The sequence below is a fragment of the Carassius carassius genome, chromosome 3 (assembly GCF_963082965.1).
Source record: "Carassius carassius chromosome 3, fCarCar2.1, whole genome shotgun sequence".
NCBI classification, from domain to species: domain Eukaryota; kingdom Metazoa; phylum Chordata; class Actinopteri; order Cypriniformes; family Cyprinidae; genus Carassius; species Carassius carassius.
In genome coordinates, this window is record NC_081757.1 from 4,869,449 (window position 1) to 5,013,627 (window position 144,179).

Here is a 144,179-nt window from a genome sequence, read left to right on the forward strand (position 1 = left end):
CAGTCTTTTACGATTTCTCTTTGACTTGGCATACCTAAGGCCCTGCAATGCAACTCAGAGAATGCTAACAACTTTGATTGGCCATTCATTAGCCACTCGATTGAACTGAAATGGCTCAAACCAAAAGAGACTTGAGGCTAAGAAGGGTTATAACAGGTAAGCTAGCATGCAGTTTTAGACATAGCATATGTTAATTACTTACCACACACAGTGCTGTTTTATATAGAACTATTTACTTTTCAGGGGTGTATAAAAATGCTCCTTTCAGCCATTTTCTGAAGTTGCGAGTGAGATAAAGGTGTGGTTGCGAGATTCAAGAGACAGTGTAGGTGGACAAAAGGAGCGCTACCACTGTCTGTTGAATATTTGAGAGACCTTGGGGGAAGAGTGAGCTTGGCAGGACTGAAGCAAACTTAGGAACAGAAGAAGGATTATGACTCTGCAATGCCAACTGCTTAGCCCAAGCTTGCAGTAATGACAGAATACATGCACAAGTAACACTTTTCAGCCCGTTCACATTTGCTTGTACATGTGAAACTAGTACTACTTCTTAAATTTAGGTTGTGGCTATATGAGTTTTGCTGGTCCACTTCCCTTCTGTTTCAAATGAGGATGCTATCATTAAAATATATACAGTAAAAATAAAACAAGAATTTATGATCTATGTAGTATTTTCTATTCTTATGCATGTTAATTCTCATAGAATGTCACTGAATGCATGCTGAATCTAAGTTCACTGATGCAACACATTTTTGGCATCAAGATTATGGACAAAAATCATGCATTTTGATCAACCAGCACTATTTTTGTCAATATGCTGCACTAGAACGAATCTATTAAACCTCAAGATAGTAAGTCAACAGTGTGTTGCTTAATAAAGAAGGTTTGTACAAATTGTAACCAGTTTCACTGTTTTGTCTGTGAATTTATGTAAAAAGAGAAGGATAAGATACTAGGTGAAAAACACATGCTTTTGACATTTCTTGAATGCTTCAGCACATTTAGGCGTTATCATAAATCATTTTATATCATAAAAAAAATGCTACAATTTTTGCATATGTAATCAAAATGTTTAATTATAAAACAATTATTTAACAAAGTTTTGTTGAATGTATGAATCAGTACAATATTCCCCAAAATCATAGTTTGTTGTTGTGTATTGATAATTAGAAAGCGTTTTCTTCTCTTTCATGCTGTATAAACATTATGCTTTGATACAATTTTATAGATGTGGTGCATCAATATTTGCAATTTACTAATAACCACAAATTTACAGAGAATTTATTCAAATACAGCAAATAAAGAGTTTATACTCTCGTCCTATATACAGTAAGAGGGATTTATAAAACTCACGGACCATTTTGTGCAATAATTAAAAAAAAAGCATATTTTCAGTGTTAATAATTGTTCATTTTTTGAAGATGCGATGAGTTTGAAAGAGCCGCAGATATGCTACATCTTGGACGCGGTTCTGCTCATCTATGGGATTGTTCTCACGGTCCTGTACTGCAGAATGAAGGTACTGTTATTCTGAGCAAACTCATTGTTTTTTCTTTCTTTTTTCCTTTTTTTTTTTTATTTTTTATCTGGAATTTGAAATCCTAATATGATTTAATAAACTTAATTGGTTTAAAACTAGTCTAACAGGCCTGATTTGAGTATACAGTATGCCATCCTGAAATTATTTGGTAAAAGCAATTAAATTTGAATTATTAATTTAATACAAACAATTCATGTCTTTGTCATATATATACTGGGGCTGGATAAAATAATGTGAACACCTGGTAAATAAGCAGTATTTTTTATTAAGGTGTTTTACCACCGTTTGCCTTTAATACAGCTTCCAACACTTAGGTCGGATTCACACAGCTTTGTAATCGTCTCCATTTGAATGTTTTATATAAAAACTTCTGTGTGTTAGAGGAGGGAATTGATTTTTCTTGAAAAGTGTCCACATATAGCAGACAAAGAAAAGATAATCGCAATGTTTATCTATCACTGTTGCCTACAAATGATATGAACCAATATATTAATGGGTTTTCACATTATTTTGCCTACACACACACAAAATACTTACACGCACACATTCTTCTCTAATATGAAATGTATACATCACATTACAGAAGATTAAATGATTATTAGTATTAATTTTTTTCATTCTTTGACAGATGCGAAGCAAACAAGCAGAAAAACGTTCAGGGGTAAGACTGGTGGACATCTATCTATCTATCTATCTATCTATCTATCTATCTATCTATCTATCTATCTATCTATCTATCTATCTATCTATCTATCTATCTATCTATCTATCTATCTATCTATCTATCTATCTATCTATCTATCTATCTATCTATCTATCTATCTATCTATCTATCTATCTATCTATCTATCTATCTATCTATCTATCTATCTATCTATCTATCTATCTATCTATCTATCTATCTATCTATCTATCTATCTATCTATCTATCTATCTATCTATCTATCTATCTATCTATCTATCTATCTATCTATCTATCTATCTATCTATCTATCTATCTATCTATCTATCTATCTATCTATCTATCTATCTATCTATCTATCTATCTATCTATCTATCTATCTATCTATCTATCTATCTATCTATCTATCTATCTATCTATCTATCTATCTATCTATCTATCTATCTATCTATCTATCTATCTATCTATCTATCTATCTATCTATCTATCTATCTATCTATCTATCTATCTATCTATCTATCTATCTATCTATCTATCTATCTATCTATCTATCTATCTATCTATCTATCTATCTATCTATCTATCTATCTATCTATCTATCTATCTATCTATCTATCTATCTATCTATCTATCTATCTATCTATCTATCTATCTATCTATCTATCTATCTATCTATCTATCTATCTATCTATCTATCTATCTATCTATCTTTAGGTAATATGTTATATCATATCTCATACATCATAATATCATATGTTTCAGAAAAAAACATTATAATGGAATTAATAAATAAATAAAATGCTAGAATTAAACAAAGTGCTGTAATGTGAACTGAGCACAACCAGCTCATTCTGAGACCAGCAACAGATATTTGTGTCTTAACTATTGATATTCTTAAAGCAACCCAAATGTGCAGAATACATTTCTTAAACTTCACAAGTTTCATGAGAATCAATCTCTTGTCAATCGCCTAAATGATCTTCTTTTGCTTACTGTCCTTCTCCACCCCTTTCACACTTTGACATCCTGTCTTGAACAGTGTGAAGTCCTTTCTAAAAGATTATTATATGTATGTCTGCTTTTCAGCATGAAACCGTTCACACAATATATGTGTGAGCTACTCTGCCTTCATGAAACCTTTTACAGTTTATATATATATATAAATGGCACACTATATGTACACTCTTAAAAATAAAGCTTCCAAAAAAGGTTTTTTTTGTTTGTTTTTTTATTTTTTTGCAGGATGCTATAGAAGAACCATTCTCGCTTCACCAAAAAAAAACTTTCAGTTGGCAGTTTCTTAAAATAACAATTCTTTGTTTTTTTTTTAATCAAGAAATTTCCTTAAATCTCTAGATTTTTTTTTTTTTTTTTTTTTACTATAAAGAGCTTAATGTCCAGTGAAAGGGTTCCATGGATGTTAAAGGTTCTTCATGGAACAAACAGATGCCAATAAATAATATTTCTTTGCAAAATACTGTTTGACTCTGTGACAAATATCACTGTCCTTTCAAAAACCTTTGAAGCCCCACATGTGCGCATTTATTTTTGTGCGTGTCTATATTGTTGCAGGCTTTCTAATGTTTTTTTTTCCTGATTGTTTACAGAAGAAAGAAGGCGGCGAAGGGGTTTATGAGGTATTTCTTGTGTTGTGGTTCTTCAATTCTCTGTGTAGCCATAGTTTAGACCTATCCTGTGTGCATGTGCATATTCTTTATTTGTCCTTTTATTGCGTTTCACTGTAAGATCACTAAAAGACACATAAACATCATTTAATCTCTCACACACACACACACACACACACACACATTATTCATTTATATCATCACACATATACATAGTTATTATTCATATTGTTATGCAATGCTTTGAAGGCGTAAAGAATATCTAAGTCCTCTAAATATAAGAGGCTGTTATATAGTAAGTGATGAAGTGCAGCAATTTCATAGAATTTAACATTTCTGAAGCGTTGTGGTTGATCTGGTGAGCTTCTGTTGAAATGGCGCTGACTTTCTGCCACATCTGTGTTGTCCTTCTCTCTCGTCCAAACCTCAGGGTCTCAAGCCTCACAATCAGGACACGTATGAGACCATCAAAATGAAAAAAGGAAAACAATGAGACTCAAGGCTAAAGGAGGGAAGCAAGTTTCTGGACTGGTCATCTTAAGCATGTCTCTACTGTAAATAAGCTCTCATAAGAATATTTAGTTTATACTGAAATAACTTTTGGTAATCACTTGCATCAGGCTTTTTGTTTGCTGTTAGTTTGGCAGGCAGACACCGATAATCAAACGATTGTTTGTGTGATTATTCTATTTGTTTAATATAGTTTAAATAGTTTAGTTTTTAATTTTTGGTGAATGTATCTTTGTTTGCTTTTAAACTACATTTTAAGCTTCTGAGATGTATACCACAGCTGCGTGTCACTATTTTTCGAGCCTAACTTCCTGCTCTAGCTTCAACATGCCACCAATAAACACCACAGAGTCCGAGTCATTTCCTGTTTTAAAGAGTACATGAGTGGTCTGACAAAAAGTGCATCTGACTTTGACCACAGGTGTGAGAGATGGAAACAGAGCTGTGTTTGGTTGTATACGTGTGTAGGCCTTTTCTTTCCACTGGTTTAATAAGCACTCATATTGTTCTGCTGTGTGGCGTAATACGTTTTTTCTGCTACACGTGACTTATGAGAAAACAATTATGAAAAAAAATAATAATAATTATATATATATATATATATATCACACCATTGATGGTCAGAATTTATTTACATTTATTATAAGAGTATTTAATTAAATATGTTCAAAATGTAATTATTTTGTCCAGTTATGCTTACGTTTTGCTTTTTTTTTTTTTTGACCAAAATCTCATACTGTCATCACGAAATGGTTTCATTTCCTTTCCACAGAATAATCAGTTTTCAGTTCTTACATTTGCAGATAGTGATGATCATACCCAGTCCTACTCTTCTTGTATAATGGCATTTCCAGGTTTTATTTTATTTTGTCAAAATAAACATTTACTTTAAGAATATTAAACGAACATTATTTTGGACCTGTTGAAAATTACAAAAACTGAAATGTTGATTTTTTTTATGAATTATTTCCTGTTACTTTCTTTATTATTTGACCATCTTGTAATCACATTTACAGCAATTAAGATTGTAATCAAATTACAAATGTAAAATTACTGAACAGTGAAATATATACTTTTTTGAGAGAAAAATACTTAATGCAGAAAATGTACAGTGTAGCAGGTCTAAATTTGTGTTTATGTAATATATCAACAACACAAATCTAGAATCAAATAATAATTAAAACTGATACTTCTTACCACGACAAATATTATGTGGTTTACAAGGTTTAACTTTATTTTTCACAGGATTGTCACAACAGCAGCAAATGCATAATGCTTTGCCTACTGTGTACATAGTTGACATCTACATCTATTCACCTTTATTACTACAGTATAGTGCTCTTTACACAACAGCTTGTTAGAGCAGCTTCAAAGTAATAAACAGAAGGAAAAACAATGATGAAACAAGTTAAATTTAGCTAAGCAACTCTACGAAGACAAAGTTATTCAGCTCAAGTCAGTTCAATTGATTCAGTTTAATATTATCCAGCTTGGTTTTGTTCCACATCCAATAGTGCCGTCAAATTGATAATAGTATAGTAACAGCAACAATCATTTTAAGTTGAATTGAGTTCGTTTAGATTTTTTAGTGATTTAGGGTTCTTTAGTGAGCCATGGTTATTTAATAGGTATGACTTTATCATTACACACATCAAACTGATTCAGTTACTGCTTCCTTTAGCTGTCATTTTATTTTTCTTGAGACAGAGGAAGTTGAGTCTTCGCTCACAGTTGTCAGGTTTCCAAACACTTTTTTTTTTATTAAACACCCCACAGCGCTGATCCACAGGAGGACACTGTGGCTCCCCCTCAGATGACCAGCCCTTGTATTCAACATTATTTCCATCTACCCAAAACCAATGACCGGCTATGAACCGCAGACCAATCCACACATCGTCCTCATGGGCTGGCGTGCTCTTATTCTTCGCCTCTATCATCATGAAATCTGAGGTTAGGCCGGCCATGTCAGCATGGTTTAGTCTGCAGTATTCCAGGGCCTCAATCCATGTGTTTTCCTTCTGCACCAGGATCAGCTCAAAGACCTCCATACAATAAAACGGTAGAGATAAAAGGCAAGTGGCATCATGCAGTTTAGCATTTGATTTTAGGACCGCAGCACACTGTTCATGCAAAGCATCCGGTTGTCCAGCATCCCACATGATATTAGATGCATTCTCACCTACGCTCCATTTCCAGAGCAGTGGGATTTGGGAATCCCTTTGAAGTCCAATCCAGAAATATTCCGAAGTGATCTTTGGATTGGCAGAGAGTAGCTTCACTTCTGTATTGCTGGCGGTGGACAGGACATCATGGTGCTTTCTGCAGTACTGCTGTGCATCTGTCCATGTCATGTTCTCATTCACATAAATGTGTCGTCTGTAGAGGCTGGTGTTCACTATAAAGACAGACAAAAGCAGAAACACAGTCACTGTAGGATTCATTGCCATACTGTATCCGTTGTTGGTACAAGAGCAAAAGTGTGGTGACGTTTTCAAGTCTGCATTTATTTAACAACCATTCGAAAACACACCTCTCCAATGTTATCCTTCATAACAGACCAATAAAAAGCAGTCCTGACCAATTATAGGATTGGCCCTGCCTTCTAGTTTATCCTATATTGCACACCCAACCACTGGAAGGCCTATGTATCACAGGACAAAAACAAAATGTGATTTGACTTACAAATGCGTGAAGGAAGTGGAAATGAACTGTGTATCTTTCATGGAGTAATTTTCATAGATCAACACTCTTCATTTCCATCCACAACCACTCAACAATTCCAGAAAAGAAATCTGCCTGTGTTATGAAAGAATTGTGAAAAAAAACAACTTCCCTTTCATGATTTTATTTACAGTGAATGAAAACCTCTCCCTAAAGTTGGCAGGAAAAGAAAGTTGCATTATCTTGACACCCCCCCCCCCCCCCCCCCCCCCCACTCCCACTATTTTGATGTGTTAATGGAAGCTTGTTTCCACCACGGCATAAAAAATGAAACCGATATTTGTGACTTCTGACTTTTTTCCCTCACAATTCTGAGTTTATATCTCACAATTGTAACTTTTTGTTCTTGTAATTGATCCTTCGCAAAGACCCGCCCCCTTAGTTACTGTTGCTAGGTCTGACAAGCCATTGTGTTCTTAGACACATCATACTTTCATGCAGTGAAAAACACATTGTGGAGCAAAGACGACACTGACGACGTGCTAACAGACAAGACAGAGCAGGTTACTTCTGGTATTAAACAAAGCCTTTCAAATTTTGTCATTTTATTAAAGAAATTAATAAAACAAATCTGTATTGTGGCTCTTTAAAGGAACACTGCACTTTAAATAAAAAAAGGCAAATTTTCCAACGCCCCTAGACTTAAACAGTTGTGTTTTACCGTTTTCGAATCCATCCAGCTGATTTCCGGGTCTGACTGCAGCACATTTAGCTTAGCTTAGCATAGATCATTGAATCTGATTAGACCGTTAGCATCTCGTTTAAAAATGACCAAAAGTTTCTATATTTTTCCTTTTTATTATTTTTATATTTTCAATATCACTTTTCGGAGATTTTTTTTTTACGTTTTGATCATGCTAAGCTTTACACATAGACAGTAAAAGAAATGGACACAGTGACCCCATTGGATTTAACGGAGACAAGTGAAGTCAATTAGAAGCACGCACTTCCTGGGGGTCGAGGGTACTGCGCAGACTCAAACTGAGCTTGATGACGTAGATGTCACGTGAGCAACCTGTAAGTCTTTGAATCGCTGTGCCAAGAGAAATCTGAATCAACCCCCGAATCTTCCAGAGAAGGCGAGCGTGAACAGGAGCACATTTTGGTAAGTATTGTGATTAATTATCTCCCTTGACTTCATGCCTCCAAGTCCCTCCCCATTGACTCATAGACAGTAAAAGATTGCCTGCGAGCGTGGGACCGTAATGTAAGATACAAGGTAATGGAGCCTTTTATACATTTTCGTGTTTCTTTAGAAATAATTAATGGACAAACGGAGTCTTTAAACGCCTCAGATGTAAAGATATTTGCTGTCAAAGTGACGCCAAAATGAATGGGAGTCAATGGAATGCTAACAGCAGGTGGGGGTCCGCTAGCCAATGGCGGCGTCCAGGGGTGCTTCAAAAAAATATGAAACCCTGCCCCCCTGGGCTTTACACACTTAAATCAGGCGCAACAGCGCTGGCTGATGATGTAATCAGAATTTATGCGCGGTCGTAGACTCCCGGCTGCACTTTTCTCTGAAGAAATTACAGCGTGATCAGCAAAAAACCCACGAAAAGATCACAAAACTTCTACACGCAAAGCCAGAGGTAATGTGCAATTTTCCCTCACTGTGTACAAAGGAGGTACTTCAAAATCAATTTGTCTCTTAAGTTAATGCATATTTCTAGAATCATGGCACAAAGAAAAATAAACTCTCAAGAAAACTGGATGCCAACAACAACCACAGTTAGAGATTTCAAGAGGATAGGAACAGAAAAATTGTTAATGTTAAGCCATAATCTGTGTTGCAGTGGTATTTTGCATCTATAGAAATCGGAGCACTGTAATGTCTGTAACACTGTACAATATGATTGTATTATTTATTTATTATAAGCTAAGCAATAAACAATCCTAAATTTACTTAATTAACATTAAGCAAGATTAGTAGATGCTGTAACTATAAATGCTGGAGCTTACTAAAATATGTCATTATTAGTTTAACATTTTTAAAGCATTTATTATGTAACAAAAAGTACTTTTGTGACGTGTCACCATGATGTTTTTTTTAAATAATGCTCTCATCTTCTTATCACATTACTGTAGATGTCAGCGGGAAGACAGTCACTGATACTGTACCAGGTAGGAAAGGCTAGCTTGGTTATTTAGAGACAAGGGAGGAGTTTATTGCTGTTTGACCAATATATGTTGCATTACTTGCTTTGCATCTTTAGAAGAAGATGTAGACTTCATTATCTCAAAAGATCGACTGGCCAGGGAGAATTACATTAAGAGAGGTCCCATTCAGACAGAACTAGAAAGTTATCCAAAACATTCAATAGAATAGAATATTGCTTTGAACGCCTGTATTTGTGAACATGTTTCTGTTTGTTGTGCACACTGTGCCCCCTCCAAAAAAATAGGTGCGTGTGGATGTATGGAATTTTTTGTTACTGTTTTCTCTAGCATTTGAGGATTGCATAATATTAGAAAAGACTTTTACTTTGTTAACTTAAGAGGGGTTAACAATACTGTAGCCTAAATAAAGGTCAAATTGAAACTGGGCATTTTTAAACAAGAGGCAAATCAGAAGATGCAAAGAATTATCGTTTAACCTTTTAAATTGCAGGACAACACAATTAGACTAATTCAGATTTCCCTATACAAATGTAATGGTAAAATGCTTCCACATATGTAAAAACAGGATTTGGTTACTGTACATATTTTCCTGCACACATTAGACATGAAGAATCTCTGTAAGAAATGTTAGTATATGCTTTCACAAATGTTAATTCTCATTTACTTATAAGTGCATTTTAATGTATTTAGATGGAAATTATTGATATTATATTAAAACAACAAATTACACGGACACTGGGGGATTTCCATTTCTCCCGCTGCGTCTCATTCTGCTCTATAGTTCCCCGTTTTGTGAAGCAGCGTAATGTGGGGTTTGGGTTTGGTTTATTATATATTTACATTTTTTGTTAAAATCAATTTAGGCTATATATTTTTTCCTATTTCTCAGTATCATCCATCCAGTCTTTTACGATTTCTCTGTAACTTGGCATACCTAAGGCCCTGCAATGCAACTCGGAGAATGCTAACAACTTTGATTGGCCATTCATTAGCCACTCGATTGAACTGAAATGGCTCAAACCAAAAGAGACTTGAGGCTAAGAAGGGTTATAACAGGTAAGCTAGCATGCAGTTTTAGACATAGCATATGTTAATTACTTACCACACACAGTGCTGTTTTATATAGAACTATTTACTTTTCAGGGGTGTATAAAAATGCTCCTTTCAGCCATTTTCTGAAGTTGCGAGTGAGATAAAGGTGTGGTTGCGAGATTCAAGAGACAGTGTAGGTGGACAAAAGGAGCGCTACCACTGTCTGTTGAATATTTGAGAGACCTTGGGGGAAGAGTGAGCTTGGCAGGACTGAAGCAAACTTAGGCTACCCTAAGTGGGCCCCCCTTACCAAAAAGTAGTATACTTCAAGTTTATTTTATTAAGTATACTTAAGTAAAGTTCAAGTATATTTTTAAGTATACTTTATGTAGCAAGTATACAAATATCAGTGTTTTTTTCGTAAGGACCATAAAGGGTCATATTATTAACCTGTTAACTTGCTTAATGTTGTTTTTACTCCTCAGTCTGCTTGGTCTTACAGTATATCGTGTAGCCTCCATTAGGAATGAACTATAACGCAAGCTGTGTCATTTAGGTACATTTATTTTTTTTGACATGGGAAATGCTAATGTAACTAAATACATTATTAAATGAAAACTGACACTTAACATGAGTAAAGACATAAACTAGATTTAAAAAACACAAAATAGATGCAAATAGAAGCAAAGGGAAAAAAAGAGAAAAGACATTATTGGTTAGATTCAACATTTTTCCACAAAAAAGGGTTCTTCAGGATGAAATATTCTTTAATAGAGCAGTGTACAGAACCTTTAAAGAACCATTTTTAGTTTTATTTAATAATTTAAGAAAGAAAAATAGGTACAAACTAAAATTCTGAAAACTAGTACGTCTATATGAATGAATTAAATAGGCTTTTTAAAGTGATTTTATTGTTTGGCTCTTTTTTTGTCATCATTACTCAAATAAATCAGATATTTCATTTCATGGTTAATTGAGACAGAGAAAGTTTAATCTCTGCTCACAGTCCACAGGTTTCCAAACCATAGTATTACGGTTCAGAACTGCACAGCGCTGACTCATGGCAGGACACGGGAGCTCTGCACCTGAAGACCATCCCATATATTTGAAAGTTTTTCCATTTACCCAAAACCAGTGACCAGCGATAAAGCGCAGACCAATCCACACATCATTTGTCAGGGCTGCTGTGCTCTTTTCTTTTGCCTCTTTTATGATCCCATCTGAGTTCAGTGAGGCCAGATCTTTGTAGTTTTGTCTGCAGTATAGCAGGGCCTCTTCCCATGTACTTTCCTGCTTCACCAAGACCAGATCCATATTTATGTCCTCCATACAATAAAATGGCTTAGTCTCATCACAATCAGAATCATGTACTTTATAAGTGGAACTTTTGACAGCACAACAATGTTCATTAAAATAATTTGGTTGGCCTTTGTCCCAGTCGATATCATTTGCAACATCACCTCCAGTCCATCTCCATGTCCACGACCAATACCTCCTGCTAAGCCAATCCAAAAAAAATCCTCAGTGAGCTGCGGATTATCAGAGAGCGGGTGCATTTCCTTTTTGCTTACACTGGACAGGTCATCATAGTAATTCTTGCAGTAGGACCGTGCATCTGACCACTTCATACTGTTATTTATGTAGTAATGTTTTCTGTCGAAGCTGGTGTTCAGTCCAAAGAGACTCAAAAACAGAAAAACAGTGATTGTAGCCGTTGGTGCCATATTGCCAAAGTATCCACTATCCAGTGTTTTAACATCAGCAGGAATGCCCAAAGTGAGGACCACAAGTCCAGATTTCTTATGTGTAGACCAGTAAGCCAGCCTTGGCCAAAGTTTAGGCTAGTCTTTACTTGTAAGACTCCTCCTCTTTACTCCTTGCTCCCTTGTGCTGCTTCTTATTGGACTCCCCAACCCTGGAGATTGTATTACCATTTTTTGACACAAAATAATGCACAAATTCTCTCATGTCCTCCTACAGTATAAGGCAAATCAATTGTTTTTGTATGTTCAAAAAAAAAACAACAACAAAAAAAAAAACATCATTTCACAATCAATTGCAATCAATCAGAATGATTATTTTTGCAGTAGACTGATCAACTTTTGATCTGTGCTGTCTCACTGTAGATCTTGGCTCTATAATGATCAGTGTGCTTAAAAATGCTGATAGATGCAGACTACCTTTTGTGTGTTATTTTGAAGATGCTTTGATGTAGTGTGCTACTGGAACTGAAGGTGTCCTTTAAAAAAAAAACAACACCTGTGATGCAAATCAGAGGATGCAAATATTGTCTACCTTTCAAACTAACACAAGGACAAAGTAAACACATTCAAATTGACCTCAGAAAAGTGTGAAGAATTATGAATATGCATAAGTGAAGACATTTATAATGTGCATTAAATGTACTGTATGAAAAATGGATATACATTTTGAATTTGAAAAGGATTCCAGTCAGCTGTGATATTAAAAACAACGCTGTGCTTCAAGAGGGTTGGAGGTCGGCGGCAAGAACGCACAGAGTGCTGCGAGTAATTCTCAAACAAAACCAGTGATCTATACTACTGATGGTCATGTTATGGATTATGATTTTTTTTAATTTCTTATTATTATGATGGAAACCTTGAATCAGGATGATATGATCTTATGGACCATTTTCACCAGACTGTGATGATGACGTGTTTCAATTGTCATCAGCATCATAAATCCTTCAAAGTTTTTTATATTTTGATAAAGAAAAAAAAAGTATCTTGTAGGTATGGGTCATGAGTTTTGAATATTTGATTAGTTGACTTAATAGAATATTGAATAGGCTGTGCAATTTTTTGACAATAATTCTCCATGTTTTCTGTTCTGATGTTGTGGTTATGAATTCATGTAACCAGAGGGTGGCGCTACCAGTAGACGAAGAATTTGCAATAGAGAATGTGTAGCTACATCACACCACATTTCTGTCCGCGCATTCCTCTGTATTATTATTGTTCCGAAACTGGTTTGCCTAGAAAAGAGATTTGGGGTGCGTTACCGATACCTTCTTAAAGGGACAGTTCACCCAATCTGCTTACCCCCAGGGCATCCAAGATGTAGGTGATTTTGTTTCTTCAGAAGACTCAAACTGTTGTAGTCTGTTAGTCATATAATGCAAGTGGATAAGAATCTCGGGAAAAAACATACAACAAAAACATACACAAACAAAATCAATTTAAACTCTGCGGCTCGTGATGATACATTGATGTGTAAAGACACAAAACAATCAGTCTATGCAAACTGGACAGTATTTATATATTTCTTTTTTTTTTTTACCTGTGATACACTAAAATGCCTGAACTGTCTGAACTGTACTGCGTGTCCTTGGCACAGCCTGCATGAGGCGTCTTCTTCTTCTTCTTGCTTTATGGCAGATTGCAGACTTATAAGTGCATTACCGCCACCTATCTCTTAAATTGACCATTGACACTCCCAATTGAGATTGTAGATAGATTGTCAATGGTACATTTGAGATAGGTAGCAGTAATGCACATAATTTTAGTTCTTGCTGTCTCTACTAACAAGCTGATGAGTGGAATAAGGGAGACATAAAAAAGGTGCAGAGCAGGGGGCCTGCAGGACAGGTTTGGGAAGTTTATTCTTCCCATCTTAAAGTTGATAAATTTTATCAATTTGACCAATTGGTCTGGTGGTTCTGTTCATCATTGACTGGGTGAGAACAGTTCAGTATTACTGGCCGTGGAAGTCAGCAGACATGGATCATTATACAAGGAAAACCTGTAAATCACGTACGCTTTTATGCAATCAGAATGGTGTTTTTTATGGCATCTGCTATCAGGACGTTGTATTTGATGGCGCTAATACCTTTTTAACTGTCAAAAACTGTGTTTTGTATGTAAATGCGATTTATCTGTAGCGTAAATCTGACCCTTTTGGCTGGCCATATACGACGCGTATTCAATTCCTGGCGGCGTTATGAAAACGGCATTTTAATATTGATACGGCGGTGAAAAGCATGCAAATTCTGGATCATTTTACTTTCGATACAGACAACTGTGATGGGGTTCAGGTCTGGTGAGTTTGCTGGCCAGTCACGCACACCAACACTACGGTCATTTCACCAACTTTTGGTTCTTTTGGCAGTGTGGGCAGGTGCCAAATCCTGCTGGAAAATGAATACCTCGGACCTCAGTGACCTCATAGCTGGCTACGGCCATGAGGAGGGTGGTCTTAATGCTTTAGATTTTTATATTCTATTTTGTTCTTTAAACATTGTGGTGGCTTTAAATTTGTATGGTCTGTAACTTCAAGTGTAGTAAGTTATCTATTAAGCTGTCAAGTTTTCATAAACAAACCCAAACATAATTTAAACATAATTTCTCCCTTTGTGTGTGTGTGTGTGTGTGTGTGTGTGTGTGTGTGTTCAGTTTTATACTGTGCCTTCCAAGGTTTGGGTTTTCTATGTTTGCATGCAGGCTTCTATAAGTCATTTTAAAGGTTGTCTTATTTCCGATATTCTTTATAATAACTTTTATAAACACTCAATCCCAGTGTACTTGCTGTCTGCGGTCATAGAAGGTACAATGTGATTATGATAAAAATGTTATTATTTTGGACAGTTTGGGAAAAACTTAAATTGCCATCACATAATTTTGGGGATCATTTAGCTTGAAAATATAAATTAAGTGGTCCAAGTTGAATATGATTTAATTAAAACAAATATATAATTTTTTCAAAAGTCATTAGGGGACATTAAGACTGCATATGTTTTTATCTGCTTAGACACTATAGATAAAAAGTATAAAAAAACAATACCCAAAAAAATGAGATATTCTTTTATAACCTAATGTTCTCGTTTTTACAATAATAAAAAAATTCTCAACGCTGGAAAAATGGTTAAGGTTTAATATGCTTTTTGCCCATCTTTAAAATCCATCTGTTTTAATGTTTAATGTTTTTTCATCTACTGTACATTTAAAATTTTTATAAAAATACTTTTTTATAACTATCTAAATTGAATCCCGATGTCAAAATAATTAATAATTACAATAATTGTCATGTGTATGTTTTAAACATAGCATAATTTATGCTTTTTGAAAATTTTGCTTGGCACAACAGAGTTTGCTGACTTATAATTTGACATGGTAAATCGAAAACTGTTGCTCAAACGTTTGTTTGTTTAATGGTACAATTAAAACATGTTATTGGTAACTGCACAAACACACACACATGCTTTAACAAAAATACAAGCTTCATATTTTTGCTTTTTAAACAACCCAAATCATTCTCAAGAAGTACTTCTCAAATGTCAGTATCTAAGTACCACCTAGTCACTAAAATCTTCTGTGATTTTCTTTTTCACTGCGTTCAAGCACAGGCTACAACTTCGAAAAACATACAGATGCCATATTTGAATTAATAATGTTTCTGTAGGTATAGATTAGCATAATTTACAAATATTTGCAGTCCAATTCAAACACAGATAATGAACTATTTAGAAAAAAAAACTAGAAAAAAAACTGTACTACAGACATTGGATACATAATAGGCTACCATACTACATTTATCGACATTAACAGCGTTTATGGACTTTAGGCATTCTTTAGGCATGCCTGCAAGAAATAAAGTAAATTTATTTTTATTAAAACATTTTTAAATTAAATTCACTTTGTTACTCCAAGAAAGCAATTATATGTGTCAGAATTCCTAGATGCTCAATATCGGTGCTACCAGATTCCAAAAGAAGATAAATCAGATGTAACGGTATAGTTGACTATATACTAAAAAGAATTAGATTTTTTTTTTTCACAAAAAAAAGTTTTGAAAATACAAAAGTATGTCTAAAAATGTATGTATTACGCATGAAAACATTAGCAGGGGTGCACATAAGTTTTTCGGTCTAGTTCTCATGAGAGCGCCTTAATAAAAATGTAAAATAAAAATACTTTTTGTGCAACTACAATGCTAATATGTATATTTTTCTTTATACATTTTCAACATTTTCCATCCTAAAATCAGCATGTTTATATTTTGGTGGGTTGCTGGTAAATAGGTTTTTTTTTTTGCAGTTTGCTCTGAAACCTGCAGCACATAGCCTAGATTTATGCTTTCGGTTTTAATGCTTTCAGTCATGTTGGTACGCAAATAATCAACATATTTACCCAGTGCATTTTTTTTGGGCCACGTGTGCACAGCAGCGCACCACTTATGTGCACACCTGCATACTGACATGCATTCTACATGAATATCATAAGCTACAGTACTTTCTGTCTGGTTAAAGTGGGCTACAGTTTTAGGAAATCATTTTATCACAGAGTTGTATTTCATCATTATGATCAGCCATTAAAAGCAAAGCAAAGAATGTTTCTGAAAAGACCACTTCAAGAAACTCCTCCTATAGTGCCACATCTGCTGAGATGAATCCAGTCAGTCTTTGTATTTCTTCTTGACGCAGAGAAAGTTGAGTCTCCGCTCACAGTCTGTGGGTTTACAAACCCCCTGCGTTCTATCAAAAACCCCACAGCGCTGGTTCATGGCAGGGCACTGGATCTCTCCATCTGAAGACCAGACATTATAACCAAAACTGGCTCCGTTTACCCAAAACCAATGACCGGCTAGAAAACGCAGACCGGTCCACACTTCAGCTGTATCAGCTACTGTGCTATTAATCTTTGCTTCTTCCATGATGTCTTCTGAGTTTATTATGGCCAGGTCAATGTAGTTTTGCCTGCAGTATTCCAAGGCCTCTTCCCATGTGCTTCTCTGATGCACCACAATCAGCTCATAGACCTTCATACAATAAAATTGTAAATTGATATTGCAGGATCTGGCATACAAAGTTAATGTTCTTGTATAGACACCACCACAATGATCACCATCAGGTTGTCCATTTGCCCAAAATGTAATCATTGCTTCTCCACCTTCTGACCATATCCATTTGTCTGCGCTGTTTCTCTGTACTCCAATCCAAAAATATTTGCTTTGAATGAGAGGATTGGATGTTAAATCCTGTAAATCTTTAATTCTGACAGTGGACAGGTAATCAAAGGCCTGTATGCAGCGCTGCTGTGCCTCTTGAAATGTCAAAGCCTCGTCCACGAGAAAGTGATGCCTGTAGACACTGACATTCAGCCCAAAGAGGCTCGACAAAAACAGCACAATGACTGAAGCCTTCATGTTGATTTGATGATGATGATCTCCAGTGCAGCAGCACAATTCTGAATTAAGGTTATATTCTCCTTTTATCTCAGGATATTAATGACTTGTTACCACTCCCTTTCACAAATTTCTGGCATGAACAGACCAATGAAAACCAGGTCTGTTCTGACATTCAGAGTGACCTTGATGTAGTAGGCCCTTCAGTAATTACAAAAACAAACGTATTTTCCTAAAATGCCTACTTAAGGCAAATCGGATGGGTCAAGGAAAGGAAATATATTTAAAGCAGTTAAGGCATATGACATTGTAAATGTCTTGAAGAAGCAAAAAATGTATGAAAATGTACTTTTCATAAAAATGTGTTCAAAGAAGACAAAGAAGGAAATTTTCTTAGAGCCCATGGTGAATAAGATGAAGATGCTCAATAAGGTGTGAAAATAAAAGAATTGTAAAAAAAAAAAAAATTAATTTACTTCAGAGTATTAGTCTCACATAACCTGAGGGGCAAATTAGGTGATTCAGATTAGTTGTAAATATATGAAAGGTGTAAACTTTAACAAATCTGAAAACAAATCAAGTCTTGCAGGGCTAAACAGAGCAGTTTTCACATTTTTACTGGCTCCACCACTAATAAAACAACTGAAAAACACTGGCATCGATTGCAAAACATTAGTGAAATATGTAGGTCTGCAATTTTTAAACCATTTCTACTGAGTTCCGAGAGTCATTCCTATAATTTCAATAGAACTTAATTGATTATTTTTTTAATTCCCCTGATCTGCCCTAAAAATCATTCAGTAGTTGACCATATAATAGTAAGTCTTCGCAGTTAAATACTAATAATATTTGTCTGGCACATGTAATTATAATCACCAGTAGATGGCAGCAAACTATTGAGCGTTCATGGTTGCTTTGAAGAGATGAACCAAGGTCCAAATGTTCCATTTATTCTCTTCAGAAATTACATCAGATTAAAAACTGAATCACAGGCTTCCAAATATTCTATCAGAATATGACTGCATCTATATCTATATTATTTAAAAGTATAGTTCACTCTAAAATGAAAATTCCGTCATTAATTACTCAGCCCCATGTCGTTTCAAACCCATAAACTCTTTTTCAGAATTTTCAGAACACAAATTAAGATATTTCTGATGAAATCCCAGAGCTTTCTGACCCTACATACAGCAACACAACTGAAATTTTCCCAGTCCCAGAAATGTATCAGTGACTTATTTTCTTGTTTTCATAAAGTTCTTGTAGCTTCGTAAAATTTGAGTTTTACATTTTTACAAAATTACAGAACCACTGATGTCACACGGATGATTAGATCAGATGATCATCAGATGATTTAAACTGTTCCTTTAACATTCATATATTTACAAAGAATAAAAAATATAGAACTAATTTTATATAATTGAAAAGTTGTCACCATGAATTTTTTTTTTTTTTAATGTTGTGATAAAATCAACAAGTATGAATCAAAAGGACACACGTTCAGGTCAGCATCCAAATATGAACCGAAATGAACTAAACACCAGTCTCCTCCAAATGTATGAAATGATGATGAACACATCATATTACTCATCTAGACATCAGTGCATTGGCTATAAATGATGTGCAAATTATGTTGTGACATCATTGTTTCTCTATTAGTATAGCCCAAAATAAACAACATTGTCAACATTGACCTTGAAATTACTTCGTATTAATCAGTGTTGTTTTAGCATCATTGAGCCTACCATAGTTTAATGCTTAAAAGGGTTTTATAGGTTCTATACAAGTTTTGCTAAAAAGCCCTTTTCTTGTTAAACATCTTCTAGTTATTATGTAAATATTCACCGCTAAAGGACGTATTAAAAACAAACAAAGAAGATTGATGACGTGGGGACTGAGTGTGGAATCATAGGAGTTGTGGTCTTTATCCCATTGACTGTAAAAAAGACTGCTGGAAGAGGATATAGTATCCAAATAACACTTCAGGTCTTTACAAAAAAAAAAAGAAATAGAGGTTTAACAGACATAAATTTACATTTATATATAAAACATTTAGCTATTGGAAAATAAATAGATTTATTAGAAAATACTTTTACTTTCTTGTGAGAGTGTTATTGACAGGCGACACAATGACACTACAGACACAGCCCGTGTCACTAGTTAAAATTGCTTATTTCTCTGGATTTAAACTTTCTTCGAAACATTTGAGATTATGTAAGTACACAAGTCAGCAAAATTTATAACTGTTCTAGTGGTTTTTGGGGAAAAAAATCTTACATATTGTGCCTTTAAGTTAAACTAAATCAACATGTAAAATGTTGCCAATTATTTTACATTAGTTAATTTCAAGTAACAAATTACAAAGCATTTTAACCCTGGTAAAACTTCACCAGCTGTTTTGAATACAGAGTGAAAATGGGTACAACACAAATTGAAAAGGGAAATTATTAAATAATCCGCTTTAGAAATAGAATGAGAGACAAAAACTCAGATTTGCCTGAGAGTTGCGTGAAATGAGGGATTTTACAAATCTGGAAAACAAAACATGACATCACGTGTTTGTGTCCTCGCAGCATTTGGAATATTTTTGAATACATGCAATTTAGGTACGACACCCAGTCGCATTTTGTTTCTTAAATTGACATTCATTGAAAATATATACTTCAAGAGTTTATTCATCTATTTAAAACTGAAGTAACCACAAGCAGAAAATGCAATAAATGGACAATATAAATATTCACATGAGACAGCACTCTACTGACACATTAATATTACTTCTCATATTTCATATTAGTTCTGAAACAAACTAATGTATTAAGCTACCTACTGCTTCTGGAATCCCTTATATTTAATTTCATGTTTAGCGGTTAAAAGCAAGCAAGGTAATTAGCAAACATCTTTACTATCAAAAAGCTCCTATCACACAGTTACAGTTGTTTGTGAAGCTTCTAAGACGACTTTGCAGTTATTTTGTGCCTGTGAACATGTCAAATAGGCTGCGTTTACACTTGGCGTAAACATGCGACTTGTATGCTTTGTTATGTTGATGCTAATTTGAATATGCATGTAAACAAATGTTGTCCTTGGTGTGGCAGAGCTTTCAGTTTGATCACCAGCCACACTCTTTGGTCCACACACCCTTCTTCTTGAACTCAGAGCTGGATCTCAGAGCCATACAGGTCGCTAAGAAGGAACAAGATACAAATGATAATGCAAATGAGAGTCAAATAAAAGATTCCATGTGTACTGTAGATCACGCAACAACCATTTGCTTCTTGTCATCAACACATTTTTAAAACTAAACACTGATATGAAATAAGTATTTGACTTAAACGAAGTGTCTCACCTTCGGCTGTAAGTAAGGCAGTCTCAGAGAAACCTAGTTTAGGAGCTTCTGTAACACTGAAGAGCTGTCGGTGAACTGAAGGCAAGGCGAAAGGAAGATTGGGGTTGATAATTATTATCATTTTTTAAAGAAATTAGTACTTTTATTTTCAAAGGAAGCGTAAACTTGATCACAACATGACAGTAAATTCATATAAATGTTGTTCTTTTCTTTTGAACTTTTATATTCAAGGAATAATTTAAAAAGTATCAGTTTCCACAAAACAAATTTAGCAGTATACTATTTTCAACACTGATCATGTTAGAATGATCTCTGAAGGATCATGTGACACTGAAGACGGGAGTAATGATCACAGGAATGAATTACATTTTAAAATATATTGAAATAGAAAATCTAAAGAATTTTAAAGTGCAATAATATGTCACTTGTTAACTTCTTTACTGTATTTTTAGAATGATAACTAATGCAACCTTGGTGTGCATAGGAGACTTGTTTAATTTAATTTAAACATTAATAAAAAAAATAATAATACTAATCTCACCGGCCCCAAACTTTTGAAATAGTAGTGTTAATATTAACTCTGTTTTTAATTACTATGGATAGTGTGCTGATTCTTAGAGATTGTAAGTATTGCAATTTGGTGTGTAACTCAATGTGTATATATGACATTTTCATAATAGTTATATATTACACATTAGTTATAATATATAAATAAATGCTCAGATGTTCCAATGTAAATGTTCAGATGGTAAACTATTTTCTTAGTTGTCTTAAAGGGTTAGTTCACCCAAATCGACTGTTGACATACGATGCTGCTGACGTGTTTTCTGGTGCGCCCAATAACAAAGAAAACACATCAGCAGCATCAGTGCAGACCCGGAAGAGAAGACAATGCTGAATAAAGTCATCGTTTTTGTTATCTTTGGACCAAAATGTATTTCCGATGCTTCAAAATATTCTAACTGACCCTCTGATATCACATGGACTACTTTGATGATGTTTTTCTTACCTTTCTGGACATGGACAGTAGACCGTACACACAGCTTCAATGGAGGGACTGAGAGCTCTCGGACTTAATCTAAAATATCTTAAACTGTGTTCCAAAGATAAACGGAGGTCTTACGGGTTTGGAACGACACCAGGGTGACATAATTTTAATATTTGGGTGAACTAACCCTCTTATTTCTTCAAGTCACTGAACATGTAGTGTCTTGCTTCCTGCCTCTGTGTTTTATAAAGAAAAGAACTGTTTATATCATTAGGCCTACAGCAAGGCAACCAAAATCACTTGGTGCAGATGGCAGCGACTGCTTTTTAGAGAGGCAAATCCATATAAGATTGTAAACAGACCTAAAAGAAACCAGAGCCAATAAATCAAAATACGGCACATGCCTCTATAACACTGGCACATTTAACAGAAGGAGATCCGTATGCTACATTTGTAATGTGGCCCATGAACTCCGAAAGCCACTCCATTCATTTAGAGACCACCGAAAACAAACAAAACATTGTGCTTTCTGAATCAGCATAACATGATTTAAGTTCATCGAAAAGGGGGCACTTAAAATGGTTATTGCAAATGAAAAACACGGGCAGTGGCTTGTAACTTTGTAACATAAGAATCAATGTTATTTTAGCATCATTGAGAAACTATAATATTTTCTATTAATATTTTTATTACGTTTTTTTAATATATTTTCCGTTTTAATTTTAATTTTGTTGTTTTAGTTAGGTTTTTATGTCAATATAGTTTTTCATATTTTTATTTCAGTTTTAGTTTAGTACATCAAGTTAAGCTAAATTAAAATGAGAAATGCTGAAAATGAAAAAAAAAAAATTGGGCATTTATTTGATAAAATGTATAGTAATAAAAACGGTAATATCATAAAATTATATTATTATTACAATTTAGAATACCTGCTATCTATTTTAATGTGTTTTGAAATGTAATTTATTTCTGCAATGCAAAGCTGAATTTTTAGCATCATTACTCCAGTCTTCAGTGTCACATGATCCTTCAGGCCTGCAGGAGAAGCCAGCTGATTCGTGGAGGATGGTACTGATGACATCACTGAGTCTGAGCAGAGGGACTCTGCCTTTAGAGGTCAGGTAGGATAGGATGAACACTGTTTTTACAACATTAGCCTGTCGAGGGAGCACAAAGCAGGGAGAAATGTGTAAGGGTTGTGCATCTGTTGATTTTATGTCTCTAGCCATTGTCAGTGCACCTTTGGGTGAGTTATTTAACTTGTAAATTTCTCTGGAATGGTTGTTACATTACATGATAAATAACAAAACAGCCATGGAAGCCATCCTGTGCTATTGCCATGAATTATGATTCTCATTAATTATCATGAAAGGTGAAGAAAACCTTCCATGGATGAAAGCGTAACTATTCATCACAGCAAACAGTCATGCATTACACGTGCATTATATTTGAAGAGAAAAACATTTGACTCAATTTTCTTGCAAAAAATGAGCCTAATTAAAAACTAGCAAACAACTAATTTAGAAAAACAAACAATATTTCAGGATCCTTTTAAGAAATGTTGCCTGGAGGCAGAATTTTGTAATAATGGAAATGAATTAATTAAAGTCTTTGCTGATCCCAGAACAATTTAGGGGTGTAACGATACGCGTATTCGTATTGAACCGTTCGGTACGAGGCTTTCGGTTCGGTACGCGGTATGCATTATGGACCGAACGGTTCGTTGGACTAATTAATTATATTTGGAAAATAAAAAAACAATTGTGAAATATAATGATATGCGTTCAACAAGGTAGCCCAATAACCCAAACGACGTAACAGGCAATGCCCCTGACACCCCCGAAGAAGAAAAAAAACACCAACTTATATGTTTATGTTAGGCTATTCAGTCAGGCGCTCGCTCACTCAGCAATACACGCTGAAGGCTCGTTGGAAAATGGCCAATGCGTTTAACAGACCAGAAATAGAAGATCCTCCAATAACCAACAGGTCTGGTGTTTGGGTGCACTTTGGTTTCCCTGTAAGTTATAATGGTGATGGCAAGAGAGTGGTGGATAAAAACGAGTGAGCGAGCGCCTTTATGGGCCTTTCACACAGGACGCGGTATGCGCGGCGCTGCGCTATAAACCCATTCATCTCAATGGCTTGCTCCGCGCAAGGACGTTTTGTTGCTTCGTCGACCAAAGCGCATCATTTGCGTGCTTGCGCGCACGCCGCGGTCAAAGTTCAAAATAGTTCAACTTTTGCCGCTGCGCTCTGTGACGATTACCAGCGCGACCAATAGGATCCAAAACAAGCACAGAAATCAAAATGAATGAACGGCTAGTACAGTACTGTGTGTGTCAGAATTTCCTGAGCTCTACGATACAAGTTTGAGGTAGTATAGGGACATCGTCAGGAAAGCTGTGTCATGGAGACATATCTCCATTCAAGGAACAACAGACTATGTTTTTAAAACTCCGCCTACGCCATAGCGCAGCGCAAATCACGTTGTATCTGAAGGGCAACGCTGAACCCAGCGGCAAGCGCCGCGCATACCGCTTCCTGTGTGAAAGGCCCACTCTGTAGTGGAAAACGTAGGTTTTAAGAACATGCTTAATGTAATTGAGCCCAGTTACAACATTCCTTCACGAGCCCATTTCAGACAGACCGTAATTCCTGCTTTGTTCCAAAAAACATAAGCCCTATAGAGAACCAATTGAGAAAAACACACTCAATATAAAGAGTTATAGAGTTCCATATAAAAAGTTACATCTTTGTATTTGTTTATAACTACTACAATAATATAACATTTTCATTTTTTTATAAGGAGCTGTTTTTGTTTTATACAGTATGCTGCTAAGAAAACACTATAGAAGATGGGTAAAGAATAGCTCCATCATTGTTCAATGTAAAAAAAAAACATACTTTGTTAGTTTTAATAAATAAAACATTTTTTAAAAATCAAGGAAATTTATCTGCCAATTTTTTCTTTTTGCTGTATCTAAAACGTACCGTACCGAACCGAACCGTGACACCAGTGTATCGTATCGAACCGAACCGTGAATTTTGTGAACCGTTACACCCCTACAGAACATCTAAACTACGTGCTGCTAATAGAACTAGCTCCTAGCTTAACAACAACATTAAATATATATTTTTAAAAAAGTAAACACAAGTAAGTCCATAGTGGGTGCATCCATTACATTCACTACATCATATAAATATTATATATATATATATATATATATATATATATATATATATATATATATAAAGAAAGATTAAGATACTAAAACACATTTCATGAAGGTATCAAAATAAAAGATGTTGCAGTAATAAAACATTTCTGTCTGTTTTATGTGTCTTGTGCTTGCAAAGTGAGTAAATGGGTTCATTACCCAGAGGCGAAATAGTATGACTACATGTCATGATGAAACATTTCAACACAATCAGATTTATAAAGCTATAGATCATGAACATTAGAGTTATATTATACCTCAGTGACTTTATCTCAGTAGGACGGATCTGTGGAGGGCATACAGATGTTGAGAGAATTAAGATAAACTACATAACAGTACGACATTTTGAAGCCAGAAAGCCATGATGAACTCCTCACAGATGATAACACATAACACTATGAGATAATTGGATTCTAATTGCTACTTTATAAAGTACATAAATCTACTTTACTTTTAAGCATCTCTGAAAGTTTCATTTCAAAGCTTTCAAAAGGGAGAATGTCTAATAAATGAGTAAAAATTAAGTTTAGGAATTATTGCAAAAATAATATTGCAATTATTTTGCTCAATATTGAAACCACAATGTTTAATTTCATTAATCTATCTATCTGTCGGTCCGTCGGTCCTTCCATCCATCCATCCATCCATCCGTCTGTCTGTCTATCTATCTGACACAGTGAAAATTAACCAGTTAAATACAAAATATATATCTGATTTAGTTTAGTTTAGTTTATTGATTTATAGAGTACATTTAAACATACCAGATAGTAAAAGTGAAAGTGAAGTGACATTCAGCCAAGTATGGTGACCCATACTCAGAATTTGTGCTCTGCATTTAACCCATCCGAAATGCACACACACAGAGCAGTGAACACACACACACACACACTGTGAGCACACACCCGGAGCAGTGGGCAGCCATTTATGCTGCGGCGCCCGGGGAGCAGTTGGGGGTTCGATGCCTTGCTCAAGGGCACCTAAGTCGTGGTATTGAAGGTGGAGAGAGAACTGTACATGCACTCCCCCCACCCACAATTCCTGCCGGCCCGGGACTCGAACTCACAACCTTTCGATTGGGAGTCCGACTCTCTAACCATTAGGCCACGACTTCCCATAAAACCAAAAAAAAAACAAAGTGCCATACAGGAAATATACATTAAAGCCAAAAAAAAAAAAAAAGCATACAAAACACAACCAGTGAAAACCCAGCATTACAACTTCAACATGTTTTATACACCGAGAGAAACAAATACTTTCACTCAGGCTGGAGGAAAAGTGAGGCACTCTGGGAAGACTGGGCCTGACTGGTGATGCTGCATGACAGGCACAGGACTTCAACATCATACATCCTCAGAATGGGCAAAATAGGGTATTATCTGCATGATGATGAAGAACAGGAAGCTCACCAAAGTCGAGTCTCATCAGCGGAGAGAGGATGGCGCTCCAGTTGGCAGTTGGAATCACTTTTTATTAGATATGAGATATTAGCATTAGATGGTGTGTTACATTTCCTTCCTGCATCAGTGATGAAGTCTACAGAAGCTCGGATGACACTTTTCTCTGGGAGATAACCAAAGTCCTGGGGAACTGTTAAAGTTGGATGAAAAAGTATGTCTGATCAGTCTTCTTCACCGGTTAACAACCATTCGCACAGTATCAGTAATTTATGTATGAATTAAGTTTTTATTTACTTTTTATGAATATTATTTTTAGTAGTAGTAACAATACAATTAATAATATATATTTTATTTGTTTTATAAAATATAATAATTATTATTATTATTATTAACAATATTTCTTATTATTTTAATATATTTTTATTTTAATATATTTTTAAATTATTAATGTTATTATTAACAACATAACCACAATAATAATTATGATTTTATAATATTACTTTTATTTAAAAAAATGTATGAATACATGATTATTATCAATAACAACTACATCAGCGACAACTATAATAATAATAATGTTTCTATTATTTTCAAATATTCATTAATTTTTTCTTACATTATTTTTTATATTTTTTAGTTTTTAAATATTAATATAAATTTTCGCCAAAAACAAAATTTTTAGAATAGAATAGAATTTTTGATTTATTATTATTTACATCAATAATAATTAACAAATGTATTTATATATTATTTAATATGAATGAATGTTACTATTGAGTTATTATTACTATTATTATCAACAACAAAAAGACAAAAGAGAGGATATTTTGAAACATGCATTAAACTGATCAAAAGTGACAGTAAAGACGTTTATAATATAATTAAATGTATTGGAGATAAATACAATTTTTCTGACATTTATCAAAGAATCCTGATTAAGTATTATGGTTTCCATACAAAATTGAGCATTAAACAGCTATAATAATAATAGGAGATATTACTTGAACAGCAAATCAGCATATTAAGATGACCTAATGCATTTTAAAATGTATTGTTATTGTTATATTTTACAATAAAACACTTTTTACTGTATCTTTGATTAAATAAATGCAGTCTTGGTTAGCGTAAGAGACAAAAAATAAAAAATCTTACCTACAATTCTGTTTACATTACTGTTTAAGCATATAAAATACATATTATGATACTTAAACATATAAAATGTAAAAATTCAGCATCTTCCTTTTTTTTTCTTTGCTTTCATTAATGAAATGTGGTACTCTCCAAGGTTTAGTGATCAAAAAATTACAAATGTCATTCATGCAAAAAGTCGGAAAGGATTCATTTGTTTTCACATTTAGCCTTCTCATACTGGGTTATTTTAACCCTACAGTACCCTCATGTGGCCAGCAACTGTTACTACTGTATTTAAGCCTACAATCCTCTTTCCTCAGCAGTTAACTTTTACAGTACTGTGTAGGTTACATAGTGGCTGAGATTTACTTGCTTACCTGTACTTCCACAAAGTCACTCCACAGAGTTGAACTAAAAAGAGAACAATCGGTTTTTAAAATCTTGTTGGTTTAAACAAGTTTTGATCTGAAAGGAACAGTCACCAGCTAAATGAGCTGCATTCATGATTCTGACTCAAGAACAAATCAACTGACAAAGGTGTTTGAATGCACCGAAATGTGCTTTAAAGTGTTTATTCAGTGACTTTAAGTCGCTTAAAGACACATTAACACAAATCTTTTCATCTGTGGGGCGGCGGAGTAATCCGAGACATTCACAAGGCTCCGGTTCACACTGAGAGAAAATCCTCGCAGACCACTGTCAAGTCCCACTGTTACTATGGTGACACTTCCTGGCTACCTTCCAAGTACGGTGGCATTTGCATTTAAAAAAGCCAGACAGCTTTTGCTGTGTGTGTGTGTGTGTGTGTGTGTGTGTATATGAGTGTCTGTAAGTGGGTGGGCATGGAGGAGTGTAATTTGCCACACAAAGAACAGCCTGGCACAGGTGTGGGAGAGAAAAGGGCAGTGCCCATATGAGACTGGCATTTAACTGCTATTATTAATGCCACCTCAACAGACAATAATGGACTTAATGTAGGGTAATATACCAGAAAGGGAAAAAAAGCAAGATTTATTCCACTGCTAGTGTGTTATTTTCAAGTCTTGCACTGAATGTACTGAATGCCCACACGTATATCTTAAACTGGAACTGTGTCTAGCATCCTGCCAGGTACAAATACAACACAAGGTTTAACACAAGCACGAATCACACATTAAATTACCTGAATGAGAGCCGTCTCCCATCCCACTAATGCAATCAGTCCATTGAGGGCAGAAAGCCTCTGCATTGTGGGGCAACCCTGTAAAAAGGAAAAAATTCCCGCTTAGTTTGAGATCCAGCGTTGATGCCTGAGGTTTATAGATCAACACTAAAACTTTAGGAAGAGGACGACTTAACCTTACATTCTGGACTTGTACCTTAGGTCAGATCCTGATCCATAGTTCACTTACTGCGGCACAACAACACACTGTTTCTTACCAATCAGGAAGATCAACTAAAAAGACAACTGTTTCATCCACTTACATCTTTTTTTTTTTAAACCAAAGCAGCATTGGTATGAAAATAAAGTGGTTGTCCTGCATAAGATGATGATGAGCATGCATAAAATATGTTTTGCATATGGAAATAACAGTGCATTTTGAACCACATCACCTCTGCCAGCAGTATCTTGGTCCAGCAGCCAGCAGACAAGGTTGGATGTCCACCGCTTTACCATGACCGAAAGAAGAGAGTCCAAACACTGTCAGTCCCAATGCCAAAGCAAAGCCAGGTGTCTAAAAACACACTGAATAGATGCCATAAAGTGTGACTCAAATATTTTGTTTTTAATCAGTCATGCACAAAAACACATCAATATCTTACAAAATACAAAACCACACTTACTTCGATGATCAAGCTTAGTAGCTAATAATTTAATCATAAACGTTTTTTTTTTAATTAGCTTTATCTAAGTGAATGATTCTTCTTATAGCAGTCACTTCCAGCTGTCACCTGTTGGCTTTCCTCTGTTAGGGTGCGAAGTGTGCTGCTTATGTGTTTTTGTAAACTGATGCACTATTCAGGATTCCTTTGATGAACAAGATCAAAGGAGCATCATTTATTTCAAATATTTTGTAACATTCTAAAATGTCTTTATTTTGATCACTTTAATGTGTTCTCGCTGAATGTGAGTATTCATTTATTTTAACAAATAGTACTCCAGGCTTTTGAACAGTAGTGTCAGTATAATGAATGAAAAATGAACAATACTCTTGTATGTTAATGTTAGCCTCTACATATCCACTAATACATTTTAAGTTGTCAACTTTGATATATTTAAACGTACATGAATTAATAATAAGCATTAGTATATTCATAGAGTAACATTAAATCATATTAATAAATGCTGTAAAAATGCTGCATTAAGTTGAACCTTATTGTAATATGTTAGCAATATGGCATTACTACTTGTTGAGACTTCAGAGCATATAAAAACTACTTTTTTTTTTGAGTTACAACTCACATGAATGAACCATGGCAAGACTTGTCCTTTAGGGTTACTTTTACTGCTAACAATGCCGAACAGCGTGTCAATCACCATAGACAGCAAGTGAACTGTGGGAAGGTCCGGACCCACCTAGGAAAAGAAAATGACAGTTTATTGGAAAGTTTCCCTCGAAAAGGAAAGAAGGAAAGCCAGGAAATGAAAGGCAGTAGGAAAACAGAAAAAGTAACTGGGGGCCAGATGCATAAACATAGTCACTATTTTAACATTGTGTTTTTTTTTTTTTTTTTGACTTACAAGAAAGTGGTAATCAGTCTTTTTGGATTTAAATTAGACTGGTCTACATTTTTATGTAGCTGACTTTAAAAAGTTAAAAAGATTAGGTGACTACCTTCTAAGACTATAGTCTAAACATTTTATGCAACTAGCCATGGATAACGCTGCATCTCACCTCGAGTCCACTTTCAGACTGTGTAGGAAGGTTGCTCTCATATCTGCTTAAGACTACAGCCATGCCACTTAATGCCAAGAGAGAATTACCTTGAACAACCAGACAGTCTCTGTCATATTGGAGACAAAATGATCAAATATGAATCCACACACTGGCTGATTTTAAACAGGACAACACTGCAGCAACGCAGAATGATTACAACAATCAATGCTGAAAACAGGCCTGAAAATGTTAGCTGAGTAATTATAAGCTTAGATTTCATCGATAAAGCACTGAAAATGCTTTCCTAAGAGACTACAGTGAACAAAAGCAAACCGCAGATTCTGAATATGAAGTTTAGTAATAAAACATTTAGAAAAAAAACAAAAAACAAAAAAACAATAGTTTAGACTTTTAGCTTTGAAGAGGGGCTCGCGGGGGAAAAAACGAAGAAAAACAGAACAAAGCAAAGAATATCAGCAGCTTTAGTAACTCACTTGGCGGCAGATTTGACCACATCAGTCAGCTGGTCTCTGACCCCGAGGAAAGAGAGAGAGAGAGAGAGTGAAAGAGAGAGATATGATTTAAAGTGCTCCACAGACTGTCAAGAGGAGCTTTCATCTCCTCAGGCAATGATTTATGAGCTCAGGTACCATTCGCACAGCTACGTACTGTACAAGGGCTCCCAAAAGTCTGAGACCATACCAATTTAAACATGGAAATGCCGGACGATTTTAAAACATTTCAAGTAATGAATCTTAATGACAGAAAAATTGCGATTCTCCATTAATTCTAGGTCCAATTTTACAAGGTCAGGTATTCTTGCTGTCACTGAAAAACAAGACTCATTCTCAAATCATGATGAAGGATCACATGATCTTCCGTTTTACAGAAACGAATGGAGTTAACAAGTATTTTTCAAGTATAAATGATGTGTTTATAATATAACCTGAGAATAAAAATGTCTTTAAATTAGAGAAAGGCATAACAGAATCATTTTCACAAGCAGCCCCACATTTTTGGACAAAATCAGACACGTCTGGCTCATTTCCTCCAGCTTAAACCATCTTTAATTGACATCTCTTTCTGCGGGGGCAAAAGCTGTAACCCTACGATCCCAGTGGTCTCATACTATCCAACCCTCCCAGCATGCTTCAGGGCACGTGACCACATCCGGACTGCCCTGAGCTCCCAGGAGAGGAATAACTGTATTACACAAAGACTGCAGAACAAACGAGAATTTGTGAAGTTCTGGCTGCCATCAGAACATGTTATATCCCATCAGTCACTCATAGACTGACAGCTCGTCAAAATGGCGTCCTGGGGATTGAGTTATGGTGTTCTGCCAGACTGCATGGTTATGTGATAGGGCATATTATGGCGAGAGCCTGTGCGAACAATAACAGCCTATACATGCCAACAGATTTACATTGAAAGATTATATGAATTTGTGTAATGGTGATGTGCATGCATTTGTGTGTGTCTTTCAAATGTCAACCTCCATTCAAAGGCTTTTCAAAGCAGCTGAAAAGGCCAGAGCAATCACAATTCAACGGCTCTGGATGGTTTGACACAAGCAAGATGTATAAAATAATACCTTCACATTCCTCCCTATGGTGCAAAGCTCCAATTACACTTCAGTCTTTAGATGCTTTCATTATAGCACAGCATTCCTCTTGACAGTTCCTGAAAGTGCGAAGCTTTTGGCGCTTAAAACAGTGAAATATAATGCATTACAAGAAGCTGTTTATTGCCAGCTATGATGTCTAAGGAGTTCATCTATTTAGGGAGAATAATTGTACTGGGAAACTTTTTACATTTATAGCTTTATTTGCATCTATTAGCCTTTTAAAGAAAACTACATGTAGTATATCTATGTAAACGAAGTGCTTTTTTTTTTTTTTTTTTCTTAAAACAATGCCAGCGTTTGTCATGGTGAACCTACAGTATATAGGATGCTTAAGATACATTTTTGTTAAAAACTTTATCTGCTCCTACTGTGTTAAAACCTTTTCAGGAGTGTGTAAATGTCATTGCATTCATTAAGGCGGTCATAAGAATATATCTGCAAGCAAATCACGTTAGAGCTGCTCAAAACTATTCTGAACCACTGAATATTAGAACAAAACATACTCCCTAGTAAAAAGTTATATATTTAATGTACATTAATTTAATGCTAAATAAGAACAAAATATACTTAAATATAAATGGATGTGTGTGTATTTATATATACATGATTCCCCGGGACCACATGATGTGTAAAAATTGGTAGCCTGAATGCACTGTAAGTCGCTTTGGATAAAAGCGTCTGCTAAATGCATAAATTTAATTTAATTTAATTTACATAATAAATATACACAGTACACACACACATACTATGTAAACAAAAACTTTTATTTTGGATGTGATTACTTGTGATTAATCATTCATTTGACAGCACTAACATATATAGCTATAGATATATGCAGTATATTATCATTCATAATAATACATACACTTCTCATTTTGGGGTCAAATGTAATTTAAATTGAAATATAATTCAAGTTTTTAAGTTCCACCTAAATAAGTGTGTGCTGGAAGGTACTTAATGAATAAGGGTGGCTAACATTTGTTGATAACTCCGCCCTCTGCTGACAAGGAAGCGGGTGATTGGACGTCCATCTTTGTCAGTTTGAACAGGAAGGTCATAACAGAGCAGAAGCCCAGCTGAAACACATCAATCAAAACCCATGAACTGTATGTTTATTTCAGTCGTTACAAATATGCATTAGCTATAACAATTTCCAAATGCTTTTTTATTACCCCCATTACAAAATTGAATGACTCCAGATACAGTTTTCATCCAGCTATTTCAAATACACTACCTCTGTAAAATTATGGAAATAAGCTACAATTACATAACAGTAACTGTGAAACGATCACACCTTGGGTCTATGATACGTAAAATTTCAGTACACAAAATCTGTCCCCGTTTATTTCTTCTGCCACTGTAAAAATGCAGCCAGCTGGCTTGTTATCTAACCAAACATATTAGCATTCATTAATAATGGTATGATACCAATAAGTACATCAGTTACGCAGACTGATTCAATTCACAGGTAAGAACTGACTCATATAACAATAATATTCATATATTATTGTCATATTAATTGTAAATGCAAGTCAAACTATATTGCTGTGTTTATATTGTCTGTTAATCACCATAATCTTATTATCATACCTGGTAAAACAGATTGTGGTGTGAGACAAACTAGCTTCACATATGACGCCTCTGGTACTGAAATATCTCCATCCTTCTCATTTCCCTTTTTTCTTCCATTCATCCTCTTCTTCAGGCTATTTTGGTACGGGTCTGGCCTGTTAGCAAGATCACATCACCATTACACACACTTACACACTTACACACTTACACACACACACACACACACACACACACACACACACACACACACACACACACACACACACACACACACACACACACACACACACACACACACACACATATATATATATATATATAAAAGTAAACAGAAATAATGTGAGGATATTTAGCTAAATTATACCCTAGGCTTGCAACCAATGGGTCCTGTTGATGCCAAAAAACTTTACATTTTACTGTTCACTCATAACTGCTTGAAAAAAAAAAATTGCATATACATAGAATGGCAGGATGCCTTTTCAATAGAAGTTGTAGTGTGACTAGTCAGCAACCCTGACAATGCCTACTGCTCATTACCATATTAAAATGTCAGTGCTCACCTGACTAAGAGCGTAGCCCCATAAAACACTGACTGCCTCGTTTCTGAAGTTCTGGAAGGAAAAGGACATAAGAGCCGAAGTAATTTGTACTGGATGAAATGTGGAGAGAAATAAATCATGCTTCTAACTACGAATTACAAAATAGCACACATCTAGCAATCAATCAGAAACAGTGGTTGGTGTTCCCATGCATCTTACTCTTCAGTTCTGACATTTAAAGCAGGCACTAATGCCAGAAGTTCAGCTGTGGCCTTTAGGACCAGGGGTCTGGTGTCACAGTACAGCTTAGGAGAGAGTGCCTTCCATGTGGGGGATGATTTCAACTACCTGAACTTAAAAAACAGATGAGATGAATGATCAAATGCAGAGCAACAGTTTGAATGGTCCACTGGCTAGTGTACGAGAACTGAAATACTGTATTAAAAGTCCACTACTGTTCAAAAGTTTGGAGTCGGTATGATTTTTTAAGTCATCACAGGAATAAAGTATATTCAAATGGAAAACAGTTATTTTTAATTGTAATAAAATTTCATAGTCTGTATGTTCATGAAAATAGTTATTGGTGAGCATGAGAGACTTTGTATTTGCCCCAAACTTTTGAACAGTATGTTCTGTATTACTATACAGGATCTGAAATGTTTTTGATATTGTATATCCATTTTGTGACGCTAACAATGGAGGACAGGAGGCAGATGCAAGTAAAGGGAGTTTATTGACAGGAGTTGTGATGGATGAATGCTGGTGAGTGACGCAGGAACCACGATGGCAGCACAGACAGGTGGGTAGGTGATTTGAGTGCGTTGGTAGCGATGACGGTGGTGGTAGATCGGTGATCCGTGGTGATAATCCGTGAGTGACTGTGATAATCCAAAGTAGACCGAAACAGGAAACAGGGCAAGGACAGGAACACAGGAGCACGAACAGACATCAACACATGGACCTCAAACAACGATCTGACAAACAGGAGACGAAAGACAGGGCGTTAAATAGGCGGTTGGAATGAGATGCACCTGCCGCTGATCAGGCGATCAGTGGCCACACCCACATGAACCAATCAACATGACATAACATGACTACAGCTGGAGACGGTGCATTCACGAACCGTGACAGTACCCCTCCTCCTAAGGACGCCTCCTGGCGTCCCCAGAATCTCTTACCTGTCGATTGTAATCATCGATAAGGGAGTGATCCAGGATGTCCCTAGCAGGTACCCAACTTCTCTCCTCCGGACCGTAACCCTCCCAGTCCACCAAGTACTGAAATCCGCGTCCCCTCCTTCTAGAGTCCAGAATACGATTTACCAAATAGGTGGTCTCCCCATCAACGAGACGCGGCGGGGCGGGGCGGGGGAGGGACCGGGGTAGGCGGATTAATGGGAGAATGAAATACGGGCTTAATTTTGGACACATGAAAGGCGGGATGAATTCTCCTGTACGTAGGAGGGAGTTTAAGGCGGACTGCCACCGGACTAATGATTTTGGTGACAGTAAACGGGCCAATAAATTTGGGAGCCAATTTATTAGATACGGACCGGAGAGGAATATTCTTGGTTGAAAGCCACACCTTTTGACCCACGACGTATACGAGAGGCCTAGACCGGTGGCGATCTGCCTTGGCCTTGGTGCGCGCCCCCACTTGGAGTAGAGTCTCACGGGCTCTGGTCCAAGTGCGGTGGCACCTCTGGACGAAGGCGTGAGCGGAGGGGACCGCAACTTCGGATTCCATACTGGGAAAAATAGGTGGCTGGTAACCTACACTACACTCAAAAGGAGATAGGCCCGTAGCTGATACTGGTAAGGTATTGTGGGCGTACTCCACCATAGACAATTGTTGGCTCCAGGAGGAAGGATTCTTGGAGACCAAACATCGCAACACCCTTTCCAAATCTTGGTTGGCTCTCTCGGTTTGACCATTGCTCTGGGGGTGAAACCCTGAGGACAGACTTACAGTCGCTCCCAGTAGTCTACAGAATTCTTGCCAAAATTTAGCCACAAATTGGGGTCCCCTGTCGGAAACCACGTCTATCGGGAGGCCATGTAAACGAAAGACGTGGTCTACGACGGTCAACGCTGTCTCCTTGGCTGAGGGTAATTTGGGCAAGGGAATAAAGTGGGCCGCCTTCGAGAACCGGTCCACCACGGTTAAAACTACCGTGTTGCCCTGGGAGGGCGGTAATAAAATCTAGAGCGATGTGGGACCAGGGTCTCGAAGGAACCGGCAGCGGTTGGAGTAACCCATCAGGGGGCCGATTGGAAGTCTTACCAGTGGCACAAACCGAGCAAGCCAAAACAAAACTGTGAATGTCGCGAGCCATAAGTGGCCACCAGAATCGTTGCTTGACTAAAAATCTAGTACGGTTAACCCCTGGATGGCAAGCTACATTCGAGCAATGTCCCTACTGGATAACGTTGGACCTTAATCCCTCCGGCACAAATAAACGGTTCGGTGGGCACCCGGACGGAGGCGTTACCCCTTCTAAGGCCGTTCTGACCTTCGATTCGATCTCCCATGTGAGAGTGGAGACCACTAATGTCTCAGGAAAAATACACTCGGGAGTGGACGGGCGTTCGGAATGGTCAAAAATACGCGACAAAGAATCAGGTTTGATATTTTTGGAACCCGGGCGGTACGAGATAGTAAAGTCAAAACGTCCGAAAATAAGTGCCCACCGAGCCTGCCTGGAGTTCAACCTCTTGGCGGTGCTAATGTACTCTAAATTCTTGTGGTCAGTCCATACTATAAAAGGAACCCCCGATCCCTCTAACCAGTGTCGCCATTCCTCCAATGCCATCTTAACTGCCAACAATTCTCGGTTACCAATATCATAATTTCGTTCTGCCGGAGATAAACGATATGAAAAATACGCGCAAGGGTGGACCTTGTCGTCTAAGGGAGAACGTTGAGATAACACCCTCCTACCCCCACCTCTGATGCGTCGACCTCCACCACGAACTGACGTGAAGGGTCAGGGGTAATCAGAATAGGGGCTGAAATGAAACGGCTCTTCAGTTTGGCAAACACAGCCTCAGCTGTGTCCGACCACCTGAACGCAGTCTTGGCGGAGGTCAAGGCGGTCAGAGGTGCGGCTAGTTGGCTGAAGTTGCGAATAAAACGCCGGTAGAAGTTAGCGAACCCCAGAAACCTCTGTAGGGCCTTACGGGAATCTGGGCTTGGCCATTCTACCACAGCCTTAACCTTCTCGGGATCCATGCGTATTCCCTCAGTCGACACGATATACCCCAAAAATGGAATTGACTGTGCATGAAATTCGCATTTCTCCGCCTTGACAAAAAGCCCATTCTCTAGCAACCTCTGAAGCACTCGTTGGACGTGCTGCACATGTTCCTGGAGAGAAGAAGAAAAAATCAATATGTCGTCCAGGTAGACATAAATGAACTGATCGTTCATATCTCGCAGCACGTCGTTGACGAGTGCCTGGAAGACCGCTGGGGAGTTGGAGAGCCCAAAAGGCATAACCAAGTATTCAAAGTGTCCTCTGGGGGTGTTAAAAGCGGTCTTCCATTCATCCCCCTCCCTGATCCGAACCAAATGATACGCATTGCGTAAGTCCAGTTTTGTGAAAATTGACACTCCCTGCAACCTCTCGAAGGCCGAAGACATCAACGGCAAAGGATAAGTATTCTTTACCGTGATGTTGTTCAGTCCCCGGTAATCAATACAAGGTCGCAGAGATCCGTCCTTCTTTCCCACAAAAAAGAACCCCGCCCCCGCAGGAGAAGAGGAAGGGCGGATGAATTTAGAAGCTAGAGAATCAGAAATATATTTCTCCATAGCCTCCCTCTCTGGAACAGAAAGTGAATAGAGTTTGCCCTTAGGCGGAGACTTACCTGATAGTAAATCTATGGCACAGTCGTAAGGACGATGCGGAGGAAGAGAAGCAGCCCGAGACTTACTGAACACTTCCTTCAGATGGAGGTACTCAGCGGGCACGTTAGACAAATCCACCGCCTCCTCCTGCAACACAGACACAGACAGACGGACAGGCAGACACTAGACAAGACTCATGACACCTTTTACACCAAGACAAAACGGAGTTAGAGAGCCAGTCAATGCTAGGGTTGTGGAGGAGGAGCCATGGGTGTCCGAGGACAATGGGTGCCAGGGGAGAGTCAAGGATGTGAAAAGAGATGGTCTCGGAGTGATTGCCAGAGGTGATGAGTGTAATGTCTTCAGTGATGTATGATATGGTGGGAAGTTGCTGACCAGTGAGGGCGTGAACCGTGATGTGGTGCGGAAGAGGTCTGAGGGGAATGTGGAGCTTGTGGGCTAATGTGCTGTCCATGAAGTTACCCTCTGCCCCGGAATCCAGTAGTGCCTGACAGTGATGTGTCTGTGCTGACCACCGCAGCCATACCGGGAGGAGCGTAGAAGATGATGGTGATGATGATGATGATGATGAGGTCTTCTCGGCGGAGATCCCACCCGATAGTAGCCTCATACGTACTACCGGGCCTGGCCTTTTACCGGACAGGCGTGGGCTTAATGTCCGGCTCCCCCGCAGTAAAGGCAAAGGCCCAGGGACCTCCGCCTCTCCTTCTCCTCCCGGGAAAGCCGAGCTCGCCCTACCTGCATGGGCTCGTGATCGTAGACGGGGCTGGCCACGTCCCCGCCGCTGAACCGCACGTCTGCCGGTCCCCTGGATGGGGTGTTGAGTAGCCCCCTCCTCTCCATCCGTGCCAGACGTGCATCGACCCGAAGGGCCAGCTCAATAAGTCCATTGAACGACGGGGGAAGGTCCAGGGCGTAGATCTCCCTCTGGACGCGGTCAGCCAGCCCATGCAGGAACATGTCCCACTGCGCCTCCTCGTTCCAATGGCACTCCGCCGCCAGGGTCCGGAACTCGATGGAATAGTCCGAGACGGATCTCTCGTGCTGGCGTAACTCCGCCAGCCTCCTGGCCGCCTCCCGTCCTGCGGCGGCCCGATCAAAGACCCGTCTCATCTTGGCGGAGAGCGCCTGGAACGAGGCGCAGCATGGGTCCTGGTTCTCCCACACCGCTGTTCCCCACAATGCCGCCCTCCCAGAGAGCAGGGTCAGAACGAAGGCCACCTTGGTTCCGGCTGGGAGGGGGCCTCCGATGGTGCTGGTGGAACAGGCGGTGTGAGTGGCGCAGTGGGAGCTCGAAATAGCTGGAACTGTTGGGTGAGCTCGGACACCTGCGTCACTTAAGCATGAACCGCGCGACCAGTGTCGTTAAGAGTCCGCTCCTGGGAGTCCATCCTCCGAACACTGGCGCTGAGGAAATCTTCGAGGGAGGAAGGTTGATTACTCGCTGCCTCCATGTTGGTCAGATCGTTCTGTGACGCTAACAATGGAGGACAGGAGGCAGATGCAAGTAAAGGGAGTTTATTGACAGGAGTTGTGATGGATGAATGCTGGTGAGTGACGCAGGAACCACGATGGCAGCACAGACAGGTGGGTAGGTGATTTGAGTGCGTTGGTAGCGATGACGGTGGTGGTAGATCGGTGATCCGTGGTGATAATCCGTGAGTGACTGTGATAACCCAAAGTAGACCGAAACAGGAAACAGGGCAAGGACAGGAACACAGGAGCACGAACAGACATCAACAGATGGACCTCAAACAACGATCTGACAAACAGGAGATGAAAGACAGGGCGTTAAATAGGCGGTTGGAATGAGATGCACCTGCCGCTGATCAGGCGATCAGTGGCCACACCCACATGAACCAATCAACATGACATAACATGACTACAGCTGGAGACGGTGCATTCACGAACCGTGACACATTTTTTATGACTTGCAACTTTTTGAATACGTCAGATAATTATCTAATAGGCTAAAACAGACTACAAAATGAAACATAATAAAAAAGAAATATTAAAATAAATAAATACAATCACAATGTAATAAAAATGTTAATAAAAATAATCATTAAAATAAACAAATAAAAAAAAATGAACATTTTAATTAGGTATTAAAATATATATATATATATATATATATATATATATATATATTATTTGTTTAATAATTAAATGAAAATTTGCTATATTAAAATTAAATTAATGCATTTAGCAGAAGCTTTTATCCAAAAACATTTTTTACCTAACATGTGTTCCCTGGGAATCGAACCCACAACCTTGCGCTGCTAACGCAATGCTCTACCACTTGAGCCACAAGGACACAGCTATATTATTATATTATACGATCACATTCATACATTTTAAGTGTAGTCTAGATACAATTCTAGCAGATATTTGCAGATTTAATCTGAACTGATAATTCGTTCAGGAATATTTCAGTTGAAATGTTCATTTATTTTCTGAATGCACAAGTTGTCTGTAAACAAATGAATGAGGTTTTGTATAATTTTGCTTTTCATTAATAACAGGTTTCAAACCATCAAGTTATGTGCACAATGTAATAATCATATTCACTCGAATTACATGTAATATTATATGAAAACATGGATTGTAATTATATACACAGACAGATAGATAGATAGATAGATAGATAGATAGATAGATACATAGATACATAGATAGATAGATAGATAGATAGATAGATAGATAGATAGATAGATAGATAGATAGATAGTTTCTAAAAGGGTTGTATGCATAATGTTATGAAAAAATTTTCACTCAAACAGCCACCCTGTATTTGTAATGAAATAATTTGTATTCAATTAGAAGACTAAACCGAAACAGAAACAAAACTGTTAAAATGGGAATACATTCATTTTAAATAAATATTGAATACTGATATTCAACATAAGAAATGACTAGAATCAAGGCATCATACTCACAGACATCTGACACAACATAGAGAAGAGTAGAACAGTTTAAACAGATATCAGTGTTAACTGCCATAACAGAGTTAAGAGGCGCAGAGCCACAGGCCTGAGTCTGGATGAGCTGCCCAGAGTTTGGAGGACATGAAGCACCTGAGGGATGCAGAACTGAAACACAACAGATGAACACACAAGAGGCAGAAGACACACATCCACATAATACTAAAACACACTGAACAGATCCAGATATATGCAAAACTTAAATTACCCAATGCTTTTATGTTTTTAATGCTTCGGTTGTGACCTACAGGCCAGGTTGTGTTCTGCTGCACTTTTAAAAAACAAAGAGTATTACAAAATGCTGAAATGAAAGACTACGTTAAAGGGCAAACACTGCCACCCACATTCAAAGGCTGATGATAGAGTGCCTAAGCATTTAAAATGAAGTAGAATAACATCAGCAAAAACATCTCCTCTAAAATATGAGTAAATGATAGAGTACACTGTGCAACCTGCAGAATGTGTTTTTTGTTGATGTAGCATTTTACTGCAAGCAAAATGTTACAGAAGTACACATTTGGCATAGAAGAGTTATGAACAATACGTATTGTTAGCGGAATCAAATGAATAACAATGGCACAGACAATGGTCAGGTTAATGGCTGGAGTTGCCTACAGTGCAGGTAAGCTGTTGCCATAGCAACAGGGGAAGCGAAGTATCCCAAATCCACGAAGATGGACTACATTCATATTTTGTGGAGATGTGCAGCAATACCCTGTATATGGGTGTTGCATTCTTAATTGTGACTGCCATGCATGTAAACATCTTTTTAATATAATTTACTAACAATGATTAACCTATGCATTATAGATAATTAGTATTACCTATGTGCAGATGTATTTAAATTAAATTACATTTAATTTCCAATTCCATTAATTTTTTCTTGGTAAAACTTTGAAAATCAAGAAAACACATTTGCTGGAAAATATCTATTGATTAAGACTCTAATTTAATATTCCCTCATCAGGTAAACACTAACAGTGCGTGCTGTGCATGTTAATGACTGTACCTTGTGGGTTTCCAGTTTTGGCAGAGAGTAGAGAACAGAGTGAGACAAAGCTGGATCAGACACTGCTCAGTTTCAACATCAGGACAGGAAGTAGACATGGCACCTACAGGTCAACGGAAAACAATTTAGCGAACAATGAATAGATAATTAACTGTAACCGCAAAGTAACCTACTAAATGCACTTTCAAGCACAAAACTGCTTTTAAAATCCAAAGTCTAGTGGCTACGGCAGAGGAAGCCTGAGTAATTGGGTTGATGACCTCAGGTAGCTGGAGGAAGAGTAAGGGTGGAGGAGATTACTAATACTGTGGAGAAAGTCCATGCAGGGCCTTAAAAATGAATAGCATTGTAAAATCAATTCAAAAAAACTTCCTGGTAGCCAGTGCAATAAGGCCAGTACAGAAGTGATGGGATCTATTAGTATCAGTCAATCAATATAAAAGTACAGCTGCCGTTTTCTGAACCGCTGGAGTTGAGAGAAGGTGAGATATACAGATATTAGAGAATGAATATTTTTATTTAGCAAGGATGCATTAAAGTGACCAAAAGTGACAGTAAAGACATATATAATGTTACTTTTCAAACAAATGCAGCTCTTTCAAATATTCCTGAGAAAGATATATCATACCGTTGTGTTGCGGCTTGCTTCCATTGCGTTGTGCTGATTTCGTTGTGTTGTGCTAATTCTGTTGTATCACACCTTGTTTCTGTTGTGTTGTGGCAATTAAATTGTATTGTGCTAATTTTGTACGGAGCCTGAACATGGTATGCAAAAAAATAGTAAGTCGTGATAGATATAAGTTGTGCACATGATTTATAAACCGAAAGAACAACTAAGTGAACCCTGTGCACAATTATGTTTTGCGATTTCGTTGTGTTGTGGTGTTTTCGTTGTGTTCATTTCATTTTGTCGCACCTTGTGTCCATTGTGTTGTGTTGATTTTGTTGTGTTGTGCTAATTTCAGTGTGTTTTCACCTTGTTTCTGTCGTGTTGTGATTTCGTTATTTTGTGCTAATTTTGTTGTGTTGCAGCTTGTTTCTGTTGTGTTGTGGCAAATTCGTTGTGTTGTAGCCCTTTCATTGTGTTGTGGTGATTTCGTTGTATCACACCTTGTTTCTGTTGTGTTGTAGCTTGTTGCCATTGTGTTGTGTAGATATCATTATATTTTGCTCATTTCATTTTGTCGCACCTTTGTGTTGTGATTTCATTGTGTTGTGCTAATTTCATTTTGTTGGACCTTGTGTCCGTTGTGTTGTGGTGATTTCGTTGTGTTGCAGCGTGTTTCCATTGAGTTATGCTAATTTTGTTGTGTTTTAGCTATTTTGTTGTGTTGTGGTGATTTGGTTGTTGTGGCGATTTCATTGTGTTGTGCTAATTTCATTGTATCACACCTTGTTTCTGTCTTGTTGTGGTTTAGTTGTATTGTGCAAATTTTATTGTGTTTTGGCGATTTCATTGTGCTGTGCTAATTTTGTTGTGTTGCGACTTGTTTCCAATGTGTTGTACTAATTTTGTTTTGTGGTGATTTTGTTGTGCTGTAGCTTGTTTCTATTGTGTCGAGGCGATTTTCCTTGTGTTGTGCATTGATAATAATAAGAAATGTTTCTTTAGCACCAATTTAGGGCTTGGTGAGCATAAGAGACTTTTTACCAAATCCAAACTTTTGATAATGTATAGAGAGCTGCAGTTATGTAACAGATGTAATAAATGCACAAGTAACCATCTCAAAATCTGTGAAAGAATTGCACAAAGATATGAGCTATAGTGACGATTAATGTTAAAATTCAAGAACGTGATCGAGACTTTGCAGTTACGGGACCTACAGTTGATTACCAGCAGTAGAAAAGTCAAACATAATCATCTCCGTTTTATTTTCATTAAGCTGTCAGAAATTAAATGAATCAACATCAGTCGTTCACAGGACATTCTTATCATCCAATCCTGTCAAAGAGCACTACAAAGAATTTAATTAAAAATGAAATCATGTAGGACATAATAGAAAGCAAAGACCCTTGAAAACCACTATATGAAAACTGCAAGAAAGAGAAAGATGGAAAGATGAACAATCAAGCAATACTGAAAGAACAAAAGCAAAAGCAAATAAAAATCCTCAAGTCGTTCCAAACCAAAGTGGCTTGGATTTTTCAGCATGACACAAAAAAGAATATTTTGAAGAATGTTCTGTTTTTATCCATGAAACTTCACTGGACCCCGATGACAAAACACTGTGCTTCAAAATATCTTCATTTTTCATTCCACAAAGGAAAGTCATATGGGTTCAGAACAAAATGAGGGTGAAAATTTTTTTCACATTTTTGGGTGAACACTTATTTAAGATGAAGTAATACAAAGTTCATGTTGCTCAGCTTTAATAGCTTTATTACAGTTCGATCATTCAAAATAGTTTCAAGAAATCAAGCAAGTAAGAAAAACAAGACAAAAAAAGAAAAAGACAGGTCAGACCAGTGGAATGAAAAAAGTTGACAATGTACACAGAAATACGGCTTCTAAGTTAAGAAAATAAAGAGGCTAAAACAACAGATAATCAGGAAAATCACTCATGACTGGCTACCAAAGAAACGCCGGAGCCCGTAACATAACGAGACATGCTCATCACAGCGAGGAGGGGTGGGAGGGCAAATTCTTATTCTTCTCACCCACCTCATTCGAGTTAAACTGAGCAAGGCTGTCACAAGTTATCCATCTCATGCAGCGGGCGAGGAACGCCAAAGAGCCCTCGGCTTTGAAGTTCATTCCAGCAGTTGCTGCAATCCTCTCCAACCGTCTGACTAACACCCTGTTTCTCTCTTTCTCTATTTTCTCAAGCTGTCTTCTGTAGCATAAACACTGCTCCAGAATCTTCTATAGTACTAAAAGAATGGCCCAAGGCCAGTGTTTCCCCAGCTCAAGCAAAATAAAAATGAAAGGTATGCTCGACTTCAGGAGAAACTGAGGGGCTGCAGTAAACAGTGACAAACTGAACGGAGCATTTGAAGAACCTAAAAACTTTCTCTATCTGAATTGAGGACTTTGCCCTCATATCTGAGTACATACCCAAGAGCTGCTTTTCTTATTCATTTCATGTTTTTTGCATCAAACGAAATGCTTTGCGGTGGCCCTGCTGGTTTATATCTTTTGTCTTTTGCTTCGGGAAAACACAACAGCTCACATTCCCACAAGTCCAGTGTTATGCATAAATGAGCAACCAACAAAACACAAACTCATCCAGGGATTCCTTTGAAAGACTTCTGGAGACATCAGAGATGAATTCAAGACCACATCCTCCTAGACCTAGATACATATCAAGATTAGACCCCTTGAGACTCAGATATAGACCAATGCCGGCCAGTTCAAGACACTGTACTCATACTGGAAAACCTAATTATTATTGACTGTAAAACACCACTTAGCATATACTTCCACTATGTAAAGGCTATTTAAACAGACAATAATTTGCTAAATAGATATAAATGTCAATAAATAAATAGATAAATATATTTCAAATAAATACAAAAATGAATCCCTTGAATAAATAAAATATTGTTAGAATATATATTCATTCTAAAATAACTATAAATTAAATAAACAAAAACTGAACACTATTTTAAAAAAATACAAAACTAATTTTCAAAATGTAAATTTGAAGTGTCAAAATAAAATCAGATTCAAAATATTTACAAAAACTACACCAATGAATGCAAGTGGAATTAAGTTCAGAGGTGCAATTAAAACATTAATAAATCACTGACCCTGTATAAACTTTACTTGCCGCAACAATTCTCAGTGTATTAATCATACTCGAGTAATTATTCACCAACTAGAGAACGCTAACTACATCATACAGAAATAAAAAAATATTTACACATCTCCAAAAGTCACCATGCATTTAACTAGAAACATTTTACATGTTAAAATGCAAGGTTTTATTGGTATCTCCCCAGCTGCAGGTGTAGCCATACGCTCAATAATGCTTAGCTTTAATAGCCTTAATAAGGTTTGATTATGCAATATTTTTCATGTCGCCAGAAAGAACGTCTTTGTTAGTGTGGCCAATTAGATCAAGCATTGTATACAGGACTTAAGTAAAGTGCTTCTAAGAAGGCTAATAAATGTGTACAAATGGCATCTACAATACATCACATAAAATCTACTATCTTTCCTAATTTATCTTAAGGATTTGTAAAACAATTCCCCAGACAAGCCTCTCCTTAATAGACCCTCACTAACGGAGAGTACTGGATCTTTGCTCTCTTGAGAAGATTTTTAACCCTTAGAGAAGGAACTCCATAGCAGTTGTTCTAACCTCTAATTGGAGATTAACCCCTCAGCATCCCCTTTACAAAACCCTTCCTGAAGGCTAAGAGGAGAGACACGGCCCTCTGAAACCAGCACAACCTCTGACCCACAGAGCAAGCCAATTAACAGTCCTAATGAGGGAGGGAAAATAGAGAAAACATAGTCCAACCCCATGTTTTCTAGTAAACTCAATAATCACATATAAAGCACATCACATTATGAAATCAACACAATCATTTTCTATCAGCAGCGGAATCACTGTGAATATACTGTGAGCATTCAATAAATCAGCCAGCCCTAATTGGAAAGCAGTAGAGATTGAATCTCAGCATCCAGCCAAGGCCTCTAATAAGGGCATAGAGCCAGTGACAGATGATACATATTCCTCCTTGGATATCTTCTAGTTAGTGTGATTACAGCAGTCCCTCAGGTCACACACTTCTGGTCTCAATGACCTTCTGTCCACGAGAGCCCTAAGGCATTGTGTTATGGATGTAAGTGGGGAGTACAGGTCTACTGCACCATGATACACCTTCATTTAGCATTTAGCTAAAGTAATTACTGCTCCAGTTTCTAAGGCTGTGCATGTTGCCTAGTAACACTGACATCTGGATAATGGATAGAAATGAAAGCGTAAGATGAGGGGAAAATGGTTTTTCCAATTGTGCTATTTTTTGTTAAATGTCTGTCATTCAAGGAACAATGTGGTGCTCTTAATGTGTAACAGGAACACGTCTAACGACTGTGGTTTTCATCATTACAGCTTAGAGAACGGTTATATGGTCTTTGTGTTTTGTGAAAATCCTTTACAGTCCTGAATGAAACATGGAGGCCAATCGAAAAAGACAAGAGCATAAAAACAATTCTGTACAACAGTTTCTGAAGAATCTCTGTGAATTTAGTCTGAAGTAAAGCATGTCTGTTTTGTCTAATTTGTTTCCATAAAGCCATAAATGTTGACATATATCTCACTGACAATCCTCCTAAAGCAAACTATCAGGATTATTTGATGTTAAATAGAAAGTTAATACAAACCATCCTGAATGTCTTTACTTCACTTTACTAAACAACAATTTATTCCTTGCTCAATAAGTGTTTTTTTTTTTACTGAAAAAGAGGATTTTTTATTTACATTTAATTTGAATTATTTCTACTTGCCATCATCTAAAGTTCATGTAAAGTCAATCTTTTAAAACACATTTAAATATCAAAACACACAAAAAATTTAAATAATACTTTAAAATGTTTAATAAATCTCAAAAAATTTATAATGTACATTGTCATGTATTTATGTAAAATTGTTACACTTTTATTTTTAATTTATGTGAACAAAACCATAAAAAATTGAAAAGTAGTATATATTTTATATAAAGAAGTCATACAGTTTGGAATAAACCGAGTGAGAAAAGAACTATTCCGTCAAGTTGCAGGGACAGAAAAAAGTTTTTTTCTCATCATCTAATGGTGAGTGAATTAAAGAGTTTAAACTATTCAACTTTTTGGTTACCAGCCTGAATCATTAACCACTAGGCTACACAACCTCCAACTAAGTCCAGAACGGCAGTACACAGACTAACTCAACTAAACGCTGAGATGCTAAATGTACTTTAGCAGGATCGGCCTCTGCGAGGGCTAGTGTCCAGTGTCCATTGCTAACCTGCAGAGATCCCCGTGACTGCTGACCATAACATGGGACACCAGTTATCTGGCACGTGTTCACAGACAGAGAGTGATGACTGCAGGGAGTAAAGCCATTCTACAGTAGACATAGAGTCTATGGTAATTCGGTGTAGGACACTGGTGGCCACTTGGAGCTCTCTGTACCAAGTGCTGAGAGGCAAACTCAACTGTTTGGAGACCTGTAGAGGCAAAAAGCAAAGCCTAATGTCACACGCTACTTTGAAAACTATCTTCAGAATGGGTGCATGATAACTTATGGTACCTCGTTTTGATCTGAGGGCTCTCTTTGAACCATTTGAAACAGTGAATTGGCCACTTTAAGGTTCCTTTTGTGTGTTTGCAAGTCTGTTTGAGCTTCATAAAGCAAATTATCCTGAAATGAAAATTTGTTATGGAGTCTACATTTTTACATATTTTGTTTTCTCACAGTTTTATTTGTACATGGTGCAATCAGCATGAAACTCAAAATAAAATTTCTGTGCAAAAACTGCCTGTAATAATTTTACCATTTTCTGTGGAAATTAAGCAAGCTGTGTCAATGTGATGCAGTCAGATACTGTAGCAAGAGGGGCTTTACCGAGCTCTAGGAGGGCAGTTTGTTGAGAGATGGAGGCATTTAGCGGTAGCAGGGAGATTGCCATGATCACTTCCTCAGAAGGGAGTTCCTACAGTTAGATAGAGCACAATAAGACAAACGGCTTGACACAGATGGAGCCTCCGAGGGAACGCTGAATGCAAATCGCTTTGAGCTAGAAGACGTTGTGCAAACAAAACCATTATAAAGATGAGAGGAGAAGATTTGTTGAGATCACTCTGAGAGGAAATTGCAGCAATAAAAAAAAAAATACTAATCTTGCCATTTTCTCTTTGAAAAAAAAAAGATTCTGCATTTTGAAAATGAATCCAATTAAACAGCACTGATTTTAATAGAACTGAATTTAACTTTACAAAATATCTTCATGGAACTTGATCTTTACTTAATATCCTAATGATTTTTGGCCTAAAAGAAAAATCTTGAATTTTTTTGACCCATCCAAATGTTCACCAAGACTGCATCTATTTGTTCAGAATACAATATAAATAATGAAATATTATTACAATCTAAAATAATTACAAATATTTTAAAATGTAATTTATTCTAGTGATGCAAAACAGAATATACGGCATCATTACTCCAGTCTTCAGTGTCATGATGCTTCAGAAATCATTCTAATATACTGATTTTGGTGCTGAACTGTTAAAAACAATTGTAAATATGTTTTGTGGAAACTGTGATGCAGGTTTTTTCAGGTCAACAACATTTACTTGAAATAGAAATCTTTTGTAACTTTATAAATGTCTATAAAGTCACCCTCAGTTCAATTGATCTCTGCTGAAAAAAATGAAATAAAAATTTAATTGGTAATGTATGACACCTTTAAGGCCTTTTGTTAAATCGTAAAGTAGAGCTAGGCACCATGGGAAATTTACACGGGTGATATAAAACCTTCAGTTATGTGACCAAGCCACATAGCGCTATAGAGCTACTTCAGCTCAGCACATCAGAAATCATCCGTCAGCTAACCAGCATGTACTGAAGCAGGTCTAAAAGGTTGTGTATTAACCCACAGTTAACCTGCGGGCTGTCTGGCTCAGGAGCCCCTCGTGGCTGGAGCAGGACCCCGAGGAGGCTGTGTCTGAGCAGGGCATTTTCTGACAACCTCTGGGGCTCACAGTACAGGTAAAGAAGAAAAGGTACCAACATTTCCACATATACTGGCTCATCTCTAAAGAAAACACACAACATAGACATAATTTAAGCATCAATAACAAAGGAGATACAGAAGGCCAGAAGCATGGTCTACCTCATTGACATTTGTTACCCTAATAACAAATTTCGGTTTTCCAGAACTGTGATGTAGGGGTAAGGGAAGGTCCTAAAAAAAATCAAGCACATAATCAAACGTCAGTATTTGTGAATTGTGGTTGGAGGTTGGCAGCTCATACCACCAAAGAGGAACAGAAAGAGTGAAGGTTTTGGAGAAAACCGATTCGGAGAAATGCTTACAAATCTATCCTCTACAGTAAATGGGTGCTGTCAAAGGAGAGTCAAAACAGCTGTAGGAAGTGTTATTATGGACTTGTATTTTGGCCAGGAGCAGTTTAATTGTGTAACTCTCATTCTGACGGCACCCAAGGATTCATTGGCGATCAAGTGAAGTAATGCAAAATTTCGTCAAATTGGTTCTGATTAAGAGACAAAGTCATCTACATCTCGGATGGCCTGAGGGTGAGTAAATTTTGTGCCAATTTTCAACTATTGCTTTAATGCAACAGCCTCCTTATTGCAGTTTTTGCTTGGATGTCTTTCCCTCTAAATTCTATGCTGGTGATTAATGTCTATCCTTAATGCTAACATACAAATGAAGGCCCTTTTATTAACAAACACACATTCTCTTTCATCCAAGATTAATGAACTCATCCAAATCACTTATCATGGTGTTTGTGTGTGCATTTGGGACTGGGTCAGACAGGAACATATTTTATAAAGCTACCTAGAAGATCCTCTACATGGTAAACAGTCTTTAAGCACTTAAATGTATGATCTGGGTCACCTCCAGCCAGATGTTAGAGCTGCACCAAAGCTCTCCACTCCCTCCACAGACATCCTACAGTTCAAACATTTGTTCATCTATCTCTTCTTGTTCCCCGGCCAACTGGTGCAGCCATCACATTATCAGGGTTCATCCATCACAGGCGGTTTTCAGCAGACAGACAATGGCTGGCTGACACATTGACCTCCATCTCACTTATCTGAACTGAAAGTTTAGAGCGAGGCTCTTTAACCATGTTAACAACTGGTGCAGCCATCGCATTATCAGGGAGTCAAGGATAATTTGAATGTTTGAGTCTACAGAAGTTGGACTGAATATACAGCACCATAGTGAATTACATTTGAGTATTTGAGTTGATTTATTATATTTTCCTGAGTTGTGAGTTTGCACTCCGAAGGGGAAGGAATAAAAAAATAATAGACAACCCATGCTTCTTTTGTGCCTTTGCTGGACAAAATCAAAGAAAAATGTCAACATATCAAATACAGTAATGTATGTGCATTTCGATTCACAAACAAATGGCTATTTTTTTCAGTCATTTTAATGAGTTGGTCAAAAATGCTCTCAGCCTCCCAGATTATTACTGAAATAGCATCTGATTTTGTTATACTGAGCTTCAGTCAAAAAAAGAAAAGAAAAAAAGATTATACACTGTTGTTCTTTTTCTTTTTTAACTTTTTCATTAAAGAAATGAATACTTTGATTCAATAAGGATGCATCAAATTTATCAAAAGTGACAGTAAATACTTTTTACATGTAAAAAAAAAAAATCCTTAAAATAAATGCTGTTCTTTTGAACTTTCTCTTCATCAAAAATCCTGAAAAAATGTACACAAAATTAAGCAGCACAACTGTCAACACTGATAATATTGTAATTTTATAAGTACCAAATCCCAAATCAGCATATTAGAATGATTTCTGAAGGATCATGTGACACTAAAGGAGTAATCAGCCATTGCAGGGATGAGTTACAATCTTTATATTGTAATAATATTTCACAGTAATACTGTTTTTACTGTTTGATCAAATAAATGCAGCCTTGGTGAGCATAAAAGAATAGTAGGCACCTGTAGGGAATAATGTGCCCAAGACTAATAAAAAATATTTTAGTTTGAGCTTTTCATCTCTGTCTTTTTTCTGAGTTGGTTTATTCTTCTAGAATCCCTACACAACCCCACCCCAAACCACTCTGCTTCTGTTGGATATCTACAGTAAGTGGCTTTGTGACCCCGGAGCAGATTGCAGAGGAGCCATCGAGCAGACGGACACAATGAGCACCAGTGGGCATCTCCATTAATCCTCAAGCCCTCCCTCAGTGCTAAAGGCCAAGCACCAATCCCAGGCCAGCACAGAGCCCTCCACCCATTCATCTTCACACCAGGGAGGAACTCGACAGAGAAAGAGAAAAATGACACGCAGAGTCATTTGATTCATTATAAAGTAACCCATCATGAGAGGTCATATAAACCAGGATTAATTCACACAAACAAACAAAAACACATGCATAATGGAACCTGTAAAAAATGGTCAGAAAGTGCAAACTGGTTCTATAAATCTTCAAATGTGAACAAAACCTTGGTTTCTTGAAGGTTCACATAACCTTGTTGGGATAGATACATTATACCGTTCAGAAAGATAAAAAAATATATTATTACCTTTATTCAGGAAGGATGTATTAAATTGATCAAAAGTGACAGAAAAGACATTTCTTAATGTTACAAAATTCCTGTTTTATTTAAAAGATGTTATTTTGAACTTTCTGTTCATTAAGGAATCCTAAAAAAAATTATCCTGGTTACAAGAAAAAAAATTGAGCAGCATAACTGTTTTTAACTGTGATAAGAAATGTTTCTTGAGCAAAACAGGATTAAATTACATTTTATAATATATTGCATTGGAAAACAGTAAATTTAATTAATTATAATAGCTCACAATATTAATATTTTATTGTGTGTCGATTAAATAAATTCACAAAGCCTTGGTGAAACTAAATAATTGATGAAATAAAACATTTTATAAAATCTTACAAACCCCAAATTTTCTAATGGTAGTAGTTCAACATAAGAAATTAGACAATCACATATATTTAAAAGAGTAGCGTTACATCATATTCTGTTTCACATAGCAAATCATTTTGTATGTTTAAAATACAACATGACTAGACATGGGCAAGGGTGAGAGTTTTGAAAAAAAAAAAAAAAATACCTGGCAGCAGCTGTTGCACTTGGAAAAGGCACTCACCTAATTGAATATGGACAGGTGAAGCCTGCTCCGTTATCCCACTGACTTGCCTGGATCTGTAGCAACCTCCCGACCACTTTGATCAGCCCTCGAACATTCCTGCCCAGGCAAGAAACAAAACAGTCAACATCATCAGATACTACCCGAGAAAAACCATAATCCATCACTGAAGCGAATACAATCTGTTCAGACAAAATGAAACCGCTCGATTTCGAAACAAAAATAATTGCATATATTCAACAAGTAAGATCCAATTTAACAAATGCTTTCATTTTTTTAAATGACATAAAGCATCACATCTGTTTATTGAAAGACAGGCTGTATTTGAGTATGTGGTAATGTTTGCAATAGAATGAAAGTGTACTACTGAAAACTTGATCAGATTTTTTTTTTTACTCAATATTGCAAAATAATGTCTTAGATATTAGCAATCTGAACAAATAAGCAATATATAATGATGTTAAAAGGACTTTTTGATGTTAATACAGGGACTTAAAAAAAAACAAAAAAAAGGTCAAGTCAAAGCATTACATTTGTAGGATGCATTGTGTTCTAGTTAAATATTGCACATTTTAGCCAATATAAGAGGTAATTTTGTTCTTAAAATCATACTTTGTACAGTTTACATACTATATACAGCAGAAATATACTAGTAGTATGCTACTTAAAAAAAGAAGCCAATGACATATGCAAGATAAAAAAGCTCTCATTCCTGAACAAGAATACAGGTGGAGTGTTTCTCATACATTATAAATCACCTCTGCGTGACAACATGTGCTGTGTTTTCTTTCATCCCTCCTTCCCGGCTCTCTCAAGTCTGACTGTATGGTTCTCAGCTCCTATGGGTTTGATTACTGTATATTTTACCAGGAGGGAAAACATAACTCCACAGTGACAGGAAATTCATCTTACCAGCTTTCATCTAGGCTCTTTCGTGAGCCTTGTATAGACTGTGCAAAGCAAAGCCATAATGCTCCAGTTTTCAATCAACTTATGCACTGTACCAAATTATTGCTGGATTATTTGGGACAATGTGCATGAAACAGCCCATGCTGGAAATAAATGTGGCATTAGTGCTTAATGAGCTCTAAATGAAATCTACATAATGTTGAAAGCTGCTCGGTTCTCACACAGGCAAATCAATTGTTAAAGCAGTTGTTAATATTTCACATCTTCTCTATGTTCTCTTATCAATAAAAGCAAAATAAAAGGTTGAAAAATATAATAATGCTGTGGTTATTGACACAAGAACCCCTAAATCAGTCCCTTTTGTTATGGATACCCGACTTCCTTTGGTAAAAAATACCTTTTACTATAAAAAACATAAACATGGATTGCACAAAGTAACAAAGGTTTCAATACTCAAATAATTAATTCAAATAAAAAAATAAAAAGATACTATTATTATAAGAAAACTACATAAAGCATATATATATATATATATATATATATATATATATATATATATAAACATAAATACCCAAAACGATAACATTCTTTCATTATTTACATGGAACAAAAAAGTAGGTATTTGTAATCATTACACAAATTCTGCCATACAGCAGCAGTTCAAAGTGATGCAAGATTTTTTAAAAACTGCATAAAGTTATACATGAGGCTTATGTGCTATACGGCTTCTGGAATCTAGTAAAGTCATATTGATTATTTTGCGGGTGCTTTATGTGTTTTTTGTCATTTATGGAGCTTTACAGCCTCCGGTCACTATGAACTGCTGTTGTAAAGCAAAAGGTGCATAGCGATATATCAAAAATATCTACTTCTGTGTTCCACGGAAGAAAAACAGCATGCAGGTTTGAAATGACATGGGGGTGGGTAAATAATGACAGAATGTTTATTTTTGGGTGAACTCTTCCTTTAAGACTCAGGTCTGTATGATGAAAGGGTATATTGTGTGGGTAGCTGCTCCGTGACAGCAGCAGCCGTGTGTGTGTGTGTGTGTGTGTGCTGGAGACACATGAGCTGACTGATGGAGCAGGCTGCATTTCAGATGTTTTTTTTTTTTTTTAAATTCTGAATATGCAGATGTGCACCCTCAGTCTGTTTCTTATCTTTATCCAAGAGTCCAACTCAAAGGAAAAAAGGAAGTGTGTGGGCAGATAACTAAGGTAATCCTCTAAAAACGCGATACAGTAGCAATCATCCAATAAAAGCATCTGTGTTTGTTTGTGCTTTAGGGTTAGGTTTAATTTTAGCATGTTTTAAAAGCATCAGATGGATGGGGTCTGTTAGATTTACACAAAAAAGTATCATATTAATCAATTAATTGGCCAATTTAACAAAGCAGCTTGTTCCTAGTGCCAAACAACTGAAAGACTAATATACTGTAACTGGGTCAGACAGGCACAGACGTATCTTTACAAAACAACTGTTTTAAAGAGCAGGTGAAATCAAAAAGTTTTTTTTTTGTGGCCATTTATATGGCAGTGTATCCCCAAACTTTGATTTGATTTAAACTGCATTGAGAATATACACTTGATTTTAATTAGAAATATCACCTGCAACTGATATCTAACAGCAAGTCACAAATACACTAAGTTTGTGGTCAGTATGTTTTTTTTTTGGAAATTAATACCTTTATTCAAGAAGGATGCATTTCCATGACCAAAGTGACAGTAAAAACTTTTTTTCCTTTCTTTTTTCAACATCATATCAGCTTCCATGGCTATGTTAATGGTGAGAGCCAGGTTTTAGTTATTTAAAACTAAAACTAAATAAGTAGTTTAAGATTATTTTTTTCTAAATAAATAAATAAAAAAAGATTTCTGTTTTATATAAATGTTGTTCTTTGGAACTTTCTATTCATTAAAGATTCCTGTATCAACAAATGTATCAAAGTACATGTATTCCTCAAAAATATTAATCAGCATTTATTAACATTGATAATAATAATAATAATAATAATAATAATACATGATTTCTGAGCACCAAATCAGCATATTAGAATGGTTTCATGTGACACTGAAGACTGGAGTAATGATGCTGAAAAATCAGCTTTGTCATCAGTGGAATAAATTACATTTTTAAATATATTAAAAAAGAAAACGTGTAATTGTAAATTGTAATAATATTTCACAATATCCCTTTTTAACTGTATTCTTGATCAGAATAAAATCAGCATTGAAAAGCAAAAAAAAAAAGTATTTTAATTATTTTCTTTTTTTTTATTAATAATCAACGGCCCCAAACTATTGAAAAGTACTGTATGGGAACACATGAAGAAAACTGCTTCTTTTATCATTTCAAAATCGTTTATTGGGAACACAATGGTTACTTTTAAAAATCCTCTTCTGTTGAAATTTGCATCACATCTACTAAACCAGAGATTCAGTTGTTGACAACTTGCCCACCTCCATGTGATTAACATAATGATCACCTACAATTAAGTACTTTTACGACTTCAAATATACAGTATGAGGCGTCAGTGTGAAGAGTATGAATGCATAAATGCTTTAAAACACCATTGAAACCAAAAATACCTATTTGTTTGTCTGTGCTGTTTATGTTTCAGTTTAACAGCGAACCCCATTTTCTGGTGTGTTTTTCACAAATATACTGTGCACTGTATATGTACTGTATGAATGTACAGAGCCACATATTAAAACTCTTCTGGGAAATATAAATGCAGTGGTTTTCTTTGCATACTGAATTGGGATTGAAGACAGTATGTTAACATCAAAAGTACGCATCACTTGATGCTCTAATGTTTTCAATTTAAACAAAGACTAATTCCAGAGTTAAATAAGGGAGAGGTCAGTGCCTGAGGATGCTGATATGGTCCCATCAAGGCTTGACAGGGTGTGAAGGGTGTGCCACGGTTTCACAAAACAAATCCCATTTGAAAATGCATTTAGAGCAACCTTTGACACTATAACATGGACTTAAATGTGTTAAAGAAACAAGATAATTAAGTCAGTTTACCAGCCCATGCAGCTCACATGGAGGTTTTTCATTTGGGCATGACAAGGGATAAGGACCTGCATTAGTCTGTGAGAGCCAGGTGCGTGACAGAAGCATATCGTGCCGAGGGTAGGAGGTTAAGGGTGGTTTTGAGCACATCTACGAGTAGCACCAGAGCGTCACAGCGGGCCGAGCGGACACCAGCACTGTCACTGCTCCCACAGACACTCCAGCACTTGGCCCTGCTCATATAAAACACATGTTCAACATGCAAAACATTCTACATGAGCTAAAATATAGAAGTGAGAATGATAGTGCAGTTGGAAAAGTAGCATCAACTCTCTGGAAAAACTAAACGGCACACATTTCATATTTTACTGCAACTTTCCGAACTCAAAACGTCTGTACTCTTTTATTGAAAGAAATCTGCAAAAAAAAAAAAGTTGGATTTCAGATATACAAAAGCCAACACATCACAGCCCACATTTACATGTACAGTCGTGGCCAAAAGTTTTGAGAATTACATAAATATTGGAAATTGGAAAAGTTGCTGCTTAAGTTTTTATATTAGCAATTTGCATATACTCCAGAACTTAACTTAATCCCCAAAAAACCTTTCCACTGCATTTCATTGCTGTCAATAAAGGACCTGCTGAGATCATTTCAGTAATCGTCTTGTTAACTCAGGTGAGAATGTTGACGAGCACAAGGCTGGAGATCATTATGTCAGGCTGATTGGGTTAGAATGGCAGACTTGACATGTTAAAAGGAGGGTGATGCTTGAAATCATTGTTCTTCCATTGTTAACCATGGTGACCTGCAAAGAAACGCGTGCAGCCATCATTGCGTTGCATAAAAATGGCTTCACAGGCAAGGATATTGTGGCTACTAAGATTGCACCTAAATCAACAATTTATAGGATCATCAAGAACTTCAAGGAAAGAGGTTCAATTCTTGTAAAGAAGGCTTCAGGGCGTCCAAGAAAGTCCAGCAAGCCCCAGGATTGTCTCCTAAAGAGGATTCAGCTGTGGGATCGGAGTGCCACCAGTGCAGAGCTTGCTCAGGAATGGCAGCAGGCAGGTGTGAGCGCATCTGCACGCACAGTGAGGCCAAGACTTTTGGAAGATGGCCTGGTGTCAAGAAGGGCAGCAAAGAAGCCACTTCTCTCCAAAAAAAACATCAGGGACAGATTGATCTTCTGCAGAAAGTATAGTGAATGGACTGCTGAGGACTGGGGCAATGTCATATTCTCCGATGAAGCCCCTTTCCGATTGTTTGGGGCATCTGGAAAAAGGCTTGTCCGGAGAAGAAAAGGTGAGCGCTACCATCAGTCCTGTGTCATGCCAACAGTAAAGCATCCTGACACCATTCATGTGTGGGGTTGGTTCTCATCCAAGGGAGTGGGCTCACTCACAATTCTGCCCAAAAACACAGCCATGAATAAAGAATGGTAACAAAACAGCCTCCAACAGCAACTTCTTCCAACAATCCAACAACAGTTTGGTGAAGATCAATGCATTTTCCAGCATGATGGAGCACCGTGTCATAAGGCAAAAGTGATAACTAAGTGGCTCGGGGACCAGAATGTTGAAATTTTGGGTCCATGGCCTGGAAACTCCCCAGATCTTATTCCCATTGAGAACTTGTGGTCAAATAACCTAACGTAAAGTGTGAATGTATATGAATTACCATGTATTAATATTAAAATCGTGGCTTTAATGATTTAAATCTGTTGTATTTAATGGTCATATCAATACATGTTTTTATTGAAAGCAGTTTACTCATCTACTTAATGCTGCAAACTCCTTTTCGGGGGATTACATAATATTTTCTGCTATCCAATGACTGACAATACAACCATAGATAGACAAAAGCACAGCATAAAACATCACATCCATTTTATTTGTTTGCTGTACTCCATATCTTTAGAATCCAGGTGTTTGCAAGGAACATATCCAAATTCAGCTCTTTATCAATCGATCTTCATCTTCATTCTCAGCAACAGCGACCGTCACAGTCAATGCCCGCGCTCGTTATGATTCGAATTTTAAAATAGCGCCAGTGCGCCAAGTATACGTTACGACATGGTTTACGGCACTGATATCGAAATCTCATTGGTTCTAACCTAATTCGTCACAGATTGCGACATGCCGTGTTTCAGTTGATAGACATTTGAAAGCCAGCGCGCCTTCACGGAGAGAAGACAGATACATAATTTCACGGATTAATAAATTAAATTCTGCTCTGTACCCTATAAAAACTTACCTCCAGAAAGGACTGCGACTGGAACTCATTATCATTTGAACTACTTTTGGTACCACTTTTGATATTTTCGCAAAAAATAAAAGATTAACGTTACATTTGCGTGTCTGTTATTTGTTTATTTATAACAGTAACGTTATGTAGTTTTTAGAAATGGTTATGGGTAGGTTTAGGTGTAGGATTAACGTTAGTGGCTCAAAATAACGTTTTAATTTTATATTTTTGCTAAAATTGTGTTTTATTATGTTTTTTTCTTTTAACATTCTTTATAAAATGGGTAGGTTAAGGTTCGGATGGGGTTTAGGGATCTTACATTTATAAAAATAATTATAAAAAGGGAAAATATACATAAATATAAAAAAAAAAAAATCTGATACGCATTGAAAAGCAGCTTCATGAGCAAATTTCTATGGATAACTGACTGGTCAGAGAATACGTTCTATCTGTACGTATTTGAGGTTGTTTTTACGTAAATTTAGATACGTATCGAACCTGTAATTACGTACAGATAATACGTAAACGAAACTAAATACGTAAAGGCACATACGTATTGGACAGTATTAATTTACGTCTAAATATGTACGTTATGATTGTGAGATCAGGCTGGATTGAGAGCATGCCCAGTAGAATTGCAGAGGTCCTGAAAAAGAAGGGCCAACACTGCAAATACTGACTCTTTGCATAAATGTCATGTAATTGTCGATAAAAGCCTTTGAAACGTATGAAGTGCGTGTAATTATATTTCAGTACATCACAGAAACAACTGAAACAAAGATCTAAAAGCAGTTTAGCAGCAAACTTTTTGAAAACTAATATTTATGTAATTCTCAAAACTTTTGGCCACGACTGTACATGACTTCACTAAACATTTTCTGGATTTCTTACCATCCAAAAATCGCAATGCACTTTGTTACTTTTGAAACCATGTCTAGAAACATATAATTGAAAAGTGAATATAAAAACTGCCCTATGGGTATTTAAATGTTAATTTGCAACTCAGTTTGATTGCTGGTTGTCAGATTTGAGTGTTGATTATTAAATAAAGATTCATTTATCGATTACATACATTTTGAAGTAAGCTTTATTTATTTATTTTTTTAATTCAACTCGGTGCATCACTGGAATAAATTATTTTTATTAACTTCTGACTTAATTTCTACCAAGAAATAAGCATTAAGCTTGGTTATGTTTAAAGTTCCCTTGAAATTGTTTCAGATCACTGTTGTGCCTTGGAAGCCTTTATACACAAACCACTGCCTGTTTAGTCATTGAGTGACTGGATGAAACACTCTTATTAGTGTAGTGTTCCTGTAGCTCAAGTGGTAGAGCATTGCTTTATCAAGTGCAAGGTTGGGGGTTCGATTCCCTGGGAACACATGATAGCCTGAATGCACTGTTAAGTTGCTTTGGATAAAAGTGTTTTCTAAATGCATAAATTTAATTTAAATTAAATTTATTAATTTTATTTGTCAAAGTAGAATTGACATAGAAGTACTAAAGGTGCAGCCGTTTAATTTTAACTATGTGTCCTAACTGTGATATAACCTTCATATACACGATCACAGGAACTTACTTTAGCTGTGGTCTGACAAATGCTTTAATTTTGGTCTTTCTCTTTCAGCACTGCAGTAACCAGCGTCCTCACAGCCTGGAATAAACAAGCCAAAAAAATGCTGTTCCTTACTGAACAGGCAGAAAATCTGGATTTTCACATGCCTTGAGCAAACTAAACAAAATAATTAATCAAATTTACACATCAACAGGAATGGATTTCTTCAAGACTGACACATTTTGTGAGATAGATAAGCTTTTTGTTGAATTCAAAGTCTTCAAAGTCTCCGTCATCTCCAGAAATCACAAATGATGCCCCATACTAAAAACAAACATCATATGGAATTGGTAATTTAATCAACTTAAAAACTGATTCCCAGCCCTGTTTACTTACAAAATGAGGCATACTCGATTGCAAAAAATAAAGTACTCAAAGTCAATCTTATCTTAGAGGATTTGATTGGATCTTGGAACAATTGTCTCAAGATGACGAGATGCAGAAAAATAGGTGTTGAAAAGGTAAGAGCTGTAGCCATTTTGAAAAACAAAATAGGAAGCCAAACATTTCTTCAGAATAATCATTTCTGATAAATGGCATACAATAAAACCAGGAATGTGTACTAGCAATGTAAAAAAGTACAGTACGCTGTAAAATGTTTTTTTTTTTTTTTTAAGTTGTAAATAAATATAAATAACTGGGAGCTGTTTCATAAAACAAGTTTACTAAATAAGACAGGTTTATTTCAATAAGTCAGACTTATTGTTGTCAGTTGATTCGGTTCAAAATAAGTCAGACTAACTGAAATAAGCCTGGCTTATTTGGTAAACTTGATTTATGAAACAGGCCCCTGGACTATTTCAGTTTTCTTACTTTCAAATTTTAGGCTTAATTTAATGTGTTATTTATACATTTACTAGCAATTTCTAGGTTAAAATAGTTTCTACATCATTTTCTTTTCATTGAACTGTACAGACATTTGGAGTCTGTAAGACTCCTTTTTTTAATAAGTCTCTTATGCTCACAAAGGCTTTATTTATTTAATAAAAATACAGAAAAAAACAGTAATATTGTGACATATAATTACAATTTTGAATAACAGCTTTCTATTTGAATGTATTTAAATTATTAATAAATAAATAATTTGTCTGATGGTTTCTAGAAGCCATTATTTTCAGTGTCACATGATCTTTCAGAAATCATTCCTAATACGCTGCTCAAGAAACATTACTTACTAATAACAATATCAAAAACATGATGAAACTATTCATGAAACCTTTGATGAATAGAAAGTTCAGAATAACTGCATTTATTTGAAAATCGTTTCACTGCAGCATCATAAATGCCACTTATGATCATCAATTTAATGCATTCGTACTTAAAAAAGGCATTCATTTCTTTCAAACATCTTGCTGACCCCAAACTTTTAAACGGAAGTGTAGTGTAAAAAAAAACAAAAAAAAAAAACAATGACATTAAGATTCAAAAAAGATTTGGAAAGAGCAGGATTTCTAAAATGTGTGGCATGCAACCGCAAATGAGGTCACGGGAACTTTACTTCACATTTTTAGACTCAACCCTCATTTCCTGAAATGAAGAAACTGACATGCAAACTGACATCATCTGTTCAAAAACAGCTGTGCGTCCACCTCATGTTAGTGCCTTATCACTCAGATCACAGGTGTCATGGGATCATCAAACACGCCAAACAGGTGCAACGGGACAAAAACCGCCTTCAGAATAACCCAACACCACTTCAAACTGATGTAATCTAAAGTGAAATTAAATAAAAGCCCAAGACATAGTCTGCTGCTCGCATCTAAACTCTAAACAACCATCTGACAGATGGCACTGGCAACCACATCAATGGGATGCATTATTCACAAGTGACTTTTGCCAAAGCTTCAATGCCTGTCCAGTTGCGGACCGCCGACTCTGCCATCTCATATGTTGTCTCATATGGACTCCAAGTGTAGGGTAATGGGATTACCAGCCGTTGATTTGACTGACACTGGCTGATGGCCACTGGAGATTCAGGTTTATAGCACGGCACATGGGAGAAACACAGACAATGCAAGCTTTAAAATGCTGCCCCACCCCTCCTGGGACCGATATCTGACAGGCAAGCGCTGCGTGTGTGTGATGAAATACCTGCTGTGCTTCCATACACTGTGACAGTTTTACTACAGCAGTAGCTACTGACAGCAAAGAGTGGCTTGGGCAAATCAGGTAAGATTTGAAATTCATTGACTTAAGACAGTTTATGTCAAAACATTACAAGCCTAAATGCTACAAGTTCACAGTAAGAGTGGATTTCTTTGTTGCAAATTGTTGTTTTTTGCAAAAGAGTGATATTTAGAAATGTATTTATTTATCTATCAGTTTAAACTTGAGATTTATTTGCATTCAGTAATGACAGGTGGCAGACAACGCATAAAGAAAATGCTGTGAAATGTTATATGTTGAGTCATGTTTGACTCACATTTTCATCTTTTTACATCATTCTTGTAAGAGTGAGGTTTGTGTAATCATATTGACAAACTAGCTGTTTGTTTTATCATATCATTTTTACACACTCTTTTGTCAGCATAGCAGAGAATTGAAAATATTCCAGGGATTTCCAGCCTATGGCTACTTGTCCACATGCACAAAGGCTTCGGCTCTTTACTGCTTGCTCTGCACTGCTTGTGTGTCCACAATAATGCATCATTGTTTAAGTGATGCTGAGTTTGACTGGCTAGACTAAGTTAGCTGGTATAATACGTCAGTTTTGTAATGATACTATGGTACTAATACAATGGCCTTGCGCCACGGTTTCTGGACACGTACTAATGTATTTTCTAAGTTGGTGTATCACGTAAGCATCATATTAGAATAGTAATCATTTCAGTACCAATATCATGGTATCACCATCCGACACCTCAGTATTGTTGTAAGCTTAGCAACCTGCCGGATGTTGTTCAATACCTAACATGCATTTAGGAAAACTCGTGTTTATACGAGCAGCTGTCAGTTTCACCGTTCTGTTACTGAATCACAGTGCTGGCATCCCATAAACATGAAGGCTGATGTGACATACATGCTATTATTTCTAACCCAGAGAATTCCTACATTCTGTTGGCGTTCAGATGCACTTTTTTGCTAACTTTTTTTCGCGAAACTCTCCAACTGGCAACATGCTTCTACGGCGCGCGTGGAGGACCAAACATACTGTAAAGGCGATACGTTAATCTGAAGTCAGCGTAATTATTTCTTGACATTTTAACTGCGTACATATATCATGCAATTTATGTATTTAAAGTGCATTGTGGGACTCAGATTTAATGCGATTTTTTACCCTTTTAACGCTCTTTCATAGATTGATGTGTTTCTTCCTTCTTTTCTTTCTTTATGCTTTTTTTTTTCAAATAAATGTCATAATATTTTTTTAAATTTAATGTAAATTATTGTAAACACACATACATCATGTGTGTGTGTGTATGTGTGTGTGTGTGTGTATATATATATATATATATATACATACATACATATATATATATATATATATATATATATATCTTTTTTTTTACTGAACATTGTAAAATTACAGCTAATCAATTAACAGGTTTAACTGTAGCATTTTAACTTTTCTGTTAAAATTACTACCTTTTTCAGTGAATCCAGTGTAAACCAACAGGCCATATTAAGTATATATTAGTCTATATATTCTATTTATGATTCACTCACTAACATTTTATTTAAAAATGCTGAGACTAATTAGCCCACAGCAACATGAATTGTTAAACAGTATAAAAGCATAACTGTGTCATACAAGCACATATAGAAAATGTAGGCTTTGTAAGATTAAAAAACAACAACAGGAGACTAATCTGACATGTTTAATATAGTGCAAGCAATAAATAACTGTGTTGTTGAGCACTAAAAAAAGTGGTTTTAAACGGGTTAATGTAGGCTCTTCACTCGCTCGCGCTGCCATTGGCTCGTCTCGTGCGCCGCACAGACTGCGACTGGACTGCACGCGCTGACATTCACGCGCATGCGTCTCACTTTACTCCTCAGCCTTTGAAAACTCTGAGAGCTCAATTAAAAGACCATGTCCGCCATCGGGCGTCTACAGTTCTCGGTGTCGTTATTTAAACCAAATTCTCCATGAAATAGCATTATCCCGTGGCCTCAGCAATGGCCAGTTCGGTGAGTAGGGCTTTACCTGCTATATCGGTGCCATGTTTTGGATCTCCAGCGCCCGTGCTCGTTCTCGACTGGTTTGGAAAGGCGATTAGACGCATATGAGGCTTTTCCAGCCATATTTCCATCGGAATACTCAAGTACAGTAGAACTAGGCATTAGTGCATGTCTGCAAAAGTGATGCGCTTGAAAGATTTCAAACAAAAGGAGGGCATCCAATAACAAATGTTCAGAAATCTGACAAAATGCTCCGTTTTTAGTATTTATAACATACCAGAAACATGATTCGACCATTGACAATTATTTTGCATTTGTGCTGTGGTTTTAAGACGCGCGTACTCAGATTGTTTGCTTTTACTAATAAATAACTGGCGACATGATTATAGAGTGAACATTTGGGTGTTTTAGGGTGCCGTTCAGGTGAAACTGGAACTCGGTCACCGTGCCCAGGTCCGAAAGAAACCCACCGTGGAAGGTTTTACGCACGACTGGATGGTGTTTGTCCGCGGACCGGAGCACAGCAACATTCAGCATTTTGTGGAGAAAGTCGTATTTCATCTACACGAAAGTTTCCCGAGACCAAAAAGAGGTATGAAGCGATTTACTCTTACATATCTTTGAATTATCGTGAATAGTAAGGCTGGAATGATCCAGACTGACTTGGCTACTTGATGCATGCAGATCTTGTCTACTGTAGCGCCGCAGGGACAAAAAGTGGTTGTCATGTCTAAAAGAGACCAGTCAAATACAAAGATGTTTATTAGCAATACATGATTTGTTTGTTTTTCTTATTTCCTTCGCTGTATTTAATTTCTCTTCATATGTTACCTTTGACAACGTGCTTTAATCAGTGCGCGAGAATATTAACGCAATTAAATCCTTTGGTTTGGTTAACTCGCATATTGTATTCTCATGAAAATTTAAGGGTTTTCACAATACTCAAAGTAATTGGACCACTCTAGAATATCATAGAAGTTCAACTTTAGTTCGTAAGGAAAGTGAATAAAACACTTTTTATTGCGTCTTAATGGATACGAGACACATATTTTGTTGTAATGTTTGTACCTTTGCTTGCGTGCCTGCGTGTTTTTGTTTGTTTTTTATTTATTGCGTCTCCAGTTGTGGTATAATATTCAAATTTCAAGCCCTATAGTCCATCACCCCTTCCTCATTTAATATGAATTAAAAATAGTATGTATAACAACTAATGCTTTAGTTAAAAAAAAAACGTAGCTTTATACATTGTGCTGTCTTTGTGAGTCCAGTAGAAGTGCATGGAAAGAACAACCCTCCCCATCTGGTCACACATGATATTTCCGGATTTTCTAACATGTAGATGAAATCTGTGGCTGCTATATGTCAAACATGAGAACCTACTGATTCAGGAGATACCAGTTCCCTCCAAATAGTTTTCTGTCTTGTAAATCCCTTTACATTTTACACAGTCCCCACAGGAGGGAGGTGGTCTTGTATAACAATGATTTCAACCCTTGTAACTTATTCTCACAGTGTTACAATTCACCCTGTGTTACAACGTTTCCCTAGTTATTATAGTTCATATATACTATTATTGGACAACACCAACAACAGGACAGTGAGAGAGAGGAAATGAAAGCATCTGGTGGTCTGAAAGGAGGAATTTAGGAGTAGCGGTTGATGAAAGCCTTGGAAGGAATTAATTAAAATATTTGCTGGTTTCCTCCCCTCACCGAAGTGTTTAAGCTGAGTTTACTGTGACGTGATAAGCGCATGGGAAATGCTGCAGAAAGTCAATCATCATTACACGGTATTTAGATCGCAGGCAAGCATTTGCACTTTATTGAGAACAGTTGTTAAATCTTCTTTGTTCTGGCCAACTGTTTTCCTTAAGTATTTTGGTGGGTTCATGTTTACGTCAGGACAACATTAACCTGTTTTTTTTTTTTTTTTAATCGTGCACATCACAGAAATGTAAATTGCACGCATTCTTGCATGACAGAGCTGCAGCTAAATTGCTTTGATTCAACTTTTTATTTATGTGATGCTTTCTAAGACTGTGTTTTATTACTGTGGTGGGAAGTCAAACCGCAGAGATTGGAAGATTGCATAGAAGGACTTAAGTTTGTTTTCCTTCTGTGGACAGCTCAAGATGCATGGCTTCAAATGTATGCTAATATTTTCCCCATTCTTTTGCTTTACAGCACTTGTACTATGTGCGCCGCCACAGATTTTATTTATGCCACAGAGTTGTTGTGTTTGTAGAAGATCTGAAGGGGTTGTGTGCTCCGAATTTGGCTCTCCGGCTGTATGCGTGTGATGACACTGTGGTGAAAATCTCCCCTGCTATATTTATTTTCTCAAAACCTTAAAACCGACTATAAATCAAGAGCCGGACCTCATTTGGAGACTACTCTAAACTCGCTGCTGAAGGTCTTTGATGACAAGACGTACACTAAATGTGGGTTTGCTTGAACTTCCAGCCCCTCTCCCTTTTTCTTTGACAAATGTCTTACAGGGGCTGCTGAAAAAAATGCAAAAGCAACAGGGGGATACTTAACCTCTAATAAATCCTGCCTTATGACACCAGCTTTTAGGAGATTCTACCAAACACCCACTTGGAAGTATACGATATGCACCCTAAAATGTTTTTGCGCGCTGACGAATTATTAGCCCAAGTACTTCTGAGGTCTCCAGCTTTATTCATGTTTATAATGGATCCTACAAAGTGTTTGCTTCAGGATAAACTCAAAGAAGAGGGTTTAAATAGCTCAAGTTTATGTAGATTTAAATACTTTATGATAATGACACTTGAAATAGGATCTCCTTTGAAATATGGACCTTAAAATATCTTTAGCGTTACATTTTAGTCCTAATTAGACCCAGATTAAGTCAAACAGTGATGAATAAACATTTTGAATATTTACATTTTCTTCAACGCCATGAAAAATAGACTTCAGTAAACACCTCATGTGGCCTTCTCCATACTCAGCAGATAATTCACAACAGGACTCTCTCTCTCTCTCTCTCTTTTTTTCTCTCTGTGGAGGGGATGGATACAGAAACCTGCTTTCTTAGACCTAGAATTTATGGTGCGCTTGTAAGGTAAACAGTCAGGCTTATTATTTGGGGTCCCGGGAGGCTACACCACCCCCTTCTCCCCTGCCTCTCCCTCCTCAGGGCTTTGATCAGTGTTAGCCGTGTCGAGACGAGCCGAGGGGAAGTTAGAGGGAAGCCTAGTGGACAGACAGGCTTGTGTTTGACAGTTTAGTACCAACAGTCTCACCATACTGCCCCGAAAGGAACAGCTGCTCACACACTCATTGAGTTCTCCAAAACTCTTTACTCTCCAGGGTGTGTTCTGTGACTGTAAGCCCCTATTCTCTCTCTCCTTGTTTTGTGTTTGAAGCCTTAGGAGTATTCGATGTTACCCCTTTCACAGATGTTGTAGATTACATGTTGCCTCCCTGTCTCTCACGGGGGTTATGTGCTTCCTTGTACCTTTCTCATAGTTACTCAGAATGTCATTTGGAGAAGATAAAAAGAGTCGTCCCACCTGGATGTCGCTGGACAGCAAGCCTTGCATAAAAGAGTTAGTACACCAAGAAATAAATTATGTCGTTATTTATACTCACTTATGTCTTTCCAAAGCCGTATGACGACTTATTCTGTAAACTGGACAGTACAACATTCTACATGATTGACTTAAGGATATTTATGTTTCATCTTTGTGTGAAGAATGAAAGTCAGACAGGTTTGGAATGTCGCAGTTATCACAGAATTTTCATTTCTTTGTTGTGTAAAATGTTGCTTTTTAAAGATTTGTGATTGGCTCCTTCATGGACATGGCATGTGGTGTTTCCCAGTTTCAGAAATCATGGCTACCTGGACATTTAAACAAAGGTGGAAAGTGTTTTTTTGGCTGGGATAAAGGGACCGAACAGCCATGATTAGCAGGCATGCTGTGTAGCCTTGGAAACCTGATATTTTGTGCTGGCGCAGGAATAGGGGGGCAACAAACCCAAAGAAATGGAGTGGAACATGGACGTTCATTTCACCTGCACTCATCTATGCTAGTTATACGCTGAAAAATGTAATAAACATCTGGCTTTTGGTTCGTGACAAGTCGCCACCTACTATTTTGCAGTGGAAAACATTGATGTTTCTAGTCTTTTAGACAGGCACACAAACATCCAGAGTCTTCCAATTCATATATATACCAAGGGAAATAGCTGCCCACACTAGGTGATGGGGTCTGCAGAATGTGTGTTGTGTGTTTTTGTATTTACTGAATTTATTTAGCCTTTTTATTGCTGAGGGTATGAAAGAGGGAATGATAAAATAAGATTGTATCATTACATCAGTGGACCATGTCAGTGTGTCTCTTTATTCGCTAGACTTGACAGTACACTTGAGCCCAATTGCTGGAAGAGCTTAAAATAACACCATCCTTCTTGTGTTTTACTGCAGCAGCCCAATACAGCTTTATCTTTCCTCTCTGGTGTTGGGTGGAGTAAATAGTCCTTCAGTCTTTGTGATGTAAACACAGACGTGGCTTCCTTACCCAGATGGGAGCATAGAAGAGCCTAAAAACAGTGAAGAACTAACTGCTGTGATAGAAGAGTTGGCTGGAAAACCTGCCCAGTATTTGTCCTTTTCTATTGATAAGGTGATCTGAGTGGTTTTTACGGTGTTGCTAGGTTGTGGTAAGTGGTTGCTAGGGTGTTACCTACTGATAAGAGACGGCATAACAGGGGCACTCATGAATGGGAGAAATGCAACCCTCAATAGAGTTTAACACTGTCTGGCCACTTTTTCAACAGCTTTGACATCCCTTTCATTTTCCCTATAGAGATTTTTAAAAAGTATTTTGTTAAAGAGTCACTAATCAATCCAGACAGTTATGATGTGAATCCCAACATTACAAACTTAGATCTGAAGTAAAACAGTGTTTGACAAAGGTACAAGACTGTGTAGCTGAGTGTGTAGACTTTGTAGCTACAATCCCATGAAGCATCGCAACTGACCTAATTGAAAATGGCAATGAAAATTGAAAAAAAACAATGGCTAAATTAAAAAACTATTGATTTTAAGAGTTCATCCGTTTGCTTGTTTTGTGATTTCTTTCCAAAATCATGGGTAATTTAACTATTAAACATAGTCATTTTTAAAATATTGATATAATGCAGACTGGCTGCTTTAAAAACTGCATACAATTCTTCATATGGAGAAAATTAATGGAATTTTCACTTTCGGAACCCAACTGTTGCAGTCTGTATGGAAATTCTAGTGGGCCTGTTTGTTTACTCTAGATCATGCATGCTCTTTAGCTGGACCTTCCTGAAATATTCAATAGAATTATTATCAGATTTCATTCCTGATTTGAAATGTTATTGAAAGGAGACTCCGTCCATGTCAAATCTCCCAATGGATGGGTCACCCACAATTAAAGTTCCATAACTTACACTCCCTCATGTCATTTCTTACCGTATCTCTGGCTTCCGATGAAACACGAAACAAACACGAAAGACTGTACTGGTTGTTTATTTCCACGCAGTTATAGAGATTTAGGCTACATTTAGAGACTTCAGGCTTCAAAGAGGACTCCTAAAGCATCATAAAAGTATCCTTCATGTGAGAAACGGCATTTGAAATTTAATTCATTATTCACTGAAAATCTTCATCTCCAGAAAGCTTTTAACAGCAGCAACCGAATCTGATTACTCTGGTTTGTAAGCGATTCAGTGGGACTGTTTTTGTCAGCCACATTAAAGATTCAAAACTGATTCATTCACCAGATTGGACATTGTTAGTTCTCTCATGAGCGTGCCAAGATAAGAGAGCAGATGTTAACATTTTCAGTGAATAATAATGAGTCATATGGACCATGTTTATAGTGCTTTGTGTCCATTTTGAAGCTTGAACGCTTTAGTGCCTGTTTATTGTAATTGCATGAAAAAAATAAGCAGTACATTCTTGGTCAGAAGTGGGTTTGGAATAACCCACCATGAAGGTAAGTAAATGATGACAAGTTTCTAAAATACTTTAAATACTTTAAAAGGGGTGATGTAAGCGCAGTGGATAAGACACATGCCTTTGGTGTGAGAGACCCGGGTTCGAATCCACTGTGAGACACCAATGTGTCCCTGAGCAAGACTCTTAACCCCTAGTTGCTCCAGAGTTGTGCCTCTGACATATATAGCAATTGTAAGTCGCTTTGGATAAAAGCGTCAGCTAAATGAATAAATGTAAATGTTAAATGACCAGGAAGGAAATGAAATCATTCTTAAGATGTGTTCCAAAAGTCATGGACACTATTTAGTGCTGTTCCATCTCTTTAATGTTTTCGATTCTGATGTGTCATTCATCAGTGCCACTCAGCTCTCCCTTCTTGTGGTCCCATAATGATCAGGTCAGCATGTTTGCCTGTGGGCATCTTTTCCTGAGACTTCTCAAAGCCTTTTAAGTTTGTGGCCCGCTCATTGACTCGGCCTGAGCAGGAGTTTCTGGTTGTGTTAGTCTCCTATCTTGCATATGCACAGAAAACCACAGAATTTAAGCCCTCCTCAGGCAAGGTACAGCTTAGATGTCTGTGGGGGCTGCCTTCCTTTCCGCCCCTATTCTTCTGTGCGCTTGCCAGACCCCATTCCTCTCGACGGGAAGCGATCCATCCTTGGGAAGAAGATGAACTGACTCCCTGCAGAGTGGAATTGAGGAGCGTAGGAATTTTATAATGACAGAAAGTATGATTTATGAAATTGTAGACGTGGGGGCGATATCGGGGAAGTGCCTTTTTGTCTTTGAGAGACAGATTGCTACTGTCTCTAAAATCTAGGCCTATGTTTGACTTGTGAAATGCTTAATGCATTTGCAAAATGTACTGTATGTTTTGGTGATGATGTTAAATTTGTGACACCTAAATTAATAAGGTAACTTGTATACACATGGATAAGTATTTCTGATTTTTGAGTTCTGTCCCAAAACATTTTTTTTTTTATTGAATGTATGAAACTGTCTATTTTGTTTCTCTGTGAATTGCTTGGCTGTCTGCTTCAATTTGTTGGATAAAAACATCAGTTTCGGAAGCACTGCTGCCTCTGTGCATCACATTTAATAGATTTCCAAACACAATACGAGCAATGGGTCTTTCCGAGTATATCTCTATGCATGGTTGCATTCTTATAATGTAATCTTTTGAAATGATTGTACATTTTATGAGCAGTCATTAACTGTGATTTCATTTCTGGCATGGTGAGCTGTGAGCATCTTGCGGTCTTGTCATTTTCTTGTTCGGCGACACGCGCACACACATACACCGAGCTAAAATAATTGGGTCTCTCTGGCTGTATTGCATGATATGTCTCCCCCTACATGTGGAATAAATTCTGCCAATTGGGAGTGTAAGTGTCACACATTTCTATTTCCAATCATGCCTGACTGTCAAAACTCTTCCCTGCAAAGGAACTCGCAGTGATCTTTTAACCATGCACATATCATTAAACAGTGAAGGCATGGCTGCTGCCAGCGCATACTTTGACCCGTTTAACATGTCACATGTTTGTGGCTTGTAAAAATTCACTATTTTGAATATCTTGCATGCACAATAGAGCTCAATATGAATGCCAAGTCACCGACCACGTTCTTATGTACACCTGTTTAAATTTTCGTTAAATGTTCAAATATATCTAATATCAGCCAATCACACAGCAGCCACTCAATGCATTTAGTTATGTAGAGATGGTCAAAACAATCTGCTGGAGTTTAAATCGAGCTGTTTAAACGTGGCATGGTGGTGCCAGATGGGCTGGCCTGAGTATTTCACAAACTGCTGCTCTACTAGGATCTCTACCAGAGAATTGTCCAAAAAAGAGAAAATATGCAGTGAGCGGTATATTTCAGTGCCTTGTTGATACAAGAGGTCAGAGGAGAACGGCCAGACTGGGGCAAGCTGATAGAAAGGCAATAGTAACTCAAATAAACACTTCTGAGCTATGCAGAAGAGCATCTCTGAGAGCACAACACATCAAACCTTGAAGCAGATAAGTCTGCAGCAGCAGAAGACCACAAGAACAGGAGATCGAGGCTATAATTTAGACATGCTCTCCAAACCTTGACAATAGAAAACTGGAAAAAGGTGCAATGAGTCTGCTGGTCTAATGGTGTGAGAGAGTTTCTTTTTTGGCACACTTTGGACCCATTTGTACCAATTGGGCATTGTTTAAACACCACATCTTATCTAAATATTGTTGTTGACCTATGTCCATCTCTGTCAGATCATCTCATCACCTCCACTATACTCAGATGGCCTCCACAGTCACCAGATCTCAATACAGTACTTAAATTTTTTGTTGAAATGAAAGCAGAGATTCAAAAATATCTGTGAAATGTTTTTGCAGCACATTTGTTTATTAAACACAATTGTTTATTGAATTTATTCTATTTTGTCTAAAACTTTTTAGTTGAAAATAAAATTTTGAACCAAATAACTACAGTTCTAATGTTGCAGTATTGATAATCCTTTTTTTTCTGCTTATTACAGTAAAGATGTATTTTAATCTTTATTGTGTACAGCACTATATGCATAAATGTGACTTGTTGTATAATAGGATTATATGATATTAAAATAAATATTATTGTAATCTAAATAATTATATTAATAATTAAATATTATTTGCATGCAAACAATTAAAATAACAATTATTTTAACTATTATTAAAATGTTATCTGGATATATCTGGAATGGTAAATTGGAAATGTCATTCCCCAATTATTTTCATTTAGATTATAGTTGGCATCACCAAATGCTCACTAAAGGTTAATCTTTGCTAATGCTAATAATTTAATAACACTGTTTAATGTAATCTTCAGCAAATCTTAAAATGAAAGTCAATTTTTCAGGTTTTTCATGCATTTTTCATTCCTATTTTCACTTAAAGAGCTTAAAACTATAGATTTTTGTACTTAGTATTTTATTTTCCATTTATTTTAAAGTGTAATATCAGCTATTTAGAGATTATTAGTCAGACCCTTAATATTTGTGTGTCCATACTTACTCATTTTGGTGTTCTATAATCTTCTATAATCATATGTGTACTTGTGAGAATCATTCACAGATCCATGAACATTGTGTGCCATATAATGGATAGCCGTCCCAATTATTCCCTGAAATATGACCTTTGACAACCGCAGTGCTTTCTTTTTTTTTTCCTTATTCAAATACATTTAACCTCACTGCACAATAATAATAAAAAAAAACATACAGTAACATACAAACACATAAAAAACATGATGCCAATTTCGCGATCCACATAATTAATAGTTCAGAAGTTACACAGATTAAATGTAATAGTTCAGAAGAAATGTAATATTTCAGATAATGAGTTCAGAAGTTACATAAAGTATAGAAAATCCTGCTTTGAACAGATTTGTATAAATATCATCTTCAATCTGGATTTTTATATATATATATATATATATATATATATAAAAAGATGACCACCGTTCCAGATAAGACCTAATTCTTTTCCAGCAGCCATCCGTTCATTACCATGTGATCTAGTAATAAATTCAACCAATGGTTAATATTTAATGATTGCTTGGACAGCAGTGCTTTCAGTACAGTTTTAAAACACTTATTCAACAAACACAAGGCAGACGGTAGTTTGGAACTAGTTTAGCAAGACTGCATGAACGGCCCTGTAATTGTTTTACGATGCTGTAGAAATGATACCACCTTGTATAGGTGATGCACAAAGGGCTCTGTAGCCATGAAAGTCCAGACTATGCTGGCATGAAAGGAGCGGAAGAGGGAGGGAGAGACAGAATGAAGTAGAGGGCAGGGGGGAGGCTTGTGAGCAGTAGTCCAAAACAGCAACTGGGCCATAAATGCTGATTTTCCCTGGGTTTGGTGAGTCAAAGGGGGTGAGGGGGAGACGGGGAGGAGGAAGTGGTTTATTGAAGCATGGTTTATAAGGGCTGTCTGTTGGCAATTCTTTCACTCCTTTGCCTTGTATGTGTGCATGCCATAAAGCATTTGGCTCTGTCTTTTCTTTGCAGCACTCCTGGAAGCTGGAGTTTCCTCTTGCATTTATGTTCCTGGATTATGAAAGCGCATGTAATGCATAAGTCATGTTTGTCCAATCAGGTGTCAAGAAGATGCGAGTCATCTGGCAGAACCTAAAATGCTAATAAGAATGCTAATGCAATCGCTAATAGTGTTTCAAATGTCAAGCAAGAGTGAAATCACAAATGAACCAGGTCTCAATAAAAATCCTTTGTGTTGGTAGTGAAGATTTCTTTATTCAGAACGGCTCCGTGAACATTTAGCAAGGCGAGTTTTGATTTATTTGCCGTGGCCGATTCGCATGCAAACATGGTTAAATGAAAAGATTGATTTTCACTTTCCATTCTGCCATCATCTCCACGGCATGCCTTTAAAAATCGATTGTTGTGCAGGATTTTAGGCACAGTTAGGAAACACAGAACTGTTTTTGTTGGGTTTTTCTAGCACAAGGAGACTTTAATTTGTAACAGTGTTGCTGGCAGGGATGTGAGCCTGAAATCTGACCCACAATTCTGGGCTCTCACTGATGGGGAATCCTGCTGTGGTCATTGTCCACTTGGCAGAAAGCAGAAAGTGTAAGGTGACCCAAAAAAATGCTGGGGAAAACCGTACACTGCCTGAATTGTCATAAATTCCACAGTTTGGCATTTAAAAAAAATGCATTGTAACCATACGTTTTTCCTCTTCATGAGCTCAATTATCTTAATATTATAATATATAAAAAATAATCTTTGGACTTTAATATAGTAAAATTTGATAAATGGAGCTGAGAGTGTTACATTTTAATGACTTAAAGCACAATACACTTAGTCAAAATATTTATAAAAAAAAAACATTCATGGTGCTGATGATGTGTAATAATTCTGTGAGCCAGGTATCTAACTATTAAGTAAAACAACAACTTTTTTTATTGAGAAAGTTCTACATTTTTATTTTTTACCCTGAAGTCATTTATTTATTTGCTTATTATAAACCAGTGGTTCTCAGCTGGTGGGCCACTATCCAAAAATGGGTCTCAGGTCTGTTCTGAAGAGAGCAGGAGGAAAACTACACTAAATGCAAATAATAAAATGTAGAAGACCATGTAACTGTACAGTTAGTTAAACAGGTTTAACTTTAAATGCTTTCTATATCATTTGTTGATGTCAAAGGCTATTTATACTGTTTTGACACTGTTTTCCCCCTGTTTATTGATTTATTCAGAAGCTCCTGTACTAAGCCTCCAGTCTAACGTTCTTTATTCATTAGAAGATGTCCAATGACTTTTCTAACAGGAAGTGTTGCATGTACACTGAAATCAATGCAGGGTAAGTGGGCTGAATGATTTCATCATCTCTCCGTGCCCACCCTCCTTTGCTGTCATGCCTTAGACGAGAACCTTTGATCCACAAAGAAAACGGAGCTTCTTAAGACAGTCTAAAAGAGTATCAGACATACTCGTTCTCAAAGGATCTGCTGCACAAAAGTGGAACTTGCGTTAGCTGCTGAGGTACAAAGTAACAATATCCCCATTTATTTCAGTGAAGTGTAATTCATTCCACCTGAAAAGACCTGAACTGCTGAAGGGAATTGGTCTTTCATTTAGATGAACCCCAGAACAGTCCGAATGGTGTCTGTGTCTTTCCCATCTATCTCTCTCAAAGTCAGAACAAACGACAGAATAGTTTTATTGGCATGACTATAACAGATTACAATTTTACCAAATCATGCAGAATACTGGCCAAACATAGAAACCAGTAAGTAAGTCAAAACTAAGGAAAAAGTAGTGCTGTCAAATGATTAATGGTGATTAATCGCATCCAAAATAAGTTTTTGTTTATGTTATTATGTGTATATACTGTCTGTGTGTGTGTGTGTGTGTATATATAATAATATAAATGCAAACACATCCATGTATATATTTAAGAAACGTGTTGTTTATATATTAAATATATTTATATGTAATATAAAATATAAGAATATAAATGTATAGACGTAAATATATACTGTATTTGTGTGTATTTATAGATACATAATATACACCGTACACATACATGTATTATGTAAACAAAAACTTTTATTTTAGATGCGATTAATCGTTTGACAGCACTAGAAAACAGGAAATGGTACAAAAATAGTGTTTGAAAGAAAATTGATAAGGAATTAATAGAGGCTTTATTATTATTATTATAGGGTTTTGTTTTTATTTTAGGGTTTTTTATTTTTTGTTTTTATTTTGGGTTTTTGTTTTAAATTTTGTATAATGTTTTGGGTTTGTTTGTTTCTCAGGAATCTTTTTGTTTGTCTGTTATATTTAATTATAACACTTTTTAAAGTGATGTGACATTTTAATTTGTCTCCACTCCTACTATATCCCTTTCTTTTATTTCTTTTCACCCACCTTCCCTTTCATTAGATGGATGTAAATAAGGGAAATATATTGCAAACTACATGAAGCTAAATGAATGCCTGTCTGTTGTCAATGCAAAATATATAGGCCTTTACAACATCATAATTGCCCACATTGAATCAACAATGCAGGAAAATGATGATTCACCACCATATTATTTTTCAGTGGTGAAATTAAACTGTATATACATCTCTCACAAGGAATGTTAGGTTATAGGTAAAGTGCTTTAATTCTCAGGAAATAAGTTATAGATTGACCAACAATGAAAAAGTTTGTAGATTGTATTTTAAATAACAGAAAACCAAAAGATAAAGAAACTACTCGGTGAAGATGTCAATGTCAATGTCACCTTTATTTATATAGCGCTTTAAACAAAATACATTGCGTCAAAGCAACTGAACAACATTCATTAGGAAAACAGTGTCAATAATGCAAAAATGATAGTTAAAGGCAGTTCATCATTGGATTCAGTTATGTCATCTCTGTTCAGTTAAATAGTGTCTGTGCATTTATTTGCAATCAAGTCAACGATATCGCTGTAGATGAAGTGTCCCCAACTAAGCAAGCCAGAGGCGACAGCGACAAGGAACCGAAACTCCATCGGTGACAGAATGGAGAAAAAAACCTTGGGAGAAACCAGGCTCAGTTGGGGGTCCAGTTCTCCTCTGACCAGACGAAACCAGTAGTTCAATTCCAGACTGCAGCAAAGTCAGATTGTGCAGAAGAATCATCTGTTTCCTGTGGTCTTGTCCTGGTGCTCCTCTGAGACAAGGTCTTTACAGGGGATCTGTATCTGGGGCTCTAGTTGTCCTGGTCTCCGCTGTCTTTCAGGGATGTAGAGGTCCTTTCTAGGTGCTGATCCACCATCTGGTCTGGATACGTACTGGATCCGGGTGACTGCAGTGACCCTCTGATCTGGACACAGACTGGATCTGGTGGCCACGGTGACCTCGGAACAAGAGAGAAACAGACAAATATTAGCGTAGATGCCATTCTTCTAATGATGTAGCAATTACATAGGTTGTTATGGGAAGTGTTTCCGGTTCCGGTTTACCTAATTAATGCAGCCTAAAAATCCTTTAACGGATTTGGATAATAAAAGCATATTAGTATGTTATGTGTATGCCAGGTTAAAGAGATGGGTCTTTAATCTAGATTTAAACTGCAAGAGTGTGTCTGCCTCCCGAACAATGTTAGGTAGGTTATTCCAGAGTTTGGGCACCAAATAGGAAAAGGATCTGCCGCCTGCAGTTGATTTTGATATTCTAGGTATTATCAAATTGCCTGAGTTTTGAGAACGTAGCGGACGTAGAGGATTATAATGTAAAAGGAGCTCATTCAAATGCTGAGGTGCTAAACCATTCAGGGCTTTATAAGTAATAAGCAATATTTTAAAATCTATGCGATGCTTGATAGGGAGCCAGTGCAGTGTTGACAGGACCGGGCTAATATGGTCATACTTCCTGGTTCTAGTAAGAACTCTTGCTGCTGCATTTTGGACTAGCTGTAGTTTGTTTACTAAGCGTGCAGAACAACCACCCAATAAAGCATTACAATAATCTAACCTTGAGGTCATAAATGCATGGATTAACATTTCTGCATTTGACATTGAGAGCATAGGCCGTAATTTAGATATATTTTTGAGATGGAAAAATGCAGTTTTACAAATGCTAGAAACGTGGCTTTCTAAGGAAAGATTGCGATCAAGTAGCACACCTAGGTTCCTAACTGATGATGAAGAATTGACAGAGCAACCATCAAGTCTTAGACAGTGTTCTAGGTTATTACAAGCAGAGTTTTTAGGTCCTATAATTAACACCTCTGTTTTTTTCAGAATTTAGCAGTAAGAAATTACTCGTCATCCAGTTTTTTATATCGACTATGCAATCCATTAGTTTTTCAAATTGGTGTGTTTCACCGGGCTGCGAAGAAATATAGAGCTGAGTATCATCAGCATAACAGTGAAAGCTAACACCATGTTTCCTGATGATATCTCCCAAGGGTAACATATAAAGCGTGAAGAGTAGCGGCCCTTGTACTGAGCCTTGAGGTACTCCATACTGCACTTGTGATCGATAGGATACATCTTCATTCACTGCTACGAACTGATGGCGGTCATATAAGTACGATTTAAACCATGCTAATGCACTTCCACTGATGCCAACAAAGTATTCAAGTCTATGCAAAAGAATGTTGTGGTCAATTGTGTCAAACGCAGCACTGAGATCCAATAAAACTAATAGAGAGATACACCCACGATCAGATGATAAGAGCAGATCATTTGTAACTCTAAGAAGAGCAGTCTCAGTACTATGATACGGTCTAAATCCTGACTGGAAATCCTCACATATACCATTTTTCTCTAAGAAGGAATATAATTGTGTGGATACCACCTTTTCTAGTATCTTGGACAGAAAAGGGAGATTCGAGATTGGTCTATAATTAACTAGTTCTTTGGGGTCAAGTTGTGGTTTTTTGATGAGAGGCTTAATAACAGCCAGTTTGAAGGTTTTGGGGACATGTCCTAATGACAATGAGGAATTAATAATAGTCAGAAGAGGATCTATGACTTCTGGAAGCACCTCTTTCAGGAGCTTAGATGGTATAGGGTCTAACATACATGTTGTTGGTTTAGATGATTTAACAAGTTTATACAATTCTTCCTCTCCTATGGTAGAGAATGAGTGGAACTGTTCCTCAGGGGGTCTATAGTGCACTGTCTGATGTGATACTGTAGCTGACGGCTGCGTTTGTTTTTTTCTAAAAGAGAAGAAAAGTAATCGGATCTAGCAGTTTTTAATGCTTTTCTGTAGGATATGTTACTTTCCCGCCAAGCAATACGAAATACCTCTAGTTTTGTTTTCCTCCAGCTGCGCTCCATTTTTCGGGCTGCTCTCTTTAGGGTGCGAGTATGCTCATTATACCATGGTGTCAAACTGTTTTCCTTAACCTTCCTTAAGCGTAAAGGAGCAACTTTATTTAAAGTGCTAGAAAAGAGAGAGTCCATAGTTTCTGTTACATCATCAAGTTGTTCTGAGGTTTTTTGGATACATCAGGAAGATAACTTAAAAAGCAGTCTTTTGTGTTAGAAGTGATGGTTCTTCCATACTTGTAACAAGAAGTAGAATTTACAATTTTGGCTATATGAATTTTGCAAAGAACTAAATAATGATCTGAGATATCATCACTTGGCTGAATAATTTCAACACCATCAACATCAATTCCATGTGACCGTATTAAATCTAGAGTATGATTTCGACAATGAGTAGGTCCTGAAACGTGTTGTCTAACACCAATAGAGTTCAGAATGTCTATAAATGCTGATCCCAATGCATCGTTTTCATTATCAACATGGATATTAAAATCACCAACTATTAAAACTTTATCTGCAGCCAGAACTAACTCGGATGTAAAATCACCAAACTCTTTAATAAAGTCTGTATGGTGCCCTGGTGGCCTGTATACAGTAGCCAGTACAAACATAACAGGGGATTTATCATTAACATTTGTTTCTTTGGATAATGTTATATGAAGTACCATTACTTCAAACGAGTTATACTTGTAGCCTGCCCTCTGAGAAATCCTGAAAACGTTGTTATAAATTGAAGCAACACCTCCACCTTTGCCTTTTAGACGTGGCTCATGTTTATAACAGTAATCTTGGGGGGTGGACTCATTTAAAATAATGTAATCATCAGGTTTTAGCCAGGTTTCTGTCAAACAGAGTACATCTATATTATGATCAGTGATCATATTATTTACAAAAAGTGTTTTCGTAGAAAGGGATCTGATATTCAATAAGCCAAGCTTTATCATTTGTTTATACATATTGCTTCTGTTTTTTATTTGTTGAACCTCAATTAAATTGTTAATCTTAACTTGGTTTGGACGTTTTTTGTATTTTCTAGTTCGGGGAACAGACACAGTTTCTATAGTGTGATATCTAGGTGAAAAAGTCTCTATGTGCTGAGAATTAACTGACCTCTGTGACGGGAGGCAGCTAGCAGACGGTCGGTTTAGCCAGTCTGTCTGCTTCCTGATGAGCAAATTGAGAAGAAGAGAGGGATTATTCTGCCATAATGGCACCACTACTTCTCCTTCTCTTGCAATTTTCACATATGACATCACTGTTTGTGGGTGGAGCCTGGTCTCATTAGGTGCAGAGGCCCCACAGATTTCACGGTGTATGAAATAGTTTTACTTATAAGCTACTTTATGCTCATAGAAACTCTATCCATTTAAGGATCTTTGATCCTTAATTTAAACAGGATTCCTAAATGCATTTGTTCAGATTACTAAGTGGTTTTGTGCACAATATAAAAATAATAGCATAATAGCCCTTTCTTGCTGATGATGAGTTGACCGCTCAGCTGGCGGGCTAAAATAAAGTCTACCTTTGGGAAACAAAGCCTTGACAAGCTGCAGAGCTTTCTGCGGTGAGGTGGAAAAAAAAGCACCATACAGGAAATAAAACCATTTAAATCAGTCAAGTCAGAGCCTTTTTAAATAGCGTTTTAATGAGAAACGTAGTGAAATTCTACCCTGCAACTGATCAGCTTAGCATGGTGCCTATTAACGGAAGTGAGTACACTAGTTTGGTTCTTGTTAATGCTTCTTAGTTAATGCCTGCAGGGCTACCAGGAAGGGTTAAAAAGAGGGTAGGTGTTGCTATTTCACAACCCCTAATGATCAATTACTGGGATTTAGACCTTGATTCCAAGGTTTGGATGTGGTTGAATAGTAAAAGTCATATGGGAAAGTCTGGTCCTTTAGTCAAGGGTAGAAATATTTTATTGTTATTTTCTCTGTCTGGCTGGTAAGGTTTTATTGTCATGGTGGAATACTACTTGCACCACAATGCATTTTATTGACTCATTATGTCTGTAAGTAAAATTATACCCCAAACACACATTATAGATAGAGCAGGAAATTGCATTCGTTAAGGGTTTGTGAATTTCTGTGAGGGCTAGTTTCAATCCTGATGCATTCACATTTTGCATTACAGGGTTACGGTGCCTCAGAGTCTGTGCATATTTCGTTTTATTACCTATTCTTTTGATTCAAGGAGTAGTATTATGTTGTCACTTAGTTTGCAAAGATGACCTTGGAAAAAGTGGCTTGCTCCGTAAGCTTTCTATACAGTCTGGTGAGCTTCACTTAATTCTTATAATGTAGCTTGAGTTCAGCATGCACAGGGTTTTCCTACTGTCACTGGTTTTTCGTTCTCCTGCTTGTTTTGTCATTCTGTGAAGCTGATAACCACAATCGATGCGATGCTATGTGGAGTCTTGGAGTTTATTTAGATGCTACTAGAGTCAACTTGAAGACATTTAAAGCCCACCTGCTTCACAATGCTGGCTCATATGTGGTTTTAGCGTTTAACTTCTAGATTGTTTACTAAAGAAAATACTTCTATGTTTTCCTGTGCAGGGTCTTAAGATGCAAAACTCTACACAAGTAGTCTATGAGAAAAAAAGCTTTTAATTTAATGGAGAAAAAATAAATTATTAAGAATGGACAGTAAAACTGTACACTTGCAATGTATTGTCCAGACAATTCATGTGTGTGTTTGTGTACTTGAGTACGTTTCTGTGTGGGTTAGGATAACACTTTTCAATATACAGTAGTTCTATTTGTAAAAATGTATTATTATTCAGACATCATCAACTAACTGTGATCGATATTATCTGTGGTTTATCAATAAAATTTGTAATTATTGGTAATTCATGTTTGTTTATAATAACTTAATACACTAATGGTAATTTGTAATAATAAATTATATACACTAAAATTCAAAAGTGAGTATGATTATTTTTCTTTCTTTTAATAGAAATTAATCCAAATCGGGATATTATAATGATGAGTAAAAATTGAGCTTTGCTGTCACAGAAATAAATTACATTTTAAAATAGAATCGAATAAAAAAGGGTTCTTTTAAATTGTAATAATATTTCACAATATTACTGTATTTTAAAATAAATAAATGTACGAATGGTGAGCATACTGTATGCGTCTCCTTTTTAAACATAAAAAAAATCTTTAGTTGGTACGTTAGTTTATATTTTTTATGTTAAAAATGTATTATTATATGTATAAATTACAATTAACCTAGATTATTAAATACTTAAAATGCTGTTGTTTTGTAGTTTTCATCCCTAATGAATGTAAATGAATTAAAACAGTATTATAAAGCCCTATTTTTGTGTCTGCACGTGTATAAATGGAATTGTCTTTGTTAAAGAGATTCACATCTATTCAAAGACATTAACATTAAATTGTCACAACATATAGTCAGCTTGGCTATTGACTGCTTTCTCATCACGTTTCTCATCACTTCACCCATTCATCTGCGGGGAGTGTTGAACAGACCCGCACACAGAACGAAGTACAAACGGCACTAGTGTCAAGGCTCAGTGCTCGAGTGAGGGCCTCAAGCAGCTGTAATTGCAAGCAGAGCTGCTCTTGACTATATACCAGGACGATTTTCACAGAGCAGGACGCAGCTCGTTGGATTTCAACAGAGCATCTGGGGAATTTTTTACCAAAGCCCCTAAGCTGGACACTTTCCGTGACCCATGGCGTCTTGGCGCTGCTGAAATGCATTTGAAAACATGCCTTGAAGCGAGCAAAGATCCAGGGTCAGTTCTTCCCCCTGTTTTGAATTGTGAGTTTGAGAAAGCACAGCTGGGAAATGGCAGGCTGAAGTGTTGCTCCATGGGGGCAGGGTACTTGAAGCAGATGTTAATGTGGTGGTTGGATGATGGGGGTCTGAAGAGAGCATTTCTTGATAATCAGTCTCTCGTTTTTGCAGGGTGGCAAAGTATGCCATGCTTGGGAAACAGGCTACAGTGTATTTGAGCGTGTGCTGTGAAAATGAAGAATGAAAGTAAACCACCATGTCCAAACAACCTGAGAACTTGGTGACATTCAGTGGTTCCCATGCAATAGGTGTCAATTTACACCTTTGTGTGTGAACACAGTGCTCCCATATGGCAAACTCTGCCACGATACCACCTTTTCGCATGTTTCACCCTGTCTATTTATGTTTTCTTTAGTGCAAAGCTCAAATAATTTGAATATGTAATGTATATATGCTGAATATATTGGTGCCATATCAGTTATTGGCTGATGGTAAATGGGCTGATTAAGGATATTTAATTGTGCATGCTCATTTCTCTTGTTCTTGTATTGTTTTTGCTGTTGTTTTATATTTAATAAATTCACTCGTAGCATTTAAAACTAGTGGTCGACTAGTGGCTCCTGCTTTCTAAGATATCGGCCATCAAAAAATCAGTATTGGTCGACTGCTATTTAAACAAATTATTGTAGTTTTTAGTCTTTTGGGTTTACTTTAATTTTTACTTAATTTTAATTAAATTAAGTTTAGGATTTTAATGTGTGTCATTTTACTGGTTATTGTCACTATCGTGAAAATAATTATCGACTTCTTTAGCATAATTTTAATGTCAGTGCATCTGTAAATTTAAGTCTGCAGTGGCTTTGATAATACTTCACCAAACAGGAAAGGCATGACTTCTTATTCAATTTATTTGCATTTTCCAGGTTTGCTCTCAGCCTGTTTGTGTGCAATTTTGTTAATTCTGTTGGCAGGTTGAGCCAGTTTGTCTGAAGCTGATGGTGAGCACACCGTGTGAGAACTGTTTTGGACTGCTAAAGACTTGCCTCCTCAAATGCTTTGTTGATTGATTCATTGTGCTTATTCTCTACTTTCCAAACCTTCTTAATGAGGTTTAAAAACCTCCCTTTTAAACCAGCAGTTCAGTGCCAAAATCTTTTTTGATTCAGCATTCTCAGGGCACCTGCTTAGACCTTCTATATTTAGATGAAAAAAGCATCTAACAAAGCTAGAAACGCTGGCTAATGATATAAGAGATTTCTTGTAGTAATATAAAGAGGCTAGTTTTTCCATTCAAGCACTGGCAGTCAGCGCGGGTCACCATTACTTTAAGAGTAGCAGTAGGGTCTTAGCAAGAGTTTGGCTGCTGTCAATAAGGTGCTTGAGTATGGGACCAATTATGGACCGACCTATTTCACATCACAAATGATTTGTTATTCCAGGTCAGCCAGCACTCAAATGAAAATGAATGGGAGGATTTTATGAGTCTTGAGTCACAGCAAGGGCAGTGCAATTGCAAGCTACCATCTCCTCTTTAATGAGGCTGGAGCCACCTCAATGCTTCTGGTTCTACTCGTTCGGCGCTCTAAGGTCTCATATTTTACACCTTTCTGGAGTTTTATTTTAGGATTTGATGTCCTTAAAATTATATATTTGCGGTATAGGTACCAAAAACCATCTAAATATATTTTTACAGCTCCTCTCTGAAGAGCTCTGCTTAGAAAAGGTCGATTTTGGCCTGTCTAATTAATATTCATGAGCCTCTTCTGATTGGCCTGTTGTTTTCTGAGTGACGCATGGCCAGGCCAACCACAGGTAAGTATGGTTGTGTATGCTGTAGCCTGCTGTGGCTTTGTGATACTCCCAAGTAAGGTAAATAGAAACACCGGTAATGATGGTCACCGATGAGGGAAATGTTGTCCGGACTTAAATGTTTGAGCCGAACTCAAACCCAGAATGGCCGACAACAGGAGAAAACCAACCACCTCCTCAGACGCGCTTACAACAGGATGTTTCAGAATGGTAGTTAATGTTTTTTTCTTTTTTAAACACTGAATGCAGTAAGCTACGTAACTATTGCTTTCCTACTGATACATTAAGTTGATGTTCTTTGAGTAGCATCTTTCAAAAACTGGCATTGAACTGAGCCTGACTGACAAAGCAGTCACTTGTGAAATTTGCTGAACAGACGGTTAAGTTCAAACTATATTGCTGTGGTATTTCCGAATAAATGAACATTAGCCACTGGTGTCTTATATTAATGTTGTTCAGAATGTTGTGCAATGATGTAGTTTGCTGACATCCATCAACTAAACAGCGTTTTCTCGACATGTTTCTGTGTTGTTGTTGCTCAGCAATGGCATGGATGCTATGTGGGACAGTATATATGTATGTATGTATAATGTCTATGTATATTTGTAAAGAAAAAAAATCATGTGAAACATAATTGTGAAATGTAAACTAGAAATTTTGACTAAAAAGTTAACCCTGGTGATTTATACATCATCTGAAAGCTGAATAAATAAGCTTTCCATTGATTTATAGTTTATTAGGATCAGACAATATTTGGCAGAGTTACAACTATTTTAAAATCTGGAATCTGAGGGTGCAAAAAAATCTAAATACTGCGAAAATCACCTTTAAAGTTTTCCAAATGAAGTACTTAGCAAAGCATATTACTTTATCAAAAATTACCTTTTTATATATTTACGGTTGGAAATGTACAAAATATCTTCATGGAACATGATATTTACTTAATATCCTATTGATTTTTGGAATGAAAGAAAAAGATAATTTTGACCCATACAAGGTTTTTTTTTTGGTTTTTTTTTGCTATTGCTACAAATATACCCCAGTGACCTAACACTGGTTTTGTGCTCCATGGTCACATGTCAAAAATTTGACAATTCCGTTTTCTGTGTGAACATTATAATGTTCACATATGTGATAGAATATATTTGCATTTTTAAGGAATATTATTATATTATTTACAATATTTTTTATATAAATATTTAAATATTCTAAATAATATATTTTAATTATTAATAATAATAAAAAAATTCCCAAAATAAATATAAATATTTACAAATATTATTAATAATTAACAAAAATTAAATGGATTTGGAATTTGCCTTCATGGAAGCATTACTTAATTAATTTTTTACTAAAATATTTCGGTGGACATTGTTTATCTATGCGAGAGACTTCAGATGTGTTTCTGGGTTATGCATACAGTGCATGCCTTAGAAAAAACTTTTTTTGTGTGTCTTGCTGCACTGATTTAATTTTCAGCAGTAATTCCCTTTTAATAATTTCTGAGTTACATTTCTATTTTATCAGCATGAAAGGGGATTTATGGCTTGAGCATTTGGCCTTGGTTGAACCCCATCCAGGTGGTCTGCTGTAAAGGGGGATTGTTTATGCTGCAGGTACTACTGACATATATCATACTGTGGAATCTTTGGATCAGATATAAGATTGTAATCTGAGGCAAAGTGGAATTTTCTTCCCACAAACCCTCAGTGCTACCATGCTTTGGATATGCTAGGAAATATAATATGAATTGATAGCATAGCATTTCATTTCATACATTAGGAGTTCGTAAAGTGAGGTAAAACTGATTAAATCTATTAGCGTAGTTATGCTGTGATTACAGTGTGCTTTTGTTGTTGTTGCAAAGTTCCTGTCTTTTTCTTATAATTTGGCTCAGTGTCTTCCAGCCAACCTTCGTTATGACCCAGTCTCTGGGAAAGGGCAAATGCATTCTGACTGGCATTGTTTTATAATTGGAATGCTGTGTGTGTGTGTGTGTGTGTGTGCGTGTGTGTGTGCGTGCGTGCGTGCAAAGGGGGGAGGAAAAAATTATCTTGGCCTTTTCCAATAAAAGTGTGCAGTTGATTCTCTGTTCTGGTTGTGCTGTAGCTTTTGGCTGAGTTCCTGTTGGAGGTCAATGAGTGTATTGTGCACTTCACTCGTACAGTCTGTCTGACCCCCCCCACCCCCCCACACCAATCCCTGTGTAAAATGACCTTTTCATCTCAAGCAAAAGATCTAGAGCTGAGATAACAACTCCAGATTCCAAGTTCAGTTCTGTTTTCCCTTCAGTTACGGTGGATCGACTTTACCTGCTTAATAGCATGAAAGACATGGATATGTTAGAAAAAAAGAGCAAGATATAGGAGGTTTCCTAAGGTGAAGTGTGTCAGATAAGGGGTTTATATAAGATTTGAAAGTTTTACTGATTTGCAGACTGGTAAAAGTGGGTATTTCACACAACGTGTTCATAGAATTAAGTTTTTTCATAAAAATGTTAGGATAAAAATAATTTCTAAGGTAAAAAGGAACATCTTAAATCCTGTCATGGTTTTATCTTACATTTTTCACCATCCCAGTGTGATGTAATGCTGAATTAATTAGTAATCTTAATTTTGACTACATTAGTTGTTTATTTATAAATTAACATTATACTAAATAAATGCTGTAAAAATGTTGTTCTACGTTATTTTTAGATACCTAATGCATTAATTAATATTACAAAAATTAACTTATTTTTATTTATTTATTGATTTATTTGTAGTGCAAAAATTAAGTTTTGTTTAGTTAAGCTCATAAAACTCCATGCATAATAATTGTAAAATTTACTTTTTAAAAAGTTTATTTTTTTTTACAATGCATAACATGCCAACTTTACACACGTTTTTAAGTCAAACGGAAACTTTCACCCAACCGAACTCTATAAAAGAATTACATTTTAAAATAGTAAATCACTTTTAAAAATCACATTTAGTGTATCTGTGGAATTCAGAGTTAGCACCTCTGTGTGATTTGTTGCCCTAGTAAGACCTTCAGGCTGTGTGTGTGTGTGTGTGTGTGTGTGAGAGAGAGAGAGAGAGAGAGATATTGTAGCCCTTGCAATGACATTCTGGCTTGAAATCTAGTCTTTTGATGAATTTTTGAGCCAATCACCTAAATGCCATGTTCGACATGTTGGGCAGTGTTTGGAATACACCGCATGAATGGGCACAGAGTTTATTTTTGCATTGGCTTTCACAGGTGATTATGCAGATTTAATCTCATAATCACCTCTAAAAGTGAGATGCATATCCTAAGAGTTACTTGCTAAATTTCAAATAAGTGTGACTGTGCAAAAAACAAGCCTCCAATGGGAGCATATGCCATTTGGTTTTGGACAGTTATGCTTGTTAAACTGTTTTGAATTGCTAAGGAATCATATGCAGTTGAGAACCTCTTACAAGCAGAACATCCCATAATAGTTTTCTCCCTCTTCTCACTGCCAGTCGGAGCAAATGAAGACACCATACTAACCAGACCCTTGCAAGGGACGATAGCTAAACATGACCCGGCACGGCAATCAATCTCTGTAATATTTGTATAGTGGATGTTGTTTTGGGATCCGGCGACCTAGGATCGAGGTCAGTCATCGTCTGGCCATTAGAGCGGTCACACAGCGTGGGGCGGGGGTTCATTTGCTACGAAACCTTAGCATACCGATTATTATTGAGCTTTGTCAGTAGGAGCATGCTAAGCCATTGAGAAAATAACTAGTATGTCTTCAGCATTTTTTTTTTTTTTATATATAGCACTTTGAATGAGTCTTGGGTTTATAGGTTTATTGAAAAAGGCTTCAAAGTCGGTATGTGATCTTAGATTGAGGTTAATAATCAAACAAAAACTGACTATATTGGCAGTTTAATATTGAGTGTGTTTCATTTTATTCAAAACATAAGGAAAGAACAAGTTCCTCTTTTTATTTGACATTGTCTGCAGGTGTCCTTGTATCCAATAACGCTTAACAGTACATGTTGACTAATTGGTGATGCTGTTAAGAAGCACTTTTGGGATTTGGAGAGCGAGACAAACAAGTGTTCCCATGGGGCGTCGCCTGACCTAAACTACTGGGTGTTTATCCTGAAATGTCTAATTGGGACCAAAGCTGATGTTTTGTCTTTTGTCACTAAGAGTGTGTGTGTGTGTGTGTGTGTGTGTAGAAGAGAGAGAAAAAAGGCTGAGATGTATCTGATGAATAGCAAGGCATCGCTGTAAAACAAGTGTTGGTGCAGATAATTTATTCACTGAGGAGGTTTAGTGTTTTGAAATGATGATGATGAATGATTTGTGTAAGCAAAACCAAATGTGCTTTAGAGCAGTATATTTTTATAAGTGGTGTCTCTTGATGAAGGCCATAAATTAAAATAACAAGATGGAAGCCCATTGCTTTTATGTTGCACAAAGGATTTGGCCATAAAGACATATAAATAATGCAATTAATCAGGGAAGATGTGTCATACGTTCCAGGTCGTTTAAATGGCAAGTCTACATGCTAATAAGTTCCCGGGAGAGGCTGTGAACCTTTTTAGAAGGCCTCCTTGAGATAGTGGAGATGAGGAGTTTATTGCAATGCATTAACATGTATTTTTACTTGTTGTGAAGGCTTTTGTTCACAAAACCTGCTGTGTCATTTTTTGGAAAGGGATTAATAATAAATTTCATTGAGCAAGGATGTTTGAAATTTGTCAAAAATGGCAATAAAGACATTTTATAATTTTCCAAAACAATTTTTTTTTCTAATTTAAATAAATAGTGTTCTTATGAACATTCTAAATATTTCTTGACACCATATCAACAAATTAAAATGGTTTCTGAAGGATCATGTGACTGTTGAAGATTGATGGCAGCTGAAAACTCCAAATATATGCCAATATATACTTTTTAAAAAATATTTATATTTATAATTAAATACAAATTAAATACAATTTTTTAAATATATTAAAACAGAAAACAGTTACTTTAAAAGGTAGTAATATTACTAATAGTTTCATTGCATTTTTGTTCAAATAAATGCAGCCGTGTGAGCAAAAGAGATTATATATATAATATATGCACACACACACAAAACAGGAAAACACTAAATCTACTATGCTAGGTTTCTTTTCAATAATTCAGAACAGACAGTGGTACAAATAAAAAAACTAATTCCACCTAGATGTGAAAATACTAAATATTCTGTTAAATTATAATATTATATATATCTGCAGTACGTACAATGAATAAATACTTGAAATATATTTGATTTAGTTAACAGATAAACAAGGGAAAAACAGTGCAACACATAACGTAGCCTAAATATGCTGAATTACACTTTATTTTTGTGACACTTAATTTGTTCAGAGAAACAAAACTCCAGAATGCAACATCCTATTAGTTTTCTTTATTTTACAAAAGCACAATGTTTTGTTTTCATTATGAGTGTACGCAAATAAAAGTAGACTTTTTACAGTGATGCATTATTAATAAGACAATAGGAGTGTTTTAAGTTGATTCTGTTGGTATATCAGTTCCAGCATTGCTAACTTGACAGCACAGTTGGCTTTTTATCAAAATAAAATACAATGAACCAAACATCAGCGTACCCGCCTCTGTGTCACCATTTGAACGCGATTGAAGTACAAAGCCTACTTTTGGCCTAAATTACATAATAAATAATAGTTTAGCATTTGGATACATCACAAATATTAAAATATTATGGAATATTTGGATTTGTGCATGTATACACTCTATAGTTTTTAGATTATATATTTACAATATAGCAACACCTATTTGTGCCTTATTGCATTAAGTATTGATTTCACGCTAAAATTAAACCATCAGTCTCTCTGTCTTTCTCTCTCTCTCTCTCTCTCTCTCTCTCTCTCTCTCTCTCTTTCAGTGTGCAAGGATCCACCATATAAAGTTGAAGAGTCTGGATACGCTGGGTTTATCTTGCCTATTGAAGTTTACTTTAAAAATAAGGTACTTATGTTTTACCTTTCTTTTGTGGAAACCTGTAATTGTGAATTATGATCTCAATAATAGCATGTTTAATCTGTAACCTAAAATTAAACCAATCCAAACAGCTATGTGCATTGGTTTAATGTAACATTCTTGTCACTTTTCACCAGGAAGAACCGAAAAAAGTGCGCTTCGACTACGATTTGTTCCTGCACTTGGAGGGTCACCCACCTGTCAATCATCTCCGCTGTGAAAAGCTCACCTTCAACAATCCTACTGAAGAGTTCCGCAGGAAGCTGCTCAAGGCTGGAGGGGTACGAACCAGCTGGGGATGGGTGTGGCTTACCTCAGGGAATGAGATGGGCGGGTTTTTGCATGATCGGAGTCATGTGACATCAGTTTCAGAGCTAATGTACATCTTTGTTGATGGTTGAGAAAATATTTGTATTAAGTAACTCTTCCACAATTAGTCATTAAATCTCAAAAGTGTTAATGCAGGGGAAAAGACTAGTCAAAATACATCCCCTACTTTCACAGGTGAAAAATGCAAGGATGTCCCCTGCTGCTTGTCTCTGCTAGTACTAGCATACAGTCCTCCAGAGATGAAAGCCTTTGTCAGGCAATCTGTCCTAATGGAATTACTGTTCCCATCAACCAAGACAATAAGTAACTTTACAGGATTTGATTGGGCTATTCTTAACTTGACCATCTATCACTGGAGGAAACCTGAGTTGTCTTTGGGTCAGTGCCACGCTTTTTATGAATCAACTGGTTTGTATTCATTGGTTTCGTTGATCTCTGATGTGTTTTGAAGTTCCACCAGCAGTCATGAACTGGGACACTTTAACCCTTAAGACATATTTAAATAAATTATTATTCTTGTGAAGGTCCCCTGTGCAGTTTTAGCTCGCCCTCTCTTGCCTCATTCCAGTAATTTGAATGTTTTACTGCTAGGGCTATGACACCATCTCCTTTGGTGCTTGTCTGGCAGGAATCGAAACATTATTGGCAAACGTTGTACGGGAAGTTGTTTTAATTAAGAGAGAACCATTCACTAGAGCAATATCAATTTAGCGAGGTGGTGACTGAGGAAGGTCCTTTCCAATTTACCTAATTGTTTTGGCTGATGAAAGGCATTTTGTCATTACGTCAGGCCAGGAGTGAGCAGAGTGTTTTTCGCAAATAGGTGTTAGAGTGTGTGTGTTTGTGTGTGAGAGAGAGTGTGTGTCTGTGGTGGTTTGTGTTGATTCATAGTCTATATTTTTAAACTGTAATATCTGTACTTTGTCATTGACAGCAACGGGATCCTCACAAAAGATCTTCAGAGGACTCTAAAGTAAGGACAAACTCCATTTTCAATGTTTCATTGTGTTTAACAGAACTTCAACAGTATTTTCAACAGAAGTTGACCCTATTTTCATACCGCATAGTGAATGATTTACTTGCACGTTACTTTAAATGAGCAAAACAAATTTTTGTCGTAAACTTCAATGCATCTGAAACAACGTTCCTGTTGCACTTTGTAATATGGCACCTCATGTCAGTAAACAGATAAAAAGAATAGGTTCTAACAAATAAAAACTTTTGAAAGCTTTGCAGGTTTTTTGTTGTAAAAAATGTTTTTTCTTATGCTCACCAATGCTGCATTTATTTGACCAAAAATACAGTAAAATTGTAATACTGTGAAATATTTTTACAATTTAAAAGAACTGTTTTCCGTTTTAAAATATTTGTTTAATGAAATTTATTACTGTGATTGCAAATCTCAATTCTCATGTTGAAAAGAACAGCCTTTATTTGAAATAAAAATATTTTTGTAATATTATCAATAGCTATGTTTTCATCCACCTATTTTTATGCGCATTTTCGATTATCACATGAAAAATGCTGGATGGAAACGGCAAGATAAAGTTTTTATCCGACAAGAAAAAATGTGCATAAACTACGATGGAAACATGTTTACTGAATAAATTCCACAATGCACATTGAAAAAGTAATGTGACTCGGCATTATGAGACGGGATAAATTGACCTAACCAGGAGACCGATCTCATTCATAGCATCTATATGTTTGGTCATTATGAAATTCCTGAGGAAAGTCTGCCATCAAAGTATTTCTGTATAATAACTGTCTTACTTGACTGCATCCACTTCTAAAACCAGTATTATGTGTTATCATTGTATTATGTCTGCTTTCCCTGAAGCCCAAATAATTTTCATTTGGCTTTTGTCTCATAGGTAATGGTAATGCAAGAGGGATCTACTTCTCTGTTCGGGCAGCATCTAAAGCTGCCCACATTACCCAGCAGCTCATTAACATTGACCTTCTCTGATGTGAAAAAGAGCAAGTCTTTCCCAGGGTCAAAGGTGAGTGTGGATCCCCGAGTTTGAGAGTCTGAACTTTGGGAAAACTTTGCATGACTTTGTTTGGCATTTGAAAAATTCCCAGTTCCTCCAAGGAGTCCTGCTTAATCCTGCATATTTGGCAAGTTGAAAGACGTTAGGGGCTATTTAACTCCAAGGATTTTAAAGATGTGAAACTTGGCTTAAGTCAAGCATTTCTTGGCTGCTGAGAAAGCACATGCTAGCATTCCGATGACGTAAACGAAATCACCAGGTGTCCCGTTACAACGTCTGCATGTGCGAAAAGATTCGTATCTAGACATAGAGTACCATGTTTACAGTGTTCCAATGCATTCCTGTTAATCAGCCTGTAATGACATTTTAATTAAAGAAAACAATCATTATTAAAAGAAACAAATTGATAATTGAAACCCACAGACGCTGCAGCTTTTATTCATGCATCTATTAAACCACATTAGCCGGAATGCTAGTAAATGTTGCTTGACTACACACTGCCACGTTTCTTCGATTTTAGATTTATTTCTGGTCTCCTGTTCAATATCACTTAGCCGCTAAGGAGCTTGTTTTGTATGCTAGCTCTTACAGTGAAGTTACAAGAGTCCCCAGTGCACATGGAAACAGTTCCCAATCTAAACAGGCCCTTGCGTGTGATGGATTACTGACAGATCAAGGGTCATTCGCAGCCAACCTCCCCTGCACTTCTACACCGGTCGCTTTAGCAAAAACAAAAACGACAATCTGCGCTTTGTTGTCCTTCTCCCCTTCCTCCACTTAATTTAATGTTATGGTTGAAGATTTTGAAGGTTGATTGATTGCCAACCATTATAATTCCTGGAGAAGTTTGTGACATTGATGAATGCAAAATTGGACTTTTGCTGGAGAAATATTCGTAATGTTTTGCCGTTAACAAAATGCACTAGCTGCAAAAAGCTCTTATAGCGCTGATCATTGTGTTGATGGTAATTCATTTCAATAGAGGTTCCCACTCCTTTGTGTGCTGCCAAAATGTACTGTAGCATGTTGATTATAAGTGATTGTAAATGTAATAAGACTATCCTTAAACTTAATGGATTTGACATGGACACTGCTGTCTCTGTAGTTTTACAGCCAATTTAAACAGTTTTACCTTTGTTCTCAATGTGTTTAAACAGGGAAAAAAGGTTTAGTCCATTTCTGTATCAGGTAGAACAATATAAGTTGGGTTTAAAGGTAGTCTGGGCAGGTTGTAACACCTTTTCTGTCTAGACTGCTTTACTGTGTCAATGACTTATTGACAGGGGCTGGTTAGCTTGACCTTAAGATAGGATAACCCTAACCCTCAATAAAGTCAACCAAAGGCTTGTTGCTTCAGCCTAGTGTTGCCTCCCAGATAGCTCAGAAGTTTCCCTTCCCACAGTGAAATTATTTTTAGGATCTTTCTGAAAAATTGTTAATGGAAATGCTTCACATCTGGGTTTGCTTGTTTGCTTGAGCACACCCACCATTTGTCAATTATAATGGTAGGAAAGAACATTTGAATATTTATAGCAGTTGTTTATATATTGCTCTTAATTTCACTAACAAAATGTATAGAAATGGGTTTTGACCATGTAAATACTATGGTATATGAATATGGCTGTGCTATACACTTCCATTCAAAATTTTTTGGTGGTTAGTAAAATTTTCAGCAGCCATTACTCCAGTCTTCAGTGTCCCTCAGAAATCATTCTAATATGCTGATTTGGAGCTCAAGAAACATTTCTTATTACATGTAAAATGGTTGTGTTGCTAAATGTTTTTTTTTTTTTTCTTTGAAGCAATTATTTGAAATAGAAGTCTTTTATAAAATTATACATTTCTTTCCTGTCAATTTAGATTAAAGGGATACTCCACCTCAAAATGAAAATTTTGTCATTAATCACTTACCCCATGATGTTCCAAACACGTAAAAGCTTTGTTCTTCTTTGGAACACAATTTAACATATTTTGGATGAAAACCGGGAGACTTGTGACTGTCCCATAAACTGTCAAGTAAGTTACACTGTCGAGGTCCAGAAAAGTATGAAAAACATTGAAAAATAGTCCATCTGCCATGATTGGTTCAACCGTAACGTTATGAAGCAACGAGAATACTTTTTGTATGAGAAGAAAACGACAAAAAAAATTTTTTATTCAACAATTCGTCTTCTCTGTCTCTCTCCACATCACCCTAGTGCCATTTTGGAGAATATGAGCTGAATGCAGGATGCTTATGGCCTTCTGTGTCAGCCGCACCATGAGGATACATTTTCTACGTGTATTTACGCATTGATTTGAAAGTTCATATTCGCCAAAATGGTGCTACAGTGATATTTTTTGTTGAATAAAATGGCTATTTTTGTTTTCGTCTCGTACAAAAAGTATTCTTGTCACTTCATAACGTTACGGTTGAACCACTGAAGGCAGACGGACTATTCTGATGATGCTTTTCATACTTTTCTGGACCTAGACAGTGTAACTTACTTGGCAGTTTATGGGATAGTCACAAGCCTCCCGGTTTTCATCCAAATTATCTTAAATTGTGTTCTGAAGACGAGTGAAGCTTTTACGGGTTTGGAACAACATGGAGGTAAGTGATTGTCAATTTTCATTCATTTTGGGGTTGAGTATCCCTGTAAATGAATGTATCCTTGCTGAATGGGGGCTACTGTTTAAAAAAAAATAATACTACTATCATAAGAACATATATCATCACTGTAAAATGGTGCCGTCACAATTATTAGCATAGCCTTCAAAGTAAGTGGCTTTATCTTTCCTAATATTGTCGTATTCTCATTACAGGACGGGTCCAAAAGCAGCAGTGCTCTTACAACCACAAACAACATCAGCAGCAGCTCCCTCAAGCTCCACAAACCATCTAAGGACCACAAGGACAAGCCTTCCAAAGACTCAAAAGAGTCCAAAAGTGCCTTCAGAGATTTCAACAAGGACTCTGGAAAACTCTCTAAAGATTCTAAAAAACCCAAAGAGAATCAACCAATTCAGGAAGATCGGCCCGTTCCCCAAATGGGATTCAAGGAGCCCAAGACCACGTCGAAAGAGCAACGGTCATCGGAGGGTAGCTTCTCAAGCTTGGGACAGAGTAAACGGCGGCCTGTGTTGGACAGTGAAGGCCATGTTACCAAAAAAAGGAAAGGCAGTTTTTCAGAGAGCTCGCAAAAGCAGCAAGCTTGTCCAGCCTTGCTACAGCACCACCATACGGATAAAAAGGTTTTGAAAGACAAGCCGCAAATCCGGCCTAGTAGGTTACAAAACACTGAACTTTCAGAGAAGAGAAAACCTCCAGCGTTACCGCCCTTCCAGGATGTGTTGGATCCGAATGACTCTGACATGGACGACAACACGTTCACAAGATCAGATGTAAGTACATTTCTAATCATTATACTTGAACATAACTGCTGGTTAGTTGTCCCTCAAACCAGGTATTGTAATATCTGTAAGCATTTGGTGAGCTTTATCATTACCTTTATGGAAATACTGTACAGTTTGCTAGTAGCAAAATAACCAAACTGAAGCCTTGTAATGATTGTTTAAGGCACTACTGGAATCCATAAAATATTGGTACCATACTGCTTATCATTTTATTTTATTTTTTTAATCCGCATCGGTTGATCTAGTTTGGATGTGTGAATAAAAAAATATTTTTGGTGGCAAATGCACATTAATTTAAATTCTATATACATATAATATTATTGTATAATTATTATATCATAATATTGTGATAACTTGTAGCATTTAAACGATTACTTTTAGTTTTTAATGTTTTATTTTTTAAATGTGGAATTTTAATGTAGACCATTTATGAAATTATGAATCAGTCAATTGGTATCGGTCTGAATTTTAATGTTGTGCATCCCTAGTTCAATGCATAGTCATTGTATAAGTTTGCAAAAAATCTGTTATGCCGCCAGTCTTATGGAAAAGTACAATGACTTTCAATAGTTTTTGGTGTGAGCTTTTGTGTTTGAATGATGTGGTTGACCATTAGCGAAGACCTTTTCTGGGACGTGGGGTTCTCTGTAAACATCAAACAGAAAGGTTGAGACACAGGCTCTTAGAGGGCTGTGATAATGGCGGTCTGGTGAAAGAGGGGATCTAATAAACTTGGTGGGTGTCCAGGAACTGAGGCCCCATTTGTCTGGGTTGGGTGCAGGAAATCAGTGCCGCCCATTGCTAGACCTCTCAGCTTTTCAGGATAGGAAGTCTGGTAGCTGGTCAAACGATTCTTTTTTAGGTTTGTTTGGGTTTTGTTCAAAACAAGAGCACTGATATTGTACCAATATAATTTCATAGTATTGTTGATTGTGGGTTTGAATCGCTGCCAGGCATAAGGTGAGCCAATCACAAGTCAGCTTGCAAATTTATGCTGCTCAACTGGCAATTGCCTAGATATGAAGATAGTAATAGTTGTAGTAGTTTGTATAGGTCCAGAATGTTTTAAGCTTCGCTAGTGTCACCAGTGGCAAGGTTCATTTACCTTCAGCAAGAGAGAAGCTCATAAAACGAGGGCTGTTTTATTGGCTTGAAGGCAAGTGCTGAGACGAGATTTATGATTTTATGACACCCGAGGAGAATGGGAAAGGACACTTTGAATAGCTAAGAGTTTTCCTTTAAACTCACTCCTTAATAAAAGGGAAGGAAAGAAAGTTCAGTGTTTATGACAACTGACGAATTCCAGGTGCTGCTTTCTTTGGGTCACCAGGTCTGTAAGGCCCTGATGGCCCTGTTCTGATCAACATTACCACTGTCTATTTCTGCATTTAGAAGGGCAGTAAAAGAGTGGTTTGCAAGAGGATATTGTAATGGCCATTTCTTTTTTCTAGACGCTTGAGGAAAATGTACCTCATTGTTGCTGTCGGCAGCATCTCGTGTTGATTCTACAAACTGTTACTTAACTCCTGTTGAGCATCTAGTCCTAAAAATAACAGGTTTCTATCAAAATTTACCATGGGGATTACTATGGTTGAATAGCAAACCATTGTAAATATAAGGTAGTTTCTTCACTTATATTATACAGTACATGCAATAGTAGTTATGGTTATCGTCTTGCTTGGGGTTTTACTCACTCTTTAAACCATAACTAGCAAATGTAAGAGAATAGACTGATTAAATGCACAGGTAGATGAAACATATGCTTAATGTTTCGCAGTTATTTTCTGGTACTGATTTACTATGGGTTAAAATAGGTTAAAATGTTCCCTTGGCATCTAACTGATTATTATTATTTATTTTTTTTAATGGAAAGCTGAACAGAAATGTTAAAATGTGTATATAAAAATAAAAGCTAATTAAAAAAAGGAAAAAATGCTGTGATATTATATAAATAATAAAATAAAAAGTGTACTTAACACAAGATAAATTTAAGTACAGGTTAAAGGAAGTTAAGTGCTGCAGTCACTTGCCAAATCCAAAGTGCATGTTGCCATGTATCTCACTCAGAGTAAAGACTAGTGGGGGGTGGATGTAACCCAATACTTAAATCTGTTTATATGACGTCCTCCGTAAGCGAAGAGCTTCAAGAGCTTGAAGGGAATGAGACAATAGTCCTAAAGCTGAGCAGTTGCCAGTTTCAGAGCCACTTCTAGATTTATGGCACCACAGCAGAGGTGATGGTCGTAAAGCCACAGACCAGCTGTGTTGTGCTGCTAGTGACCACCTGCTTTGCCTCTATTAAACTCGTGAAGCACATGAAGAAGGTCTTTCATTTTAGCTTCTTACTTGGGCTGCACGCTTAATCGGAATTAAATCGCAAAGGTGATAAATCGCGATGAGGCAGAATCTGCGATTGTCATGCATATCTTTGAGTGAAGCACGGTTCTGTGATCAGCAGTAAATCTCCATTAAAAGGCCAGAGGGCACTGTCGCGCTGAAACCCCAAATACGCCTTGCAGAAGAAGCCCAGGAAATCCCTATAGCGGTTGCTGTATAAACAGAAGATTTAACTGCTTCCATTGATTCAACGTGACTAATAAACCCACGACTACGACAATAAATGTTTTATCTGAGTATATCTTATTATAATTTTTATTATAATAAAGTATATAATAATGCAATGATAATCGACATAACCTTAATCACTGCTCGGAATACTATGAAATATGTTGCATGCCTTATTCTGTGTAAGAAGACACATCATCTCACAGAAGGATTTATTTCAACACTTGACTGATGTTATGAAGTGTGTTTGGAGTAGAAACAGTTTATTAAATGTGGTATTTTCATGTGCTTTCAGATGGAGCAGCATATACTACACAGCAAGAGTCATCATGAGCACAATATCAATTTATTTAAATCATATGATAAACAAGTTGGGGGGAATCTAAAAGTAATCAAAAAAGTAATCAAAAAGTAGTCCAATGTAATGGATCACATTACTAACTACAATGTTTGTGATGTAATTTGGAATCAGTAACAGACAAAAAATTGCAAGTAATCCAGCACTGGTGCTGGCACGTCTGTTAACGCCACGCCATTTAAGCACCACATTTAGTCTTGTAACAGCATTTAACAGACATTTCCCTGTTTAATAATTCAGATGTGTGTGTTCTGAGCTCTACTGGTTTAGTGCATCGTTTTAGTTTGGTGGTCTGCATGTCACCACAAGCTGAAACCGTGTCCATGTTAATGGAAGCTGCTTTTTCATTAGCTCTAAAAAAAGTAATGTAGCATTTAACTGCATGGCCACAGTTCTGCCATTACTCAAGTTTGGGTGACAGCAAGGTGCTGTCTTTCTCTCTTCACGATCTCAGGCGATTGAACCCAAACACTCCAGATGATCTTCATGCTTAAAGACCTGCTAGCAATTCCTCATGAGTGATGACATCAGATTTATTGTCTAAGGGGTGCAGGGCTTCTTCGAAGTGCTTTTACAAGCGTCTAGTTTGGGAAGAGGTGTGCGGCCTGTAAGAGAAAGGCGGCTTGATTTACAGCACAGAACTCTGACCATGCGTTTGATGTCAGCTATGCTCCTAGACGGACAAACAGGCAGTAAAATGCACACTGAAGAAAAATAGTGAAAAAAAAACACAGAGAACGAAGGGAAAGGAACTTCAAAGAAACAACTTTGCTCTTCCACAGGCTCGGCAAGGGGTTGAAGTTAAGTGTCTTTACCACCCTGCTTGCAGGACTTTTGGCAGCCCCTATTGTCGACTCGCTTCACGGGAGATTTTTAGCTCCTGCCCCCTGCCAGGAACTCTCACAAGCACCACTGTCACCCCCAGTCGAGTGAGTGAGCCTTAACCGTTTTATAGCGCGCCATTATATTATACCTTCGATTCGTTGCAGTATTTTTGTAGGTTTAAGGCACTGTGAGGATGCCCGTGGTGAATGGTTTTTGGTGGGTGCTGTGTGAGGAGATGGTGGATGTCGGTTTGAACATGTTTGAAAATGACTGTAGTTATTGCACAGTAACCATGGTTTTGAAGTAAGGGCATAGCAAGTCGTTAAGACAAAAACAATCTAGAAAAACCTAGAAAACTAGATTTCTACATTTACATTTGAGTGTTCTTTGTTCAAAAAGAACCCACTAGCATGATGCTAATATGATGTAGATGGCTGCTAGATGTTGTTATGTGGTGTTTTTTTTTTTTTGTATTAGTAATTGTCTCAGATATCCAAATTCTAAATATGGTTCTCATTCATAGCGAGATTGTGGGATTTTTTTCGCCTCACCATTTCACCGTATACAACATACATTTTAATTCCAAGTGCTTAGAAAAGTAATAAGGAGGAGCAAAATGTGAGCTAATCAATAAAGTAGTCGCTTTTGCTCAACAAGGCTGCGTTTATTTGATCAAAAATGCAGTAAAAAAAAGTCATTGTAATATATTTTAAAATATAATGTATTTTTATATGTAATTTGTTCTTTTGATATGAAAGCTGAATTTTCAGCATCATTAATCCTGTCTTCAGGGTCACACAATTTGTTATATGTGTATTTGCCAAGAAATATTTCCTATTATTATCAATGTTGAAAATAGTTGTGTTTCCCAATAAAAGCTCCCCTTTTGAGGAAACTGTGATCATTTTCCCCAGGATTCTCCGATGAATAGAAAGTTTTTAATTAATTTTTTATTTTTTTTTATTTAAAGCATTTATATTCTCTACTGTCACTTTTGCATCCCTGCTGAATAAAATTATTTATTTCTTCTTTTAAAAGCCCTGAGCTTTATACTGTAATGTACATCCGTATTCAAAAAAAAAAAAAAGTTTAATACTTGAGTTTGAGGTTTATGTAAATCCCTAACCCCAAGGATGAGTATTAGCATTACTAAATACAGCTGTCATTTAAAAAAAAAAGAAGAAAAAAACTGACCTCACCCCCAAGATTTCAGATGAAGTACCTTAAGTGCACCATGGTTTCACTATATGTATAGTGAAGATTGCAAGAAAGAGGACAGAATGATCTAATTCACATCCTTCTGGTCTGTTTCGACTGAATAGACAACGTTAGCCAATGCTTCCCAAGAGTATTCTAAACCCTTTCTTAGTCATTAGCCATAATTACTGTACAAGCCCTGTTATAAATCCCACACTCACTTTCTCCATTCGCTGTGGAGCTGAATGGCTTCTGAGTGTACATTTTGTTCAAGAGACCCGATTCAGTTTCACCAAGTGCTCATCAGAGAAGAATGTAAACAAATTAATTCAGATTAACTTTAATAGCTTCTTTAGATTTCCTCTTGGGCTGCCCTCCAAGATCAGGATCAATTAGGTTAATAGTTTTGCATTGAACTTCCTTGCTGTTTTTTTTTTCCTGAGCGCTCAAAATGTTCCTCCACCTCATGCAATTTCTGAAAGCTTGTAAAAAGCGTTTCCAGCTAGAGTACAAATTAGGAGTAAACGTGAATACAGCGAAGAAAAACAGAATGGACTTTAATGTAACTTTAAACCTCAAAACTTCAGCCAAGTGGAGAGTCAGGTAGGGAATTGTAACAGAGCGCCTTTCTTACTCTTTTATCCCTGGCCCCATTTGCCACAATAAGCCTGATTTGTATTATACCTCCATTTGGTCGGGAAGTCTTTGTGGATTGCAGTTAATCAGTCCAATTCGCTCCACTTACAGCTCACATCTCTGTTATACTGAATGTAATTTTAAAAGAACATCATTACGTTCCTTTCGCTTTGTTAGAAAAGGCCGTTTTCATAAGAGCCTGTCTTTGAAAGAGTTTTCTTAGAAAATACCATATTAACCTTCTTTTTGATGATGCTATTTATATGAATAATGAGCTCTTTTTTGTTTGTTTTGTTTTTAAATGCTTGGAAAGCAGCAATCATGTGCATTTGGAAACTGTTGTATTTCATTTAATAGTGGCAGGTGGATGAATTTAATTGCAGACGTTTTCAACTCTGGTGCAATAAAAGTATATAACACTGAGATCCAGAAGAGAAGCACTCTTGGAGAAGGTTATAGTGAACATGAAATCAAAATTGATTTTTTGTTCCTATTCTTATTGTGCACAAAATATCACTTACTCCAAAACAATTTAACCATTTTCCGCTCTGCTGTCAAGTCGTCTTAGGTTTCAACCAATGGGTACCAGGAGTATTTACTGCCAAACACCTTCTCTTCAATTCCTGATAGATGTCTTAATTTCCTACCATAATATATCCTGAATAATATTGGCTCTTTAAAAAAAAAAAAGAGCTAAAATAGGTTGTGAATGACTGAAAAAACATTTGCATTCAAAGAAAAATATATAATTCTAAAATAATTACCTTAAAGGCAGGGTAGGTAAAAAATGTATAAAAAACTTTTTTTCCAAATTTGTTTAAACTTTATTTATATATCAATACATAATTAAAATGTAAGTACTCTGAAAAAGAAAGTATAAAAATCGAGTGTCTGTAGACCTCTCACGACTGTTTTAAAGACAGCTCATTATTTCCATTTACTCCACCCCCTCCCTTCTGGGCTCCTTCCAAAGCCTCTACTACGGCTCGCTAAGTAATGTTATGTTAGCTATATTACGCAGCTACGTGTGCTAATGACACATGCTTCATGAAAAAAATATGTATGATCAAAATACAAAAAGAAAGATTTACCTGTCCAGCAGAAATAAAGCCATCAAGGAGTCACTTTTCAGCCCCTTGAGTTCCCTCAGTTCTCGCCATCGCTGGAAAGCCACGCCGATATTAACTCGCGTTTTATTTCTTTGTTTATCCAAAGACTTTTTGTTCATTGCCTTTTCTTGTACTGTTACTGTCTTCCTTTTTTTGCCTGGTTTGCCTTCACTAACTGCATAGGCCGGTACTGTGAATTTTGCTTGCTGTTTCTCTGCCATTGTTTTGGTATTCCTAGGATCCGTGCCTGTTAAATTCCTCAAATCAAACGTGCGCGCGCAAGTGGGCAGGTCATGTGTGGCAAAAGGATGGTTGCGAGAGAGTGACAGTCGCCTAAGCCAATCCTATGTTTCATCCCGATTGGAAATAATGAGCTGTGTTTAATACAGATTAAACGGTCTAGAGTCACTCGATTTTTATACTCTTTTTTTTATCAGAGTACTTACATTTTAATTATGCATTGATATATATAGAAAGTTTAAACAAATTGGGAAGAAAGTTGTTTATAAATGTATTACCTACCCTGCCTTTAATGCATCAAATTTAGTATTGAATATATTTTGTGATTACGTTAGGGTTTCTGCAGGTATTAAAAAGTCTTAATCTGCCTTTCCATAAATTAAGGCCTTAAAAGTCTTAACTTCATAGTCATGGTGTTTAATCATTCCTTCACTGCAAAAAAAAAAATTTTGTCTCATTTTCCAATATAAATATCTAAACATCTTAAATCAAGATGAAACGAGACCAAATTTCTTTTAATGGTGAATAAAATCTTGTTTTTCCTTTGAATTAAGTTTTTTCCGAGCCCATTTGTCCTCGTTTTAATCATAAACTCACTTAATTTTGATCATTTTTTTCAGAAATCTAAATTTCTTATTTCATTTGGCCTCAATCTTTATATATGTATCCTAAGACAATGAAAAACGAGACAAAATTACCAAAGTAGATTGTCATGTTTTGCAGTGTCATCAGAAGGCATAAAGGTTATTTTGGTTTCATTATGTTAGAGTCATTTTTTTTTTTCGTAAAAAGATTTAAAACGTAATGGCAATCTGTAGGGTCAAATGTGAAAGTGTTGCTAATACAACTCAATGGGCTTCATATACATTTACATTTAGAGAACATATAGATGTATTATGTATATTACATTTTCATTAATTTGTCTTAAAAAGTTCTACTACTTTCCTGATATTAAACATGCCTTTAACAAAAATAACTGTGCGTTCAGCTGAAGAGCAGAAGATCTGATTTTAACAGTATCTTTAGTAATCCTAGTGCATGTGTCTCTAAAAGCAAATAGGGGCCCTTTTAAAAACATGTTTGCTCTTTTACCTCCATGTGTCCAATCAATCACAGTCCCATTGTTCTGAGGGGCTTGGGTCTGTGGTGAAATATTGCCCCACGAGTTCAAAGGTGCCTCGTAAGTTGTGAGATCCTCAACAATGAATCTACAGATGCAACAGTTCAGAGAGGCCTCCACTAAATCTGGTTAAACCTCAGCCTGATAGACTTGTTCACTGAATAACTGTCTCATTCCCTTCACTTTTGTTTTCATTTATGGCAAGGACCAGGATTTACATTTTCAGCAGCACAGAGTTTTAGTTTTTAGTTATGGTGTTTTTTCATCATAATTTGACTGTTTAGTAACATTTTTAGATTTATTTTGTACATTTGACATATTTATACAGCTTTTTTGCACTCAAAGTAGAGAGACTTGTGCGAGTTGGAAGCTTTAGTGCGAACATTGCCCTAAAGGGATCTGTGTGATCGTAAATCAGCCTTCATTAAGTCGGGTGAACGAGGAACCCACTGATTTACAGTGAGGAAGTGACGGTAATACCCATCGAAGCCTCTAGTGTGGAACAGAAGATCATGGAAATGGCCGCACAAGTATCTGCTTTTGGTTCTCTTTTAGAGTAAGTTTTTAAACCTCTGTTATTATGTGTCCTTCAGTAACTGAGGAACTAAAAGTAGCAATAATACCAACTGTTAGATCAAAAAAAGCTTTAGTTTATTCAGTAACAAGCTGTCTTCTATGCTATCAGAAAGTTGCATTAATTCGAATGAACTGGATCAGTTGGACATAGGTCCTTGTGAGGCGTTTTGGGTCGTCTTGTTTTATGGGGAAATATTCAGTTCCTGCAGTTCTTAAATAAAATAGGGCATGTAAAAATTATGATCAATAAAATAGGGAATAAATTAATTGATTCATTTTATCATATTTATTTATTTGTTTTTCATTTTTGCCCCAGGAAAAAAATAAAATAAATAAATTATAATTTCATATTGTATTTAATTATTATTATTATATTGTATATAATTCTTTTGGTTGCTAATTATTATTATTGTTGTTGTTTTCTTGTTTAATGGCAAAATGTTTAGTTAAATGCTGCAGTTAATAAAAAAATAGGTACCATATTTTTCGGACTATAAGTCGCACCTGAGTATAAGTCGCATCAGTCCAAAAATACGTCATGACGAGGAAAAAACATATAAGTTGCACTGGACTATAAGTCGCATTTATTTAGAACCAAGCTCCAAGAGAAAACTTTACCGTCTACAGCCACAAGAGGGTGCTCTATGCTGCTCAGTGTAGACTACAGGAGCACTGAGAAGTATAGAGTGCCCTCTCGTGGCTGTAGACGGTAATGTTTTCTCTTGGTTCATTTCTCTCGGTTCATGTCAAATTAATTTTGATAAATAAGTCGCACCTGACTATAAGTCACAGGACCAGCCAAACTATGGAAAAAAGTGTGACTTATTGTCCGGAAAATACGGGTAAATATTTATTTATTACTGGTTTTATTTTTGAGCCGGAAAAAAATGACACTGATTTAATTATGAACAATATTTGATTTTATAATATAATTTTTATTTTTTTTTATTGCCCCCTGAGGTAGCTTCACTGTAGATTGGTAATTATAAGACTGCAAAACCAATTTTGTGTCATGAGGAAAAGCAATATTGTGCAAGGCTTAGCAAATGTGTTTTTGATGTCTGTATTGGGAGATATCAAAACGTTGAGAGTGCTGATTTCCCAAATAACCTCATGGTCATGGTTCTTGAGCACACAAAACCAGACTGCTTTGATACTGGCATTATTGTTTTTATTAAGTTGGTACTTTTGCCTTCTTTCCTAGTCGGATCAGCCAAGTCCGGCCAGCTCCAGTTCCAGTTCCAGCTCCGGCTTTGGACGCGCACACAAGCGGCAAGGTAACTTTTTTCCAATATTTGCAATACATCCTGTTGCTTTCGGCTGCCTTTGTGAAAGCCTGGCCTTATTATGGGTCAGTGTGTCAAGCACCTTATCTTACCCACAGAGTACACTTTACCAAGATATTAGTTCATTTTACTGAGGATGTGTGCGTGCAATGCATCCTATGAGGGTCAAAAATGTTGACATATATTACAAAGAAAAAAAAGAAATGCTTTTGTAAACAATTGCCTTCCTTATTCACCTATAGTGTTGGGTCCTTTGCGGTCGGTGATCCCAGATTTGCACTCTGATGAAAATGAAGAAGATTCTGAAGAGGAGGATGATAATGACATGGACTCGGACATGGAGCGACCGTTACACACACAAATGTCACATCGCCACCGCAGGTAAATATCTATGAAAAACTACCGCATAACTACTATCTATTTTATATATCCATGCCAGCATACCATGCTATGTAGCTCAGAAGGGGATGATGAATGGTGAATATCTGTCGTGTATTTTGCAGGGTGAGTTTAAGTGACGGCAGTGACAGTGAAAATAGCTCTGCCTCTTCACCACTGCCCCATAATGACCCCCAACCTCTACTGAAACCCGCCAATAACCAGGTGAGCTGGAATCACATTCCTGTAGCTGTGATTTCACTCTTCCATATCACGAGATCTTGTGCTTATCAAGAGAATACGGTGAAAATTATGTGTGAAGGGAAAAAGAAATCTAGAACGGTGTATGTGTGTTGTATGTTGTTAGGGAGAATTTAAAAGAGAAAATTCCTTGTACATCTGGTTTGATGTTACAATTAAAATACGTAGATGTGATATTATATATAAAATGGGTATTTCAAAGGTTTGGGGCCAATTAATTCTTTTTTAAGTGGCATACTTTCATTCATCAAAGATGCATTAAATTGATCAGAAGGTTATAATGTTACAAAAGATTTATATTTCAAAAAAATTCTGTTCTTTTGAACATTCTATTCTTTAAAGAATACAGAATTCAATTTTGAGCACAACATGTATAAGAATGGAGCAAATCAGAGGAGCAAATCAGCATATTAGAAAGATTTCTGAGGAAACACGTGATGCTAAAGACTGGAGTAATGATGCTGAAAATTCAGCTTTATCATCCCATTTTAAAATAAATTGAAATAAAATGGTCATACTACTTCACATTATTACTTTTAAGTTATTCATTTATTTACTGTATTTTTGATCAAATGAATGCAGCCTTGGTCAGACGTCTTTCAAGAACAAAGTATTACCAACCCCAAACTTTTGAATGCTAATATATGATGATATATTATAGTGTTATTAAAATATGATACACTTTGCAGATACTCGAAGTAAAGAGTCCTAAGAAACAAGCAAAGATGGACAAAAATAAAAACATTGACTGTGACAAGGTAAGCAGTCATTTTGTTAATAAAAATGTGCTACATTTCATTTATATTGTATTTGTCATATAGCATATTTTTATACATCTAACACTATGACCCATTTGGCCTGTTGTTGTAGTATATATATACGTGAAAAAAAAAACATTTACATGTATTAATATAACAGCATTGCAAGCCTATTTACTTTTGTGCATTTAACAATTCTGATGTTTCATTCTGCCACTTGAGGTCCAAAAAGCAAAAACAGTTAAAAACCACTGCAATGCAGGACACTACAGCATTTTAGACATGCCATATTTAGTAAGAGCATGATTGATCAATCTGAAACATGTCTTCTTTTTTATCAATTACATCTCGTTCCGCAGGCATACTTGGATGAGCTGGTTGAGCTTCACAGAAGACTAATGGCACTAAGGGAAAGACACATATTACAGCAGGTAATAAATGAGGAGCATGTCCTGTCAGAAGTCAGCTTTCCTAAATCACTCACTCCCACACAGACAGTCTGCACCCGAGATGCAGTGCTGTGTTCCTTCAGCGCGTAATGACCTTTATGAGGGAACATGAGAAGGGACACTTAAAAATTCCCTGTCGACGTCCAAGGAAGCTGAGATCACTGAGTGCTTCACCTAGAAGTTTAGAAACCTGTAAAGTTTTAAGTTATTACCCACAGCATTAACATGTCAATGAATATCTGGCTGTAGTAAATCATTCTGGTAACAGTAGGTTTTGTCTTCCTTCGAGTACTTGCCAAGTAAACTCTTTGCGGCCCATAATTCCTGTTCTTTGAGGCCTATTTGCTTTGACACAATGGAGAGTAATACTTCTCTAGTTCCATGGTTTTGCCGTGTCCTTCTGTTGCAAAGCCTGTGGTGGTGTAATCAGGTCCAAACGGTGCAAACGTACATCGTAATCAAGCTAATCCTGCAGTTTTGTGAAATAATCCTCCTCCTCCACCACCACAGTAAGATATGGCATTGATTAACTTCCATGATTAGCCCTTAACACAAACTGGAAAATTCGTTGATGTCATTGGCAAGCTTTGTTCCTTTTTATGAGGCCACGAGAAATTCTTCTGTGAGGAACGTCTATGGAATATTTCTAAAATATGAAATGACGACTGACTGACTGCATGATGTAAGTCAGCCTATTCGAATGAAACTATATGCCACTAAAATTCAGGATTTGAGGGCAAGAAATGCTCCCGTATCTGGTTTAGCAGTATTTCCATTTCGCCAATAAAACTAGTTCCAAACAAAGCCAGGGCTATACTGTTGTGCATCCCCAAGCTGCACGTTTTATAGTTTTATTGCAGAATGAATCTACATTTTTGATCGAATTTAGTGAGCTGATGATTCAGTGAGCCATTCATAAAGACATTCGCTAATTCTCTTTGTTTCTGAATGAATCAGCCTTTTGAAGGAATCAGCTGAATGTATGACTCATTAAAACGGCTGCTTGTCGCCACCTACTGGCGGTTGAGCACAGTATCAATAAAAAAATTTGTATTGCATTATTTTCATAGCATTATTGATGCAGCCCAAAATGATGTGTGATTCATGAATTTTTTTTAGTTTTTTTTTTTTTTTAACTTTATTGCAAACTTCCTCAGAAACAGTTGTGGTTCCAAAAGAGTGGTTGCCGAGCAACACACAGAAGTAAACAAAGGTGTATGTTTGTAGTGTAATTAACAACAGCTTTGAACGCAGCTCAACCAATCAGAATCAAGGACCGGAACTATCTGTTTTAAAAAATAAAAATAAATAAATAAATAATAATATACACACAAACACAAACACACACACACACACACACACACACATATATATATATATATAATTAATTTTTTGTTAAATTATATTACTTGACTTATATCAGCAATAACATTTGTTGTCTGTTTAAACGTCTTAAATCTTACACAAAAGCAGTACATCCACGGTTGTTTGTCCAGGCTAGAGGCATTCGAACAGCTGACTTCTATCTTCAGTGTCATAACAGGCCTCTGGGTTTCCCTTCGTTTCTGGCCCAGGTTCAGGAGAAATGGAAGAAATTCCTTCCATATGCGGCTTTTGCTTTGTAGTGTGCAACGGATCAGGTTTGGGTCCCATTACGACTCAGTTTAATCCATGTGGCCACTCTGCAGCCCCCTTCTCTTCATAATCACCAATTCAGTCCCTGTTCTGAAGCAGCGAGAGCTGGAACCAATACCAGGCTGCTTTGGTAAAGCATCTTCCTCATTACAGTCAGACAGGAGATATCGTGCAAACGGGGGCTTTTCACCATCAATGGTGTTTTGTCCACAATTCAAAAGCGAATGGAATTAGCACATACTGTATTATTGAGAAATTCTGCTTCTGAATGATTCATTTTGAATGCTGATACATTAAACTAGATTATGTTCTCTAAAGAAAGTAAACCAAATGTTATCCTTTTTCTTCCAGATTGTGAACCTCATTGAAGAAACGGGACACTTTCACATCACAAACACAACTTTTGACTTTGACCTCTGCTCTCTGGACAAAACCACAGTTCGGAAGCTGCAAAGCTACCTGGAGACTTGTGGATCGTCTTGAAGATTTGTGCAGCTGGCTGCAACGAGGAGGAACATCACACCTCCCTAATGCGCTCCTTTTGTTTTTTCTCCTATATTAAAACTTGTAAGGCAATGGAAAGGATCCGCTTTTATTCCAGAGCTCCTCCTGTCTCTCGAAAGTCCTCAGAAATCGACAGCATTATTACATGAGTCTGGAGTTTCTTACACTCCACCTGGTCTTCACCTAAAAAGCCTTGATAATCCGACATTGCCAAAAAATGTTCTTGCTCCAAAACAAAAACAAAACTTTTGTGTATATTGTATGAATGTTTGATAAGTTCTTTGTGACGAATGCATGTTTCAACACTGCCTTACCACATTGTCTATTTATTGAGTATGAGTTTCAAGTGTGTGTGTGTGTAAGTGCAAATGATATTAAACTTGTGCAAGCACTTGGGAACATCATCTCATCGGCAATGAAACATCTCTTAACGTTTATTGTTTTTATAAATCGTAAGCAATGTTTTTCATGCTGTACGTCATGTAAAATGAACGGTTTCAAATTTTGCTGGACGGAGGAAGACCTTAAGCCCTGTTGATTAATGAATTGCACATTATCTGCAAACTGTTTCTAAAATGTCGCCCTGTTAAATAATTCATAATATTATAATGGTTTTCAGTGTACCATTCGAAAGAAGTCAGGACCTTAAGCAAATCCAGTGACCTCTATCCCAAATGTTTCTTAAAGTTGTTTCAGTAAGAAAGTGTATTGTTGAATCTAATGCTATTTATTATTTTTGGGCACCACAGTTCCCAAGGCTGTTCGTTGGTTGTTCCCAAACCAGTGGGAAATAGCCAGGTCTTAATTGTAGTTTGGGAGTTCTTTGAGGAAATCAGGAAGTATTCGAAGTTTACTTTTCAGTTCCATTGTGTTTTGTTTGTAATTCGATTATTTGATAGAGGCCAATAGGAGCAGATTGTGCAGTTGAGCTGTAGACCTCAAGCTCTGCTTTGTGCAAAAGCAACATCATTCACTTTTCATTTTTTTATAATGTCGAATCAGATGAGCCAGCTAGAAATATAGATAATTTGTGAGACGGGGTGATGGTGGTGGTGGGGTTGAGAAAGGTTCAGACTGAATAATTGGCATTGTGTGAAGTGTTTGAATTTATCAGAGAGAAAAAAAAAAAGGGGGGGGGGGGTTTAAATTGTTTTTGCTGAATGAAAATCATGACTTGTACACTTTATTATTGTTTATTTCCCCGATTCATTTTCTCAGCCCAAAGAGCTTTTAGTTTAGTTATCATTATATAATGTTTATATGTGTATATAAACTTTATATGTGATAAAAAAAGTGATTATCTTTCCTTTATTGGAAGGTGCTGACCTGCTTCCAGCTGAAAGTTCTTGATCATAATATAAATTCCAAACCGAGTTGTGAATGTGTGGTTACTGACCAGTGAATTTTTTATCATTGATGTTAGAAATGCTTTTGTTTAATGGATGGGAATAGCTTGTGAATATACAATCCTCTAAATATCCCTTGTGCTGTGCTGAAAATCTTTTACTTAACAAGAATGACCAGCCTTGTAAATGTCCATAATACAATATTATCATCAAATCTTGGATGCAGTTTAGTTTTTGAGTGGGGAAAAAAAAGCATTATTTGTGGATAATTTTAGGATAACATTTTTTGTAGTGAATAATACGTTCATTAAAAAGGTGAGCTCAGTGAGGCCTTCGATCAGTCAGTTCCACAAAGTAATATAAAACTTGTGGTAATTGAAAGAAAAAATATGTATATAAAGAATACAGCAAAATGAAAAATGTATAAGCTAATTTTTTTGTACGCTGGTCATTTTTAACCGGGAAAATCCCAGAGTACAAAATGTATACATTTTGGGTGGGAAGTTGTTATCCCAAATCTAATGCAATAAGATTATTATTAATTAGCAGAAATCCTCTACAGCTCAGTACTTGCTTCTACATCACTGCCTGTTTAGCTCCGCCCACCAATTCCCGCACATAATGAGAGAGGCAAACGCTGGTCTACTCAACATGCACAGTTATTAGCCAATCATAGCAGTAGGCATTTTTTTCTGAATCTATAGTCTGCCACACCTATTAAAATGGAGCGTTTCAATGAAGGGGGGTCAAAGGGTTGCTGTTGTCATCCTTGGTGTTTGTTCAAGTCTTGGCAGTCTCATCAAAACCTTTTAAGAGTCCTTAGAGTGCATAAAAAAGCAATCGACTATGGGGTAAAGTTCATGAACATGGTTTATTAATGCATTAGACCGCCTGGGGTCAAATCCCCGATTCTTCTCATTGTGATGACAGGAAGAGTGTTTGCATGCTTTTTATGTTTGTTAATGTGGGTGGTCTAGCTATGAAATGAAAAGGTACTCCAAAACGGTGCTATTTCCTAAAGTAGCGCAGTGTCAGTTGTAGCATTTTAATACAAAAGGAGGCAATCTATCTTTATAATATAGTGTTGTGGATTATAGATGTTTGCACAGCAGAAACCCAAGAATTCTGTTGATATAAGGTGGAGTCCTCAAAAGAAGTTGAAATATACATAACAGCAGGGGTTTAACAATAAGATACAGTAATAAAATCATGCAAGTACTTCAGATTTGTACTTGGCATGCAAATATTTTATCTGACTTTTTTTTCCAGCAATATAACTTGAATGTATCATGGGAAAGAGTTTTTTAAAAAGCACATACAATGATTACTATTTCTTTAAATATACACGAGTATAATTGCTTATATAGCTCAATATTTATACTCTATTCCCCATGACAGCTGGAAATTATACAGTTACATAACGCGATACCAGATATTTGGTCATAAACACACTTTATGAAAAATGCGATTATAATTGATGCCTCAAGGACTTTCATAAGCCATTCCTAAAATTTGTAAATAATAATTATGATAATGTATAATCTATGCCAACTAGATAACTTTATACTATGATAGCTTCTCTCGTGAGTTCCCTCATGCTTTGGCTGCACACCATAAAGCCTCTAAAACAGACATTCCTTGTTTATAGCCGTGAAAACTGGCAAATTTGGAATTTAAAGCTGATTTTTGAGGAGTTCAGGGCCTCAAGTGTCTGACTGATTCAGGAAGAAGCGGTTGGAGCTAATCATGAATGCTTCAAGTGACTGTCCTGCTAAACTCAGACTCGGCTCTACAAAGCCTCTGTTGTTCAGTGATCCACAGAGGCTGAGGGATGGGAAGAGTGAGCACATCTCTAACAGGCTTACGGTTAAGCCACTTCACTTAACACCATTCCACGGCATTCAAGGGAGAGCAGCTGGCTCTGGACCCTGCTACAGTTGTTCCAAAGGCTAACGGGTTTGACATGTGAGCGAACGTCAAACCTTTAACTTGTTTTAGTGATAATTAATGAATGGCTTTCTAGAGTGCGAGTCATCTCCATTATGTGGTCAGTTTGTGAGCAATGCCATCTCTTCAGGGACTAATGTGGAAAGTATGCAGCTCTTATCAGATAAATGATTCACTCCAGTAATGGCGAATGTATAAGGCATGTGTTCTGGTGCAAGAAATTCAGATTTTAGAATCTTAATAACTTTAACACGAGAATTCAGAGATGATTTGCTCATAAAGTTACTTGTATTGATATCTATATTTAAAAAGTAATATAGAAAAATGGGATTATTAGCATTATTAATAATACGCTACATTCTTATTCTTCTAATTAGATGGATGGATGGATGGATGGATGGATGGATGGATGGATGGATGGAGGGATGGATGGATGGATGGATGGATAGATAGATAAAAACTCACTTTTGTTGACAAATGGTGTTACTTTATAGTTATGACATTTGATAAATAATAGTATAAAGCAAGAAATGTTTTAAATATTTTAACCTTTGAGATTCAAATTGTTTAATTTGAAATCTTTGATGTATTCAGCAGTAATTTTAGTGGTCACTCTGTACTTTGATGGCTCAGAATTACCAGTAAAACCTGGTTCTGAATCTGCGAGAGAATTCAGTTCAACAACCTGATGCTGCATGACAAATTGGATTATTTGTTGGATGTGTGTGTGAGAGAGAGAGAGAGATGGGATGGGGGTTCTTTATAATCCACGTCATGCTGTCCCTCCCACCCAACACCTGTTCATTACTTCATAAATCTGAGCCATGAGCCAATTAAAGGACCCACAGCAAGTTAGATACCAGAGCTTTGATGGGTTTGGGCACACACACACACACACACACACACACAAAAATAAAAGTATGGGGAAAAAAATGTCCCAAGCGACATTTTGAGAGAGACAGCTTTTCTTCTGGCACCATCTGTTAACACAGCAAAGTTATTCACTCTTCAAAAGCCTTATTAGGTCAAAATCGTCTTCCTGTTGAATAAAATGAGACATTAATTAGTGTCTACCTAAGTAATTTCATTATAATTTACAAAGATGGCTGGTCTATATTAATCTCAGAGTGTTTTATCTAATATGAAAAGTTTCTTTTTCAACTGTCGCTCCTCAGATGCTGGACATAAACACTGCTCACGTTCATGGCGGCACGGCGGGTAGTCTGTCTGTGTTTGAGACACACCAGAAGGAAATCATTGTGTGCCCTTCTTCTTTTCCTGAAGCCTTCTAAATGACGAAGAACAAGAGGGAGGAAAAAAAACTTCACTACTTTCAGGATCCTGGATTAACTTAAGCCATTTCACAGTGTTGGGTGGGGGTTCACAGTCAGGACGAGCAGCGGGACATCCTGTTTGAGCTTCCAAATACCATTTCCTCCCATAAAAAAAGAGGAGAGACCTTAGAAATCAGCTCCCACAGAAGACATAGCAGTACATTTGTCATCTTCCTGGCACAAGTCCGAAAGATGCAGCAGAACATTTGAGAGGAAGTTAAAATGGCATAAACTACGTCATTACAAGGAAAGGAAGGTGAAAAAAAAATAAAATTCTGGATTTTTCCAGCTTTAAATTCCATTTCCATTTCAAAAGCCAAAAACTGATTTCTGCCCCAGTGTTGTCCTGTACCGTTCACATTTCAATTACAGTAGCAAACACACTGGTGTAAACAAAAAAACTATTGGTGTAAAGACTATTATCAATCAGTTATTGCTAGTAAATTTCACTATTAATTGCAAAGACATGGCAAGTACCATTAAAAGAAACACATTTTTAAGTCAATGTTTACATTTGCAGAATGCAAAATGTTATATAAATTGTAAATAGAATTTAAATTAAATGTTGAAATTATTATTAAAATGTATCATTTTTATTAAATACAGTTAGTTATAGTGACATAAAATGACTACAATTCATGTGAATTCAATTACAATTCAAATTTAATTATGAAATGAATATTAAATCAATGATATGTTTAATCCAATTAAAAAACACATACATACAGTACAATTATGGATCATGGAAGATCTGGGAACTTGAAATTTACTTTCAGTTTATTCTTATTATAGTCAACAGATTAGAATTTTGATGATTTTGATTAATAAGTTGTAACAATAACAATGTTAGAGAAATATGTAAAAGAAAAAAGATCAGGGCATAAATATTCAAAATTATTTATTATTCATTTCCTACAATTTCTTGTGTGTGTGTGTGTGTGTGTGTGTATGCGTGTGTTCTTTAATTAATAATACTAATATATTAACAATATATAGTAATAATAACATTGACTAGTAGCAAATTGTTTGTTTCATCGTTCAAATTCTGATAGAATATATTGATTAAAATTCTAATTCATTAATTCAAAATCAGACAATTGTTAAATTCTGAATTCAAATTGTTAAATTAAGCATTAAAATGTGCTTGTTGATCACTCTGCTTTGGAGAAACTGCCTGCGAAATTTTTAACTGAAGCCACATTCAAGCCTCACAATTACACTGGAACAAAACCAGAGCAAATATTTGTCCATCTGAGTAATCTGTCGGCTCGCTCAGCTTGGTCGTCGTGTTTGGAAGTAAGTGGTTTAGGCGGGAAATTAATCGAGAGAGAAAACCAAAAAAAGCCCCACCCCCAACTTCCTATTCTCTGAGTGATTTTGTCGGGCAAGCCTTTAATCCTCCATTGTGCATGAATGTGTACACAGTGACAATAATTCAAAGATCTTCTATCATATGTTTTAGCTTAGTCATACCTGGGCCTCTTTTCAGACGTCTATTTGGTTTGACCTCCCTGCCACCTCCTTGTGAAGAATTCTGGGTGGCAGCTATGTCACTGGAAAGGCATACAAATTAGCTTTTTCAAAAAAATCAGAACAAGTTATGTAAAGAACAAAAGTAAGCAGACTTCAAAGTGATGGAGAAAAAGGGAGTGATGTGAAAAGAGGGACGTGTCTTCGTTTAGGCTCCTCATGAGAGGAACCGAATGTGGGCATGTCAAGCGTTCCCACATGACCGGGGTTTCCAGATGGCTGAGTATCTGATTATTATTTGGCTATTTATTTCTTTACGTATTTCAGCCTCTGGTGAGCCCCCGATGTCGGCTGGGACCCTTGGACTTGAGCCCAGTCCCAACCTGCTCTTTCATTGGGCCAGGGGAACGCTTTGTTCTCCTTGATGGAAGTTGGGCGGGCCAGTGACCCGTGACCCCCAGCCGGCCCACCCGGCTGTGAGAGTGCGCAGACAGTCTCCCTCGCACACTCACAAAGCTGCACTTGCTAAATCCTCCTCAAAGGAGGAGACGGGGGGCCCTGAGAGAATGACCAAAAAAGCACTTGTACATAGACACAATCTGGTTATGACTGGAAGTTGACCGCTTTCTTTAAAAACCCTTGAGGATCTTAGATATGTCTGCAGTCTTATTTGATTTGGTTTGCACGACCCCAACAAATAGCGACATAAAAAAAATTAATTACACTCGGCCATCAAAAGAAAGAATTTACTGCAAACTAAGAGCAAACAAGATTTATTGTGCGTTCAGAATTTGAATTGAATTTTTTTTTTCTTTAGGTTCGGGCCATTCCCGAGCTCGGAGCCCTTCCCCAGACAGCACGCCAAATACGCATTCCATACCTCAGCTAATCATATGTAAGCATGAATTTGTGAAACATATTTCATTCACATTCATCGCATTTCATTTACAGACCCAAAATTACATTACCAAGTTACAAGTAAGTTACTTTACCAAGTATATTGCCCTTTCAAAAGATACACCTTTGTACAACCCGAATTCGGGGAAAAGTTGGGACGTTTTTTAAATTTTATTAAAATGAAAACTAAAGGAATTTCAAATCACATGAGCCAATATTTTATTCACAATAGAACATAGATAACGTAGCAAATGTTTAAACTGAGAAATTTTACACTTTTATCCACTTAATTAGCTCATTTAAAATTTAATGCCTGCTACAGGTCTCAAAAAAGTTGGCACGGGGGCAACAAATGGCTAAAAAAGCAAGCAGTTTTGAAAAGATTCAGCTGGGAGAACATCTAGTGATTAATTAAGTTAATTGATATCAGGTCTGTAACATGATTAGCTATAAAAGCTTTGTCTTAGAGAAGCAGAGTCTCTCAGAAGTAAAGATGGGCAGAGGCTCTCCAATCTGTGAAAGACTGCGTAAAAAAATTGTGGAAAACTTTAAAAACAATGTTCCTCAACGTCAAATTGCAAAGGCTTTGCAAATCTCATCATCTACAGTGCATAACATCATCAAAAGATTCAGAGAAACTGGAGAAATCTCTGTGCGTAAGGGACAAGGCCGGAGACCTTTATTGGATGCCCGTGGTCTTCGGGCTCTCAGACGACACTGCATCACTCATCGGCATGATTGTGTCCATGACATTACTAAATGGGCCCAGGAATACTTTCAGAAACCACTGTCGGTAAACACAATCCGCCGTGCCATCAGCAGATGCCAACTAAAGCTCTATCATGCAAAAAGGAAGCCATATGTGAACATGGTCCAGAAGCGCCGTCGTGTCCTGTGGGCCAAGGCTCATTTAAAATGGACTATTTCAAAGTGGAATAGTGTTTTATGGTCAGACGAGTCCAAATTTGACATTCTTGTTGGAAATCACGGACGCCGTGTCCTCCGGGCTAAAGAGGAGGGAGACCTTCCAGCATGTTATCAGCGTTTAGTTCAAAAGCCAGCATCTCTGATGGTATGGGGGTGCATAAGTGCATACGGTATGGGCAGCTTGCATGTTTTGGAAGGCTCTGTGAATGCTGAAAGGTATATAAAGGTTTTAGAGCAACATATGCTTCCCTCCAAACAACGTCTATTTCAGGGAAGGCCTTGTTTATTTCAGCAGGACAATGCAAAACCACATACTGCAGCTATAACAACAGCATGGCTTCGTCGTAGAAGAGTCCGGGTGCTAACCTGGCCTGCCTGCAGTCCAGATCTTTCACCTATAGAGAACATTTGGCGCATCATTAAACGAAAAATACGTCAAAGACGACCACGAACTCTTCAGCAGCTGGAAATCTATATAAGGCAAGAATGGGACCAAATTCCAACAGCAAAACTCCAGCAACTCATAGCCTCAATGCCCAGACGTCTTCAAACTGTTTTGAAAAGAAAAGGAGATGCTACACCATGGTAAACATGCCCCGTCCCAACTATTTTGAGACCTGTAGCAGAAATCAAAATTGAAATGAGCTCATTTTGTGCATAAAATTGTAAACTTTCTCAGTTTAAACATCTGCTATGTTATCTATGTTCTATTGTGAATAAAATATTGGCTCATGTGATTTGAAAGTCTTTTAGTTTTCATTTTATTAAAATTTAAAAAACGTCCCAACTTTTCCGGAATTCGGGTTGTACCATATTTACCCCTAATGGGTTCATATTAGTATCTCAAGGGTACATAATACCTAAAATTTATATATTAATACCTAAATGTTGAAAAATTCAATGAAAAAAATAATAATAATCATGCTTGGTGTGAGGCATAAAAACTGGCTGTTGTTTATAATCCCATAACAGTGATCACAGTTAATCAAATTAAAGGACCAAAAAATTGTTTCCAGTTCAGTGACTTTGAGTTAATCTCGATATGTGATTTGGAGGTATTTAAGCTCAAACCTGCACTACAGATGTTGCATATTGGCAGAACTGAATTAGAGCAGAGAGATTTCATTATACATTTGGAGCGCCAATTGAATGTGGAAAGTGATAATTGCTCTGTTTGCTTCTTTCCAATATGTATATATAAAAACAAGCTTCCTTCTTCATTTCAGGGATCCAGAAGGGAAAATCTCTTCTTCATTTTGGATCCTATTCAAAGCTTTTTCCCAGCAACCTGACAAATGGCAGATTTTAAGTTCTCTCTCTCTCCATATCCAAAGAGCAGATTTGACAGGAAAAAGCCAACCACTGCCAATTACTCTATTGGGCAGGCTAGCTTCCTAATGAATTGAGGACATCTGCGCTTTTAGCCTGCAATGCATCAGATGAAAGTCAGCCTTGCCACCAAATGGAAGCAATCATTTCTTCTGGAATCTGCTGGAAGGTACAATAATGTAGATGTGATGCACTCTGTCTGTTGTAGGAGTCATATTTCCAAAGGATGAAAGGCTGACTAGGGCAAAACTGACAGAGGATGTTTCAGTTAAGCCTGTTTGACACGCACCATCAATCACTACAAGTACAACAGTGGCCGCGCGATCGCTGGTGTAAATGTCCAGTTCAGTCTTATCCTCACCTTGACCACGCTGATATATTTCATTACAAAGTTAAGCAAGAGGACAGATTAAAGGAGGAGTACAGTGAGATTCAATCATGTCCAGGAAAGCAACCTCTTGGCATAGATCAGATCCACACAGCTACTAGAATGAAATGGTTTGCCTTTAATCAAAGTTAACGCTCTGGTTACTCACGTAACCTTGGTTCCCTGAGATAAGGGAATAAGCATTGCGTTGTCATTGACGACTGCTTGGGGAAACCCCTTTTTACTCTGTTACTGAAGCCTTATGTGTTAACGTTTGTGTAGTTGCACAAACCAATGGCCGAGCCTGCCAGAGGGGGCGAAGCCAACTGCTATATAAGTTGGCCCGGAGCGCCATTTCATCAGATACAAATGCAACTATAGCACAGCCAGTTATGCAATGCTCTTTCCCTTATCTAAGGGAACCGAGGTTATGTGAGTAACTAGAGTGTTCCCTATCGAAAGGTAACTCCCATTGAGTCGTCATTGACGACTGCTTGGGGAACATATCCAGTGCGTCGTGCTATAAGCAGATGCAGAACTCAGCCTGTTCTGTGAGCTCAGCCCAGGAACACTCAGCGAGGGCTCCATAACCCTGAGCCACAAAGTGACCCAAGAAAGTTCTGAGGTCTACTTGAAATAACTCTCCCCACCCGAGGTAGGGGGGAGGGATAAGCAATAGGCAGAAAACACACATGCCTAATCTAATACAGGTAGACGGCGACAACCAACCGGCTGCCGCACAAATCTACCCAATAGAGAATCCACTGGACCAAGCCCAAGAGGAGCCCATTGCTCTGGTGAAATGGGCCCTCACACCTAAAGGGCATTGCAAGCCAGCTGAAGCATAAGACAGAGCTATAGAGTCTACTATCTAATGAGATAGTCTTTGTGACAGACAGCCCTTTAGAGCAGCCTCCAAAGCACACAAAAAGCTGCTATTATTGTCTGAAAGACTATGAGCACTTAATGTAAACCCGCAGTGCCCGGACAGGGCATAGCAAATTGGAACCTTGTTAATCATCCTTTCCAGGGTGGGCTAAAAGGGCAACGACCAGGGTTCTAAACGGATTTGAGAGCAACTTTGGTACATAACCACTGCATGGCTGGAGAATTACTTTACAGTCATTGGGTCCAAACTTAAGGCAGGAAGCACTGATAGACAGGGCTTACAAGTTCCCTACTCGCTTAACTGACGCCATGGCCAAAAGCAGAGCGGTTTTGAGTGTCATGACCCTTAAGTCGGCTGTTTGAAACAACTCAAAGAGGGAGCTCTTGAGAGCACTTAGGACTATAGACAAGACCCATACTGGCACCATCTTAGGACGAGGAGGGTTTAACCGCAGAGCGCCTCTAAGAAACTTATCGACCAAGTCATTTCTGCCAGTCGCCCAACCATCATCGAGAGAATGAATCACTGCAATGGCTGCCACATAGACTTTGAGTGTGGAAGAGGCATGCCCCTTATCCAGCAGCTCCTGCAAAAAGGTTAGCACGTGGGACACTTGCTGAACTTGCTGTCCATTCTGAACCCCAGTCACTGAAGACTGACCACTTGAGGGCATAGAGGCATTTTAGATGGAGCTCTAGCCTCTAAAATGGTATTAGTGACTATTGCTGGGAGTTAGCTAGACTCCCGTCAAGTGGCCAGACATGAAGCCTCCACAGTTCCGGCTGGGGATACCAAATCTTGCAAAGTCTCTCCTCAGTGTTCTTGACCATGGTGCTGCAGATAGCAGCTAGATCATCTCCATAAACCTCTGCCCTGCCGAAAACTGACCAGGTCATCTGAACCATCTGGGGAGGTAACCTCCATTCCCTTGGAGCTACATTGTCCATTGACAATATATCCGCTCCCTGGTTCAGTCTGCCCAGCACATGAACCGCTTGTTGTGAAAGGAGTTCTCTCTGAGCCCAAAGCAGGAGACGTTGAGTCATCCTATGAAGGGGACGTGACCTGAGGCTAACTTGGTGATTGATGTAGGCCACCACTGTCATGTTGTCCGACAGGACCAGGACATGGTGCCCCTTTAAGGTAGGCAAGAATGTTTTCAGGGCTAGACAAACCACCATCATTTCCAGGCAGTTGATATCTAGGCATCACTCATGGGTCGACCAGGAGCCGTACGCTGGGTTGCACTCGTACAGAGCATCCCAGCCTGACCCAGTGTCATCTGTCGTGACCACCTTCCTTCTGGAGGTCGTTCCCAACTGCATGCCTGACTGATACAAGTGATAATTTATCTAAGGAGCCACAGCTTTGATACAGCGATGGGTTACCTTGACAATAAAAAGTGGCCCAGGCGCCAGGCGTGGGACGGAATGTGGCTTTTAGCCAGAGTTGAAGTGTTTTGAAAATTTTTACATTTAAAAATGCAGAAAGTTTTCTGTGAGAGGTAGGTGTGTGTTTGTGTGTCAGTAAACTATGCCTTCAGATTTGCAAGATATTATTTTCCCATAGTGGAAACAGGCTTGAGACTTATTTAATCTCTGGTTTCATAGCTGAATTCGTATTGCTCACCTAAAGATGAAAAACTGGCATATTGTTGCCAAATATTGATTATAGCTAATGGCAAACTAACTCAACTAAAACAAAGTTAATAAAAAGTAAAACAACTGTATATTTTAATTTTTCTCTAATTCTCTCAAATTCACAAAAAAACTATATTCCTCTAAAATTGTTGACATAGTAGCTTCTTGGGTTTATGCCAGTTATATATTTAAGAAGTTGGGATGACACAGCATAGTCTACCTGATTAAAGGGGTCATATTATGTTGCTAAAAAAACATTGTTCTGTGTATTTGGTGTGATGAAATGTGTTTATGCAGTTTAAGGTTAAAAAACAGTATTTTCCACATACTGTACATTATTGTTGCTTCTCTATGCCCTTCTTTACTGAAATGCATAATTTTTTACCAAATTAATCGGTCTGAAAAGCGAGGTGTGCTCTAATTGGCCAGCTATCCAGTGCATTGTGATTGGCCGAATACCTCAAGCGTGTGACTGGAAATGTTACACCCTTTACCATACTGTGATGCGTGTCCTGGTCAGAACACCGGTGCGAAAAGACAAAAACAATATAAAACTTATACTGTATTTTTATGCGTTGCGTTGAATCATGCTGCGAAAACATAAAACCATATCTGCATTTCTCTGCAGAGAAATGACAAACGACAAGCACTATTCTACACGGCTCAAAACTCATGTTTGAATCATCAGTGGCAAATCCTTTAAATATGTAAACGTACTTACAGACTGTGAGTCAGAACAGCCGGCATTGTAATCTACTCTCCCAGGATCAGGAAACAGTCCTCTATAAAATAAACATTTGAATATTTGGGTTGAACTGTTCTGGAACAGTGTTGTAAATACAACTTAACACTGATTTCTAGTTGTGTCCTCTTTTGTAAGGCCAAACAAATTAGTTTCACAAAACAGCGTCACCACAACATGGCGCCCGCGGCAGCAACAATACTACAGCGATAATAAAAGTTACTCCTTTTTTCTTTGCGTGAACATATTGGTGGCATTATGCAAATATTCCCACATCGTGATGTACTTATGTGAGGGCGTTTAAACAAGCCATTTTAGGAGGGTGTGGATGAGTATAAACTTTTATTAAGAATATCTCTTTGGATTTGAGACTTTAGTCTTTGCAACTTTAGGGATCTTATCTATACACAAACCGCTTGTAACACTCCAAAGAGAAAGGAAACTTGAAAATGCATCGTATGACCCCTTTAAATAAGTCATACCACTGCTGTTTTTAACATTGTTAAGTAAAGCACAGAAGGCTCAATATGAATAACTATAATGAAAATCCTCAAGGGGCAGTATTTTTATGAAGGCTAGTCTGATTTTATCTATTCAGATCAGTTATCCCCTTTGACAGTTAGCATACTGATTGCGACAGCATAATGCTGTTATAATTCTCTATCATATGGAAATCTTGCTGAGCTGGACACAAGCTCCAATTTATATTGATCTATCGTGGCTCAAGACTGTGTCCTAATAAATGTTGTCCCCAACTTCCTGCTGTCTCTCTGAAAAGCCATGAACTAATCAATAAGTACTGTTTAACAGCAGTTTGTCCTGATAAGCTTCAAAACAGATTTACTTCTCAATTTTTTTCTAAAGAACAATGACAAAGGAAAAAGTTGTAATTTGCTTAATTGAAATGTAGTATCATTTTATATTTGTTATATTATGAGGAAACTAAATAACAATAATCAATGTGTGTAAGGGTAGATAATTAGTCTTGATCTCAGGCTCACTGGGTCTGAAACTCTGAATTGCTGAGTCATATAGAGCTTATGTCACTTTACTCTTGCTTAGGTTTGCAATTTATGGGGAGAGAGAGAAAGAAGCATACTCATCTTTCATTCATCATCTGAGGTTTGACTTAAGACTGGCATCAACAGTCACGGAAACTGTTAGCAATAGTGATTTCTTTGAAATTATACAGAAAACAACACAGTGCTTACAAAAAAGTTTAGACACTTAAGAAACACTTAAAAATATGTCATTGCATTAGTCAACTAAATTAAATCTTGTTATTTAATTCAATATATACAACCTTCAAAATGTTGTGCTTTTAAAGAAATAAATACTTTAGCAAGGATGCATTAAATTGATCAAACTTGAAAGTAAAGTTATTTATAAGGTTACAAACGATTTCTATTTTATGTAAATATTGTTTTTATAACATTATATATCCTGAAAGAAATATCACAGTTCCCACAAAATATTAAGCAGCACTGTTTTCAACATTGATAATAATATCAATGAAAATATCAATCCCCAAATCGGCATATTCGAATGATTTCAGAGCTGAAAATTGAGCTTTCATCTCAAAGGAATAATAGTAAATATGCTAAATCAATAAACTGCATTTTTTTAATATATATAATAAAAGAGAAAACAGTTACTTTAAATTGTAATAATATTTCACAATATTACTTTTTTTACTGTATTTTTAGATCGAATAAATGCATACAAGACTTCTTTTAAAAATATTTTTAAATTATATATACTCTAAGAATACACAGTATTCTTTTTTTATAAAGATATAAAATAATTTTGCGTATTATTTATTCAAGTATTTGTTTTATTTAAAAATAAAATGACCTCAGAAGTAAGGTACAGAAAGAACTGTCATCATGTAGCTGTAACTCTGGAAGAACGCTGTAAAATCCATGTTGTATTAAAACACATGTATTCCTTTTTTTCTTCTTTTTACCAAGTTAAAGATACTTTGCATTAGAGTTATGTTCATACCATTGATATACTGTATTCACCTCAGGGGCTTCTATTAATCACTGGTGAAAAGATAAGTGGAACCAGTTGTGTTCCTTTGGCCATCAGAAGTAAAGTGGTTTCCATAAATACAAACCATCTTGATATCATACCACTTATTTTCTGAGCGATATAAAGTTACACCCCTTGAACAAGACATTTCAAGCCAAATTGCATCTCTAACCGATCATGTTGCCCTTTGTAAATGTAATAAATTGCAATAGCAATAAAAAAAAAATTACAATGCTTTATTGCAAAGTGCTTCAGTAATGTATATGGAAAGGGGACATTTGAGCGTCGGGTAAACAGATAAATGTTAGTGATTAGTTATTGGGCAAGGAAGTACCAAGCTTTATGATAATGTTGCCAATTTAGGTTAAATCTAATTGGTTCCAGTTTGAATTTGAAAGCTTCATGCCACTGTGTTTTTTGTGTATCTATCTCTTTGTTAATTTACTTAAAATTAGTGTTTGACTATTAATAAATTAATATTATATCTATATACTATATTAATATCTAATAGCACCTTATGACTTGTTATTATGTGTCTGGATGCAGGCTATTATAGTACAGAAAAAAACATGCTTTATTTTGCATCACGTCACATTAAATTTCTCCCCCAAATATTTTGACATGAATGACTTATGGCATCTCGAAAGTGTCTTTGTGGCTATTTCTGTTTGCGGAGGTAATGTAAAGCAAACAGTCAGTTGTTTATTCTCTCAGTGGCTAATGTGTGTGACAAGGGATTTGTGGGGGGGGACTGCAAGCCCCCAAATAAGATCTGCAAACACTTCTGACCTTAAACTAATTAATTCCTTTATATTGACAGTCTGACACAAAACAAATGTGCCAGACAAAGCAGATAGGATAAGGAAAGTCAGAAGCCATCGAGCTGGGGGCTGTAGCCTCTGTCCTCCACATCTGCACTACAATCTCATTCTCTCATTCCCCAACCTGCACTGAACCAATATGTCCCTGTCACTCAGGAAAAGAGCCGATGTGCCCAACGACTGTAGAACTATCTGGCCTCTGCTGAGTAAGTTATATCAGGTCTTGTTGCTGACTGTGGCAAATTCACTATAAGGACCTCTGAGTACAGCAGACAAGCACAGACTGTGGTAGTGAAGTGGCCTGTTAGTCAGAGAAAAGATGCATATATCTGCATAGCTATACCTGAATGTCACCAAACAATAAAAATAAATAAATAAATAAAAATACACTTCATTTAAAAACAGACAACTTAGTAAAAACTTTACTGTCCACTTCCAGAGTTTTAATGCACAATTAAAAGATATTAACGAATGATAATGATATTTTTTTTTAATTATTAATAGAATATTTTCAGTAATGATTTTGTTTTGGGTAATGATAAAGTAATGATATAGTTTTGGGGGGGAAATTGGAGACCATTATATACAAAGACAGTCACATATACATATACACATATACAAATTCAGTACCATCACTTAACAGTGGTATAATCGAGGGAAACATATATAAAATAAATAATAATCGAAGTCGAAATACAGAAGGTCAGGTGGGAATGTAAAATCCTTAGGACTCGACTGCCCTCTAGTGTTGAAGTGGAAACACTATCTGTAACACCTGTCCACTATGGCTGCGTTTACACCTGGCAACACCAAGTATTACTTCTCTATCTGGATAACCGATCGGATCTGTCTTTCCAGCGCAATAGGCCTAGTTAAATACGTCTGCAGGACATCTTACAAATTAAAGACAAGAGTAGGAGTGTAACTAGCGCTCCATATGTGTGTTCTCCTCTCTTCGCACAGTTCGCGAGAGAGGGACAGGGATTATGCGTGATTTATAATTTTTTATGATTTTTTTTCTCAGATGTTTGAACTCTCATTCTGACGGCACCCATTCACTGCAGAGGATCCATTGGTGAGCATGTGGTATAATGCTACATTTCTCCAAATCTCTTCTGATGAATAAACGAACTCATCTACACGTTGGCTGACCTGATAGTGAGTACATTTTAAGCATCCACATTTTCATGTAATTTTCACTATTTCTTTTAAATGATCCACGATTCTACCATTACAGTCTGACACAACCCCTAAATAAGTAGATGACATAAGTCATTCCTTAATAGCAGCACTGGACTGTATGTAAAAGTGTGTATGTGTGTAAGACAGATTTTGACAACATTTTGGAAACCACAAAAATGAAAGCTAAATTTACATAGATTGCAGAAGCCCACAAGGAAAACAGCTTCAAAAGATGGTAAATTCTGTGTGTGTGTGTGTGTGTGTGTGTCTGTGTGTGTGTGAATAATGTCTGGGAATCAGAGATGAAGTATTCTTGCCATCACTTTGTGTTTTGATGACAGCTCACTGTATCTTTCCGTCTGTCTGTAAGAACACCCACAGGCCTCGCGTGCCTTAGCAGACCAGACACTCGGCAACATAATATCTATTTTAATTTTCAAGAAGATTATCACCAATGTGCTCTTTAATGATACCAATGTAAAAGACTAATGCTTAAGGCAGCAGCAATAATATTTGACACTTTAATTGTTTTTTTAAAGTACTTGGTGTTAATATAGCAACTAAAAGTGTCTTACATTCATATGACACCTGATTTTTGCATTAGATCTGAAAGCTGAAAGGTTAGAGTGTCACGGTTTGATCATTAACTGTGGTTGATCTTTTAATGCTGTAAATTTGTTTTACAGAGCTCCAGATATACATACAGTGGACGCTCATCTCACAGCTACTAAAAAGTTGTGAAATGTGACACTGAAAACTAGACCAGTCCGTCGCCTTTACTATCACATCGCAGACACATTCTGTGGCAGAGAGCATTGGCTCTTTATGGATACTCATAGAAGACAGCCTTAATATAGTTCTCCAGACAACCGCTGCATTCTGGCAGGAAGGCTAATGTGCAGTTGACTGCTTCAAACTATTGCATACATATGAAGGGAACCACTGACAGACAGGGCAATAGGGAAGGACAAATTTAAACCAAGGTGTTAGGATGAATGACTATTTCTAAATGTAATAATCTGTCAGTCAACTAAACATTAGATACCTTGTTTTCTAAGGAAAAGCTAAATATTGTTTGTTTGTGCAAAATAATAACATTTTCTAAACAATGTCACTTAAAATTCAGCCAAAATCATTTAGTGGGCCATATTTTATTTATTTGTATTTTATTTTCATTTATTTTATTATTTAAAAATATTTTAATTATTATTTTTAAAGAATTAAATGATTATATTTTTACATATTTTATTTAAATTATTTTATTTTTTAATATAAATATATAATATATATTTTCTTAAATATATAAAAATACAGCTTAAATATTGTTAATTCAACTCAATGCATTTAGGCTGATTTTGAGTAAAATTGTATTATTATTATTAATAATATATTATTATCAATAATATTATATTTAAATATGTTATTAATATGACTCAAACTAGTTAGGCTGAATTAAAATTAATGAATCATTATGAATTAATGAATGAATGGGTGGATTAATGATTGAATACATATTTGACTTAATCCAGTTATGATACTATCTCTACCACTATGAAATACTATAAATATAATTGTTATAACTTCATGTAGTATGTTTTATTTTCTAAGGAAAAGTTTGTTTGCAAAATCATTTAACCTTTAAAAAAATGTGACTAGTCACTTCAAATTCAGCCAAAAAGCCATTCAGAGGGCCATTCATATTTATTTTAGTTTTGCTAAAAATTTTAAATGTTTCTCATATATATTTTATTAAATATATCAAATATATTAATATAAATATATAAATAAAACATATTAATAATACTGTGTGTTTAGACTAATATAAAATGTTTGGTTGTTACCACCTGAAATACATTTTTAAGTTATCTGACAATGCATCTTTATGAAATAAATTTGTATTCAACTTTCAGTTACACTTTATTTTCAGATGTCCTTGTTACAGTTTAATACCTTTAAGTACTGAGTAATATTAATTAACTACATGTATACTTACTATATGGTTAGGGATAAGATTAGGGTTTGGCTTAGGGTTACTTGCATGTATATGCATAATTAATTGTTATTATAATAGTACATACATGTAACATGGGTAACAAAGACACCTTAAAATAAAGTGTTACCAAACTTGCTGCAAGAAGGGCTAATGGAAATTCATGTAAGTTGCACAGACCTGAGTTCATTTGACCCTCAGAGAGGCCTTAACTTACCTTAAACACTCATTCTCACTATCATTGACATCAGTTTGCAGAACAAGCTGGAAAGCACCTGCTTGGCTCTGATCAGAGCTGCGGTGAGAGATAGACGACTGTTTACAGATGGTCAAACACTCAGGTTGAGTGAAATACTCCATCTAAGATCACAGGGTACTGAATTCTGCTCATGCACACCACCTGATAAACGGCTGATGTGAACTGACTTATAGGAAGTGGTATAAAAAAGATGTCTTACCTCCCTTAAGGGCTGAAAGTTTTAAATGAAGTCCTTATATTGGACAGTATGTTAACAGAATCACAGGAAGGGAGAGTACTGGCGAGTGCATAAAGAAACTCTCTAGATTAAGACATTGCAATCCAATTATGAGAATTTACAGCACACTTGAATCCAGAAAAATTGGCTGAGAATGTAAGCTGTATTCGGGTGTGTCTAACTAATCAGCTCTCAACTGTGTGAACTGCCATTTGATGATTAATAGATGACATGATTTAACACCTGTTGGATTAATACGGCCACTGAATGTAACTGTATCTGAACATGCTGGAGCAGACAGGAGCCATTTAAATAGCGCACTAAAATTACCCTGTTTGTGGCAGCCCAGTACATATGCATGTGTGCGTTTGTGTGTGTTTATTCCTAAAAACACTAGAATGTATAAAATATAAAAGAACAATCACTCAAATAGACCTTCATAGCACCATACTAGAAGCTATCCCATCTTGGCAGACGGTGCTGAGCTGGTCTTTAGTACTACAAGGTCAGATCTCAGGCTCAGGCAGTCTTCTCATTCAGCCTACAGTTGCTGAAGGAATGTAAACATGATATACCAGTCTGAAACATTTCAGGTCTCCAGCAGGCCTTGTTCTACTGTATGTGCTGCAAAAACAAAGCAAAAGTCTTTACATTAATTGGCCAAACAGTTAGAATGGAAAAGCAGGTAAGCATAAATTTGGTGAAGATATATAGGATATATATTAGAAAATCAGTTTTGATGTGAAACGCAAAGGATTTAGTATCCAATCTGTTTTTTTATTTATTTATATATTTAAATTATATTTTAATCTGCCAAAAATTATAGTAAATTGTAAAACCTAATTGTGTCAATGTAAAACAAATGTTATTGAGCTGAGTTTGCAGCACATGACATTGTCCTACACTGCAGACATATAAATCTTCTGTATTACTATTATATGCTCATTATTATTATAAATATTAAATATAATATTTCATCAAGAACTGATGAAATGTGTACCATGAGTGCAATGTAACTTGCTCTTGCTTTGGATAAAATCATCTGCCAAATGGAAAAATCCCACACTTAAATACTGATTAATACACAAATAAAACTTGTTAATATTCAACATAGGTTTTACTGTAAAACCTTCACTCAGGTACTATAGCAAAATAAGTAAATATTTTAATATACAGGCCTTTTTTCCCCTCAGATTTAATCTGTATGGGAAAGGAAAATATGAATGTGAATAAGGTATTTAAAAAACTTGGAAGACTTCAAATATAACAGCATGTGTCTGTAAACACATTTAGCTTCTAACCCCCATAACAACAACAACTACTACTATTAACAGTACATATACATCTGCATTTCTTGTACATGTCTACTTAATTAAATATTCATATTAGACCACTCCCTCAAACACCATAGGCAAATGAGAAACAGGTTTTTTTTTCGATTCATTTTTTTTAAATCGACAAATGTTCGTTCAATCGGAGAGAATACAAATTAAAGCACGTTATTGTTTAGTTTAATTGTGAAAAATATAAATAAAAGACAATTAGAACAAAATCATTTTTTGAGTGACTACTGCTGGAGAACAAATGGCGAAAGCTTATTGTTTACTTCAAAGGAGCTGTCCAGCGCTGTGGTGCTGAGCTTGCTCCAAAACTATGTTTTTATGCATGAAAACGAAATCTTCCACTGAATAATGGCAGGAAAAAGAAATTGTTATAGGTGACGTTATAGGTGAGTATAACTAAACTACTCAACACTTCTATGGAAAAGCATCATCTCTAATTCCTCTCATATTCGTCATGCTGTAACTCCATTCAGAGCGTCAACATTTCCATCACATGACTGAGAGCGAATATATGGCAGGCACATATTTCTTTTGTTGGGTTAAGGCGGTGACACGTCAAAAGCGCACATTGTTGAGCGAGAAGCTTAAGGAGGATTCATTTTTAGCACAAATGTTGTGTCGGGGGACTCAGCCTTGTCTGCTGTATGTAACAAAACACTATGAACATAACATCCTGGTTCTAAAATAGCCGTTTTCGCATTTCGTCATCTGCTCTAAATGTGCAGTCATGTGCATTTTAACAGCGCGCAACACAACAGGCTTCCTGTGTCTTCGGATAAACGCCTTTCATTGCATCGATACGGGAATATTAATGGCATATTCTACAAGAACGTACAGTTGGGTGACAGTAGTGTGGTTTGTCTCACGCGGTCGCGTGGTGTGAACGTCTGGTGCGCGTGTAAAATGACGGTCTCGGGTGAGGAAGGCAGAGCAGAGCCACAACTTTACTAGGACTGAACAACAAGCAGTGCAGTGGGGATTCCTGGGGACTGGTGTCTCTCCTAAAATACTTCAGGTTGTAAACCACGGCTTTATCAGCAACAAATCAAATGGCAGCTTCGGAGAAAACACTCATCTACCAAGAAGGCACCCATTCGTTTAAAAACTTTCTTTCCAACCGGGATATGCGCCTGATAGCCGCACAAGAAGAGTCAAATTATGTGGATATCAACGACCTGCTGGAACTGAAATTTGATGATACAAAAACAGTGAAAGTGACATTTGGAGACTCGGGTCCACTGGCAATAATTAAAAGCATTGGTGGCATGAGCGATTCACAAGGAGAGCACAAACCTTGCACTGAAAAAGTAAATGAATCTACTGAACACGAAATCACAATGAAGGAATGCGTGGAAAAGTCGAGCTCTTTTGAAACAGCAGCTTCTGAAATACCTCAAGCCGATAAAAACGACACGGACTGTACCGAGAAAACAGAACAAGAGCTCAAATTCCCAAATTTGGAGACGCAGAGCACAGGAAGCAATAACCATGAACAATACAAAGATGTTTACATGAGCAGCAGAAGTGAATCGGATGATGAGGTCACTGTGGTGCTTTCGGATCACTGCACGCCTGAAATCCGTGAAGATGAATCGCACTTTATCACAACCCACGAAATCCAGCTTTTGGAGTTGGACCACGATACGGATTACGATTTTGAGACGGGATCCAGCTGGGATATCGAGGACGATCTCCAGGTCTACTCGTTTGTCGATTATGCGTCTTTTGACAGTGATGAAACGATAGGTGCAAAAGAAAGCAAACAGGCTGATGCGAACGGAGCAGTGGTCAGCAGTAAGCCTGAAAGCAATCTCTGTGACGCGGACAAATGTGCCAGCTCAGATGAGGGCCTGTCAAAAAAGCAAAAAGCAGCTGGGCAGATTCACCTGTCAATCAAAGCCACTTCCCGCGCTGTGAATGAGCCAGGCAACATCCAAGAACATGCAAAAGGCATCAGCCGCTATGTTTTGAGAGGAGTGGATGCAAGAGGCGACAATGTGTGTGATAACGCAAAGTGTTTCATTGCTGTGCCGGGGCGCTTGCACTTTGGCAGCAAACTGAAATGCAAAGATGTGAACGACTATTCCAGCGGTGCGTCCAGCGCGATGAGCGAAATGGATGACGCCGATAAGGAAGTGCGCAATCTCACAGCCAGGGCATTCAAAAGCTTGGCGTACCCATATTTTGATGCCTTAAACTTTAGTACTTCTAGTGAGTCTTCTGCTTCAGAGCATGGGCTGGGAATCAACAGGTGGTCGACGTTTGTTGACCTAAAGTATGGCAAAGCGAGGGATCAAAACTTAGTAGCACATAAAGGCTCGACATCCAATTTCCATTTCGCCAAAAAGAGGGACGGTAAGGAGATAACGGGCTTGACTTTGACCAGCATGCGAGCGCCCCCCGTCGAGATATTTGCACTGAACGGCAGTTTGGTGAGCCGCAAAAACGCATCGTCTACCACAAAAAAGACTGAGCTCATGGGGAAGTTTTCACAGGGGCAAAGTGGCCTCATAAGACTGACCGAAACGCTCAATTTTCGATGCAATGTCAAATCCGGGCAGCCTGTAAACGAAAGCACTGGAGGATCACGTTCCACAGATGAAGTTACAAACACCTTGCCAAGCGCTCAAGTGAGTGAGGCCAGCAAACAACTCTGCAATGCAGAGGAAACCATGGAAGACACACACAAGAAAGCCATATTCGCATCGAGTCTCCTCAAAAATGTAATTTCTAAGAAAATGCAGTTCGAGCAGGAGCGCAAAATGGAGAGGGGCGAGATTTGCGAGGCGCACCACGCGCCCTCTCCGTGCCTCGGGACGCACGAAGCGCACAGAGAGAAAACGGCCAAGAAAAATTCCACAGGGCTGCAAAGGCAAAGCTCGAAATTCTCAGAAGCCGACTCCGACTTCACGATCGTCTGCGTGGACGATCTGGGCGACATAGTAGACGGTAATTCAAGCGATGCCAAAGACGACGGGCGCAAAGAAGAGCCTTTGACGAGTGCATCAGAAACGAATTTAGAGTCGGCGAATGATACTAAAAAAGGAGCATTCGAAGCATCCAAAAGCACGCTGCTTCGAAGCCAAAATAGCGCGTTCAGATCGTGGAGGGACGGCGAGCTAGAGTTTCAAAAGGAACATAAAAACGACAAAACTCCTGAGGAGAAACCGCTCCGCGAGTGTCCGGGGGAAACCAGCTTCAGCGTCGATTCGGCAAGCGGCAAGCACACCAAAATGTCACATTTGTTTGTGCCAAGCATACAGCTTCCGTCCTCGGACCGGGATCTCAGGAAACCGCCGCCGGGTGTGAATTCCTCCGCGCGCGATCAAGCTTTGAAGTGGCGTTCAGACACGCTCTTTGTGTCCGACGCGACACGCAGCGCTGTGACAGCGAAATCGCCAGAAATCAAAATAAGTTTGCGGAGCGTTAGGGACAACAAAAGCGACCCGTTCAATATCGCGAAGCTACTGACTCCCAATTTAGGCTGCAAGACAGCTGAGGACAACAGGTGCCAGGCGCTCGCCGTGGCTTTCAAGGGTGAGTCGTCTGACAAAGTGCCTCATTTTATAGTCAGAGACATTAGAGATAACAAGGGCAAGTTACAGACCCCTATTCACCAGGTTAGAGACGTGCGTAAACTGGTTAAGAGCTCATATCACTTTGTGGCTTTAGATAACGACAACAAATCTAGCCACTCGACTTGTGATGGAGAGCACAAGACATTGAAGCAGAGTCCTTATCTGAACTCAGCCTCTCTTTCACCCATAGTGATTAAATGCCAGTCTGTGAATACAAATAGCAATGTGAAGCAATCCGGAAATTTAATAGACCCCCCCAAGAGACGATTTCCAGAGGATATGGTTGAGACCGACAGGTCCTCCCCTCACGTTGCTGTAGCTAACAGGCTGCCAAAGCAAGAAGTGCCAGCTGGAGTGAGAATTGAAACAAGCACACAAAAACAAGATAAATCGAGCGACACAGCCGAGAAGAAAGGTGAACCCAAAATGGCCAACCAGGCTGCTTTGGAAAAATTGCAAGCTGCTGTTAAAACGATGGAGCAGCTGTATGTTTTTGACAAGAACGAGTGGAAGAGAAAAACAGAACCTCGGCCGATAATGGACAGCCACGTGCTCTCGCTCATCACCAATGAGAAACACAGCGTGGACGAACAGGAAAGCACTTCTAGCTCCACTCCAGCTGCTAGATTGCTAAGACGAGATTCAAACTCAAACCTGAACGAGATGCCACCTAAAAAAGATGACAAGTCATCAAGCACTCCGATCGCACGGGAAGAGCAAAAAGGCCCTAAACAGCTCATGCAGCTCACAGCAACGCCGTGTAAGAACATAAGCCAGAAGCCATTAGCTACAAAGGCACTGCAAACGCACACTGCATCACCAGCGACTTTGAGCTCCAAGGGTGTTGCACCTAAATCTCAGAAAATACCTGTTTCCCTGAAGATCACGCAGCCAAAGCGTGTACTAGAAGAGCGGGAGTGGCCGAATGGCAGTGAGACTGAGTTTGCCCCGCTGCAGTTCACTTCCACAGCAGATTCGGAGAACTACCTAACCATACCAGTGAAGCCTCAAGCAACACCCGCCATAAAGCCAACCATGTCTGGATTGGGCAAAACAGCGGTTTATACAATCCCAACTGGAGGAGGTAAAGCCCAAACAGCCAGTCCGCCTTCTTACCTGGTTCACAGTGACACCAGAGGCCATCCGTCACCAAAACGTTCATCTTTTGTGATGGAGACACGGTCCCCAGATACCCCTTCTGCTGCTATTTACCACACACCCCTGCCTGTCCCAATGCAAGCTGCGCAGCCTCAATTCATTTGCTTCTCCCCTACAGTTCAACCCTCCCCCATCCCGACAGATCACTTCCAGGCAACCCAAAGAAAGATGCTGCTGGATCCCACCACGGGAAACTACTACTTGGTGGACACTCCGGTGCAGCCATCAACCAGGCGTTTTTTTGACCCAGAAACTGGGCAGTTTGTGGACGTCCCCATGCCACAGCAGCCTCCCATGACCCCTGTCCCAATGCCAATATCCCCTCTCGCTCTCGGCCCGGGAGCTTACGGCCATACCTACATGTTTTACCCGGGATACATGCCAACCGCGATGATCCCCGCACGCACTATTCAGTCCCAGCTCTCTATGCAGTCAGAAGCAGATGATGGGGATAAATCCCATTCGCACATGGGACAGCAGGAGGATGGAACTTACATGGAGAGCCCTTATTATATGCCATCTGGAAAGCTGTCGCAAACAACCTCCATGGCTCAACATGTTAAAACCAGCAGGCTGGCCAACAGCAAGCAGCCTGTCATCAGCATCACCTCCCAGCAAGGGCCAGGGATCATCGCTCCCCCCTCCTTCGATGGCACCACCATGAGCTTTGTGGTGGAGCATAGGTAAAACCCCACTCACCTACAGCGTAAGTGCAAATTCTGTATTTTTCATCATATTTGCATGCAAAAAAACATTTTCATAGTGGTAAGTGCAAACAAAAAAAATTAAATACATTTAAAGTGAAAATCCTTTGTATATTATGTATATAATCAGCTAGACAACATGACTTAAGATCCATAAGACATTTTTTATTATTATTATTTATAGTTATATTAGTTTTTATTTCTCCAACCTTTTGTTAGGGCTTGCTTTAAATCTCTTGAATATCATCTTTAAAATGTTTTACAGGAATAAATCGGTTACAGTATTTTATACTGAATACCCTTTTTGTAAGTTAAAACTTAAATATTTAGGGTTTACAGTATATACGTACATTGTATATAATTAATTCAAGAAGACCATAGAAATGATTAATCTGAAATTATTATAAAGAACTATTCCAGGTTGGGGAAATTATTTTGCTTTTATTTGACTGTTTCAGTCCAGAACACAATGTTAGGCTATATGGATCATATGGGTAAATGAAGGGGATAGTTCACCAAAAAAAATGAAAATTCTTTCATTTTAAAATTGATATTTCATTCAAAACCAAATACAAAACAAAAAAGTAAAAATAAAAGACCAAAAAATAAATTAACAGTAAATGTACAATAAATAACCACAAATTAACAATAAATGTAACAGTAATGTGCTGGTCACATCTAGCTATAACAGTTTCCTTGTAGTGCTTTTTTGTTCTTCCTGGTCACAAGGGGTCCTGTTTAATATAATCTTAATTGCTTTTTTAAATATAAAATGACATTGATTTGTGGGGCACCTGTTTAAGTGTCTTTTTTTTATCAAAACAACATTAGACCCCCTTTGACTTTCATTGTATGGACAAAAAAAGGACATTTTGTATTGACATTCTTTAAAATAGTTTTGTGTTCTGCAGAAGAAAAAAAAGTCATACAAGTTTGGAATGACATGATGTTGAGTAAATAATCACTGCATTATAATTAATGGGTGAACTATCTTATCTCTCTTAGATTCTTATAAGCAAAAAAAAAAGTGTTTTAATATTTCATCTTATTAAAATAAGATTTAAGACCTGTAGACATAACATTGCCATTGTGTGGTTAAATTTTAATTACTTAACCTTCGCAGTCAAAACTAAGATAATTAATGAATTGCCTCCCAATGACTATCTTAGAAGAAATCAATGCTTTCATTATGAAGAAAATGTATCTCTTTTTCTTTTTTTCCTTTTTGGCGCTGTTTACATTTAGCAACTTACTAACCGAGAAGCAATAAAAACATGCCTTGTTGAAAGCCAGAAGCCAGCTGCTCTTTTAAGATTGTTGGGATTAAAATGGCATTTATGCCTTCTGCAGATGATTCTGTACAAACTAACAGTGAAAGCTTACAATCTTGCAATGTATTCAGTGTATACATGGCTTATGAGTTAGAATCGGACACTTAACCTTGACTGACTGTCATGGTACAGAATTCGGTGGACCCACATTGCCACAATGTTTTTTATTTCTCTATTCACTCATAGGAAAAAAGGTACAAACGCTGTCAATGAGGTTGTACCTTTTCAAAAGGTACAAATATGTACCTTTAAGGTTCTTTTATGCACCACACTTTAGGGGTAAATAAGGAACAAAGGTGTACCTTGTGAAAAGGTGCCACCAAGTGACAGCTGAGAGTGTTTTATCAAGCTTTTCTGTTTATAAATTTTTTATTCAGGAATATTTTGTTTAATGCTATTTGCATCTTATAAATAAGTTCAACTAAGGAGTTATATGCTTTACACTAATACACTCTCAGAGCAAAAAGGCACAAAACTGGAGCAGTATCCTTTCAAAAGGTACTAATATGTAATTTTACAGTACTAAAATCTAAGTTTAAAGTACTAGTATATGCCTTTTAAGGGTAATTAAGATATGAACCTTACACTCTAAGAAAAAAAGGTACAAAACACTGTCAAAAGGGTGGTATCCTATCAAAAGGGAACTAAAATGTACACTTGAGGTACTAATATGTACATTTAAAGTGCTAATATGTACTTTTAAAATACTACTGAGTAAATGTTAGCTGCCGATTAGGGGTAAATAAGGTACAAAGATGTTGCTTTTAGCTTTTGTATCTCAGGGTACAGCTCCAGGGATAGCTTTGTACCTATTTTTCTGAGAGTGTATCATGCATATACTATTTTGTTTATATGAGTATAAATACAAATCATTTTATGTTAATGTCTCCTGCTCCGGTCATAAAATAGCACCCTCAAAATACACGACTACTGTTCTATTTCCTCAAGAGCTACTGTATGTCTATGGTATGGATAGTGTTAAGATGAGAGGGTGGCATGGCGTCTGTCTGTGGGGAGAAGGGAAGAGGCGTGGCATTGTTGGCATAGCAGTGGGAGGAGAGAAAGGTCAGCCAGTTTGTGGCATGTGTTTGTGCTGATACAGTGTTGTGCCAGCTGCTGCTGGATATCAAGGCTCCTCGTCCTGAGATGCTTGGGGCGCAGGCAGGTCACCTTTTTATAGGACAGCCTTATGTTAAAGGGAAAGACCCAGAGGCGGGCCAGAAGCTTTGCCTGAGGGATATTATACAAACAAATCAGTGGGGGTGCAATCGCATGGCGCAGGGTAGAAATATGAGATGCCAGAACTGCAAAATTTTAATGACCTATAATCCAGCTATTAGCTAGCGGATGGTTTTAGAGACACTTGAAGATCATGCTTGATTTTGACCACGGCCTGAAAACTAACCTGTTAACTGATAACTGTGTTCGCATCGCTCACAGAAGAATGCTGATGGTAAATGTCGTTTTTAATGTGAATCTTGTTTTGTTTTATACAGGAGCCCCATGACGCCATCTTTTCACTGATTTAGTTTTTTGGCTGAACTCTTTTACTATGTTTTGGAATCTCCTTCATCATCTTCATCGAGAAATCGCATTATTATTTGTGGGCCGCTTGTTTCTGCTCATTATCCCACTCACTTCATTTTGTGTTATAAAACTGTTCTGTCTGCTTCTCAGATCTTTGTGAAAGTGGATGGATTTTTCTGCATTGGAATTTTTTTTTTTTTTTTTCAAAGAACGCATTAACTGTATGGGTTACTGTAAAAAATCACTTTAAGCACCTTCAGAATAATGTCAGTCAAATGAAAGTACAACAGCTAGGGATGCACAGATTATACAATTCTCATGATCATTATTTTCATGCTATGGATGTTAACTGGTGAGTAGGCAACTTTATTATACTATTTCATCTAAATAAATTGAAAATAAAAGCATAACATGTATAATTTTAAAAGCTTGAAGTGGATTTAGGCATCACACCAGTTTAACATACAGTATAAATTTATATTCATTTTGAGATTTGGTAAATATTTCATTGAACAGTATTATTAAATGATGTGTGTTTCAAGACTAACTTTGAGTGAGCATTAGATGATGTTAAATGAAATCCAAATGTAAAAAAATGCTAATGTGTGTATACACAATTATAAATCCAATATCAGGATATATAAATAAAAACCGTCTCCATTATAAATAGGCACTTAAATTGATACTGTTGTTAAAGCTGATAACAGGTTCTCTATATAAAACACCAAAAGTTCTCCTTCTATCCATCATTCCTTGATTGAAGCTCTTCTCCTGACCTTGAATCTCAGCACTCTTCCTTGAGAGGTGTTATGTCAAATGAATGGATTGCATTACAATTTTATATTGTATATATTTTATACAATATATAATATATATATATTATTTTTTACGGTAGTTTTTCTGCTGGTATTGAATAAACCACCTCATTAAAACACACAAAAATGTGTGGCTGATGTGGTGAATGGTTTTAGGGGACTGTGTTCCTCTATTACCTCACAGTACCGGTATAGTGTGAGTGTGTGAGAGAATGTGTTTACCATTTCATTTTGATTTGGTATTACAGTTTCATCCCTTTCGGCTTCAGTGCTACAGGATCAAGGTCAGGTGAATTGATTTCAGGTGAAGAAATGACAGATATTAGCAGAACTTTATTGTATTTTGAATACAGAAACTGTTATACAAAACACAGTGTACAAAATGTAGCTTTAGACAACCAGTTTCATGTCATATCAAATCACCAAGGTATTTTTTAAGGGAAAAATCAACTGTACCTCAGTTCCAAAAGAGTCTTCTGTACATGCTGAAGGGTATTTTAAACTACAGTATACTTGTTTATTTTCAAGGTGTGATTTCTCTTTCAGTCAAAGTGTAATCTGAAATCTAATATCCTTGTGATATCTCTAAGATATATTACATTTTCATTACAGTAATAGTTCACCCCAAAATGAAAATTTACTTATAATGTACTTTAATAATAATGAGTTTTTTTCCTTAATTTGAACATATTTGGAGAAATTTAACATTGCAGCACATGCACAACAGTAGATCATATGCTGTGAATGGGTGCCGTTAGAATTTAAGTTATGGGTTTTTTTTTTTTTACTTTAATTCTGACAGCACCCATTCAATGGTGAGAAGTGATGTAATGCTTTTTTGAACATTATTCTGAACCTTTTTATAACAGAGGCAATACATTTGGATCCTCTGTTTTATCTTTTTTGATGCACATAGCTTGTATACTTGTGAATTCATTCATTATTTCAGCTGTTGGAGCTGCTGGCCAGTCCGTTAAGCTGTCATTAAGAACGTTTGGTGTGTCGTTGTCTCCAGATTAATAAGATTAATACCATTCAGCACATTTAAATTCACTGTAAAGGCTAAATTTTCTCAAAGGTATTTAAAAAATAAAAGATAATAATCTGTGAAACACAACGGCATAAATATGTGAAAATTTATTTGTTTGGTATGTGCTCTGTATGTTGGTTTTGTTTGGTCTGTGCAAAATATGTTAAAAGAGCTCCTAGTGATGTAATCAGGAGTCACTTAATGTCATAAGACAACATTTGAAAGTTAAATGTTCCTTTAATGGCCATTTCTTGTTTTAAAAGCTAAACCTGATAAATAATGTTTAAATGATGACTAAGTTATGTTGCAATGGTTAGAAGTATGTGTGAAGATGGACAGGCGACATATTGGATGAGAATACGCATTACAGCGTTTTAGAAAGAATAAAGACTGAGATTCAAAACAGAGGAATGCAAAAAGGGAGAAATGTTATCTGATTTGACATTACAGGAAAAATAAAACATTTTTCTTGATATCATGATTTTGTTGTTGTTGTTTCTTACTCTTATTGTTTATATTTATTTATTTATTATTTTTTTTATTTTTTGGAGAATGCTAATTGTCCAACAAGAAATATAAGCACCTATCTACACAAATTTTTTAAAATATAATGTGCTAATTTTCCACTGAGTGCTGAAGGTGGGTGTCCTTCAGCCCATATCAGTAGTTGCTACTAAGCATAATGGCATTAAAAGAATGGCTCCGGCAAACCACTTCCAAAACTGTTTGCCAACACTGTCTATCTGTCAGCTGTACTGTACAAAGTATTTTTACCAACCATAGTGGAGCTCAGAAGCATATTAAGAAGCATTTAAGCTCCCGGACACCAATATATTTGAAAGTCTATATAAAAATTGCCATCAGGAGAATTAATATGTGGGAAGCAACAAATCCATATGCAAATATTTGTTACAAAGTGCTAATGTGAAAGGTGATAGTCTAGTTAAAGGTCTGTCACACATTGCTAGGAAGCAATGGGAATGTAAACTTATATATTAGTGGTAACTCTACTCTGGAGACATGCTCTCACAGCAGTGTTCTGAATTTTAATTCACTAAACTTAATATTTTTTTCTACTAACATATTTTTAGATGTCGTCATTACAGTTTTCTTTTTGTTTTTCTTGTAGACCACAGCAGTAGGTAGCAGGTAAAACAACCTAAATAATGGCAAAGACTCTTTGTTACATTAAATTATATTTTATTTAATAATTAAATTTACAAAAAAATTACATTTAAATTGTAAAAATGTAATCTAAATTACATTTTCATGTTTATAAAATTTTCAAAAATGCCAATTCTGAAAAAAAAAATTAATATATAATTTCACATGTGTTAATTCATAGTTTTAATGCCTTGAGTGTGACTCTACAATTTTCAGAGTCATGAAAATAAAGAAAACTTTTTGAATGGGAAGGTGTGTCCAAACCTTTGGTCTGTACTGTATATTTCACCCTGGATGTTTTATTTCTCTTTGTAATAAAATAAACATAGGCTAGTCTATACGTGTCTTGTTAGATAATATATTATATACCATTAAATCACTCGTCAGTGTGAGCTTGAAGTAACTGTATATTTATACAGGATATTCATCAGATTACTTGCCCTCATCATCATGGTGAACTGCGGACGTGCCCACGTTGAACGAGTCGCTTTTAAATGACGCAGTTTGTGAGCGCACGTGAGATGAAAGCGCCAGTGCAAAGACAGCAGTTTAGAGGTAGTTCAATCTTTCATCTTTGTAATTCTGATATTCACAGTTATCTCTGTTACATCAGACAATAATGATGTTTTGCCTTAATTTAATAGACATACTCTGACAGATATGTAGCTATGTTACGTTAACATGGGTTGCATTTTAAGTAATATGGAAGTAGTTCCTTGATACAATAAAATGACTGATGGACTCATGATGCTGCAGGGGAAAGTGACATTAAGATTGTGAGCTGCCGCCTTTAGTAAAAAACAGTTTCAGCTATCATAGTCACAATAAAACGCGCGTATGGTGACTAGAGATTGTGTCGAAAATTTAACCAACGGTGTGTGTGTGTGTGTGTGTGTGTGTGTGTGTGTGTGTGTGTGTGTGTGTGTGTGTGTGTGTGTGTCTGTGTCTGTCTGTCTGTCTGTCTGTGTGTGTGTGTGTCTGTCTGTCGGTCGGTGT

General features: G+C 36.9%; 5 protein-coding genes and 1 pseudogene across 5 annotated transcripts in view; 4 read left to right on the plus strand and 2 right to left on the minus strand.

Annotated features, from left to right (window-relative positions):
• The first annotated feature begins 474 nt into the window (after nucleotides 1–474).
• On the plus strand, nucleotides 475–4,707 carry LOC132128583 (high affinity immunoglobulin epsilon receptor subunit gamma-like). The gene is made up of 5 exons (XM_059540183.1): nucleotides 475–494; nucleotides 1,396–1,519; nucleotides 2,169–2,201; nucleotides 3,830–3,859; nucleotides 4,278–4,707. The coding sequence occupies exons 1-5, from the start codon at nucleotides 475–477 to the stop codon at nucleotides 4,338–4,340; spliced, it is 270 nt and encodes an 89-aa protein (XP_059396166.1). The 3' UTR covers nucleotides 4,341–4,707.
• Nucleotides 4,708–16,642: 11,935 nt separating this feature from the next.
• zgc:194252 (CLECT domain-containing protein) lies at nucleotides 16,643–17,517 on the minus strand. Its single transcript, XM_059521697.1, has one exon. It carries the CDS (start codon nucleotides 17,390–17,392, stop codon nucleotides 16,643–16,645), a length of 750 nt encoding a protein of 249 aa, XP_059377680.1. The 5' UTR covers nucleotides 17,393–17,517.
• A 2,963-nt stretch (nucleotides 17,518–20,480) lies between these two features.
• LOC132128599 (focadhesin-like) lies at nucleotides 20,481–60,862 on the minus strand (annotated as a pseudogene).
• Nucleotides 60,863–64,456: 3,594 nt separating this feature from the next.
• LOC132116999 (protein AF-9-like) lies at nucleotides 64,457–112,515 on the plus strand. The gene is made up of 13 exons (XM_059525975.1): nucleotides 64,457–64,645; nucleotides 65,048–65,228; nucleotides 91,431–91,513; nucleotides 91,663–91,806; nucleotides 92,790–92,828; nucleotides 93,730–93,858; nucleotides 96,655–97,233; nucleotides 107,076–107,148; nucleotides 107,400–107,538; nucleotides 107,661–107,760; nucleotides 108,486–108,554; nucleotides 108,914–108,985; nucleotides 110,990–112,515. Exons 1-13 carry the CDS (start codon nucleotides 64,634–64,636, stop codon nucleotides 111,119–111,121), a joined length of 1,752 nt encoding a protein of 583 aa, XP_059381958.1. The 5' UTR covers nucleotides 64,457–64,633; the 3' UTR covers nucleotides 111,122–112,515.
• Nucleotides 112,516–132,684: 20,169 nt separating this feature from the next.
• On the plus strand, nucleotides 132,685–140,374 carry LOC132117003 (uncharacterized protein C4orf54-like). The gene is made up of 2 exons (XM_059525989.1): nucleotides 132,685–137,318; nucleotides 140,144–140,374. Exon 1 carries the CDS (start codon nucleotides 132,926–132,928, stop codon nucleotides 137,297–137,299), a length of 4,374 nt encoding a protein of 1,457 aa, XP_059381972.1. The 5' UTR covers nucleotides 132,685–132,925; the 3' UTR covers nucleotides 137,300–137,318; nucleotides 140,144–140,374.
• Nucleotides 140,375–143,629: 3,255 nt separating this feature from the next.
• Nucleotides 143,630–144,179, plus strand: part of LOC132117020 (tRNA methyltransferase 10 homolog A-like) — a 3,952-nt gene continuing 3,402 nt past the window's right edge. The window contains exon 1 of the mRNA XM_059526037.1: nucleotides 143,630–143,738. The gene's annotated coding sequence lies outside the window, so the exon portion shown is untranslated. The remainder of the gene's footprint in view (nucleotides 143,739–144,179) is intronic.

What these genes read in the sequence shown, in the direction of transcription:
- LOC132128583 (XM_059540183.1), top strand. Translation starts at nt 475, where the DNA reads ATGACAGAATACATGCACAA. An exon ending in ATGACAGAATACATGCACAA is followed by an intron (nt 495 to 1,395) that starts GTAACACTTTTC and finishes GCATATTTTCAG; the next exon opens with TGTTAATAATTGTTCATTTT. An exon ending in GCGGCGAAGGGGTTTATGAG is followed by an intron (nt 3,860 to 4,277) that starts GTATTTCTTGTG and finishes TCCAAACCTCAG; the next exon opens with GGTCTCAAGCCTCACAATCA.
- zgc:194252 (XM_059521697.1), bottom strand. Translation starts at nt 17,392, where the DNA reads ATGAAGGCTTCAGTCATTGTGCTGTTTTTGTCGAGCCTCTTTGGGCTG.
- LOC132117003 (XM_059525989.1), top strand. Translation starts at nt 132,926, where the DNA reads ATGGCAGCTTCGGAGAAAACACTCATCTACCAAGAAGGCACCCATTCG.
- LOC132116999 (XM_059525975.1), top strand. An exon ending in AGCTGCTCAAGGCTGGAGGG is followed by an intron (nt 91,807 to 92,789) that starts GTACGAACCAGC and finishes TGTCATTGACAG; the next exon opens with CAACGGGATCCTCACAAAAG. An exon ending in ACACGTTCACAAGATCAGAT is followed by an intron (nt 97,234 to 107,075) that starts GTAAGTACATTT and finishes CTTCTTTCCTAG; the next exon opens with TCGGATCAGCCAAGTCCGGC.